The 107,115-nt window shown below is 52.9% G+C and overlaps 5 protein-coding genes and 1 non-coding gene across 23 annotated transcripts; 3 read left to right on the top strand and 3 right to left on the bottom strand.

The window, feature by feature from the left end:
* Nucleotides 1–1,649: 1,649 nt before the first annotated feature.
* Nucleotides 1,650–17,047, top strand: TPD52L2 (TPD52 like 2). 9 transcript variants are annotated; one of them, XM_072349823.1, is made up of 10 exons: nt 1,650–1,791; nt 2,160–2,305; nt 3,366–3,514; nt 4,396–4,455; nt 5,961–6,020; nt 9,616–9,717; nt 13,140–13,166; nt 13,837–13,878; nt 15,064–15,112; nt 15,322–17,047. In XM_072349823.1, exons 1-10 carry the CDS (start codon nt 1,773–1,775, stop codon nt 15,412–15,414), a joined length of 747 nt encoding a protein of 248 aa, XP_072205924.1. In that variant the 5' UTR covers nt 1,650–1,772; the 3' UTR covers nt 15,415–17,047. The 9 variants fall into 9 exon arrangements, with proteins under 9 accessions (XP_072205924.1, XP_072205926.1, XP_072205925.1 ...); XM_072349825.1 differs by lacking the exon at nt 5,961–6,020; XM_072349824.1 differs by lacking the exon at nt 13,140–13,166.
* Nucleotides 17,048–17,419: 372 nt separating this feature from the next.
* On the top strand, nt 17,420–17,491 carry TRNAE-CUC (transfer RNA glutamic acid (anticodon CUC)). The gene has a single exon. It is a non-coding gene; the product is annotated as a tRNA-Glu (tRNA).
* Nucleotides 17,492–17,786: 295 nt separating this feature from the next.
* Nucleotides 17,787–36,411, top strand: DNAJC5 (DnaJ heat shock protein family (Hsp40) member C5). Its single transcript, XM_072349891.1, has 6 exons — nt 17,787–17,925; nt 23,983–24,050; nt 26,852–26,987; nt 29,343–29,556; nt 29,672–29,843; nt 30,451–36,411. The coding sequence occupies exons 3-6, from the start codon at nt 26,881–26,883 to the stop codon at nt 30,552–30,554; spliced, it is 597 nt and encodes a 198-aa protein (XP_072205992.1). The 5' UTR covers nt 17,787–17,925; nt 23,983–24,050; nt 26,852–26,880; the 3' UTR covers nt 30,555–36,411.
* A 9,130-nt stretch (nt 36,412–45,541) lies between these two features.
* Nucleotides 45,542–59,163, bottom strand: UCKL1 (uridine-cytidine kinase 1 like 1). The gene is made up of 15 exons (XM_072349772.1): nt 58,862–59,163; nt 55,422–55,615; nt 55,059–55,165; nt 54,718–54,888; nt 54,384–54,455; nt 53,460–53,649; nt 53,165–53,226; nt 52,256–52,272; nt 47,949–48,047; nt 47,748–47,841; nt 47,544–47,606; nt 47,291–47,413; nt 46,869–46,976; nt 46,362–46,518; nt 45,542–45,937 (listed from the first exon to the last, which is right to left on the bottom strand). Exons 1-15 carry the CDS (start codon nt 59,146–59,148, stop codon nt 45,861–45,863), a joined length of 1,821 nt encoding a protein of 606 aa, XP_072205873.1. The 5' UTR covers nt 59,149–59,163; the 3' UTR covers nt 45,542–45,860.
* A 2,669-nt stretch (nt 59,164–61,832) lies between these two features.
* On the bottom strand, nt 61,833–87,423 carry ZNF512B (zinc finger protein 512B). 7 transcript variants are annotated; one of them, XM_072349769.1, is made up of 17 exons: nt 87,244–87,423; nt 83,541–83,657; nt 80,840–80,919; nt 79,991–80,119; nt 79,518–79,690; nt 79,116–79,369; nt 78,464–78,535; nt 76,572–76,706; nt 75,298–75,422; nt 72,726–72,818; nt 71,788–71,886; nt 70,862–71,149; nt 70,088–70,291; nt 65,129–65,230; nt 64,200–64,262; nt 62,488–62,586; nt 61,833–62,168 (listed from the first exon to the last, which is right to left on the bottom strand). In XM_072349769.1, the coding sequence occupies exons 2-17, from the start codon at nt 83,653–83,655 to the stop codon at nt 61,875–61,877; spliced, it is 2,325 nt and encodes a 774-aa protein (XP_072205870.1). In that variant the 5' UTR covers nt 83,656–83,657; nt 87,244–87,423; the 3' UTR covers nt 61,833–61,874. The 7 variants fall into 7 exon arrangements, with proteins under 7 accessions (XP_072205870.1, XP_072205866.1, XP_072205865.1 ...); XM_072349765.1 differs by lacking the exon at nt 71,788–71,886 and having other exon boundaries at nt 87,244–87,368; XM_072349764.1 differs by lacking the exon at nt 72,726–72,818 and having other exon boundaries at nt 87,244–87,368.
* Nucleotides 87,424–93,054: 5,631 nt separating this feature from the next.
* SAMD10 (sterile alpha motif domain containing 10) lies at nt 93,055–102,252 on the bottom strand. Of its 4 annotated transcripts, none has more exons than XM_072350185.1 (5): nt 102,138–102,252; nt 97,707–97,897; nt 95,776–95,944; nt 94,338–94,478; nt 93,055–94,071 (listed from the first exon to the last, which is right to left on the bottom strand). In XM_072350185.1, exons 1-5 carry the CDS (start codon nt 102,166–102,168, stop codon nt 94,049–94,051), a joined length of 555 nt encoding a protein of 184 aa, XP_072206286.1. In that variant the 5' UTR covers nt 102,169–102,252; the 3' UTR covers nt 93,055–94,048. The 4 variants fall into 4 exon arrangements, with proteins under 4 accessions (XP_072206286.1, XP_072206285.1, XP_072206284.1 ...); XM_072350184.1 differs by lacking the exon at nt 102,138–102,252 and adding an exon at nt 99,538–99,751 and having other exon boundaries at nt 93,058–94,071; XM_072350183.1 differs by having other exon boundaries at nt 93,059–94,028.
* Nucleotides 102,253–107,115: the final 4,863 nt, after the last annotated feature.

Raw genomic sequence — 107,115 nt, 5'->3', positions numbered from 1 at the left:
GGGACTCCTCCCGGCTCCCCGCTCAGCACGGTTCGACACGGTTCAGTTAACCACTATACACAATACAGACAGCTCGACTCGGCACAGCTTGGCTTGACTTGGCTCGGCTCTGCATGGCACAGCTCGGCTCTGCAGGGCTTGACCTAGGCTCGGCTCGGAACGGCTCGGCATCATTCTGTGCCGAGAGGTGAGCAGCCGCGCTCTCAGTCCCGTGCTTCGGCGGAGCAACAGCCTGCCCTGCCGGCCAACGCGCAGCGCCGCAGTCCGGGTATGAGGCGGCACGGCTGGAACGGAGCGTGGGGGGGTTGGGGGCTGCGCGCAGCGGGCAGGAGTTCCCCACGGCAGAGGGGATCCGGGTAGGGCTATATGTGTACCAACACTGGAGGTGCCCAAAGCCACGGCTGCCCTGTGGCAAACTGCAATGCCAAGCTGTGCCATGACACGCTGATATGTGCAAAGGTTTGCCGTGCTAAGCAGTGCCATACCAACCTGTGCCGTGCCATGCTGATGTGTGCCAAGCTCGGCCAAGCTGTGCCATGCCAAGCAGTGTTATGCCATGCTTAAGTGAGCCAAGCTCTTCCATGCTGTGCCATGCCAAACTGATGTGTGCCAAGCTGTGCCATGCCATGCTGATGTGTGGCAAGCTGAGCAATGCTGTGCCATGCCAAGGGGTGCCATGCCATGCTGATGTGTGGCAAGCTGAGCAATGCTGTGCCATGCCAAGGGGTGCCATGCCATGCTGATGTGTGCCAAGCTGTGCCATGCCAAGCTGCGCCATGCCTTGCTGATGCGTGCCAAGCTTTGCCAGGCCTAGCAATGCCAAGTTGTGCCGTGCCATGCTGATGTGTGCCAAGGTGTGCCATGCAACGCTGATCTGTGCCAAGCTGTGCCATGCTGTGCCATGCCATGCTGATCTGTGCCAATCTGAGCTACCCAGGGCTTCTCTGGTACATGGCTGAGGGCTTCCCCAAATGAGGCCAGCACCCACACTGTCACTGCTGAGGCGTTTTGGCTCCAAACCCACCAGCAGCCCCTTCAGCCGCACAGCCAATGAAAGCAGAAGGCAAAGAGCTGTGGGCTGCAAGGAGTGCTGGCCGCCTGCTGTCCCCGTCATCGCTTCCCTATTTCAGAGCTGCTCACAGCAGGTGGGCACCTCCCTGCAGAAACCCCCATGTTGGGGTTGAGACGCATCCAGGGATGCGGCCCCTGGGTTTATTTGGCTCACAGGGGGCTGAGGGGCAGTAGAGCTCCTCACGGGGAGCAGAGGGGCAGCACGGAGCTCTGCTCTCTGTGACAGTGGCAGGGCCCGAGGGAATGGCGTGGAGCCAGAGGAGCTCGGGTGGGAGTTAAGGGCAGGTTCTGCACTAGAGAGAGCTGGGCACGGAGCAGCTGCTCAGGGCAGTGAGAACATCCCCGAGCAGAGCCGGGCCTCTGGGCTGCGGGCCGGGCCGCACCAGGCCAATGCCACGCCATACCAAGGCCGTGCCGCTGCTGCCCCCTTCCCTCCAGCCGCCCGCACAGCACCTCAGCGCCGAGCCCTCCGCCCCCATGACGCCATGTCACCTCCTTCTCGTTGACGTCACCCGCCGCCGTTTCCGCTGGCGGAAGGCGGAGGCCGGGGAAAGGCGGGGAGGGAGGAACGTGGCGCTGTTGCCATAGTGACGCGGCGCGTGACGTCATCTCTCCGCGCATCTCCCGGAAGAGGGCGGGCGTCGCGGGGTGATCGCGTCACAGGGGTGGAGGCGGTGGCTGAACGGCTCCGGTGCGACGCCATGGAGAGCGCGAATCAGGGTAGGGGCGGCCGCGCTTCGGGATGGGGGGACACGGGGAGGGTCGGGGGCTAATCGGAGAACAGGGGAAGCCCCGGGGAGCTTTGTGAGGGGGGAGCTTTGTGAGGGGCAGGCTGTGAGGCCCCGGCTGTGAGGCCCCCCGGGCGGGTGCTCAGGGCCGGCTGTTCCCCTCCGTCAGGCCGTCGCTGTGCGATAACCGCTATTTTCTGTTCAATTTCGGGAAATTCGGCTGTTTCTGTTCCTTTTTTTTTTTTTTTGCTGCGAGCAGAGGGTCCTTTTCTTCACCTTTCCCTCCTCCAGGTTTTGCATATCGCGTTTCGTTTGTTGGCTGCTCGCTGTTATCTGCTCTGTGCTTCTCGTCTGTGACAGATATCAGCCTGAACTCTCCCAACAAAGGTCTGCTGTCGGATGCCATGATGGACGTTCCTGTGGACAGCGCGGCTGCAGCGAGGACGGCAGCGGCCGAGGGACTGACTGCTGCCGAGGAGGAGGAGCTGAGGGCTGAGATCGCCAAGGTAAAACCGCACCTGAATGCGGGGTGCTGCCCTGATGGGGGGGGAAACGCACTGCGGAGTGTGGGCAGTTTCTTATGGTGGTGTTACATGGGGATCTCTGCGTTCTTTGTTAAAATGCATGAAGCTGGCGGGTATTTCAGACCACGTGTGGTATTGCCTGCTCAGCCACAGGACTGTTTAATGTGGAGCCCTGAAGAAATAAGTGGCTTAATCAAGGCTTTTAGCTCTGCTCTAAGCAGGAAAACACCACTTTAGGTGAGCTGTATGCAAACATGACTCCTTTCTCCTTAGGAAGCTGAAACAATGGGGGTGCTTAATGTGCTTTCATCATCGGCCTTTTCTCTTAAATATTTATCACATTTCTTAGGCAGCTCTTTTAGCTCCCGTTATGCTTTTCCAAAGCTGAGAGCTTGTAATGTCATATCTCCAATTTAGGCTCCCTCTGGGTTTTAAAGCTCAGTTCATAATTTGTATGTGCAATGTAGCTGATGGTAGTGCTGATTGTTCTTTCTTACACTTGATCATCTCACGCTGCTTCTCTCACTTGCATGTTTTAGCAAGGGAGGATTTTGCTGTTCTGAGTGGCCGTTCAGGTCTTGGTAAACTGTGATTAATTAAGAAGTAGGGATGAATTCTCTTTGCCCTGAAACCACTCCAGAGTATTCTGAAAATCTTGTAGGAAAGATCTCTGAGCTCTTTGTTCTAATGACAGCGGAGGAAAACAATCATAAGATTGAAACCTTAGCTAAAAGAGCATTTGGTAATTGACTTATTTTTTTTCAGATGGGTCTACTGTTGAAATTACAGTGTGAGGAATGAGTTCTTTTAGTGCCATTAAAACACCGCTACAAGGGCTTCTTATATGTTTTCCTAGCTGAAATCTGAGCCATGGGCCTACTGTTCCAACACCATCCATGTTTAGTTGAATCGTTGTTTGCACCTGAAGTTCCTTCCAATTCTTTACATTCTCATTAATGTTTTTGGGAAGGTAGAAAGTTGGCTTAATTCCCAGGATCTTAGCAAACCGTGGTATTGAGATACGTATCTGTCTCTTTCTAAGGTGGAGGAAGAAATTGGTACTCTCAGACAAGTTCTGGCTGCTAAGGAGAGGCACTGTGGAGAGCTGAAGAGGAAGCTAGGTTTGACTCCCTTGGATGGGTTGAAGCAAAACCTGTCTAAGAGCTGGCATGATGTGCAAGTCTCCAACGCGTAAGTGTTGCTTCTGATGCGTGTTTCACATGACAAAGTGACTGTAGCAGTTAATTTCCCTGCAGCATGTTCCAGAGCTTTTCCAACTGGCTGCAGGGTTTTGCTCTGATAAGTACGTAGAGTAAAAGATGTTTCTAAAATGCAATGAATTGAATGGATCTCGTGTGTCAGCATAAACAACTTTCGTATCAGTGGTATGAATGCATCGTTGCTGGATGCTCTGTTGCTCAATGTTAAAGACCTTGATCACTACTTAACAGTTCATTTTGTCTGTTTCTGCCCATTTCTTTGAGAAACAGACTTGCTGCTTCCTCAATCTGAGCTAAAGCTCAAAGAGAAATGCAAAAAATGCCCGAGTTCACTTAGTAATGCATAGTGTTAGTTGAGAATGTTAGCTGTATGTTAGTTCAGAAACTGTTTCCTGGGCTGTGTACCTCGAATTAAAAAGCCTGCACTTCCTAGGAAAAAAGTCTGTAGCATTAGTGTGCTAGGAATGCCATATGCAGAGATATCTGTGCCTAAAGAAGGTTTGAAATGAAAACTACACAGGTACGAAGTGTATGGTTGCTGCACTGTTGGACAGTGTCAAAAGGAGAGTTGGGGTAAATCTGAGCACAGCTGCCAAATGTAAAGGGCCCTTGGGTACCCAGAGGGATATAATTCAGTCTAAAAAGTCACGTTCAACTTAAATGGAATTTGGAGTTACTGACATTACATCTGCAGGGTGGGTCTTTGAGCTCTTCGTTTCACTGCTCGTTCTTTTCCTCATCTTCCCTCCTGTCCCCCGTTCAATTTCTGTTACTCCTTTGTAACTGAAATGTGTCGTTGTCTTCTAGAAATGAATATTATAAGTTATATTCATTAACACTTTCTGTTTCTAGTTATGTGAGAACATCTGAGAAACTTGGAGAGTGGAATGACAAAGTGACACAGTCTGACTTGTGAGTGCCTCGGGCTCCTCAGCAACACCTTCGTGCTCCTTGCTGCATTCCCCATTTGTGCTGCTCCTTGTTCTCACAGGCATCAGGGGTTGATTGGGAGCTGGAGGCATAGCAAAGCTACAGTCAGGACTGTTCTTAGCAGCATGCCTGACATCCAGCTATAAGCACTCCTCAGTTGCAGTGGGGATGAGTAAAAGTTACTGCTATCATCTTTCTTATAGTCTTGCCATTGCTGAAGAAAAATTCCAATCAGTTACCAAACCACATGTGATTAAAAAAATAATGTAAGAAATCAAACACAGCTTCACTTTAACTGGTCACTGTTAGACTAATCTGTTGTAATTAGGTGTCTTGTTAGTGAACTTCTGTCTTGACTGTGAAACTATTTCTTTTCTCATCAGATGTGGTAGGAATCAGTTTGAATATTACCTGTTTGCCCACAGTGGAAATATGATGCCTGAAGACATTTGCCCGTAGCTGAAAATAGGGGCTTTGCACATGCAAATATGTACAGTAGGCTTTGAAAGCTACCATACTGTGACTCTGACGATTATGTGAACCTTTCTGAATGCTGTCAAATGAATGTTAGTCTTTACAATATATACAAGCAGGTGCTAAGTGCTGCTGCTTGCTTTTGTCTTTAGAACATACTCTTTAGTCATGTTAGACTTCTCTTCATTAGTCACAAGTCACTTTGATTCTTACATAGCTGAACATAAAGGAGACCTTGAATGTTTTCTGTGCTGGGGATTCTCTCAATTCTGCATTTTGTGCTTAAGAAAGTGATTATTTAGCTAAGAGAGAATGTGAGTTAGAAGCTTCCCGTCAGCAGTTCTGATCTGACTAAGCACGTTATTTTCCTGGGTTGACAGGAAGTGCCTGCAATGTATGTCCTCTGAGCACTTCTGCATGTTGTCAAAGCTGGTAGCAGATGCTTTTATACTCTTAAAATTATACTCTTATGCTCTTAACTTTGCCTGGACATCCAGTGTAAATTCTCACAACTCCGAAGATACTGTGTTGTGTATAAGAAGTGTGGTTTCTAAAGATAAGAGAGTGAAGTGCAGTTTAACAGTTTGTCCAGTTCGTACTGTACAGGTAAAACACAGCTCTGGGGATGGCAGTCAGATTTTTTGGCACGGTGCTCAATTCACTGTTGTGTGCTTTTAACTTTTGGTGTTTGGCTGCTGTGCTGTTTTATGAAGGGAGCAGAAGATTCTGAAGTCTTTCAGTTCCCAACGCCTTCTAAACTGCAGACTTTCCTTGTGCACAGTGTGTTTGGATAAGAAAGAAAGCAGAGCTTGGGTGTCTTCCTGCCTCTGAAACAACAGCTCCTTTTCTTCTGTCTGTAACAGAGAAGGGGGAAAGCTGTTATCAGAGAAATGAAACCTGCAATGCTGTAAGTGTAAAGGGACACTAATGTGGAAAGTGTCAGAAAGACAGCAGTCAGAAGAAGCATCAGTCATGAATCTTGGCACTGTATCTAACCCCCATTGTGTTTGTAGATATCTTTCAGCCAGCAGCACTCTGGAGGACTGGAATGAAAAATTAACTCAATCAGAAGCGTGAGTGTTTTAACCTTCAGCAATAACAAATGCTTTCATGACAGTCTGCTACCACTAATGTTCTGTGCCCCTGCTCACAGTCCTCTCCTTTCATTACAACTATTTAAGCATTTCTTTCTTCTAGCTTTCACTTCTTTAACCTAATAAAAATCTATTCTGAGAAGAGGGCGTGTTTTTTTCAGGTCAGTCTTTGAATGATTTCACTGTGGTCCAAGTGATGCTCTTCAAACAGCTGCCTGCTTTCGGAGAACTGGCTGAAGCCACTGGGTACCCGAGCTGCATGCCAGCTTTTGTAACTTCAACTGATGAGCTGTGCAATAGTCAGACTGATCTCTTCTTGTCACCCCTCAGCACGCTTTGTGGGGAGCAAGAGCTCTTCTTTTAGCTCTGGTACCTGATGAGGACAAATGAAGCTTTAGTGTCCAAGGCAGCTGTTCTGACATTTTAAGGCTTCAAACGGATGTGAACAGCTTAAACCTCGCAGCTGTTGTACTGCATTCATTGGCTGCAAAAGTCTTTTAGCTATGTTTTTATTAAGTATCTGGAATTAAACTCTCATCTGGGCTGAATTACAGAAGCATATTACAGACGTTGGCCTTCATCCATCTCATTACATCTATGGCATTGTATATAGGGGAAATCCTTTGCAGTAGTGCAGTGGAAGCAGCCAGTTGTGTTGCTGCTTTTTGAACTAATTTAACCATAGTAAGGTGGGTCTTCAGTAAGCAGGATATTTCTGTTCTCTGGAGTAGGTATGAAACTCAGACCTTTGAGGCTGGCCTCTTGCTTTCAGTGTTTGCGAACTGAGGGTTTTCTTCATAAGACAGGTGAAAGATGAGTATGGGTGAAAGTTGTGTTTTTTGACACTCCTTATGTACGCAGGTTCCTTTTTCAATGTTCCGTGAATGTTTTCTAGATTAAGAAAGTGTAAATAGTCACTATTTTACTTGCTAAATAGAGTGACTCGTGTTTACGCTCGCCAACAGTGTGACTGACTGCAGTGGTGTTTAATCAGAGTTCCTCTCTGGGTGTGCCTGCTGGAATAGAAAACTTCTCAGTATATCTGTTTCCTTGCACTCAATAAGCACCAGAAGTATATGGCGGAAGCGGGCTTCTGGAGTGTGCTCAAGGCCTGAAGAGCCGTGGCATGCCAGCTTTCCTGCTTGCCTTGGCACTAGACAGCAGTGCAATTCATGCTAACAAGGTAGATGCCAATTAAATGGGAGAGACCAGTGGGCTTGAAATGTAGAATTCCAGCAGCATTTTAGAAACTGAGCAGGGTTTCTACTTCCTTTCCCAAAAGCTCAGTAAATGCTAGGAGCCAAGTTCGAGACAGCCAAATAAGAGGTTTTCAATTGTGTGGTTTGGGTTTGTTGTGTGAATGAATCCTCTTTCCTGTTGTTTTGGAGTTTCTCTACAATAATAACTTACAAGCATCCTGACTGACCCCAGGACCTTAATGTGCTTTTGTGCTCTGCTGAATTTCCTGGTGGCTGCTGCTCTGGCCTTGGAGCTTGACTTGCCCTCTGTGTTCAGTAGGGCAAAGACAGAAAGTCAGCCCTGTCTGTAGCTTTGGTTTTGTGGTAACTGTGGGGTACAAGGTGGCTTAATTGGTACAAATAGTGATTGCTGGAGAAGAGGCTGGTATTAGAGATGAAGAAGGATTTGAGGATTCGTGTCTGGCTCTTCCTGGTAGAGTTTATAGTAGAGAGATGCAGTGAAGTGTTGGAGTACCACAGGATGAATACCTCAGGGCAGAGACCTTTCCTGCAGCTTCTCCTGCAGCCAGTTGCCTGTTGGTATAGAGAGGTGTTCATCAGAGCTCATCCTTAACTGCTCCCACATCTGGGTTATTCCAGCATGTTTTATGGTAGCACTGAGGGAAGGAAGTGAGTGTCTGAGTTTATACAGGTGGTATACCTAGCTATGGCACTTGCAGGAGGGTAGTTGTCACTTCTGGGTCAGAACTGGGTGCAGTTCAGTTGCACTGAAAGCTTTTGTAACCTGGTCCCTGCTTGTTACAGACCCAATTCCACATGTCTGCCTGCTGGCAGTTCTGGGTTAAGGAGTTTCTCATCTCTGCTGCACTTTCCTGGCTGCGCCTCGTGTGTTGCAGTGGTGAAGTGTGAACGTGTGTGTAGGAGCTGTGGTTGCAGGACTAGATTGTCTGGATCTGGATCAGCAGGACTGATGTCTGCTATCTTTATTTACTTATTTTTCCTTCCAAGCATCTATTTGAGCCAGATTGGTTCCCTGGATGCCAAGCAGTGCAGTAAGCGTGGCTGTTTTATTGAGCACAAGGCCTTCCATGTCTCTGTTAGACAGCTGTAAGTGACAGAGCTTAGGGAGCCAGACTGCAAAAGGGGAGGGCTGACATGCTCCTCTTCTGAAGAAGCTTTGTCCCTAGGATTCATGTCCAGCTATTGCAATAGGGAGTACATTCAGAAACGTGTGTCGGTGGTCTTGAACAAAACCAGAAAGCAAAAGAAACAAACGTGTTGTAGTTGGCATTGCTTGAATCTAGTTCAGGTGTTGTAGTGCTGCCTCCCACTGTTTTGTTTGGAGCAAATGAGAAGTAGATACAGCTGTCACTGTGGGGCTTCAGGCCTTGGAGCTCAGAGATGGGAACAGTGGGGTGCTAAGGTGAGTCCAGGAGCTGAACTTAATGATCCTCATAGGTCCTATCCAACTTGGGATATTCTATTCTGCTCTCTTTATAAATGTCCTTCTGCTCAATGTAGTTGGGCAAAAAAGTAATCTCAAGCTTGTATGTTTAGGAAAAGAAAACTTGTTTTTAAGACTGAGTCTTATAAGCCCTAAATGTGGATGTTAATCTCCTGCTGTGGAATAGCTTAGGGTGAATCAGTTAAAGAAAATGACTTGAAGAACTTTTGTTCCTATAACATGTCTCATTTGATGGAAACAAAGGTTCTCAAGTGTCTGACTTCTTCAGCGCTTGTATAAACTCAAATGTAATCAGCTGATAAATGCAAGATGTCAGACTTATTTACTGTGGTTAATGGTAACTGATGGGAAACTTCTCTACCAATTTAATTCTAAACTGTGGTTATAGAGGTTATGCTGATTCTTGCGTTTCTTTTTTTGTGCAGTGATCTTAGTCTTGCTTCTGTCCTCCATACCCTGACACCACAACCTATTACTTGCTTCTTCAGGGCTCCAAGCATATCATAGAATGGATTCCTACGCTTAATGTTCTCAGTGTCCAAAATATATTAACAGAGCAAATAAGTTACAGCGCTATAGCATTAGAGTTGCCATGTGGAAAATTGGCTTTTCTTTTTCTTTTTTTTTTTTTTGCAATTATTTGTCAAATTTAAGATTGCGTGTTCAAGATGGTAACGAAACTGAAGTGAGTGCATGGAAAGGCTCATCCTGCACTTGTTGCTTTCTTATAACTTCAAGACTGATACATGTAAGACTGGAGGGGGCTCTTTCAGTGAAGTTAGTACAGCTCACTAACCTAGCTTCTTTCCTTTAATGTGGGCTCCTTTTTAAAACTGGGGGATGCTTTCCATTTTCAGATCCTAACCCTGCTAGTTCAGCTTACTGGATGTTGTTTCTTTTCTTCGCTTAGTTATAAGAAGACTCAAGAAACCCTTTCTCAAGCAGGACAGAAGACTTCAGCAGCCCTTTCCAATGTAGGTTCTGTTATCAGCAGGAAACTTGGGGACATGAGGTGAGGTTTCTGTTTTGTGCTCTGGTGCTTTGATCTCGGTTTCAAACAGTAATGAGGCTTTAAACAATAACTAGGATTTTTTCCATTTTTTCTGCTCAGTTGGCAGCACTCTGCTGTTGATGGACTACCTTCTTATGTGTGGCCCTGCACATCATTGTTCAGAACAGATTAAACACTTATTTGTTACCCCCCATCCAGTCTTTAACCCATTCCAAGGCATTTAACAACGTGATTCCACTCAGCAGAACCAGCAGAACGTTCTTAGCTCCCTTCCCTCTTTTACTGTTATAGTTTCACTGCAGCTTTTTCACCATGCATAAGAAACTAATATTAAAGTTTGCTTTTTCCATTCATTTCTGTATGATGGAGGTGTGTTTTCTCAGTGTTACAGCTTAAGATTAGAACAGGATCGTTCTTATGTGCTCTAAAACAAAGTCTGGATGCTGCTTATCCTGCAATTCCAAACCCTACGTGTCAGCTTTCTAGGAAGAAGAGCAGCATGCCTTCTGAGCGTGGTTATGTCATGTGGTTAGGAAGACATGATCTGATGCAGAAGATATGATAAGTCTGGACTGAATTGGTAGTTGTTGTTCTTTGTAGGGAGTTTCCTATTCCACTGTGGCTGGGATTACCCAAGTGGTAAGAACTTGTTGGCCTCTGATCACATAGTGTTGTTTTGTTCTAGATCTCTGCCCACTGAGTCATTTACTGTGTTCCTGGAGGGTAATGTTGGTTGAATGTTTTCAGCATCTTACTTGTCTGAATTTGGCAGAGGACTAGCTGACTTCCTTCTCCTTCCAGTATTCAAGGGTTAATTTTTATGTCCTGGAAACTGCCTCCTTTATGGGAAGATTTATGTATAATCATTTGTGACATCATTGATGCAAGATGTTACAGTGTGGTAATAGCTCTTCCTAAGATGGTCACGGTGAAGTAAACTTCCAAATTCTGCAGTCTGGTCTGGCTCTTGTGGCAAAGTAATGAGAACTGTACCAGCATTAGCACCAGAAGATGCTCAGGACCAATGTTGTCAGCATGGCATCTCTTCACTGGCAGAACGAGTGCAATGTGTGCCAATGGCTACACAAATGGTTGGGCCAGCTGATGGAGGGAGAGATGCACGGTGGAGAGAGGAGTGGAACTTAGTCCTGGAGGTGGGCTGACGCAGTCACAGTGGGAGTGCTGCTGGTGTGTGCTGGCCTGGCCCACTGCTCACACATCAGGCCATTGCAGCCGTGGCATTGCTCAGCATTAGTCATCGATTTCAAAACATGTATTCCTTTTATAGATAATAATTTGGGTGATGTATGAAGAAACAGAGGCAGCTTTTGTCTTTTAACTTGAGGCTATCCCTGCCAAATTAATTTCAGGAGGATTTGCTTGGTATATGTGGCCCTATGGGGAACACAGTAATGATAAATTCTCTCTGCTGTATTCAAACCTTGATATCTGTATTTCTGAACAAAGTTGAACTCTGAGTGTAAGCTTCTGCAGGAACTGGCTCCTTTTCTACCCCAGCCAGGTGAAACTGTACATGGTTTTGATATGCAATGAGAGCTTCCAGTGTGATGTCTTTTGTATTGCTGTGATCCCTTCTCTGATTGCTGGGGGATGGTCTTTGTGTTCCAAGAATCTCTGTTCCAGGTCTCACAGCCAACACTGCAGCCTCAGTTACTGTACTTGCTTTTTCCCTTTCCACTACAAATTGACACGTAACGGAGGTTTATTTTCCAGCACTGGAAGTGTTGAGATAACAGAAGGGATTTCCTTGTTTAGTCAGCCTTCACCGGTTGATAAATGCAAGGAAGGTGTGATAAATGAGCAATCTCCTTAGATATGCAGAGGGCGTAGTCATAATTCCATTAGAAATGAGTGGGCTGAAATGGTGTGAAATGCAGTAACACGGCCCTGGGTTAAATCTTTAGAGTTGCTGAATTCTGGTCAAAATACTTCTAAACATTAAGGCTGTTATAATCGCAAGGAGAGATCATGAAGTTAACGTAATAACCATCCACTAAATGCACTTATTAGTGCTGTTGCTCTGTTAGGTTGGTACGTGTAAAGAAAACAGCTTAGTTAATGGGTGGGATTTCTCTTAGTCCTGACAAATTCAGCTCTTTCTGTTATCTCTGCTTCCATTTGAAAAGTAAATTGGCTTTTAGGTGCTCTGTTCCTGCATCTTACTGACCCCAGTACACTGCAAATGGAAGGTGTTTTCTCTTTGTCAGATAATAGCTTGCTTTGTGCTTTTGTCTCCCAGCACGTTTTGTGGTGGCTGATTGAGTTCGCTACTGCCTATAATACTACAAGCACATTTATTGTAAGATGGAGCCCCCAAACTCCTGAATTTACAGGGCTTTTAAATCCTAATGATTGGAGGAAAAATGGTTACTGCCAAGATGTCTCCGGGTCTAGCAGTGCTTGTGGCATTGCATGCAGGGCAGCATGCTGCATGGCCGTGTTATCTGCGTTCTTCTCCTTTAACAAAGAGCAAGTAGGAAGTTTAATTTATTTCACACGCACAGGCAGCATCTCAAGGAGTCTGTGTTGCCAAAGGGCCAACTTGGTTACAGGGGAAATGAGATCCCAAAGCCTAATGTTGTTGCTCTGGCTGGAAGGAAAAGGCCTTGTGCTCTTTGCCAAGCACTTCACATCCAACTTGCTGCAACTGCTTCCAGCTGCAGGGACGAAAATGATATTTAAGTAGAACAAAATGCTGCTGCTAGAAGGAGAAGCCTCTTCAAAACATCCCAGTAGTAGCAGCAGGAGAGCTTAGTCTGTAACGTCAGACTGAGACAGTGCTGCTCTGCAAAATCGGATGTGGAAACTAGTAATGTGGTGGCAAATAATTCACTTTAAAAATGTGCGTGTGTGCATTGAATATGCACGATACCTTTTATCCAGACACTCTTATCTTTATTACGTCGAGATCTGTTTGTTCTCTGAGCTGTAACTCTGAGATCTGCAGCCTTGGCAAGGTAACACGCAGGCACCCGGTGCAGGCTGCTGTTACAGAAGGTCTCAGCCAGAAAGCCTGGCCCTGCTGTCCTTGTGGCACAGCTCAGAGGGGAAGGAAACGTTATTATCAAATCAGCCAGCGCTTGGTAAAAGCCTTAGCTTAGGAAAACAGGCTATAAAAAAATTCAAGTGAAAGCAGTGGGTGGGTAAGTGTGATTAGGTGCCGTTATCGTCATCTGGAAAAGCACCTAGTCTGGGTTGAGTTAGTGAAAAGCAATTGGTTTTTTTTTCACTTGCTTCTCTAATTGATTTTGAGAGCCTTCCTCTTAGGGAGATGACTTTTACTGTCCCGTGATCCTGCGACTGTGTCCCTGCTCAGCTGCCTTGCATTTAGCATTCAGACCTGCACAAGTGCTTAACTGTTGCTTCCCTTTTCTCTTTTTGCTGCCAATGGCTTCTCTCAGGGCTCACCCCTTCTCGCATTCCTTTAGGTAAGATATTCTCCAAGGTTGCTCTCAGAGCAGATGTATCTGTGCCAAGTCCTTGCAGGCGTTAAAGGGGAAGCTGATAATTTAAGCCGTGCTTATGCTTTTGACATGGATTGAGAAACCAAGCTCAGTCCAGTGCCTGGCAATTTCCTTTGGTATCATGGTTGCGATTTGCAGTGCTTGCCATATGGTACAGCTGCAGCTATAGAAGGCTCTTAAACCCTAAGCAACTTCTAACAACGTACTGGTTTGATAGCATACCTTTTATACTCAGCATACCTTTTGGCAGCACTTACTGCGTGCTTTTCCAGTCTTTGTCAGCTTTGTATTGGGACAGCTGGTTGGCAGAAACCATCACTAGTCAAAACCCACTCATCTGAGTAGCTCCATACAGACAAGCCAGTTGTGCGTCTTTTTGTCCTGTTGGGGTTGCCGCTGCTTTCAGTTTTTGCTGTTGATCACTGGCACCTGACCCCGCATATCCTGGGCATAGCTGGAAAACCCTTCTCTAAATATCTCATTGTCAAGGAGGGGAAGAAAGAGGGATTTTAGCTCTGTGCTTGTCCTCAGCAACCTGTGTATGGATGGGACTAAGGGCGTGCTGCTCGTGCGTGGCGTGTGTTTAAAACTGTCATTTAACCTTTTCCTCCTCATTCTGAATGCTTCCGAGCAGCAGTTACTCCATTCGCCACTCGATAAGTATGCCAGCAATGAGGTAATGTCACAAACACCCGTGTTTCCTCAGTGGGGTTGGTGGGAGATGACAGATGACTGCTGTTGTTGGCTTTTTTTGTTCTGATTTGTGTGAGTGCTTCACTGCTGGGATTATGGGGTAACTCTGTCCTGCAGTTTAACTAATTCAGGGCTTTTTGTTTTCCCCTCCATCTCCCTTTATGGCTGTTAGCACCTGCGTTGTTTTTGGACTAAGTGCAGTGTTGCAGGTGTATCAAAGTCTAATTGAAGTTTGCAGCTTTCAGAGGTCTCAGGAAGGGAAGGATTACAGCCCTTTTCTTGCCATTTACAGCACAGCCATTGCTAATACTGAATCCTAACTGAAGGCTTCTGTCTCCACCTTGGGAGCTATGTGCCCTTCTCAGAGTGCCTTTGTGATGCATTAGGTGGTGATCCTTTAAAAGAAGCAATCACCAGAGCTGGATGAGACCCACGGAAACCTTCTCTCTGTTCATCCTCATTCCCGATCAACAGATGTTATTTTGTGAGCACGGATGTAAAGTGCTGATCTGGATGAAAATACCTGAGATGAGGCTTGTCGTCACCCAGCTGGTGGTGCTTATGCAGTCTGCTCTGGGAGAAGGCTCTGCATGCCATACAGCCCAGCAGAGCGCTCTGCTCAGCCCTCCCCTGGAAACATTCACTAGCAAAGCCACCTGCCAGCACCAAACAACTGATATGGCTTTCTTTGCTGATTTTTATGTGTGGGTCCTGATGTTATGACTACACTTACAGTAACAGAGTTGCCCATGAGCTCAAGCATGTGGCCCTTTCCCCTTGCTGCCAGCAGGATGCAAGGTGGGAAAATGAAACCCTATTCAGCTTTTCATTTCCATTAATTAAGAAAGCATGTTTTTAGTTGAAGGACTAAGGACTAGTTTCTTTATGTGTTGTGCACTGATTCCTTAGCCAGCTGGGACTTTTTGCCCTCAACTTTTTAGCTTATGCAATTGAAAAGACTGCACATGGCAGAAATGTTTTCCTTCCAAGTTTGTATATGGGGGTTTTTGAGACATTTGTGCCAAGGGTGAGGAGCTGCGAGTGTTGTGGGTGCTCTGGCATTGCATGGGAAGAGGCAGGGAGCCCAGGCACGCTGTGCTTTGTTTTACTTAAGAGCTAATTGGTCTCGATTTTCTTTTTTTAATTATTGTTTTCATCTTTCTTCAAGGAATTCTGCAACCTTCAAGTCATTTGAAGACAGGGTTGGGACCATAAAGGTAACTACCTGCTTTGTCCTGTGAATGTATGGTGTGAAGCTCGAAGCAGAAATTTCAATTTCTGTAGTGTTTTTCTTGTAAACTAGTATTTAGGCAAAGGGCTTCTCAGATGCACAGTCTTTGTGTAGTAGCTGACCTTGACGAGGGAGGTTGGCTTGGTAATCTCAACACTAGTTTCTTGTTATCCTAAAGAGATTCTCTCCTTTCAGTCCAGAGTGGTGGGCAGCAGGGAAAACAGCACTGATGGCCTCCAGTCCCCCTCAGCTGGAGACAAACCTCCACAGGACAACGCTCCTTTCTAGGCCTGCAGTGTGGCGTTGCACAGCCGTGCGTGACTCCAAGAGCAAACCTCCTCCCTCCCAAATCTTCACAACAGCAACAACATGCAAATCCATGAAGGGGCTGAGAGCCAGTCTGGAGAGATCCATCATTCATTCATAGACACTGCTGCTGGATCTAAGTCAAATAAAGAGAATGCAAAGTTTTGTACACAGATAATATTTTACACTAAAGTTTGTAGATGAATTGTATCACTGTGCTGTCCTTTTGGGAGAGCACTGAAGATGGAGTTTCCCTAAAGTAGCTCAGAAACGCCACCGGTGTGTAGGAAAAAGCATTTTCTTTCCTGCTTCTGTTGTCTCTTGGAACAGTTCAGTTGCCATGTGCAGTGTGAGGAGGGCAGTTAGAGGAGAAACCAAGAGGAGGGGCATCTTAGCTTCAGCTTCTGGCTATGTTCTCTGTTCAGGGCTTGCCATGCAGCTACTCCCCAGTCTCTCTTCTCCTATTACTGCTTCCTCTGGTTCTCACTGGAGCAGTCTGTTAAATGGGATAAACAGTTGTTGTTTTTTTTTCTGGGCTTCCAAGAGGGAAACTTCACTTAGCAGCTGCCTCGTTGTTACACTAATGCTCTAGCTTTAACAGAACTAAGATCTTTATTTTTAAATGCAATGAACTGTAAAGAAATAAAGCTAAAACAAAAAAAGCTTTGGCATCATATGAGGGAAATGCTCCCTTGGACTCTGAAACTGAATTGCAAGCCTTACATCACCTTACGCTTTACTTGTTTTTTTGTTCCTATAGAGAAGACTGTAAGGGTTATAAAGCTGGATATTGAGCACTGGAGTTTTGCACCGTACAATAGCAGCATGCTTGTGAGCCAGTTTTTGTGTGAGCTTTCAGTGGTGCACTCTGTTGCCCAGGTGTATAAAACTTGCTTCTCCCTTCTCAGCTTTTGTTCTTGGAAGAAAAGGACTCTGAAGGCTGGGTTGAAAAAGGACAGAGCTGTCGCTAGCAGTACTGTGCTATATGGAAGGACTGCTCTCTGTGGGCCTCTCCGTCTGGTATATCTGACTGTAACTGCGACCTTGGTTTACAACACCAGCAGAGAGTCACAGAGCTCACCGGTTCCCAGAGCTCATGGTTTGCTCTTTTGATGCCCAACTTCATTGCTTGCGGGAGCTGAAACGTTGTGAGTTGTCTTACAAGAGGCCTGAGCTTATTCTAGGCGAGGTACCTCCAAATAGCAACACCTTAGAGTGAGCAATTCTGTGCCTTAGAGGCCAAACGGGACTTATTCAGGTCTTTAGGCTTGCCTATGTACATACCTGGTAGCTGTAGTGGTTTATCACCCCGAAGGGACCGGGCTGCCCGACCCTTCCTTAGAGAAGCAAGTTTTGACACTTTTCTGCTGATGAATCCCCACATCCCCCAGCCCCGCTCCCTCCTGAGCAGTGTGAGTACAGGCAGCAGTGCTAGCAGTAGGTGGAGTGATGGCATTTCCCAGCCTTGCCCCGTCTGACCGAAGCTGGCCTCCGAAGTGAGGAGCAGAGTGTGTGAGGAGGGCGCTGCTGGCGTTTTGGGTCTGGAACTGTTTCTCTTCACAGATCGATTCTGAGGGATTCTTGTCAATAAAGCATTCCTTTGGGAGAAAGCGGGGTGAATGTCTGTGTCTTCTTTTGGGTCGCGGTGCTGAACTCTGTCCTTAAGTGCGTGCATCCCACCGAGCAATGCATGAAGTAGCGTTTATGCTCCGATGCTCGTTTCATCGCACGGCACTGAGGCCACATGAGGAAGGAAACCGCGCTGCTTCGCAGGGGTTGGGGAGCACCCACACCGACACACAAGGCGGTTTAAAGGGGAGCACGACATGCAGAGGCTTCACGTAGAGGGTTGGAGCTGCACGGAGCGGGTTGTTGCGTCCCACGGAGCAGCAGAGCAAACTGCAAAGCTGAGAGGCTCGTTGCGAGCGGCGCCCGGCAGGCTCTGTATGCGGCTTAGAGGAAATGCAGTACGGCTTACCCACAGCTCTCCCTGGTGGTCTAGTGGTTAGGATTCGGCGCTCTCACCGCCGCGGCCCGGGTTCGATTCCCGGTCAGGGAAGCCGCCTTTTGCCCCTCCCCGCAGGATCTCCCTCCACTTTTCGCCCCCTGCCCGCAATAGGGCGCGACCAGCTGCGCGCCCCCGCGCGACCCGCGCTCCGTCCCCTCCGTTCCGCGATCGCTCCGCGCGCGCCCCGCATCGCCCACGCGCGCTCCCGGCAGGAAGGCGGGGCTGGGGGCTGCGCGTGCTCGCGCGGGTAAAAGTGGGCGGGGCGGCGCGCGCAGGCGCCCTGTACGCTGCGCGCCGCGCAGGCCCCTCCCCCGCCCGCCCGTGGTCAGCGTCGCCGGTCCCGCTGCTGCGGAGCGCCGGGTGCGCCGTGCACACAGCCGCCGGGCCGGGCCGCGTTGTGTCGCGGTGTGTCCTGCCGTGTCCTGCCCCGCCCGGGGCTGCGCGCCCCCCCGCTGCACCACCGACCCACCGACCGCGGGGCGCAGGTGAGCGCCGGGCCGACCCGATTCGGGCCTGGCTGCGCGGTGCTGGGCCCGACCCGCGGGGGAGGGGGGGCGGGCTGAGGCGGAGAGCGCCGGGCTGAGGGAACGGTGCGGGGCTGAGGAGGCCCAGATGGAGGCTGTGGGCATGGGGAGGTGGGGCCTGAAGGGCCGCTGTGGGGCCGAGGAGGATGAGACCTCAATAGCGGTTGTGGGGCTGGGGGCGGACGGGGCCTGAGGGGGCAGTGCGAGGCGGTGGGTGGGATGCGGGGATGGAAAGGACCCCGGGGCCTCACTGTGGGGCTGAGGAGGACCGGAGGCCTACATAGACAGTATGGGGATGGGGCCTGAGGGGACTGATGGAACAGGGCCCGCTGTGGGAAGTGGGCTCGCCCTGGAGCTGCAGCAGGCGGCACCGGGGCCCGGTGGGATGTTCCCTGTGCCGGCGTCTCCCCATTGCTCAGTGACGGGCCGGGGGTGCCCTGGGGGGACAGCGATCCGCTGTGTTTAGTGAAGCATCCCTTCATTATGCTGGGCTGGAGAAAAATCATAGTAATAATAAGAGTTAGAGGCGTTGTGGCTCCTTCCATGGGAACCTCCTGCTCGGGGTGGTGCTGGAAATCCCGCCCTCCCGCTGCCCACACACGCATTGCTTTGCTGGGGAAGCAGCAGCGTTGGGGTGTGGGGCTGCAGAGCCCCCTATAGAACACAGCCGAGGGCCTGGGGAGGTGAATCCTAAACGCAGAGTGTTTGTGTTACGTGTGAGCGGTGATTCACCATGACTGGCGTTCAATAGGGGGGGGGGGGATCTCTGTGCTCTGTGCTTTCCCTTCCTTACGTCGTTCAGTGTGGTTTTTTTACACGTTAATTTGTGACCGCTCGGATGACGATGCTCTTAACGAGTGACGTATGGCCAGAAAGCCTTTCCAGTCAGAAACCTGCAGACACAGCATAAATTGCCTTTATTTGTGCCGTATGGAATTAAGGATTCCGGTCAGGAGGCCGTGGGGATGCACCGTATAACCAGGAGCAGCAGAGGGATGAGGCAGCGCTCTGCCTTTGTGCTCATCCCTTATTGATACCTCTCTGCTGGGTGACACGGTGCTGCTGACTGCATGGCCGGGTGCAGCACGATGCCGTGGAGCTTCTTGCTTTGGAACGAGGTGAGGGCCAGCCTTGACCAGCAAAGCAGGCAGTGCTATCTCTGGGTTTGCTTTTATGGAGGTGTTAATGTGGGAGATGCTGCTGGGTGTGCTGAATAGCCGCTCTCATGCTGTACAGCTGTAAGAAGGCCATGCCCAAATACATGCAGTTGCACTGGTGTGCAGTAATCCTCCTGGCTGGGGGTTGATGTCCTCGTGTGGGCCATGTTGGCCATGTATGTGTCTATGGGAGCATCACACCGACCGCAACTCCAACACAGGGATTGGAAGCTTAAATGGCAGCTGTTGGCTGGGCCTTGCTGTTGGAGTTTGGAAGGAAACAGGTGAGGTCCAGCCTGAGGGCTGTGAGGAATAGGTGCCAAATGGAATGGCACCAATGAATTGCTTCTCATTGTGCACCGGGAGGGAGAAAACGGAGGGGCTCACACAGGTTGGACTGGAAGGGAATTGATGAGTGCAAAATGGACTGAAGAGCAGTTTTCCAAAGGACTTTGGGGCAATTTCTGGTGGTGCTGGCTTGCAGGGTCTGCTCTGGGATAGCTCGGTGTTGGGAGGTGAGGCGTGCTGCAAACAAAAGGGAGTTTGTTTCCTTCCCTCCCTCCTTTATTTCATCCATAGCGTTTCAGTGGAAGCGGAGATGCTGCAGCGCCGTCTCTTTGCTCCCAAATTGTTGCTGTGTTGCACTGAAGAACTGCAGGCTGTAGGTCCAGAGCAGCAGTAAAACCCCAGCCAGGCCCAGAGCTCACTGATATCTAAGGGCACAAAAAGCAGACCCCAGCACGGCTCTGTTTGTTTTCCCCCTTTTGAGCCTTTAAATTTTCGGCTGTATTTCCAATGAAAATACTCTTTTCCTTCCATCTGTCCTTGCTCCTCTTACAGGACTTTCTGTTACTGCGATGGCAATAGTATCTCAGCAATTGTACTTATGCTCGGAAATATTTTGTGGTCCCATTTAGTTTCTGTGCCATCAGCTCAGTGCGTGGCATGGAGCACAAGGCTCGGCTGCTCCGGGTTCACTCCCTGTTTGCTCCTCCTGAGCTGTAGGGCTGCTTTCCTTTCAACACTGACCTGCCTGTGACAGGGGAGGCTGCAGCACCTTATTGGTCTGAGTGGTGGAAGAGAACCAGGTGACAAACTGCATCTCCTCTTTAGAACATTGATCTTGTGATCCCAGGGGCTCGGTGTGACAAATGGCTTCTTTTAGAGGACCCCAAAGTTTCTGCAGGGAAAAGATGCACTCAGTTTGACAGTGACTGTTCTGGGCGCTGAGCGGCATGAAGGCACGTTGTACAGAAATGCTCAGCTCCCCCCTCAGTCTTCTTTCTTTCCTGCCAAAGTTCCTGATTTCCTTTTGCACTGAGTTCATTCCTGCAGCACTTACTAAAATTGCTCTGCCACAGCGTTGGTTAACTTACAGCCGGGATCAGCAGAGGTGCATGGCTACAGCTACCCAGGCATACAGCGTGGGCTGTGGGATGGATGCAGCCCCATGTCTGCTCCTGGCCCTGCAATGGGGTGGCAGCTGCACGGAGCCCCTTGGATGATGGCACCCTGTGTCTCCTCTAGCTGTGCTGTAGGTACAACCCTTCTGCCCCATTTCCTGCCCTTTATCTTAAAACCACTCTTCTTCCTGTGACTTGTGCTGTTGGCATCTTCTGCACAAAGCCTCTGGCTGTTAAGAATTATCGTCCAGTGATGATTTCCACTCTTCCTTCCTTGCTGATACGAGGCTGGGTGTACAAACTGCTATTTAATGGTAACCCTGTAAGGATGGGGACAACTTCACCTCTGCACTGTGAGGACAGCACTGCTTGAACAGCACCGTGGAGCTGAAACATCAGCTACAGAAAGCAGGCAGGTTCCTGGCTTTGCTCTCAGCTCTTGCTTCAGGTGGGAAAAAAGAGTTTATCAAATGCATGTATGTTTAGGTGCTGTGTTTGTAATCCCAGTTGCACCACTGGAAGAACTCTATGTAGGAGGAGCATTTCCTTGCATGCTGGGAAAGGAGTGGCGTCGTGTTTCCCAGCCATAGCAATACATACAAGTTTGGGTTGTGTAGTGGGCGATTCAGGTCTCATAACAAAAATCTTCCCTTAACCTCTTTTACAGTGATAGAATCACCGTCTGCCTTAGGTTGGATGGGACCTTAACATCTTCATGTCCAACTCTGAGAGGATGGCGCACCCACGGTGCTTTATTTTAACCTTTGTTTCATTGGTCTAATAAGGAGGACTGTGCTTTCCGCTCGTCACAGGGGGAAATGAACACATCCATTTCTTTGAGAAGTGAAATGGGGAAACGGCGGCATCTCCTCCCCCTGCACCAGCAGAAATGGGGAAGTGCAGCTGGGCAGCTGGCAGGTGGAGGGCTTTGCAGAGGTGCTTGGCTAAAGCCTTTGGGATGGAAGTGATCACAACTGGGGCGCAGGTGGGACTGGCATTCCCTTCCTTGTGCTGGGAAGACCCCATCAGATGTGTGAGGTAAAGGTGCATAGGGCAGAAAAATAAGCTGCTTTCTTTCTATCTAGATTGGGAAGGGAGATGGTGTTGGTTTCTGATAACAAGTTACCCTGCAAAGGAGGTAAAAATGGGATCCAACTTCAGAGGGTGCTTCCATTGCGTCCTGGTGCTGTGCAGAGGCACTGCAGCTGCTCTTGTGAGTTCCGTGGCTGGGGGTGGTTGGATCTGGGAGCTCAGCTGTATGCGTTCTGTTGTTTGCTTCTGCTTTGTTTGTGTTTCTATTTGTCGTTTTTTAATAGGAAGGTTGGTATGTTTGGTTGGAGCGGTTGTGGAATAACGTTGGTCCCTGCTCCTGCCGTGCTCACCTGTTCCCATGGGGCCTCTCCATCTGCCCCCACGAATGACAGCAGCAGAATCATCGGATCATTGCAGTCACAATCATTAAGGCTGGAAAGGACCACGGAGATCAGCTGCTGCTGCTTATAAGAATTCAGTGCCCAGCAGCGAGCGGTGCTTTCTCCTGTTGGATCCAATGCACTCCCATGCAATGAGAAGTCGGTGATTCAAGCACTGCAGAGGTTTTTTTAATAGAGAAGCCAGGGTAATAAGGAGGTGGGCAGGCAGAACTGCTGTGTTCCCTTAGACTTTAATGCAGCTGAGTAAGCAGATGCAGTTGTGTTCTTTTTTATGGCCATGTGTGGATTGCAACATTTGCACTCTGCCATATAGACTATTGTAGTGCCATCAACAACGGTGTCGATTTGCTAAAGGTGATGAACCCAACGTAGGGAAGGCAGAAAGAATCACGTTTGTAAGGAGTAATTACTGTAGGTGAGGATGGGGGTCGGAAGATGGGAACCTGGTGCTTTGGTGTTTCGGTTGTGGTGTGGAAACCATCCTGGAGGAGCTTTGAAGCTCACTCTTGTGTAAGTACAAGGTCACAGGTTTTTGTAACAGGTTGGCCATCAGACTTGCATGGCTGAATTTTAATCTGCTAAGCTAATTAGGGGAACAAGGCCGGTATCACTGCCCTTAAGTTTGTTACAAGTTTCAGTGTAACCCCTGGGTTGTTAATGGTGGATGCTACCTCTGCTCAGGATTGGAGGCAGTGGGGAGGCCTTGCTACTAGAAGGGACCATCTGCAGCTTGCTGTAGTGAGCAGCTTTTGATGTCAGGTCTTTAATCACCTGTAAGTGTGATGCAACACGTGTCCATCAGGTGTGGGGCTGGGGGCTGGCAGTTCTGTTCTATGATTGTTGGGTAATAGTGCTGAGAGAGCCGGGGTAGATGCAGGCAGGTGTTCAGGCCTGAGAGATGGCTCCTTTCTATCAGAAGAGGCTGGGGGAGGATGGGGTGCCGAGTGCTTTGCAGTCCGTGTGGGGAAATGTAATAAAAAGAAGATAAACCGGATTCAAATTTATGGGCCGAATGAGGTTAGAAGAGCTGGTTTTGGTACAAATGAGACTGTTGGAAGAACAGGCAACTTTCCTGAGTGTGTCCCTTCATTTGTGGTATAAACCTTCTTGCTGTGGCTTCAATCCAGTCTGTGTTCAGGTGGCCTTCCCGTCTGCTAGCTGATAGTCAGCCTTCTTTCATCTTTTCTTCACACTGAAGAAGCAGAGAATAAACAAGGATTGATGATGCAAATGAATGGATCATTTCTTCTCTTACCTGCACGTGTCCTGCAGCAATCAGTTCAGCTTTGCCTGGACCACTGGAAGGACTGATCTGTGCTTTGTGCTGCTGGATCCTCTCGAGTTCCCTTCCTTGGATGCTGAAGTGAGACTTGGTTCTTTGGCTGCAGCTTGCAGTCCCTTGCATCAGCTAAGCTCCTTTAGCAGTCTCTCTCTAACAACATTACAGATTACTAAGACTTAAAAAACACACTTCTCTTGTTTTAAGTACAGCTATTTCACCAATGCCTAAGATGCAGAAGGCTGGAGTCCTCGAGCAGATAGCAGTTGTTATGGTTTCTGTGCTCAGAGCTGTCTGTGTGCTGCTGCCTCATTTAGCTGTGTGTTTGTTTTCTGTGCAGTAGGTTTAGGGATGGAGGTTGAAGCTACAGATAGAAGCGCTGGGTCTGCACTTCGAAGTATTTGTACCTTCATCTGACAGCTGATCGCGTCTGGATATGTTACACCATGGAGACTGACTGCAATGCATTTTGGACAATAGAAATAATCTTGACTTTATTCCGGACTTCTGTCCCAGGGCAATGTGTGAATACAAGCATCTTGGAAACCCAAAGACACAGAGCTCAGAATGTGCTCCCTGCTGCCAGCTGACCGTGCTGTGGGAAGGCGTGAGCGTACAACTGCAGCCATTAACCCGATGGCCTCAATATTGATCTGCTTTAAGTTGAAGTGATGGGATGACAGCGTTGCTACAAGACCTCAGTATGTCAGTGAAAAAGTGATTTCTTTTTGTTTTGTCTTTTCTAGGAGATCCTGTTCCAGGGGTGTGTGGAGGCAGCTACCACTTGGCTTAGAATAGGCAAACTAGGTACCAGGTGAGTGGTTTTGGATACCATATAGCTAAAAAAAGTCAGCTTATTTACGTGCAATGTAACACTGAGGAAACTAAGCTCAAAGCTGTAAAAGGGCCCAGTTTACCACTGATGTCTGTCAGATGTTAAGGCCAGTTTTCAGATCATCAATCAGGTTTAATCTAAATCTTTCTGTTGAGATGGCACTGATGACCCCAGTGTGGCTGTGCTGCCAGCAGGTGTGTTTCCTGTTCATGCTGACTGATGCAGGCTGTGCTGGTGCACAGATGGTTAAAAACTGCTGTTTAATCTGGGGGATTACCTTTCTTCAGAGCCTTCTGAGAGAAACCTCTTGAGGGAATCCTGCTTGCTTAGAACATACAGCAGATGGCTTGTTACTGCTGGATGCAGCCCTCCTTAAAAACACAGAGCAGCTTTTGGTGCTGTGAATGAGAACCACTTGTGAAAGCAGTGGGATAGGTAATATCCTGTTCCACGGAGTGCTCTAAACGTAAAGAGCTTGCAGCTTTGTTCCTAATTCTGTTCCATGTTTGAAGAGCCAAAGGTTACATTCATCGTAATAAGGCCGTTCTGTTCCTTTAAATAACAAGTTTCCCAGATGAATTCTAGTTAGCACCTTGTCCTCTGTTCTTCTGCCTGTGCCCTTTTCATTCTGGTATTGAAAATTCAAGCACCCCATTGCACCGAACCCCTGGTACCCTGAACTTTTCAGATTGAAGTGATTAAAAACTGTAGCAGTAGGAAATGTTATTCCTGTGTCCATCTTTATTCTTGACAGGCAGCCTGCAAGGCTGACAGACACAGCTGGACTGAGTTGAATTTGTTTTTACCAAACCCATTGGCCCAGTTTATCAGTGGAGGTTTGATTAATCAACACAGGGACTGTACCTGCGATCTGCAGCATCTGTGCACCCAGGGTGTGCTGGACTGATTGGGAAGGAAGCTCGTTAGGTCTGAATGAAGCAACAGACTTTGAGATAGCGCTGTGGTGATAGAGAAGCTTCCCTGGGCTGGATGCTGCTGGGTATGGCAGGAGCTGCCTGGGAGATAGTCCCAGGATGAGTGTGAGGAAGAGGAGGTGGTTCTGGCCATGGGTGGCAGAGGCTGTACAGGGCAGCTGTGATTAGGTAGATTACCAGCTCGACGTCAGGATCAGCAGTCTTTGACCTCAGTACTGGGACTGCTTAGGTAGAGGGGGCAGGGAGGCTGCTGGTGTGAAAAGCTGCTCCCAGAGGGCTATGCCTCTTGTGGGTGCCCTATTTCTTAATAAGTTTCCTCTTCTATGGATTGGATTCGGTAGCTTTATGCTGTATTTTTAAAAGAAAAAGACACATTTGCCTTCCAGATTTTGAATATATTTGAATGTTGCTGTTATCGTCGTTATTAATTTATAAGCTTTCTTATTAGGTAACATTTAATTAAACTTACTGGAGCTGTCAGTGACTTCTTGAAGGAAATCAGATGAGAGTTTACAAGTTCAGTAGGTGCCTTCCATTTAAAGAAACTGGATGCAGGTATCAGTCTTAAACTAATTTACAGCTGCTACACCTGGGCAGTCACTGGTAGGCTTGGAGATGTGCAGGGGAGGTGTGGTGCCTGTGTCTGTGCCTCTCAGTCACCCTGTACAAGAATGATGATGATACCTGTGTGTTGGCAGGAACAGAACTGGTGTTTTTTGAAGCGTATCGGAGCTTTGAGTGCATATAAAGAACTTAGTAGTGAAAAAGGCGACGTCTGAGGGTAGTTCTTGGAGGTAGCCTTTGGAAACCTGAAGTTATTAGCTTTATTATATAAGATAAAGGGTTAAATTAGAAAAGTCTGGTGCTTTAAATATCTTTTTCAAAGTCTGCATAATCTGGTGTGGGCTAACTGTAATGACATAATCCAAAAATAGCCAATAGTCTTCTCTTCAATGCTCATCCTTGCTGCAGTTCTGCAGCTAAAGAATGGCAAATGCTAAGCTGCTAAGGATGTTAGAGGACGTAACCGTGTCTGCCTGCGGCTCAGGGGACACCTCGAGAGTCTTGCATGTCTGATTGTCGAGCAGGAGGTTAAGTTCCAGCAGCAGCATTTATCTAACATATGTATTAAATGTTTGATTCACAACTTGACGTTATTACAGGGGAGATTGCCTCCTCCCAAAGCAGGCAGGTGTTTTCTCTCTCTCACTGTGGGATGCACTGGCCTAGTTCTGTTGGATTTTGGCTAAAGGATTTTACTGTGCCTGGTTTCAGGGATAAGATGGGGTTTTGGAGATGGTTGTTTTTAGTTTTAGTGTCCGGAATGCATGCAGTGGAGAATACAAATAAAAGCCCTGGTTAAGGAGGTGGAACTTTGTGCTCACCTCTGTGCACATGTGGTGCAGAAGGCAGCCTCCATCTAACAGTAGCCTGTCTATTGTTCAGTTATTCACGTAGGTGTTATTGGGAGTAAATAACATTAAGACTAGGAAAGAAAATGAAATAGCAATAGGGGTGTTTGTGAGTCTTACAGCTGTAGCTCAGCTGTTGATTTAGAGTTTGTTTCTTAGAGAGTGGAGCTGGATACATACAACAGTGACTGTGGGCTGTGCTCTATGCTGAAAACTGTTGGTTTTGCTGAGAATTCACTAATTTTTTGGCAACCTTTAAACTTCCATGTATGTTATAAGAGCCTCTTCAAAGCCCGTTGAGACCTAAAACATGAATTTTTCACACATTTCTTACTCTGAAGCCTCCAGTTTCAAGGCTGATCTCTTTAAGGTCTGTGCTCTTTCTGGTTTAAGCATTTCTTGATCTCATCTTTTTTCTTTCTTTTTGGGACAGGGACACTTCTCTGTTCAGGTTAGTCCAAGATGGCAGACCAGAGGCAACGCTCGCTGTCTACCTCTGGAGAGTCGTTATACCACGTACTGGGACTGGACAAGAATGCGACTTCTGATGATATTAAAAAGTCATACAGGTAAAGCTTCATCTGCCACCCATTAAAACAGATATTAAGTGTTCAAAAGATGAGGTGTTTACATAGAGTCTCCAGTTGGTTTATTTGAAATCTGCGCGAGAAAAACATGAGAAAACAGAGGGAAAAACAACATATGGATCGTTTTTACATAAGTTGCATGGAGCCACTGTCACTGACAACATTTGTGTGTCAGAGCTGCTAAATCCCTACGTTTTATCTGCCACGAGTGAAACTCTCCATGGCACAGTATCATTCCAAAAGTTCTCTAGGTAAAATTGAACAAGGTTGTAGGAGTGCCACCAGTGTTGAAGTCCTTCCTTTGTGGCGTGTAGCTCTGTGTCTGGTTTACAGACCACAGGTGGGCAGTCCTGCCCTTCTGTCCATCATTTCCAATTCTGGCACAGTGGGTTAAAGATGTAAATAAGAGTGAAAACTGAGTATCAGCAGGGATTTCTCTTCTAAAACCACATTTGAAATGTCTTATTCTCCTTGGAGTTGTTTTTAAAAGAAGACTTTTCCTAACCCTTTTTTCTTAAGCACACAGAATGGTTTCACATTGACTAAAGAAACAACAAAGAGTTGTGTTCCCATCCTCTTCCTTCCCACATTCCCTCCAAACCTGCTTACCTGCAATCTTTTCTTTGCTGTAATAGTGAGCTGCGGTCGTGTTGGGACTAGCTGGGAAGTGGCAGTGTGTTTAACATCACACTAGGTGTCAGCAGTCTTCTTCACTTCAGGTTACTCCTTTCAGAAGTTCTGTTTTAATCTTCAGTGTTTACTGAAACTTCTCCCTCTCAAAGCCACTTTTTCATACCACTCGCAATTACTGAGTGAAACATAGGAGTGAATTGCTCCAGGATTAGCTGTATCTTTCCCAAGTCCTCCAACTGCACGTTTGGGGCAATCACTGTCTAGCACAAGGGACTGAAAAATGTTTTTACTTCATAGGAGGAAAACCTAGAAGACTTTCTCCTTTGGAAGAATGGCACAGCAGGATTCAAGGGGGAAACGTAGCTGCCTCATTCATACCTGGAACTTCATTTAATCTTGTTGCTTCTTCTGCTCTTTTAGTGGCCACTTCTTCTTTTTGTTCCATTTGATTTGGAATGTCCTTTGCTGACCTGTGTGATGTGGGATCATATAGAAAATGTGATGTTAAAAATATTGCTGTCACAACCTGATAGTAGATAAGGCCTCTTTAAGTTGACGTACCCTCCCTCTAATTATGAAAACTGTGGTTATTTCAGTCTTCTCTGAGCTGGTGGCTCTCTTGGCAACCCTAAATAATGTCATCTTCCCAAGCAATGTAATTTACAGCTTACAAATGTTTCAAGTGCACGCTCCCTTTACTGTTTGAATGCTGTGGTGTGTATGTTCGTGTGTGCACCCAAACCTATGCTTGCACAAATCCTTTGTGTACATTTATCTGAATACTTCCCTCCTGAGGAGCTGTGGTGTGTAAATGTCTGCAAGCTCTGTGTGCTTGTCAGGCGTGGGGCTCTCATGGTACATCCCTGCAGGTCAACTACCATTTTTGGTGGTGCAGAACTATTAGAACTATTATTCTGAATCATTTTTTCTCCTTCGGAGCACAAATGACTCAACCTGCAGTCGTTCAGGCAGGAGATGCTTGGCCAGTACTGATTTCTTTTATTGCTTTTGGGCTGCGTCTGAATTTGCAGATTTATCAGTGCTTAATCTGAGTTTTTGTGCTGTGTTCAGTGATCTCTGGGGACTGCGAACTGCTGTTGAAAGTAGTTGAAAGAGATCTAGAATGATATGGGGAGGTACGTTGTGATTTCCTGAAGCTGGTTCTATTCTAGCAAGCCCTGCACTGAAGTGCCTCATACCTGCACGGGAACTGGTGAATTAACCACAAGTGGTTCTGTTCTATTTTTGTGTTCAGACACTGTAGATGAGTTGTTGTAGCTTGCCTGTATTTGTTCTTTGATGCTGAATCTGAGACTTGTGGTGCGTTTCTTTTCTGTCAGCTTGGCCTTTGCTTTATCAGGAGCAAAACTTGCTGGTGGAAGTTGCTGGAGCTGGGGGGTGAAGTGCCTTCTTCTTGTCTTCAGTATCCTAGGTTTTCCATTATATTTCCAAGGGTCCGATCCAACGCTCTGAAATCAATCCTGTGAGTTAAGCTAGATAGTGCTGTAGCGTTTTGGAATCAACAGGGGAGTGAATCAGACATGAAGGAAATTGTACTTATGGAGATATTCTCAACTGGCACTTGGGAGGTTCCCTTCACTGACAGGCAGCAGAGCTGGGAAAAAACCCAACAAAACCAAAAAAAAAGCCAGGAGGAGCCCAAACCCCGGCATCTAAACTAGGATCTCTTTTTGCTTTTGGCAGGAAACTTGCACTGAAATACCATCCTGATAAAAACCCCGATAATCCAGAAGCGGCAGAAAAATTTAAAGAGATCAATAACGCACACGCAATATTGACCGATGCGACGAAGCGAAACATTTATGATAAATATGGTTCCCTGGGGCTGTATGTAGCGGAGCAGTTTGGAGAAGAAAATGTGAACACATACTTCGTGCTATCTAGCTGGTGGGCAAAGGTAAATTGAAGCACAAAGAGAAACGGTTCTGGATTGGCATTTAAAATGCGTCAAGTACTCTGTTTGAAAACCGTATTTGTTTTCACTTCTGGAATTTGCTTTCTGTCCTCTGCAGGCCTTGTTCGTGTTCTGTGGGCTCATCACAGGCTGCTACTGCTGCTGCTGTCTGTGTTGCTGCTGTAATTGCTGCTGTGGGAAGTGTAAACCTAAACCTCCTGAAGGCGAGGAGCAGGAATACTATGTCTCTCCAGAGGACTTGGAGGCACAGTTGCAGTCAGATGAAAGGGGTAAGTAATGCATCTGTGAGGTCTGTGGGACTATAGAACCTCTAGTATTCAGAGTGTGTCAGCCTCTGGCCGAGGGCTCTGTGTGCTGTGAGGAGCCACGTCTGCTTTGTAGAGAGATCAGCACAGGTCCCTGCAGGGGAAGAACTGTAGTATAAGAGTTTAAGCAGTTGTGTGGGTAACAACGGCACCAGAAAGAAGTACAGTTGCTGAAAACTCCTGGTGGGTCTTCACTGAACGTGGTGAGGTCAGCTTCAGAGAAATGGGTGAGTGCTGTGGTTTGAAACAGCAGCAGATAAACACCGTGCAGCCATTTGCTCGCTCCCGCCGCAGCAGATTGAGGGTGGGGGGGGGTGGGAGTTGGAGAGCACAAGGTTGAGATAAGGACGGGTTAATAAGAAAGAAAGAAAAAGGGGAGGAAAAGAAAAGAAACAATAAAGACAATGGAAATACGCAGAGCGAGTGATGCACGGTGCGGTTGCTCGCCCCCTGACAGTGGTGTTATCAAAGCATTGCAGAGAGGCACCTTATGCTTACCAAAGCTCACAGTACTGCTTTTTTCTTCCCCCCTCTGCCTTGGCATACTAAACCTTTTGTGTTTGCTTTTCAGAGGCCTCAGACGCACCTATTGTGATACAGCCAGCATCAGCCACAGAGACAACCCAGCTCACAGCTGACTCTCACCCTAGCTACCACACTGATGGATTTAATTAAGTTAAGGAAACACTGTAATTAGAACGGATTAAACAATATATATACATGGCCAACTCAACACTAGAATCATGAACATTAGAAGTAGAGAATGGGGAGGGGGAGAAATTCTGCCACAGTAAGAAGGCAGCTTTCCAACCTGCTGAAAGTATTTTGTAATCCCTTCAGCCTTTTGTCACCTTTCAGTGTCGTATCTTGATGATACGTGAAGTGCTGTAGCATGCAGTATGTAAAGCAGTTTAGCTACGGTCTTACGTTTCCTTTCTCTTCCTTTTTTTGTTTCTGTTTGTTTTATTTTTGGGGCTTTTTTTTTTTCTTTTTGGGATGTTTTCTTCGTTGTCGGTTTATTTTTTAATAGCATGTATGGAGTTACGTTAAATGTCTGTGGTGTAACGTATCGAGTTGTCACAGTACGTGTGATGGAGACGTTCTGCATTTTAAGCAGTGGTACTGGCCTCAAATGAGACTTAAAGTTTCACAGGAGCCACCATACTTCCATACAGCCAAGCTGTCAAAGACCCTTAAAGAAAGCTCATGGTTTTTATTTGGGTGCAACAAGCCAATTCTTTTATTCCTCCTTCTATTCCTGCGTTGCTACCTAAGCAAGTTTACAAAGCCAAGAACCAAAATTAAAAATGCCAGAGCTAAAATTCTCTTTTAATGCTGGTTTACGGCTTAAATAAATACACCTTGAAAAGCGAGAAGGGAGACTTTCCGGTCTTTGAACAATGAAGTCGATCAGCAGCTCTTTATGCACAAGGGTTATCTTCAGTGATGGTGTAACCACAAACTGTAGGGCGTCACAAGGCAGCTGTGAGTGGGTTCTCGTGGTGGTGACGGTGGGACTTTAACTTCAAGCACAATTCTGGTCTGGTTTGAGTTCAATCCTTTTCCTGAAATGCTAAAGACCAAATAGAGCAGCTTCTTTGAATGCATGAGAATCTTAAAGTGAAACTGGTTCATTGGTTTTCACTGAGCAAGTGAGTAAAATGCAGGCGGTAGGTGACAGCATCAATGTTAATCATTTTCCTTTTTTAATCGTTGTCTAATAATCCGAGATACTGCTAGACAAGTGGGGTGTTCTGTGTTGTTTTATAAGGTTACTGTAATATGTTAGCCCTTTGATTTTCTCATGAAGCATCTTTGTGGAGTACCGAAATGGCTTTTAAAGAACAAAAAACACTTTTTATGTTGATATTGTATGATTTGCACATTGTCTTACCTTTAGACTTGTTTACACCAGTGTTCTTCTTTCCCTCAGAACAACGGTGGGGAAACGATTGTAAAGTTTCCTGAGCTATTTTGAAGCCAAATAGTGTTTATGAGTACTGCTTTTGAAACGGCTGTTTGTTGGGATTTAACTGTTCAATAGGCATTTTAGCTGCTGAATTGCTGGCATATTTTGTTATTAATAACCTTGTTGTAAATGATACGGAGTTGGGATCTGGAACAGCAACTCGTAAGCTTACACATGGCATGTTTAGCAGTTAACTGCCTTCTCCTTCATTTGATCTTTATGGTTTTTTATCACAATGCTTCTCCTGTCCTTTGTACCTCCATCTCCCCTTCCCTGTTGGTCACCTGTCTCTATGGAGAGGCTATTTGCAGCCTTCCATCCCAGGTTTCATTTGAGGTCTTTTCATGCTGCTCTTTTACAAGATACAGGTGTTCCTTGGGAAGGGGACAAAGAGCACTGTCAGTCTGTAGGGAACAGCCAGAAAGTGACGGGGGGGGATCTCCTGCCAGAGAACCATTCTGAACATATTTTCACTCCATCTCTGCATGAGCTGCACGTGGCACTGCACACCAAGTCTGACACAAAGCCACACCGAGCGGGCTGGCCGGAGCAGAGCGTTATCACTGCAGTCTGGGTGCTGAGTTGGGACACGTGCACTGTGAGATGGGTGCTGCGGGTACCAACGTGATTATTGCCTGCCTGTGAGCCTGCTGCAGGTAGGGATGCTTTTGGTGCCTCGTCAGGTTCCAAAGATTCAAAACACCCCTAATTAACTGACTAGATTGAAGTAACACACTCCTTAAGTAATTCCTTGTTGTACCTTGTTGGTACTCCTTCCATCCTGAAATGCTGCAGATGACTGGAAGATGCTTCTAACTCAGAACCTTGGGTGGCCCTGAGGACAGCAGTGCATTATTTGGCTCAAGGTCCTTATTTAATTAAAGCTTTTTTTTGATCCCTTACAATGAAAAGCAGTTTTAAAGCTTGAATAGCATCAGGTTGGCTGTCCTTGTAGGTTTTGCCTGATGCCATGTCTCAATGTTGAGCTGCACAATGATCTGCAGGCTTCCTCCCTCAGAGCTGGCTGGCTAAAATTGCCCTTATGGGCTGCATGAGGTCCCTTCATGTTATTGGTAACAGAGCTGGTAGTGCTTTGTGGCCGTGTAAATGAGTGTGTTGGTGTGGTTGGCTCGGTGGAACCAGCAGAAGGAAGTTAACCCTGTGTGCTGCATGTAATGCTTGTCCATGCAGGTGTGTAGCACAAGGGCCAGCTGCGTGGGACTGCTGACGGCAGAGCTGAGGCGATTCCTTTCTCTGTGTTTTGCACTACTTGATAAGGGTGATGTGGAGGATAAGTGAGTGTGCTGGTTTAGTTCTCCAAGAGCTGCTGCATTCCTTTCAGCTGTTCTGTGGGTGGTGTGTGAATGGCACGTTAGTCCTGTCCTGTTAGTGCCAGCAGGCTGTGCTGGGTGCTCCAAGGGGAGCGGCGCAGGGGAATGAGGAGAAAACCCATTTTTAAGTCAATATCCAGATTTCTTTGATATGTTTGTCCAGGTTACTCTGAAACCTCTGAATCTAAAGTTATTAATGTACTTCTTCCTGAGTTGTTTAAGGAATAGGTGAATGCCCGCTTGGTTGTGTTGTCATCGATAAGGTGTTAAGAACATCCCGGGCTCTAAAAAAAGGCCAAATGTAATCCTAGTAAAGTTGTGCTGGAAATAATGGTTAACAAATGTGGTGCACTTTGGGGTGTGGGCTGCTGGAGCTGCCAGATGCAAAGCAGCAGAGCCTGGCGGGCACTGAGCCCTGCTCACTGCTCATACACAGGATGCTTCCTTCCAAAGCTCCACCTGAGCGCTGCCGCTCTCTGCTCAGCCTGTCGCCGGAATGAAAGCTTCAGCTTTGGTTCCTGTTGTTGTTGTTGGTTATAAAGGTCTCATCCCTGTTAGTTTATCGTTTGTTTTGTTTTATGAGATGCCTGAGACCTCCGTGTCAGCAGCCCAACCTCCTCCCGGTGCACGGAACCACTTGGCAGCACTTCTTGCACTGCACTGCAGCTCCTCACGGTGCACGATGGCCCCCAGCAGCACCTCTGTGTGGCTGCAGGGCCTGGGAGGAGAGAGGGAGCTGCTGCCCTGGCTGGGGATGCCCGGCTGCACTCTCACTTGAAGCAAACAAAGGGCATTAGATGCCACTTTCATTTCGTTAGTGACGTATGTAGGATGTTCTGAATTATTTATCTGTATATAAACCTAAACCTCAGTGGCGTCCGATCCGGTGTAGGTTTCTGCCGATTCCACGCAGCGATGTTTTCTAGCCACGTTCCCTTTTCAGTCTTATTTTTAAATCTCTAATATTTCTTTTGTTTTTTAAAACTGCTTTAGATATTAGTGCTCATCGCGGTGGGAACGTGTGATGCTCGTCGGGGCCGGGCTGCACACAGCCTGCACACAGCCTGCACCCACCTGCTGGGGATGGAGGTGTGAGCAGCTGTCCTGTCCTGCAGCAGCGCTGTGGGGTGGATGTGCTTCTCCCAGCCCTCTGTGTCAGAGCCTATAAGTGCTTACAGGGGCGTTGACAGGTGGGAGCCTGGCAGAAAATACATTCCTGTCCCATTTGGTTTCATTGCGTGGTGCAGAGGGGACCCCGGTGTGCTTTCTCAGGCCGTGTCTCAGAGCATTGCACTCCATCAGAGGCACTCTGTTCTCACATAGTTCGTGCCCATGGTCTCACTGGTGCCCTTCAGTGTTACTGACATGGCTGGGTCGTTTAGGACGGGTCGATGCTGCAGCTCTCCCCACTCAGTGCAACTGGATGTGATGTTGAACAGGAGGTTGAGGACTGGTGGCACTCGGCAGCCCCTGCCTCATGTTTTCCATTCCAAATGCTGTCCTTGGGTGTTAATCCTTGAATCAGAGCACTGCAATGTAACCCCAGTTCCACTGTGTGTAGTGTAAGGTTGGTGTAAGCTTAACTTGCTCCCTTGTTTGGTGCCGTTTCTCTGTACTGTAGTGGAGATCTCGTAGTGCACTGCTGCACCAACAGCTGCTTACAGTGCCCTGACAGGGGTGTAACTGATTGCACTCTCAGCTTCAGTGCTGGGGCCGAAATGCTCCTTGTGTTGCAGAAGGACGTGTTCTGTGCCACAGGGAGCTGCTGGGGGAAGCTGCCTGTCTTTGATGTTTGCACAAGCCAAATGCCATACATCTGGAAGAAAAACTTCTCTTTGAAAACAAGATGCCAATGTTAACGTGCGCCGTGGATTTCCTCGTTTAAAGGATAGGTGCTGGGAATTTCTGGTGGCTTTATATATCCGTGTGTGTAGAGGAAGCTCTCACATAAAGTGGCCATTCTTCTTTGAGTGCTGTTGTCTGCTCTGCTCCCTTTCCCCCACCACCAGCAATGTGGGTGTATTCTCATGGTCTGTAGCAGTTGCTTACCATGCTGTCTGTGCAATGAGAGCTTCCAAACAGGGCAACATCTATCAGAGCTCTGCCAACATCCCTCGGTCCCATCCTGCTTGACAGGAGCTGGACTTCACCATTCAGGCTTTGCTGTAGGGAAGGAGCTGAAACCCAAGGGTGAGACTGGAAGACCTTTGGCTTGTGCTGCTGTGTGGGTTGTTCTACAAGTGGTTGAGGTTCATCTCTGGAGGTAACTGTGCTGGGTTGTTTTCCTGTACCAGTTCTCAGCACGTTGTACTCTATGAAGTGGGAGTCAGCTCACAGACCTGTGCTGTTGGTTTGGGATTGCAGCACCGTGTGTGTATGTATGTATGTATATATGCACATATGTACATGTTTATCCAACAGGCGTGCACTCAGTCCTCGCTGCTGTTTTTCTGTGGTGGTTAATACATGACATTTGGCTCCGAGTCCTTCTCACAGACAGACAAGTTTTGTGTGTCCGGAGCTGTGATTCCTCCTTTCAACTGCAGGGAATGCCAGATGGGATCTGTGACTGGTGGAGCTGGATGGCTCCTGTTGTATAAAGAAATAGGTGGTGTAAACGGGAGAGCTGTCTGCTTGGAAAGGGACAAGCAGCCTTCGACCCTTCCCTCCTTGTTGGGGTGAGTGGAGATGTGAACGGTGTGTTGGCACAGTGTGGTCCCGTGGGCTCAGCCTGTAGTGCTCACAGCTTGGGTTTGTAGGACTTGGAGCTGGTGCACACCATAGAGCTGAAGTGAGGCAGTGGTCTGTGCTGGGTGTGGGGGGATGGGGGGCATGTGGGGCTGCTTGTGGGGTGGGGGGAACCCGTGGCTGAAAGCAAAGGAGAAAAGACTGTAAAAAACCAAACAACCAAACAAAAAACCTTCACCCCCCCCCCTCCAATCAAAGTATAAATGCATCCGAGAAGCAATTATAATATAGACATATATATATTTTGTTATGTCACTAAAGGACCATACTTTGAATTGTATGTAAGTAGATGTGGCTGTCAGAACTTTGTGGATTGTAACACTGGATACTACTGAGCTCCTGTACATACCTGCAGTTACAGCAGAAGGAATTATTTTATGTTTTAGCATGGTAATTTGTGTATCGTATGTCCAGATATAAACTCAAATAAAGATTGCTAAGTTATCTTGAAACCACTGTTGTAAAATAAATGTTTTCAATGCAGAAAACACCTATGGGCTTTTTCTTTCTGGATCTGTTTGGGGTCGGGGATTTGCTGGGTTTATGGTGTGGACACAGCATGGGAAGAGGGGCTGCTGTGTAGGTGTGACCATAGGGTTGCATGGGACTCAGCCTTCTACCTGTGCTGGATGCAGAGTGCTGTTGGTGTGATGCAGGTGAGGGCTCCTGCACACACACACACACACACACACACACACACCTTGTTTGCAACCACAGCTGCCTTTTGTTTAACGTGTTTGTTGTTTGCTTGGTTTTTAACCATCAACAGCCACATTTTGGAGGATCAGCGTGGCTGACGACAGCTCTGCCCCTGGACAATGTGCTGAGTGGGAGAGGGATCCCACAGAGCATCCTGCCCATCCTGCCCTCCAGCCCCATTGAAGTGAACCTGTGCAGCTTCTGGGAGAAGGCAGCTGTTGGTGAGTGCTGGGGCTGTTTGGGGGGGGGAGCAGAGGCTCTGCAGCTCAGCAGGGTGGGATTGCATTTAAAATGACATTTGCTATCTGGTTCTGTTGGGTTGACTGTTTTCCCCTTTGTAACCCGGCCTCTTTGCTCATCGCTTTGCGGTGGGTGTTTCAGCTGTGTGTGATGCTCAGAGCTCCGTGCCCCTCCTGCAGGGCAGGCTCCCACCCCGGCCCACCGCTCCCATGGGCTCGTGGTGTGCAGTGGGCACAGCAGCACTCCCAGCTGCATGCAGCCCAGGTTTGGCTGCTTTGCAGTAGGGGCAGGTTGAGCTGTGATGTGAACGTTCCTCACTGCTGCACATTGCAGCATTGCTCGTCACCTCAGCTTTTCATTTCTTCCCTCATCCCCAAAGCTCTGTTTCCTCGCTGTCCCCCCCCCAAGGTCCCATCTGGCCCTGCACAGATCCCCACCTTGCTGTGTGGGGTTTCAGGTGCTCAGCCCCATTCTGACCCACCCCAAACCCCAGCTCATCCCCCCCCCCACCCACATGTGTGACCCCAAACGGCGCAGATTGCTTTGAGATCAGCAAGGGTTCATTGCTGGGGCCTCACTGTTGCCTGCAGCCCTTTCAGCAGCTGGAGCTGTGTCTGTGTGCCCACACCTCAGTGCCTCCTGTCCTATGGATGCCCACTGCAGCCCCCCCCCCCCAAGCCCCATAAGCCCTTTTCCCCAGCACCACCCAGTGGGGACATTTCCACTTTTCTGGGTGAAATTAGCCAGCTCTGCTGCTGGAGCTGCTCAGGGGTTGGTTGTGCTCTGACCCTCCCTCCTTCCCCACAACATGCACACCCCGTGCTCCTGCGGTGTGGATCGATGAGTGGGTCTATAGAGAGTGCTCCGTGGGGCTGGGGGGGGGGGTCCCGGTCCCCAGCGTGGGGTGAGATGCTCCACCCCCATCCCATTCCCCACCCTTACCCTGGGAATCCCTTTTGCTCCCCGCGCACTCCCGGGTGTGTTGGGACCCAGGGACCCCCCCGGCACGGAACGGCGGCACCGCCACAGCGCGGGGCAGGTGCGACGGCGACTTTAATGCAGCAGCAGCGGGAGCACCGCGCGGGGTGGGGGGCCCGAGGGAGGATGGGGAAGGGGGGGGAGGTCCCGGCTCCGGGCTCGGTCCGTTGCGACCCCTCCCGTCACTTCCCTATACTCTGCAGCAGCAGCTTATTGCTGAGCGCCTTCTGCGCCAGTCTCTCCTCCCGGGACATCTCGAGGAACTTGCGCAGGAGGTGGAAGGTGAGGTCGAGGGAGTTCGGTTTCCCTTCTCGTCTCTTCCCCGCCTGCAGCGCCCGCGGAGCTCGGGGGGGATCCGGGCCGGGCGCTGCCCCCCGAGGTCGGCACAGTCCGTGGGGGGGGCGAGGGGCGGCCGGCTCCCAGCGGGGCTGCAGCGGGGAGCAGCTCTCCGAGGGCAGGAAGAGCAGCACGAGCACGGAGGCAGCCGAAATCATCCTGAGCCGCATCGCAGCCGCTCCGGGTCCGGGGAAGGGGGGTGTGCGGGACCGGAGACCTGCAAAAGAGGTTCCCCCCCGTCCCCAAACACCCCCCGCGTCCCCCCCCCCCAACGCTGCGGTCAGGGGACACCCGACGGGATGAGCGGGGGGAGTCCCGCCCCGAAGAGTGAGAGCCCCCCCAGCCTGCAGGCGGGATCCCACCTCGGGAACTGGAACTAAACCCCACTAACGCGACCCACCTTCCAGATGGGACCCCCCGGCACATGCGGGACCCACCACCCAGACACGGGACCCTCGTGATTCAGAGGTGGGTCACGCTGCAGGTTCACGGCACCCCGGACATAGGACAACCCCCCCCTTCTCCTCCGTACCCCCTCCCCTCCCCCGGGGGGCTCAGGACCCCTTTCCCATGAGGGTTTGGGGTTGGCGGGATGCTCACCGCTGCCGCTGCTCCGCCCGCAGCTCCCGCTGCCCGCACGGCCCGCCCGCTCCGCGCTATATAGGGGCGGCACCCCCCCCCCAACACCCACCCCGCCACGTGACCGCGCTATATCGGGGCGGTGGCCCCTCACGTGACATCGGGCGGGGAGCTGTCCGTGGTGCTGAACGGCCGCGGGGGCACGGGGGGCAGTTGGGGGGGTGTGCGGGGAGGGGGGGATCGTGGAAGTGCATAGGGGTGCTTGGGATGGAAGGCTGGGGGTACGTGAGGGTGGGGGGATGAGTGCCTGGGTGGGGGGACACGGGGCGGTGATGGTGGGGAGATGACCATGGGGACACGTGGGGGTGTTGGTGGGTGCCTGCGGACATGGGGGCGCAGGGGGGTGGTGGTGAGATGCAAACGGGGGCGTGTGGGGTGGAAGGGGTTGGAGAGAAGTTCGTGGGGAGACATGGGGGTGTGCAGGGTGAGAGCTTCTTGTGGGGTCTGTGGGAGTGGGAGAGGGGAGCAGGGCTGAATGCCTGTTGGGGGAGGGGGGGTCGGGGGGCATGAGGTGTGAGTGCTACAGCTGAGCCCCCTCCCAAGCTGTGCTCTTAGACACAGACCCACACCAGGTCCCCCCAACACCCCCCCCCCAACTCAAACCCGGTGCCTGGGCTGGATCTGCTCTGCATTTCACAGGCAAAGTTTCCATGCGCAAAGTGAAGGCAGTGAGCTCCTCGGGGTGAGTCACTGCGTGAGAGCGCACAGCTTACAACTTTACTTCCTAAATACACTTCTGGAGTGCAACATCCCTCCTTTAATGGAGCACGAAAGATGTTCTCCTCCTGGCCGTGTCGCCCCACACAGATACACACCTCTGGCTGCAGATTGGAGTCATTTGTTTGCCTTTTCCTCCCTCCCTGCTGGAGCTTCCATCAGCCGGCACTTGGAGCTCAGCGACCACTTCAACTTGCAGAAGTGCTGCCTCTAAAATTGAAATTCCCGTATGAGGTATGGATGCTTTGAGAGAAGGAGAGAAAAACATGAAGTGGGATTTGAGCACGCAGTGAGAACCCCTCCAGTCACACTCTGTGCAGAGCAACCCAAAAAACGAGGGGCTCGGCTGCTTTTTGGGGGTCACCCAAAAGGCCAAAGGATTCTTTGAGGTGGCAGTAAGGGGGCTCCCAATGCTTCCCAGATGCAGAATAACTCATGGCAGAAGCTGAGCGGCCTTGAGGGGGGGGGAAGGGGAGCATCTGCTTCTCCCTCACTTTGTGCATGGCTGCAATCCTCAGTTCTTCACATAGACTGGGAGCAGACAGAGCTGTTTGGTGCCTCAAAGCACATCCCCAGGGCTGCTCCCAGGCATCTCCCTGATCTGATGGCCATGGAGTGCCTACAGGAGCCCCTAGGAATCAGGCAGTGGTGTTTTGGGGCTGATGGGGAGCGGCTCAGGCGCAGAGTGCTGCACCATCACAGCCGGAGCAGTCAGCTCGGTTCATCCATCACCATGGCCGGCACTGGGGCTGGTGATGCTTTGGATCCTTTTTCTTTCAGTGCTTTAGGATTAATCACTTCACTGTTGGAAAGATGATGAAGCTGGTAATTGCATCTTGTTTGTTTTATTTAGGAAGCTCAACTCAGGAGATAAAAAAAAACCAACAAACAACCACCAACCCAACAACAAAACCAACCATCCTTATTTCTTCTCCCATCACAAATTACTGACACACTCGGTGCTGAAGGGCCCCGCGTGCCGCCTGGGGACTCATTATTGTCACTCGCAGGGATGCTGCTGTCTCTTCCTCTACTCAGGAGCACGAGGAGCGATGTGGTAGCGATGCTTCAGGGATGCCAGGCTCACCCCCAGCTCCACTCACTGCCTCGTGCTGCTGTGCAGCCGTGGCCTCGCAGCAGTGAGGAGGCAGAGCAGCTCCTAATGAGGCACTGGGAGCACTCTGAGCCTCTTGGCTCGTGAGCAGAGAGCTGCAGGCAGGAACCCCTGCCCTGTGGACCGTGACAGCAGCGAAGCTTCTAGAAGCTTCTCTCACAGAGTGCTGCTGATCTGTGTTTGCTCCTGCTACGTGTTCTGCTCTTTCCCCATCCCCACCCCATCCCTACAAACAGCCGTGCCAGCACTCCTTCATTTTGCAGAAGTGATGTTCCCTGCATCCCTGGGGCTGCGGGGACGGCGCTGCCCATCCTGCTCTGGAGAAGGCATCTCATGGGCTGACGAACCTGAGATTGACCCTCATGTTTCACCATTCTCAGGTTAGACAGTCCTCGAGGTGCCCCTCACTCAGGCAGCCACCGCCCCACACCCCTCATCCTGCGTCCTGCACCCACCCTGACCCCCCATCCAGAGGGATTTTGCAAGAGAGAACGGAGATGCGGCCCCTCAGCCCTGCTGTGCCTTATCTTCTTTGCATCCAAGCCTGACCATGAGGTTCTTCAGGGGCTGAACTCTTTCCAAATGCACGCTGTGCTTCCTCATGCAACCAGTGGTCGTGGAAACCTTTGCACAGCCAGAATGTGGGGCTGAGAGCTGGGCCGCTGCACACTGCATGAACCCAGTGCTTCCCAAATAGGCACAGGGCAGCTCCGGCCCCACAGATCCCAATCCGGCCATGGGCTGTGCTGTTGGGACAGAGATGGAGCGACAGATTTCTTTCCTTTGCTCCCGTTTGCAGATGGCGGCACCCTGGGAGCATCAGAGCACTTCTGCAAAGCTCACCCCAAATCTGCCACCCAAAATCTGCACCCAGCCCTGCAGAGATGCTCCGTGGGATCCGCACCAGGTAACAGGTGGAGTTCTGCTTCCTAATGCTATGGGGTGCTTAAAATGGCTTCTCTGGGGAGGGGGCTCTCATGGCAGTGATTTGCCTTATGCACGGAGGGAGGGATATTGAAACGCTGACGATTAACTGCATAATCAAAGGGAAGGACTTTTCAAGTCGAGCACCGTCGATCTTAATGCAAAGCCTGAGCAGGCCCAGGAAGCTGTCAGAAAAGGCACCGAGGAATTAAGGATCGGTTTCAGTCCCTTCTGGGTTTCTTGCTCCATTTGGGTTCTATCACCTTCCCCTGCGCTCTGGCATGGACAGAGCCAGGTGTGTTCCCAGGCACTTAGCTATGCTGTTCCAATGGAGCAATGGATTTGCCTGGGGTCAATGAAAGAGAAACCTTTCAGGCAGGAATGAAGGGGACTGCGGAGCCACAGCTTCATCTTCTGAGTTTACTCTATTTCAAACCCACTATCAAGCTTTGGGGGCTTTTTTTAATGCTTTGCAGAGAAGGAAAAGCCAGATGGAATCTGTAGCAGCAAGGCTGGGGGGGGGGGTAAAGTTGGGCAGAGCAAAGAAGGAGCAGCAGAGCCCCCCCAGCCTCCCCTTTTGCAAGAAGGAGCCCAGCAGAAAGAGGCAAGAAGAGCTTCTAAGAGGAGGGGGAATCAGCCCTGCAGCGGGGAGTGCTGCCTTACCTCTCACCTGCAGCTCCCGGCTCCATCCCTCCGCCCGCTGCGCCCGCGCTGCTTTTATGGCCGTCCCTGTCCTCGTGGCTTGGAGGAGCCGAGCGGGGCTACAGCCAATTGCCACACTTTCTGCTGGCTTCCTGTTTGTGCATCGCGAGCGGCTGTGGTAAAATTTCCATTACACGCTGGACAGACGCAGGGCGGCAAAGAGAAGTGAAGAAAAAAAAAAGATACCAAAAAGAAAAGTCACCCAACCCAACGCGGTGCCGCGCTTCTCCAGTCACCCGAAAGCGGCTCTTAAGGGGGATGCAGGGATGCTCTGGGTGCCCCCTCCCCAGCCGCGATCAATGGAAGACCCTCATCTCCAACCCCTCCACCATAACCTGTGTTTCCTAGTTGCTGCCCCTCTGGATGGAGGCAGAGCGCTGGGGTTGCCCTGCTCAGCCTCATTCATCCACCCCACAGCAGATCCTCCAGCACGGATGGCTGTGGTGGGCAATGCAGCTCCTGCTCCTTAAGGTGGCAGATCCGGAGGGCATCCAATTGACTGTTATCCTTTGTTTCCCCTCGACAGGCCAAGGAGAGCCATGTTGGCTGTAGAACATGCGGTCTGCAGGTAGAAAACAAAGGGAAAGGTTGAAAACCTGCTGGAGCGTCCCCAGATGCGAATCGCTGCGCTCTGGTGTGGGGACACAGGGCTGTGTTGGCACTGGGGACACGTGGAACCCTGCACTGAGCTGGGAAGCTGTGGGGGCTGCTGAAGGAATCCCAAAACAGGGAGAACACCCCCAAAGTGCAGCAATGTAAGATCCCAAATGCGCAGAGCTTGCATTGTGGACGCTCTGAGGACATTGGGCTTTGCCAATGAACTCTTTCCCAATGCTTTCTCTTCTTGCAATTATTCAGTTTTGGGGATGGTGGGAGATAATTTGCATTTCTTTGTCTGTTCTTTTGTTATATATATGTGTATATATATATATATATATACGCACATATATGTATTGTAAATGTCTTTGCCTTTTATAAATGTCTGCGGTGAGCAGCCAGGACCCGGGGCTGTGAGCTCAACATGAAGGTGTCGCTGAAGAAGTTTCCAGTCACTTTTTGTGTTGGCAACAGGTAAACATGTTTGTGCACAATACCTCAGATGCGTTGTCTGATGGCCAGGCTCACATGCACCCCATTTTCCATTGCCGTTTCAGTGCTGATCAACCACCTGGGTGAGCGGAGCAATGCTTTCAATGCAAGCCCTGTTGCAGGCTGTGTGCAGCCAATGCCCTTGTTTGCAGTACACAGAAATTGAGGTTTTGGGGTTGGTTTTTTGGTTTTATTTGACAGTTGGACAGGGCTGTAAGATGGGGTTCCTGGCTGGAGCTCTTGGTGCGCTGCTGGACCTTGGGGTTGAATGGGAGCCCCCATGATAAGCTGTTCAGGCCAGGGCCATCTGCTGCAGAAAGAGAAAACACAACCCAAAAACTCACCTCGCAGGCGCTTCTGCCTCAAAATGAGTCTGTTTGCTCTTTGATGGTCAAGCAGATATTGTTCTCAGGTTGGGTTTTTTTTTTCATTTCTTTTTCACTCTGCTCTATTTTTAGTGCCGGGAGGATGGTGCCAAAGAGGCTCCGCTGTCGGTCAGGGTTTGTGGTTTGGGCTGCTCCTGAGGCAGGGCAGGAAGCTCTTGGGGTAAGGGGGGATGCTGAGGTGGGGGGCACTGCTGGGGGCTGTACATGCAAGAGATGGCAATACCCCCATGTTGTGTTATAGCAATGCAATCTGTTTGAGAATGTGTTGGTTGCTTTGAACAGTGCATGGCAGAGCTGGGAGCGTGGGGTTGTCCTGGTGTGTAATGAGAAAAATAGGGATATTTTTCCCCGTTATTTGGTACCCCCGGCTGTCAGGTGGAGGTCACTGGGCTCTGAAGGGGATTGTCCTGCAGAGCATCCTCTGTGCTGCAGGGCTATGGCCATGCTGGCTAACACTTAACACTACCTCTCACCCATCAGGGTTTGAAGAGCGCCTGCAAACATCTTGGCTAAAAAAAGAAGTGTTTTTTGTCTTCGTTTTCACTGCTTGGCCCTACAAGCGGCCATCATGGCTGCCACACCAAGCGGCCTGAAAGGCAGAGGCGGGGAGGGAGCTGCCTACCACCCACACGGTGTTTCCGAGGTTGGGTGTTTGTCACCAGCAGTTTGTCACATGCAGAACAAAGCTGAGCTTGAAGCAATGGCAATGGCGGCGTGGAGAGAGGGGGATGGCGGCCTCCCAAGATGGCGCCTCCCAAGATGGCGGCCTCCCAAGATGGCGGCCTCCCAAGATGGCGCCTCCCAAAGTAGCACCACATCCTGCAGGTTGGGGGCAAGGGTGATGACAGTGAGGATGAGGCAAGGCTGCCCACCATGGCACAGGCTGCTAAATTCAGCACTTCTGCCTCCGGTGGGTCAGGGTGGGCAGTGGTGAGGAGGGAAGGCGCCATGTTCTTGAGGTGGAAGGCGCCATGTTCTTGAGGTGGAATTCAATGCTGTGGTGGCCAAATGTTGGCGTGCTGAGGGAAAAGAGGGGTCTGGTGGGGGTAAACGTGGCCTGCAGGAGCCATATGCATGCAGGATGCTGGGCATTCCTCCATGGCAGAGCTGGGCTGCACAGAGGCAGCGCTCTGGGAGCAGACGATGCCCGGCGATGCTCAGCTCCCGGCCGCACGCTGCCCCAGCCTGAAGCCCCACGTCTGCCTCTCCTGTTTGTGCTTATGAGCTCTCCTTCCACCTACGCAAAGGAGCTATTTTTAGAGGCACTAATCAAGCGCCGGCGCTGGCTGGGAGCGTGGCTTTCAAGCTGAGGGCTTCATGCTTTCACCGCGCGCTTGCAGGAACTCGGGTGGGTGCCTTCTTTTAAATGCAGCGCAGGGTTTACACAACGTGCTGCAGGGATGGCAGCTATTTCAGGCTCCTCGTGGCCGAGCCCACACCAAGCTGGCACCAAGAGGCCAAGCATAACGTCCCCATCCGGGGCTGCACAGTGCAGAGTGGGCTCCTCTCGACCCGCTTACTGCCAGCACAAGGATGTGGCATCGGTGCTTTGCATCATGCAGGAAGGGAAAACGCCCTGTGTCTGCACAGCCTCCTCTCGCTGCCTTCTCCCTCCCGCTGAGGTTTCTCTGGCCACTGGCAGCTTCCTGCAGGCCGTTACAGACCTGCACCATCTGATGCAGCAAGGGCATGTTGTGCTGAGCGAGTGGTGCTTTGGTCTGGCTATAGAACTGGAGGGAGGGCTGGTGCTTTTTCAGCTCGAGTGCAACAGGATCCAAGTAATGGCTCCATTCAAGAAAACCAGAGAAAAAAATTTATTATTATTATTATTATTTTTTTCTTTATAAAATATCTCCAATAAGTTATATATAGGCAAACAGTTAAATTAAAATAAATTAACTCCACTCTATGCTGGGACACGAAACTGTCCGCAACGTCACGCTCGGATTTGTGCTTGAAAAAATACGCCCTACATCTCTGATGAAAGATTTGAAACAAAAATATATATATGCTCGGTGAGGAGGAAAGAGAAATCTCTGCCATGGATGAAGGGGGGGGTTTAAGGTGCAGTGCTGAAGCTGCCTGGCGTCGGTGGCATCTCCCACCCAGCTAAGTGCTGAGAGCATCCTCATCGTCGCTCCAGTCAGGAGGAGCATCCGTCCCAAAGTACCGGTCACCGAAGTTCCCTATAGGGGAGAAGGGAGAGATGTAGATCTGGAGAGCTCGGGAATGGCCCAGCGGGTGAGGAAACAAAAGCAGGTTTATCTGACAGCTTGCACGGTGCTAGGGCACTTGTGTAGCAGCAGAACTGGAGCAGCCCGGAGGCTGTTTTAGCACACGGGGACTGTTTTAGCATGCCATGGCAGGGGTGTTTCCTGGCACAGCAGAGGTGAGGATGGAAGGACGCAGTGAGCTTGTTGAGGACAAGCTTCCTTCAGGCAGCAGCTGAGGGAATGAGGCGCAGAGCTGCCCCAGCTCAGCTCCTCCAACTGGAGAGGCAAAGAGTCCCTCAGTAAAACAGGGGCAGGCTAAAGCAAGGCTGAGCTGCTGCCAACCAGGGCTTCAACTCATCTGGCCACGAACACCAAACGTTCCTCCTCAGGTACTCACCAATGCCAGGGATGATCCGGAAGAGGTCGTTCACCTTCTTGTCCACAGCTGTGGTGATGATCTTCACCCGGGGGAAAGCGTAGGCAACTGAGTGGACACCCATCTCTGCCATCAGCAGGGAGAGGAGGAAGATCTTGTCTTCTGGGACATCGTGATCCTGCAGGAATGGCACACAGTGCGTGGGATGAGGAGCCAGGGCAGCCGAGGTGTGCAATGGCCCATGCTCTGGCACTCGGAGCACTCGAGGACCTTCCTGGAATCACTTTTTCTCCCTGGGTGTAGTGTTTGCTGGGTGTAAGACCAATGAACTCCCTAAATCTAAGCTGTTACTGTCCTATGAAGGGCTCTGTCCATGCCCTTGCTGTCAATTCCAGCCCTTGCTGTGACCCCCAACACCCCCCCCCTTTGGAAGGCTCGATGTTACTGCAAGGCTCTCAGCAGGGCTTCTGTTCACTGCCTGGGGGTAAAGCCCCACTCCAGCCACCACCCACCCCATACCCTCCATACCAGCAGCACCCGCACGGCCATCATGGCTGCAGCTCCTGTGGAGACCGTGCAGTCCATCAGGATGACGTGGTCCTCACTGATGTCCTTTGGCAGCCGCAGGTAGTGGAGCTGGGCAGGGGGAGAGAAGGATCAGCTCAGGGGCTGCGAGCTCAAGGCACCACACAGGGGTCTGTCCTTGTACGGAATGGAGGCAACAAACCAATTCCAGCTCATCTTTAGGAGGAGGGAAGGATCTTTCCACATCCCCATCACTGCAATCTGAGCTGTTAGCCTGGGGCTAGGCACCCGTGCTGACACCAAACCAACCTGTGTGCACACATGCTGGCAAAACCCACTTCAGAAGCTTCTAAAGCCCTTCCCAAGCACTCACACCCCTCCCAAGCCAACCCCACATACATACCCATAGGCAGGAGATGCCATACCTCCGGCTCGCCCGTGTTGCAGTTGGTCTGGATGAGAATGGTCCCGATGCGGACGTCCTTGCAGACAGCTCGCAGTGCTGGCTCCATGGTCTCGCCCGCCCGCAGGATGGACACCCCAGTGATCTGCAGTGAGAGCACCCGGGCACGTTGGGGGCACACAGCATTTGGTTTTGACACTGGGAATCTCCAATGGGCAACCCCAAAGGGCATCCTCCCCCCCAGCACAGCACAGGGCTGTGTTGCTCCCACTTACTTGCTTCCCGCTGTATGTCCTCCCTTCGTAGTCCTGTCCCTGCGGGGTCTGAACAGTGCAACTCTGCAAAAGCCCCACAAGAAGCATTACCACAGTGGCTCTCAATGAGCCCCAATGCCAGGGAGCCGGGCAGGGAAAGCTGATCAGCCCACAGAAGCTGAGGCTGGACACAAACCTCATCACCAGCTGCAGCTCTGAACCCACCTGGAAAGGGAGAAATGAGAGCGCGTGCTCAATCAGCAACCGCATCAGCCTCTTGGAGTAGAAAATGAACTCGTCCCTGCTGGTCTCCTTGTTTCTGAAAGGCAACGAGCAGAGCTCTGAGGACTCAGGAGCACAAAGCCAGCTGAGCCCACCCCAGCAGAGCCCCCTCCTCACCCCAGGGGCCGTGTGCTGTGCCATTACCTGATGATGGTGTGCATGCCCCGCACCTGAGGGGTGCTCTTCAGCACGCTGAGCGTCTGCGGAAGGGGGTGGTACTGATGGGCAGAGGCCAGGGCGGCCCTGAAACCAAACACAGGGTCAGGAGGGCTCCGGGGAGGTGCCTGAAGGCCGGGGCACAGCACAGCCATTCTCCCAGATGCCAGCACTCAACACAACCCAAGGCCGGCTGGCCAAGCCCAATGAGCAGCCTGCCCTTCCCAGGATCTACTAAAGGGGCAGGGAAAGGGTGGTTGGTGCAGCCCCAGGAGGTGCCCTTTCTCACTGAGCCACAGCTGACCCACTGAGGCTGAGAGTTTCTATGGAAAGCAATATGAATTAACTCCCCCCACACTCAGGAAGCAGACCTGGCGGTGGGTATCCCACTCAGTGGGTGAGGAGGGGCCACCACGGTGGTCTCTGCCCCACAGGACAAGGGCTGGGTGTGGGGCAGGAGCTCAGCGCTGTGCTGCTGTCCCCAGTTCCCCTAAGGCAGCGCTGCAGTGTCGGGCTGCAGCAAGGCTGCTTCAGAGCACATCCGGCCCATTCAGGGCTGGTTGCAGCGATGCCAAATTGGGAACAGCTTCAAGACTTTGCCGCTGGACGAGGCTGGCTTTGTGTGAGTCATCTGCACATAACTAATAGGGCTGGGAGCTATTCTTGGATCAAGGGAACACCGTTCACGGGGAAGCGCACAATGGGGCCCCATTAGTCACCTCTCTACTTGAGAGCGGCGGTAATGAGATGAAGGTCACATCTCTTTGGCTTCCATAGGGCTGGGCAGGATGGGCAAGTGCCTTTGTCTGGGAGGAGGGCTGGGGTCACAAAGCCATACGTCGGACCACAAACGTGCCATGGCCACAGCCAGGAAGGGAGGTGGTGGGGAAGGGGAGAAGGGAGCCAACATACGGAAAGCAGCAGGTGAGTAGGATTGCAAACCAAGCAGAACCCTGCGTTAATTGCACACACAAACAGGCACACAAGCAGAGAGGAAGAGGAAGATGGCTGGGTAGGAACGGAGGAGGGCAGGGCGCGATGGCGTGAGGCCTCCAGCACACAGCACCACGGAGTCACAGAACGGCCCGAGTTGGAAGGGACCCTTAATGGCCATCTGCTGCAACTCCCCTGCAATGAACAGGGACACCTGCAGCTCGACCAGGTTGGTCTTGACCAACCGATGCCAAATGGGACGTTCCCAAGGCTTGGGGGTCCATCAGGGCTCCTTCTTGCCACCAGGCACCCAGCGCCAGCACAGCGAGCTCACTCCGTTAGTCACCAGAATTCAGGTTAGCTGCCCTCAGAGCTACACCCACACCATGACCGCGCTGCAGCAGCACTGCGTGGCTCTGCCCCCTCCTTCCTGCAACCAACCCCAGCCTGGGGACGGGTCCTGGGGACACAGACACCTCCCACAGCCCTGCCTGACCCCTCTGGCCCTGGGGACGCTGACCCACATGGCGTGAGCTGTTGTGCAAGGGGCTGAGCCCTGCCTTTGGCAGATGCGGGTGTCTGCTCCCAATGCAGAGCCTGTCTGCTCTCTCATCCCAGACTGCTGTCCCAAAACACAGTCCTGGGCACTAGGGCGCATCCCTAAACTTGCAACCTCTCCCCCCACCCCATCACCACCACCCCATGCAGGAGGGCAGCTCCACATGCCCTGAAACCCAGCTCCTGCTCCCACCTCTTGCAGCAGCCCCAGAACACCTCCCCTGCACCTCGAGCTGTCAGCAGCCCTCTGGGAACGCTGTCAGCAGCTCCTCACTGCACCTTCTGCACCTCCTGCAACCCCCACGCTGTTGGGTGTAGGATGCAGCCCTGCTCCTCAGCATGCTGCCCAGCACCGTCACTTTGAGGGATGGAGAAAGAGACTTTCGGGTCCCTCCTGTCCTATTTTGACCTGCGAAGCCCCATAGAAGCAGGACCCCGTGTGCAGCCCAGGTTAGTAGCACGCTCACGCTGCACGGCCCTGGCCCCAGCCATGCTGTTAGTGTCACACCCCGAACGCTGCCAGCAGTGGAGGTCTCCTCACATATCCCAGCGCAGCTTCCTCTGGTCACCAGGTGGGAGGGACATTCGGGGAGACAAGACGGGAGACACCAGAGTTTTAGGGGAGAGGGACAAACAGGACATGAAATAAAGGAAAAAGCACTGCCATTAGTCAAAGGGGGGAAACAAAAAGCCCCAGTGGATCGGTGGCTCTTGGAGCTGCCCAAGAATGGCCGTCACCATCCAGACCCCAACACCCCTTTGGGGTGATCCAACCACATCACCTCTGCTCCCCAAAGCAGTTCAGCTCTGTGCTGAGCCCTGTCTAGATGCCACTGTCACACCTTGATCCCATCCAGCACTGCACGGCAGGGCAATGCCTCCAATGCCATCGAGCCCCTCAATCCCAAAACATACGTAGAAACTAAAGCCTACACAACCTTCCACCCAACGTGCACACAGCGGTGCCCACCTCCTGCAACCTCGGTGACACCATAAAGCAATGGGAACAGTGAGAGAAACCCAGCCCTGAGCTGAGCATCGCCATCAAGGACCTCCAAGGCCCCCCCTGGAGCAGGTGTCCATGCAGGGGGCTCACACACCATACAAGAAGAAGGGCACAGCGGGTCCTGCAGCCACCAGTGATGCTCCCAGCCCTCCCCAGTGATGCAGAGGAGCATTCAGATGGGCAGCCATGAGCATGGCAAGAAGATGTCTCACTTTGGAAACTTATTTCCCCCCCCCCCAACCCAGAACAAAAGGTTTAAAAGGCAAAAAGAAAAAAAAAAGAAACAAAAAAGAAGAAAAGAAAGAAAAAGGAAGAAGAAAAAGAGAAAGGAGAGAGAAGGGGTGGCCATCGCTCAGGAAGGCTTCAGGGAACATCCTCGGCTCTTTGTTGAGCATGCTATCAAACAGGAAGCAGACAAGAGACATCCAGCTACAAAGGCAGCGATGCAGTCAAGGCATTTCAAACACGTACAGCGGCTGCTTTCACAGCTGACATTTCAAACAAGGTCTATCAGACTGCGCCACGGGCTGATATTTAAAGACACAATTGGCAAAGGGCTTGCCAGGCTGATCCGGACCTTGGGAGAGGAAGGGGGGAATTGATTGGTAAGGGAACGGCAGCTGAAAAGAGCAGCAGCTCCCCGAGCCAGGCTGCTTGTTAAAATGGGGCAGCAAATGGGCTGCAGGTGCTGCTGGGCTCCTGGCATGGTGCAAAGGGAGCATGTGGGTAACCACAGCTCCAGCACATGTGTGGTTAAATAAGGGGAGCTGGATGGGATGCATCCCAATAGCAATGAGCCCAGGAACTGAGCTTCACACTGGGAGGATGCAGAGCAAAGTGCAGGTGCTTCTGGCTGCCAATGGTGATGGAACAACCCACGGGTGTGGGGCACTGCCATCTTTAACCTCCTCATAATTCACTCAGTGCACTGAATCACAGAGTGGTTGGGTTGGAAGGGATCTGAACGGCCACAGAATCATGGCACTGCAGAACGGCTGAGTTGGAACGGACCTTAAAGCTCACCCTGCTCCAATCACTGCCACGGACAAGGACAGCTCTCATAGACCAGACTGCACAGGGTCCATCCACAGCCATGGGCACCTCCAGGGATGAGGCACACAAAGCAGTGCCAGGGCTGCACCACATCACTGTGAGGTCAGGCAGTGGCACAGCAGCCATGGGGAACAGGAGGGTACCCTGAGCTGGAGCCAGGTCTGAGCACCCAGGTTCTATTCAATGGCCTGTCTGTGTCCCCATAGCCAAGAGACAGCGACACCCAGCAGCACTCCAGGAGCATCAATGGATTTTCACAGGCTTGAGCAGAAGTAAAGCAGAGAGCCTTTTCCTGTTCAGCTTTGGTATTTCAGAAGCTTTTGTGCCAAATGTAAGTTTTGGGGTTAGTTGCCTGAGCATCTCCATAGAAAACCAAAGATCTAAATGGAAACCTGAGGACAGTAACGTGCTGCTCTGCCTCCTACACAAACACCCGTGAACCCAGCTGGCTCCTAATGGAAAAACAGCCCATCTGGATCCAAATGATGAAGGGCAGGTAAATGGCTGCACACTATAGAGTGTCCACCAGGGGCTGGAAGGTGGCTCTGAATGTCTGTCCTATGGAAGGGCAATGGGAGCGGATGCTGGGATGCAGAGAGCTGCTGCAGAGCCTCTCCCATGGCCAGGGATGTGGTGGCCTTACACCACAGGTCATCCTCGCCTGCAGGTCAGGGTTAGGCCAAGCAGTGCCTGGCATTGGAAATGCCTCGGGCTGCACAGACAGGACAGAGTTAGGGGCTCTTACCTGACACTGAGTTCACGCTGCGGCAGCAACACAAAGACACAATGCAACCGGTATTAAGCATTGCCAACACCAGGGGCGTTTCAAGACAAAAGAAAAGGAAAAATAGGAATATTTTCCTGCATTCACATGTAGGTTTTTTTTTTCCCCCTTCTTCCCCTCCCCAAAGAGATGCTAAGCCCCGGCCAAGCCCTTGCTCTGGGCAGGAGCTGCTGTGTTTCCTGGCTGCAGAACTCCCAGGGCTCTGGGCTGTGCTCTGTGCCCTATGAGCAGGGTTTAGATTCCTGCCAGAGTGCAGTGCTGTAAATTGGGGAGGCCAGAAAGCCCTGGCTGCAGGGAGTGGGTGCACAAGGGAAGCTCCCACCGTGCCATAGCAGCCGGCCCTGGGGCTGCACGGAGCTCATGGGGAACTCAGGAAGGTCTGCAGGAATTGAGCCCTTTACTTATAAGGGCATCACCGTCCCAGAGCATCATCGCAGCTTCAGCATCAAAGCTACGAGCAGGGCTGCATGGCTCAGGGATGGCAACACATAACTGTCCTTTAGCAGATGGTTCCCAGGCTCAAGGCCCAGAACCACACGAAGTATGGCTCGCTGAGGTCAGCAAAGGAAGGACATGGCTCAGGCTGCAATAAGCTGTGGCAAAGCTTTGGGGTTTGACACCTGTGGGCTGCACCCAGCATCAAAGTGGAAAACAGAGCTCTGGACTAGGAAGGCTGCAGCAATGGCTGCAGGGGACAAAGAGAAGAAGCCAGAGAGCAGAGGTGCTGGAGCCAGGCAGGATGCTTTGTCCCTGCATGGCTTGCTGCCCCCAGGGCACTGCAGTGTGTGGGGTGGGTTTGTTCCCAGTGGAGCACCGGGACACAGAGAAGCAAAGCACAGAGCAGTTCATGGGGCCGAAGCCAGGACGTACCTCCTCCAGCTGGCTGTGCACATGCTGGACAATCAGATCAATGGCCACCGTGTTTCCACTCCCTGGAATGAACCAAAAGCAGAAGAGAAATGGTGAAGTGTGGCCACACTGCCAACCTCCCTGCCCTGCTGCAGAACCCAGAACCTGCTCTCGTTAAACTCCGTGCAGCTGGTGACTGCACAGCTCTCCAATCTGTCTGCATCTCTCAGCAAGGCCTCTCCAACCTTAATGGGCTCAGCAGCTGCTCCTTATTGAGTGCTGTCCCTGGAGGTGTTGCAGAGCTGTGGGGCCGTACCTCGGGGCACGACGATGTCGGCCAGCCGCATGGTGGGCTGGATGTACTGGTCGAAGGCGGGCTTCACAAACTTGTTGTACTGCTTGATGACTCCCTCGATGTCGCGGCCGCGCTCGCTGATGTCCCTGCGCAGGCGGCGCACCAAGCGGATATCAGAGTCCGTGTCCACAAAGATCTTCAAGTCCAGGAGCTGGAAGGAGAACAGTGGGAACAAACCGCATCAGCTGAAGCTCCAGCAGCTGCAGCCAACCCCAAAACCCGTCCTTGCTTCTTGACCCGCCTCCATCCACGTGCAGCCCCAGATGAGTGGAAAGCAAGCTGCTCGGGGATGCACCCGGCTGTCCACTGGAGGTCATCGTTGCTCCAGCAAAGTGCAGCACAAACCCTCCCTTGGCAGGGAAGGGAACTTCCTAGACTGAGCTTGGCTATGCTTGTGCACTGCTATGAGCCTATAGGGTTTTCATGCAGCCAAGCACTTCTCAGAAATGCCTGAAGTGCTGGACGAGGTCAGGCTGGGAACACCAGGCTCTGCAGAGTGTGGCTGCAGCCAGCTTCGCTGCAAGCTGAGCCAGGCAGCACGGAGGTATTTCTGGTCATGTTGATTCACCTTTGCTGCCAAAGACCGGGTCACCACTTGGCTCCACATCCCTGGAAAGGAATGGCTGAGACATGGCCCTCTGCTCCACGTCTGCCTGGGGCTCTTCCCCTGCTGCAGAAGGTCAGGATGGGGTGTGCAGGGTGGGCATGCAGGCAATGCTGAAGCAGCGTGGGAGGACAGTGCACACAGTGCACATTGCAACTGACACCCATTGCAACTGGTACACTCAGCAAACCCACTGCAAGCAGTACGCTCAGGGCAACAAGTACACCCAGTACACCCACTGCACCCAGCAAAGCCCAGGCTGCAGGATGGGGCTGCCTCACCTTCAGCAGCTCCTTGTCCGCGAATGCCATGATGCCTTCAAAAATAATCACGTTGGCACCATAGAGGGTTTTCTGCAGAGGCAAAAATCAGTGTGGTTGGATAGAGAATGTGTGCAGGGATACCACGCTACAGGGGAGGTGGTAACGCAATGAATGAGCAGCTCCTCTATTTCCTGTGCTTTGGAGTCACTTGTAGGACTCAAAGAGCTCCCAGTGACACAAGCACAACCTATGGGTTTCCTCCTCCTTGCAGCCCGCTGCCCTTGCAATCTGCTGCAGGCTGTACAGAGCTGGCAGCCCCCCACCTCATCCCGTGCCCCTCGATGTCCCATACCCATTCCTTCTTCCGGCTGTGGGTGGTGAAGTCGTAGATGGGGATCTTCACACTCTTGCCTTGCTTCAGCTTCTTCAGGGTGGCGATGATGAGGTCAAAGTCAAAGGCATCGGGGTGGTCAAAGTTGAAGTCATTGTTGGCTGCCTGCTCCTGCTGCTGCTTGGTCAGCACCTGGCCCCAAAGACGGGTCAGTGAGCGGCCATCCCCTCTGCAGCCCTGGATCACCATCGCCCCACTGCTGTGCCACATCTCGTCCTGCCTCAGTGCCGTGGGGGCAGGGGAAAGCAGGAGGATGCTGCCCCATCCCCATCGCATTTCCCCATCAGTCTGCGCAGCCTCACCTTGTAGAAGGAGTCCATAGAGAGCAGGACAACCCAAGGGACATCCAGAGCCTCGATGATCATGGTGGCCACCGTGGTCTTCCCAGAGGCGCTGCCCCCTCCCAGACCTGCCAGAAAGGAGGGATGGGGCCACAGAGCTCTGACCTGCCCCTGCTGCACCCATCACAGAATGCCTGGCATTGGAAGAGACCTTAAAGACCATCCAACTCCAACCCCAGCTGGGCTGGATGATCATCTCCAACCACCACGACTCCATGACTCTACAGTTCTGAGGCTGTGGGAGCACGGTGGAAGCAGGAAACCCCCCTGGCTCCCCCAGCAGCACCAACAGCCCAGCAGTGGGACGCAGCCACCCGAGCCTACCTATGACAAAGGCCTCCTTGGACTGTGTCCCGTGCTCATTGTACCAGGGCGGCCGCCCGGCGGTGTAGATGGTCCTTTTGCTGGTGCGCAGCAGGGGGGGCTCCGACTTGCACTGGCTGGTGGTCCGCTTTCGGGGTGGCTTGGAGGAGCCCACTGCTGGGTACAGCCGGTCCAGAGACTCGACGCTGCTGTTGCTGGGGAGAGAGTGGGAGCAGTGGGTTCAACCAGCACAGCAACCCCACCAGATCCCACCCTATGTAGGGCTCAGACCCTTCAGGACCATCCCACGAGCTTCCCAGCACCAAGCAGTGGGGCTGCAGATAGAAATGCCCTTCCTGAGCCTGCAGAGCTGCTTGTGCCCGTGTTGCTGTGCGGGCTGCAGCCACTGAGTGCTCCCTCTTATCTGAGTCAGGAGGGAGAGGAGCAAATGGAGCCCAGAGCTGGCACTTGGCAGCAGGACATGGCGGCTGCAAGGTGATAAGGGCAGGAGATAAGCTGTGTGTGCAGGGCACAGTGATCAACACCCAGAGCCAGAGCTGCTTGTCCTGCTTCTCCATAGCCAGCACTGAAAAAACAGTCTTTTTCCCCCCTGAACACCCATGGGACACAGAGGTGGGTTGGGATAGGGACAAGATTCCTGCCGGGTCTGAGAGCTCTGGTGCCAATAGGAACAGCCTGGCCGGAGCTTTGCTGCCTCTCAGTTCTGCTTTGCTCTTCAGTGGGCTTAAACTGCAGGGCTTTGCAGATTTTTGCTGGGTTTTAAGCTGTTTTGGTATGAAGATTAGTTCCCTTCCCTTCCCACAGACCTTTTTAAAGCTAAATAATGACCAACATTTCAGACCGGCCATCTGTGCGTAAAGCCGCCCAGTGCTCCCAGTACACTGAGTGCACCCAGTGCAACCCAGCCCTCCCCAGCACCAGGAGCTCTCAACCACCACCAGCATTACCTGCTCAGCACCTCCTGCTCAGAGCTGCAGCCCTGCCAGCCCACAAGTACCCAATGATCCCAGGATGGCAGCGGCACAAATCCCCTGTGTGGCCCCCAGGGCCGCCCTGATCAACTCCTGCTCCTCTCCTCATTTCCTCCTGTCCCTTCCCACCACTCAGGGCTGCAATCCTGACCCGGCGTGGAGCCCTCAGCCCTATTTATAGCAGTGCTGCTCTGTGCACCAGGCAGATCCTGCAGTGCCGTCCTTGTCCCACACGCAGCCCCACGGGACCCTTCGTTCTGAGCAGCACGACAGCAGGACCAGGTAAATCCAAATGGAAACATCACCTGGGGTGGGGAACCCTCCTGCAGAGCCCTGCTTGGGGCTTAGGGCACCCCGACCTCCTCCTGGGGTTGGGGATCCTCTGCTGCCCGCACTGCCCGTGCATCCCCTTCGTTTTGCTGGAGGGAGCCCCATTGGGTTGGAGGGTCCCTTACGCCCCAAGGCCCACTCCCCATCCCCTCTTCTTGGGAAACAACCCTTAACCCCAACCTCAAACCCACCCCATGAAGGGGAGCTCACCTGCCTGTGGGTGCCAGGGCCCTGCAGCCAGAGAAGCGGACGCTGCCGTAGGTGGGGGGGCTGCTCATGGTCGGGGGCTCGGTGCTGCTGGGCTGGGACGAGCCATGCAGGGATGGCCCCAAGGAGTGCAGGGGGGGGGGGGGGGGGGTCTGGAGCCAGGCAGCACGGGAATGGGGGGGGGGCACGGCGCCGGGAGGTGCTGGGAGCTCAGTGTGCATAAGAGGATAGCTTAACGCTGAGATTATGTTCATTACCTGATATTAATAGCACTGGCTTGATTAAAGAAAAAACAAAGCTGGGGGGGGGGAGGGAGAGGGCAGGGGTGACACCTCCTCTCGGCAGACAAACAAGCACCTGCTGGACCCGGGCTCCTTTGGCTGCGCTGGGCACTCAGAGCGCAGGGCTGCTCGGCACGGGGAGCGCGGGGCTGGAGGGGGGTTCTGCGGTGGGGATGGAGAGGGGACACCACGGGGGCTCTGAGCCTCCCACAGCCCATGGGGTCCGGCTCGGAGCCCCTCCGGCTCCATGGGAAGAGCCAGCAGTAAACAAGTGCGAAACTCAACACCGGCACTAAGAATAACGCTGCTCGGTCGGGTCCTGTCCTTCCCGGCATTTCGGCAGCTCAGAGCCCAGCTCAGGGGGTGGGAACCCAAAGGTTCCTTCTGCAGGGCTCGAGAATCAGCTCCGTGCTACGCCCACAGCGGGCACAGCTTTGGGGACGCTCTCCTGGTGACAGCTCTGATGGGCAGCGGGCACAATGCGGGCACCGAGCAGGGAAGGGTTGGAGATGGGGACCTTCCTTCTCCTCCTCGGAGGACATGGGGACCCTGCTGTCCCTGCGCGCAGTGCCAATGCCACATGCAGCATGGGATGAGCTCGGGACTCCAGCACGGTGCATATGGGGCATATGGGGACAGCGGGACACAGGGACCCGAGGGTGCATCCCCAGCAACTCCCCTTCAAAATCCCAGCTCTGGAAAAGCACTCGCAGGAGTTTAAGAATAAAACTCCCTTCCGCAGCGATTTCTTCTCCTTTCTCAAAGCAAATAAGGAAGGGATCAGAAAGCGGAACGCAGCGGTCCTGGCCCACGTGCCATCGTCCCCCATCGCGCTGCCTCTCCTGCCTTTATCCGACAGGGCGCAGCACAGCCCGCAGCTCACCCCGCGCTCTCAGCCCTCGTGCGGGACGAGCGGTTCGGGATCTGATCTTTTCCTATCAGGAGGTTTTCTAAGATCCCACCTGTGGCCCCGGGGCACACGGCTGGGCTGCAGGAGCGGAGGCTCGGGCTGAAGAAGAACTGAGGTCGCTGCAGGGGGAAGATGGAGTTGCCCGGAGAGGTGCGGGACGCGGGACTCCGCTTCTCCCCGGCAGCTCAGCGCCGCTCCGATCCCTTCTCGTGCCCCGCACGGCGGCTCAATGGCCGCGCCGACCCCCGGCGGGGGAGACGATCCCGGCCACGCGCCCCACGGCCGCCACCCGTCCCAGCGGAGCAGCCCACGGCCGCTGCGTCACAACCGGCCTCTCGGGAGCCGCAGGAACGGCGGAACTCCGCACGGTTGGGTCCCTAACACCCCCCTCCCCCCACGGCTGCCCCCATCCACGGCTCCGGCCACCCGCACTGCTCCCCGCAGCTCCACTCCGCGGGACGGGCGCAGGAAGGGCCGCAGAGCCCCGCGTGTCCCCAGTCCCACGAGGACACACAAACATTCACACACAACCATTCCTCCCCTCCCGCCCCATCCCGCCCCTCCGGCGGTTCATCCCGCTCGGCGCGGCCCCCCCCGATCCCCGCGGCGCTGACTCAGAGCCCGACCCGCCCGGCGACCCGTTCGGCTCCGCGGGGACGCGACGCTGCGGAGCTTCGCGATGTCGGTGTGAGAGCGGATCCATCCGGCCCCGCTCCGCATCCCGAACCGCCCCGCCGGTACCTCGCGTCCGCCGCCGGGGCCCCCTCGGCCGCCGGGGCCGCGGCCATAGCGCTGCCGGGAGAGGCCGGGCGGGAGGTGCGGAACGGGGCCGGGAGAGGCGGAGCTGCCGCGGGGATCTCCGGGACTTGTAGTGCGGGCGGGGCACGGAGGGTGCGGGGATGAGCGGGTGCTGCCGGCACGCAGAGGTGCGGCGGGGTCCGGTGGGCGTTGTGGGCACGGGTGGGGGCTGCAGGTGGCGGGGAGGAGGTGGGTGGAGCCGGGGATGCAGATGTGCGCCATCCCAACATGGGAGCTCCGCGGAACGGCCTGGGTTGCAAAGGACCCCGATGCTCATCCAGTTCCAACCCCCTGCTCCGTGCAGGGCGGCCAACCAGCAGAGCGGGCTGCCCTGAGCCGCGTCCAGCCCGGCCTTGAATGGCTGCAGGGATGGGAGGATCTATGGGGCACCCGCAGCCCCCCGGGCTGGGCTCCTCCGGGTGCGAGCGTCGGGATAACTCAGCGCTCCAAGCACAGGGCACACAAGGAAGGGATCCGCTTTGCAAAGCTCCTCCTGCTCACGGATATCATCGCCCAGCGAGACGACGAGAGCAATGAAAAATCAATAACCATTTATTCGATACAGCTGCTTTCCATACATACAGTACACGGAGCGCTCCCCGCTCTGATAGCTGCGTGCTGCCGGAACTCTCCAGCTGAGGATTTATCCATGATTAACAAAAGAACGGATCGGCACGAATCGGGAGTTCAATATCAGATGTTTTACCATTAAAACCATAGATAGAGCTTTTTTTTTTTCCTTTTTTTCCTTTTTTTTTTTTGCAAATAAACACTTTTTTTTTGTTTGTTTTTAATATATATATTTATATATTTATATATATGGTTACAAGTGATAAATTGAAAATTCTTCATTTTTATTTTATTATTATTATTATTTCCCCCCCCCCCCCCGACCCCCCTCCCCACCCCCATCTCCCAAAATACACTGAATGCACCAATAACTGGCAGCGACGAGAGACATTCGGGTTTGCCGTGGGATGGGCGTCGCAAGGACAGGAAGGAAGGAACTAAATGGGCCCAGAGCTGATGGGCAGAGTGGGGACAGTGCTGCTGGGGGGGGGAAATGGGGAGCGGGGCTATGGCACCATGGGGATGGGGGGCTCCTTCCTGCCCCCCCTGTACTGTCAGTGCTCTGTGGGGTGGGTACCGCCGGTGCTGGATGCTGCTGGAGCCCATGCTGGGCTATGCAGAGAGATGGGTCCCAGCCCCATGCACACAGGTGTAGCCCTTATCCTGAGTGATGTGCGGCTGTGGGAGGTGTGAAGATGGGTTTTGGTGGTGTAGGATGTGGGGCTGTAGCGCCCAAGGCAGGGGATCCCAGTGGGAAGGAGATGCTGAGCTCAGCGCATCACACCCATCTCACCACCCCCAGCTGCTGGTGCTGCTCTGGAGCACCCAACCAGCACCGACCCAGCGCTGCTGCTCCTGGCATTGCTTTGCAATGGGAAATCAAGGTGCCCAGAGCAAAGCAAAACATTGCTCTGCACTGCTGGGATGGTTCTGGGGCAGACACGGGCACGAGGGATACGTGCTCTCTCTGCCCCAAAGCTCCCAGTACCAGCAGCAGGTCCCTGGGGCTGCCCCCAAACCCAACCCTGCCCTTTACTGCCTGGGGAGGAGCACCTCCCTGCACTTCTACCATCACTCATAGGTTGGTTTTCCTTTTCTGCCTCATCTGTTACTGAGAAACTGAGGGTTGAGATTTGAATGGAGCAAAGTAAAAGCAGAACCTCTTCTCCCTCCAAGGTCGCCTTCCTGAGCCCCAACATGGAGGAGAATGCAGGTAAACCACAACGAGACGCGTCCACAACCCGAGGACAGAGGTAGCCTGGTTCTTGTGTGCACAGACACATCTCGGTCTGGGGAGCCTCCTCCAAGCCAGAGGTGTCACAATGACACCAGTGTGGGAATACAGACATAAAACAAAGCAAGGACGGCAGAAATGCCCTGCAGTGACCCCAAGGCTCGGCTCGCAACGTGCCCAGCAGGGGGGACTCACCCAAAAGCAGGACCCATGATTGTCACTTGATGCTGACCCCGCGTCCCCATTGCACTCTGCCCACAGCTCACACCCAACACCTGCTCCTCCATCCCAAATCAGCACCTTTGGGATGGGCACAGGATGAGGACCCCCCCCCGAGTGCCCCCGTGCACTGCTCTGTCCCACCGCACACCCTTCCATCCCTCACCACGCTCACATCACTCTGTGACTTGCAGTTAAACCCACAAACAGGACCCATCCCGCAGCAACCCCTCCCCCATCAACTCTTAACATCTGTGGACCGTCCCCTCCTTGTGCCACCACAAAGCCCTGCACCACACACACCTCCAGGCATGGCCCTGCTGATGCACGGCCCCAAGCTGCAGCAAAAAGTGCCACCCAACATCTGGTGCCAAGCCCTGCTGCCCCCTGCCCCTTCCCACCTCTCCAGGCTGCCTGCAGGGGATCAGCATCATCAGGAACACCTTCCTGGGAGGCTGCAGCCACGGGGGTCCAAGAGCAGACGGGGTCCAATGCGGTTCTGCTGCTATTGCACTTTTCTTTCGCTCAAGCATCACCAGTTTTGCACAGAGGTGGAAGGGGAATCAGGAGGGGACATCAGCAGGGCCCCCCCCGGGCAGGGGCACAGCCACAGGGCTATGTACACGGGCAGAGGGAGGCGAGAGTGGTCCAGCTTGCTCGATCCTGTTTGTTTTCCAGTGTGAAACAAGGTCCATCATTTGCTTAAAGTGGTTAATTGGTATTTTTCCATCTGGTGGTTTTTTTTTTGTCTTTTTGGTTTGTTTTTTTTTGTAAAAAAAAGAAAAAAAGGAAAAAAAGAGGAAGGGGGGGGTGAGAGAGAGAGAGAGAGAGAAGGGTGGGGGAGGGGAGGGGGGAGGGATGGAAAACTGGGAGCGACCCCCACCCTGTTACCCTGGGCTGTAAACGAATCCTCGCAGGCGAGTCTCTGAGTGCTCACTTCTCGGGCACTTTGCTGGCTCCCCCCTTGCGTTGGCTGGGAGCTTTGGGACCACGCTCATCCCCATCGGAGCTGCAGCGGGAGCCCTCCCAGTGCTCAGGGCTTTTCTTGTGATTAGTCTTTGCTGTCACGCTCTCTTTGCTCTTCAGGGACGTTTCCAGAGGCCTCTCTTTGGGTTTTCTCCCTCTTTTCTTCCCGTTTGTGCTTTTTTTTTTCTCCTCCTTATTGGATGAAAGCTGTTCCCTGTTTTTCTTTTTCCGGACGGTTTCTGATGAGGTTCGGAACCAGTTCTGTGTCCATGGGGTGACAACAGGGGTGATTAGGGACCGGCCTTGCACTGGCAACTCCAACCCACATCAGCCCAGGGCTCTCTTGCCCTCTTTCCTCACGTTCTCACTCCCCCATGCCCCACTGCTGTCACCTCCCCAAGGGCACACAGCCTGCCATCAGCCTGTGGGTGTTGGGGACACAGAGCCCCCCAGCTCGGTTTGCCATGTCACCAGGTCACCACTACTGATGGGAGCTGCTGTGCTCTGCTCCTCGATGGAGAAGGAAGGAGCCAGCACGAGTGCATGGCAGGGACCTGAAGTGGCCCTGGAGCTTTCTTACCTCCGAGTGAGCCTTGATGATGTGGTACTTGACTCCACTCTCAGAGCTGAACTCCTTCTGGCACAGCAGGCAGCGGTATTTGCCCACCGAGTGCTCCCCCTGCAAGACACAGCACACTGCTGCACCCCACACGGAGCCAACGCACTCCCCCCCCCTTCTCCTTCCCAGCCAAAGCAGGATGATGCTTCAACCCCTGAAGCAACAGAAAACATTCATTTCTAAAGCACCAGAACTGCCACAACTGCACCTTCCGCTTCGTGTGCAGCGTGTGCCGGCCGTGCAGCAGCCACAGCTCTGCTGGTGCTGCACTGACACGGCGTGTGTCCACGTGGGCTCATTTCCTCACTGTCAGCAGGTCTGTGATCTACTGGGACCGAGCCCTCAGCTAATTTATGTCCGACAGGCTCACCTAATTTCCCTTTTATGCTGGCGGGGAGATGCAGCCACTGCTGGATTTCTGTCATTAGAGCCCTTCTGGGGATGACTGATCTCCTGGCTCTGCCGCAGTTCACGACTCGGGGGAGATAATGTGTTCTCTATTGATGAGGGGTTTATGGATGGGCCTCTTTAGGCAATATATCCACTCCGTGGGAATTTCCCCATAGCTGGCTATAAATCTGCAGCTAGACAGGGTTCCCGTTTGGGAGACAGGCAGGATGCGGGCAGCCCGGCCCAATAAATCCTCATGTAAAAATCATCCTGGCCCATCAATCCCCATCGAGGATGGGGCAGTGCCTGGGAGCCTCCTCCCCTCTCAGTGCCCAGCACTATGGGCTATGCCAAGCTCACCTGACCTGTGTGGTGCAGCTGTATGTTTACAGAGAACGTTCTTCCAACTGCTGGCTGCTTTCTGTGCACAGCACTGGAGCGCTGACAACAACGGCAGCTGGAAAAAGGCTCCATTTTCTCCCAGAAACCATTTGCTGGTTCTTCATGCCAGCAAAGGAACCGCTGCAGCCTCCTGAGCTTGCACTTTTATCCTGGATGAATACCGCTTCTTCTGCCGGATCTCTGCAGCCCACTTTCTAAATGATCTCATTAGAAGCTGATGTTCCAGCTAGTGCTGGAGTTTGTGTTTTTAATAACGATGGGGTATTTATTGGAGCTGCCTCCTGGAAGCTACATTCAATGGAAGCTGCAGCTGGAAATGTTTCAGGGTATAAAGCTTTATGAGCTTTTACCCAGTTCCCTATGCTGAATCCTCCTCCCGAGGTTGGTTGCAGGCAACCAGAGCCCCATGCCAGGTGCTGGGCCCAGCAACGGATGAGCTGGGGGCTGCAGGAGCAGCACAGGGGCTGCTGTGCATTGTACTGGGGTTTGCACAGGAGAGAGCTCTCCTCCAAGGCTCAGGTTTTGGCTGAGTCCCCTCTGTGACTTCTGCCAGGCAGGACACAACAGCATGGCTGTGGGTGTGATCCTGCCCGGGACGGTGCTGGGCTCTGGCTGCAGCAGTTCTACAGCTGAGCAGTGACATGTTGATGGCAGCGCGTTACTTGGCCAGCCCTCTCTGCAGAGCTCATGCCCTGCCTTCAGCCAGGGCACTGCAGGCAGCTTCCACCCCTCCCAGCGCTGGCTGGAAGCCACAGGGATGTGGTCACAGTCCTTTAACCCATGTCATTGTCCCTAGGAATGCTACTCCTCAATGAGCCGTGGGCATGGAAGGACAAAACCAACCCCACCGCCGAGCCAAAGCTGTGAAATGAGGAACCTACCTTGTTGCAGTTGGCCAGGTGAGCTTTCAACCCCGAGACACTGGAGTAAATGGCTTCACAGCACTGCGGAAACAAACAGAGGAGGGTTTGCCATCATCCCTCATCTCTGTGCCTTCTCCATCCTGCCTCCAGGAGCCTGCTGTGCCAGCAAGGCCACAGGTCCGGGCTGAGCAGCATGAGGTTAATGCTCTGCGAGGCACCCAGGGCTCCGGTCACACGTTTCCTATTAGTGCTAATGGGAGTCATGTGGCCACATCCTTCTGCAACAGGCTGAAAAATATCTCCTTTAAATGTCTCCATGGAAAACGTACATTTGGGAGCAGTCAGGATGTCCTGCTGGGCTGCAGGAGTCCTTGGAGCCACAGCAGACGCTTAATAGAGGAGAGAAATCACCCCGGCAGCAGCATGACCAGTTTCTGAGCAACGTCTTTTCAATGTGCCTGTGTATGACATTAATCAGGCATTGCGTCTCCCCCGGCCTTGCGGTAACAGCTCCGTTCAAATTTCCCATTACCGAGGCTTTGTTTCACATTATAAATCAATGGCCCAGCACGAGGGTGGAGTTCATCTCCCTGCGAGAGCTCAGGCCAAAGCTGTGCTTTACAGGGAGATGGAGCACACACACCATGTCCTGGAGGCCTTTGCCTATCCCAGCAGTTCACAAAGACTTAAAAGCAGCCCCAGCTTTGCTCTGGGAAAAGCAGGTTCTGTGCAGAAAAAGGCTTAGAACAGATTGTGCAGCCTTCAGCCAGTGCTGGTGCTGGGAGCTCCCCAGCTGAAGCCTGAAGCACACACAGTGCAGCCTGATCCCAGCACCAGGGGCTGAGCTCTAACAAATGAGAACCTGGCACAGGTGGGTTTTTGCCCCCCAAACTCCCCCTGCTGCAAAGCAAAACCAGATTGGCCCAGAGAAGAAAAAAGGTGCTCACATTGTTGGGACAGTTGATGTGGCCTTTCTCCTTCACTTCATTCTTCCAGCTTTCCAGCAGCTTTGGATTCAGCTTTGGAAGTCCTGGCCGGGTGTAGTTGAGCTGCAAACAATGGGAGATGATTACTGGAGCGGCACACACCGGTCCCATCCTTGGTGGAGTCCTTGGGCAAAACCAAATGAGTTTTGCCCCCACCACGAAAGTGAAATGGGGCCAAAAATGCATTGGGAAGCCGCCCTACAGGATGTCACCCCTATCCTTCCACCAGTGAAGGGACAAGACAGCAGGAACAGCAGGACAAGAACCGTGGCCACTTCTGTGCGGTGACACAAGTCTCTCGTGCTCCTGCTCACTGGGCACGTAACCCATCACTGCATGGGGCTGGGCCCTGTGCTATTGGTGCCTTGTGTCACAGCTGCCCTTCGGCCGTGTTTCATAACCCACAGAACAAACAGCCCTGCACACTGGGCAGAGGGGATGATGCCAAGTTTGAAGAGCCTCCATGGCTGCCTTCCACCCATTAATGAGCAGAGCCTATTAAACAATGAAAGGCTCTTGTGTCTCTGCCTCTCCTGGCAGGGCAGCTCTTCCCAAGTGCTTTTAATTACTGCTTTATTAGTGACTCGGAGGTTTAGCACAGCGGGCTGGCTCTTCCCATCCTGTTTCTGCATGTTCAGCACACGCAGGGGCAGCCGTGGCACCTGGTGCCCAGTGCCCGCCGTGGTGCATGGCCCTGCTGTGGGTATGTGAGGTCTGCAGCACAGAGCTGCCCTCGGCCACGTGTGTGCCAACAGCAGCTCTGCTGATAATGTCCTGAACCTGTACTGGTGATGGGGAGGGCTGGCTGTAGATGTTGTCACATCAACCCAGGAGGTCCCCTCTGCCCTCACCTCAGCACGCAGCCAGGGAAGGGAGAAGGGGCGAAGGGACTTGCGAAACAGCAGTAGGGACGTTCCTAAGGATGGATGTGGAAATATGCCCCAAGGCCTGGTGTGCTGCGGTTCTGTCATGCTCTGTAGCCACGAGGATGCCAGCAGATCTCTTTGAAGCACTGGGATGGTGCTCGTCAACCACGGAGGAAAGCAATGCCACCTCCGGGGGAGAACACAGGGCTCCCTTTTTTGTCATTGATGCTGAGAGCTGCGATGCCAGCCGGCCTCCTTAATTAAAAGCCAATCAATCCCATGAATGAGCAAACATTAATGGTAACCGCACACAGCCCCAGTAACAACCTCTCCCTCCGCGTGTCCCCAAGGAGGAGGTAGGGGGGGGATGCTCAGAGATGTGGATTCCGCTGCTCCGGATCCCACTGCAGAGAAGAATCCCTCCCCGCTCCGCTCCAACAGGCACTGCACAATAACATGCAAATCCCATGTCTTCCCGGGGCGCTGCGGTTCTGGGAATGTCAAAGCCATCTTTATGTCTCTATTAAGAAGGAGCCCCAGGCATGGAATATTTTATTTTCTACCATTTATTTTCCTCAAACAGCCTGTAAGTGAAAATCTTCATGGCCAAATCATTAAACGACTACAACTGCTTTTGGCCACGGCCCATCTCCCCTGAACAGTTGAAGGATGCTAGGGTGGGAAGGCTTGTTCTCTTTGACTGACAGTTTTATTTAATTAACTTTCATATTTCCATCCTCTCCGCTCCCCAGACAGCTCTCCCCTTCCCCAAAATACATTGCAACAAATGAGAACCATGTGTTCTGCCTCGGCCCCAGCCAACATCATCCCCTTGAACAGACCTGCCTCGCTACGGGGTCCCCAGCCCCTCGGATCACCCCGTGCTCCTGCCCCATAGAAACCACAGCTCATTCCATCCCGGAGGCAAAGCCAAAGCACGGCACGAGGTGGGCTGGAAGCTGCTGTGATGCACAGGGCAGCTCTGCCACCCAGCCGGGGCTCTCAAGAGAGGGCAGGGAGTAAGGATGGGTCCCCATGTGGTCCTCACCCAAGCCTGCACTGGATCTGGCTCAGCCCACCAGTGAGATGAGTTTGCAGAGCTCAGCCTACCTCCAGGACTTCTGTGGGGACTGCAGAGCCATTGTGTTGGGAGACAGACCTCAGCCAGATTTTTCTGGTCTAGAATGTATTCTGGTTCCACTATGGGGTTTTCTTAAAGACTCAAGCCTGCAGATGACTTCTGCCCTCCAGCTTTCAAACTGGCCTACACCAGCCCTTTGCTGAGAGCACCAACTCTGCCAGCACTCACAGCCCAGGTCTGCCTGGCCACGTGTGAGAGCAGCCTGGCACTGCAGTGCCATGCAGACCCCATGCCATAAGCAGACCCCAAAGGCTGGGGATGGGGTGGCTGTGTCTCCCAGCTCCCTCCCCCCCCAGCATGTCCCCAACAGCTCTGGCACAGGGCTCAGCTGGGATCAGACCTTCCCTTCTCACTGCAACCAGAAATGAGGCACCCCACCTGGAGCTGTCACCAATTAATAACTCATTAACCCAACAGTCTAAAGCAGCTTGAGTAGAGCAGGGAGGCAGTTCTCTCCAGGAGCAAGCACAAAATCAAACTGTTCCCTAAAGAGTCCAGAAAGTAGCAGGCTATGGGGCCAGAGCTCGTTGTGGCAAAGATACATCCTTCCCCTAGAAACCTCTGAGAGCACAAGCTGCTTCACATGGTTGCAGAGAAAGCATCAAACCATGACCTAGTGCATTTCCACAGTGTTTTCTCCCATCTCACCTCTTCTCTAAGGGGTTGCTTCTCTGAAGTCAGCCTCCAAAAAGGGTCAGGGCATTCCCCTGCAGACAGGGACTGAAGGGCCCAGCCCAGGTGGTACCTCCCAACCTCTCGCTCCTCCTGCTCAAAGCTAGCACTGGGGCAGAGTTGAGCCTTACAGTGGGTAGGTGATGGCTCCAGCAAAGGCCAGAGGAGACTTGGAGCATCAGCAGCATCTTCATGGAGCTTCTGAAAGGGGATTTTTCCCAGAAAAGCAGCAGGGGTGTGTCCTTCCCCATCTGACATCCTCAGCAAGCGGCCGTTGTGAAATACCCCCATCTGTTTCAGCTTATCCAGAGGCAAATAAAGATCAGCGCGAGAAAATAAGACTCCAGTGTATATTTAGAAGTGCTGGATTTGGTTAGTGCAGAATGAAGGCATTGCAGGGCCTGGGATCTGAGCAGCAATCGTTTATTCTGATGCCATTGCTTTGGTGCGAAGGAATCCACCCTCCTGGGAAAAGGCGAATGCATCTCACCACGGGCCACCAACGGGATCCGGAGCCACAATCCCTCCCCAGTCAGGACCAGTTGTGGCACGAGGGCTGCAGTGGGTCACTGGGAGGCTGGGGACAGAGCTCTGAAGCAAGCGGTGAGCGGCCCGGGCACATCCAACCATCGCTGTGTGCTGCCTGGAGCTGGGAAGCATCGATCTCTCTGGGACACTGCAGATCTTGCAGAGATGGCGTAGGTGCAGCTGCAATCTGCTGCTAGCCCCCAACATCTCACCTCTCCCTGGGTCCAGCAAGGGGCCAGTAGGTCAGCGGCATATATCCAACAGCTGGAAACAGCCCGTGGGAAGAAGGAGTGTTGGTGTGATGGGAATCATCTGCACTGGTCACGGTTGGCCTGCATTTGTCTTTCTGCAGCCCTGGTGGCTCTGGGTTGTCAGCTCCCTTGGAGGGACCGCCACAATTTGTGCTCAGCAGCCGTGCTGGAGCAATGAAGAGGGATGCAGGGATATAGGGATGATGCCCCCTGCTTCTGCACAGCTCAGGGCTGGACCCACTGTAGAACAGTTCTGCCAGCATAGCTGAAGCTGATCCTGAGGAAGCAGCTATTCTGGGGCTGTATTTGGGATGTTGAGATGTTTTTCCATACACTTAACTAAAGTGCCTTTTAAACACAAGCTGGTCCTGAGCGATGCAAGGCGCTACTCGCAGTGCTGGACCCAGCAGAGCTCCCACCATCTCCCACCTCCCCCAGCACTGTGCTTCAAGAAAAGATGGCACAGACTGAGCAGCTGATATTTGAGAGTGTTGTCAAGGAAACGTGACAGCCGCTGCAAGACGTGCCCAGAGACAGACACTCACAGCTACACACGCGTTTGCTCCCTGCACTGACCTCCAATTTGTCTATGCAACACAAGCCTGGCACAGCTGGAGACAGCAGCACGTGCAGGGATCAGGTCCCCCAGACTAAGAGCCTCATTTTCCACTTGGGATCTGGTCCAATTCCCCTTCTCTCTTGTCTTCAACCCCACTCTGCTTCCACCATCCTCCCTGCGTGTTGTTTTCTTAGCACTGATGTGGGGCTCACACTAAACAATCAGCTTCTGAACATGGGAAAGGTCTCATAAAAAGCACAAAGGGAATGTCATGGCGCAGCTGTGCCAGGGGCTTTGTACGCTCACACACAGGTTTGGTGTCCAATACCCAAAGTCAAGAGAAAGGAGGAAAAGAGGAATGCACAAAGGGGAGAAAGACAGCACAACACCTCTCCTCCCTGAGGACTGCAGAGCATTTTAAAGGAAACAGCTCCTTTGGGCTTGGTTATTTTTATGCTATAAATGCATTACAGCTGAAGTCATCTGGAAACACATGGGGGAAATCAAAAGTGTTCAGTGAGCACTAGCTCTAAGCCTTCCAGTTCGACTTCAAGACGGGTGGTGGCACCACGGCCTGATCCTTCTCCAAGCTGGGCACCTCATGGAGATGCCAAGATACATAAGAATGATGCCAGTTTCCTGCTGCATGTCAGTGAGCTCAGTGCCTCTGCAGGACGATGTGCCAAGAGCACACACTCCAGGACAGAACACTACAGGCTGCAGTAGTGAAAAGGCACTCCCACTGCTAGGTGGGCTGTTCAGCAATACATTTAGTGTCACTGCTGATTCACTGAATACACAGCATGAGAGACGGGTGAGGGCTCGGCCACCTGGGGCTGCGCTGCCCTTCCAGGATCTCTGTGTAGAGCTGACCCAAAACAAGGAGAAAGCAAATCCTCCTACCCGCTTAGTTTCGGGTACCAAGTCGTCCTTCATCCTCCGCTTGGTCCAGTCCCTGGCGAGCTCATCCTCTGCAATCTCCTGAAGGTGGAAGACGGCCACTTGAGCCGATGTGCGACGGATGCGGCCACTCGGGGTCCTTTCAAAGTCCTCTATGGGAGGGGGCTCTGGTTTCACCTCTGGCTTCACCTCTGGCTCTTCTGGCAGCTGCAAAAGAGACATTGCTATGAGTAGGGGAGAAGAGGTGAGCTCCAGTCCTGGGATGTGGATGCTCAGGTTCAGGTTATGCATTTGCCAGCCTGCTGCGTGCTGGTGAGCACCCCAAGCTGGGGACCACAGACACACACACAACTGCCTCCTCCCACTGCCTCTCAGCCCAAGCACTGGGCTGATGGCATCCCTCCATACTTCCAGCCATTTCATACATATACAAACATCCCAATTTATTAGTTACAGGGTTATCAGAGTCAGACACACTGCAAGCAGGGATCAGCAGAACAGAAAAGGATGCTCCCCAGGGACGGATCCTGCCACCCCAGGGCTTGTGAATAGCTGGCCCTGCGGACACGGTCTGATCTTTGCTTTGTAACCACGGATGGAGGGCTGGTCGGCAGACAGAGGAATTGCTGGCCTCTCCCCTCACTTAAAAACAGCTCCCTGCTTTATTGGAGGGGCAGGGAGGGCTGTTGCTTGCTCCCAACCTACATCGGATGGTACAACAAACACATGTTGTAATGTGAACAGAGAGAACAACATCAGTCTGACGTCTGCACCTGCCTTGCCTGGCCCGGCTCTGCCCGGCTCGCTCCTGCCCACAGGCTCTGCAGCTCTGCAGTCACCCCCAGGGAGGGATGGCCCCACTTCTCGGGTGGCGGAGGTGTCCGGGGGGCTCACTGAGGCCGGGTGTTCTGAGCGCACGTGGTAATCATGGCCAGCCTTGGATTTGTACTTCTTCCCACAGTGTGGGCAGCTGAAGACAGGCTTGTCAGCCTCGGCGAGCTGCTTCCCACAGCGTTTCTGGTGGTACTGGTAGCCCATCAGGCTGGAGAAGTTGGCTGCGCAGCCCTGCAGAGGTGGGGCGAAGAGAGGGGTGAGGGAGGGCTGCGGCAAAGCGGCCACGGTGCCATCGATCTGGGCATGGCTGGGACACGTTCTGCTCTGCAAAGCCCTCCGAGACGTGGGGGATCACCGGCCCCAGTGACACAGAGAGGCAGAGGGAGCAGTCCCAGCGCCCTGTGCTGCCTGCCCTGCTCTGACACACAGACAGACAGACAGACAGTGGGCAGGGAGCAGCGAGTGGCAGGCAGGCATTGCCATGTATGCTACGCAGAGAGCAAACCAGCTGCAGAGACAAACCTCAGCCACACGCCCACGTTACCTGTTCGTGACTTGTCTGCAACCGCCTTGTCACCATTTTGGTGCTGCTCGGCTGATTTTTACACTGTGCCCAGGACACCAGCAGCCCTGTGCCCCTTGCTGGGTTCAGGAGGCAGAACTTGGCTTTCAATGCTCCTCTACCCACCCTGCTGCCACCCTCCTATTGGGAGCCAGAGGGATGGGGACAGGGACAGCTGAGCTAAGGCAGAATTGTGTGCAAAGTCAAGAGCACACCAAGGGATGCCCAGAGGACACGCGTCCTCTCTGTACTGGGACTCACTCCTTCCACCTCCTCACAGAAGAAGAAACAGGAATCGTTCTTATACCTCATTGGGGCATTTCAGTTTTCCCATCTGCTTTAGCACTTTCCTCAGCCTTTCCCGCTCTTCCTGTTCACCAAGGGCAGTGGTTTCCACAGGAACAGGCTGGAAACAAGGAAGTAACAGAAGCAACAGAGTCAACCATTTACTCATGTCCTCTGTGCCAGGAGTGGGTGGTAGAGCCCTGCCTCACCACAGCTGTGAGCCTTGCGCTAGGTCTCCCACTGCTTTGAGCCTTCAACACCAGATTTGCTCGTGCATTTTCTGTGTTTGCACTGAAAGGGTTAACTGAGAAATGCATGAGCAGTTCCTGCACAGAGAACGCACCAGCCAGGCTAAAGAGCAGGAGATGAATGCACAGGTAAAAGACAAGTCACAACTGGTAAGCACGGGACATGTAGAAACACGGTTATGCCTTGCCCTGGTATCTCACAGGCAGACGCAACTGGCTCGTTAAGCACAGCACCAAAATAGCTGCCTGCCAGACTTTGTTCACAACCAATTTTGTTGCTGTTTCTCATGTGGATGGTGGAGAGCAAAACACTGGATTCTGAGACTTGTGCAAAGCAGAAGCCATCAGTGCTGGGTACGTAGGCACAGTTTTGGAGGCAGAGCTTTGCCACTCAAAATCCACCTCACCATACTTTTGAACCTTCCCCCATTCTGGGATTTGAATTCATGTCTTATTTTTCCAGTTCTCTGCTCTATTCCCAGAGATCAGCATGAACCTAACTAGCTGCCTGGGAATGAATGGCTTTGCTTAGCAAGGGTAAGGCTGTCATCTGGACTAAGCAGCATGCAGGACACTGCAGAGATGGTGTTGTGAATCCCTCCTTTGTAAAGACAAAGGGAAGTGGACAGCTGATTGCTTCATCTTCTGTATCTGCATCATTGGGGAGAGACGAGAAATGAGGTGTGAGATGAGAGCTGCCCAGCTCTCTTACCTTGCTGACGTGTTCAGCCATGGTGTGGTAATTCAGCCCAGCTTTGGACTTGAACTGCTTTTTGCAGTGTTGACACTTCAAGGCATCCTGCAGCTGAAGGAATCAGAGGCAAGTCACCATGCAGGCCCTGACACCTTCAGTTCTCTGAGGGTTGCCCATTAGTGAGCCCCATGGGCAGCTGTCACTGCACCAATACTAGAGGTGGGACCCAGCAGACAACTCAGCACCCCGTCCACCCGACCCCGTTCGAGCCTGCAGTTCAGCTTTCTCTTTATTGGCCTGGATCTCTCTGTCATTTGGATACTGTTATCAAATCCATGTGCCCCAAGTTTTGGAAAACATTCAATTTTGCATGTAGATTTAAACCCCACTGGCTGGAAGCATCTGGACCTGGTGTCTTGGTCTTCCTGTGAGAGAGGGTCAGGACAGAGAAGCAGCTTTGATCTACTGACATGTGAGAGGCATCTTCTCTGCAGCCTTATTAATCACGACAGATGCTGGTGTATGATGTGCTTTCTGGGTGTCTGAACTGTTTAGAATTAAGACACTGCAGGACGCAGTCACACAGACACTTCTCACGTTACTCCACTGTTTGACCCAGCTTGGTCTCCTGAATGATGCACACGCTGATGTAAAAGGGGAACTTGGAAAGTGAGTAAGAGGGTGATGACTTCTGCTGGGGCAAGTACAAGAATTTATTGACTCAAGAGGGGAATGCTCTGAGCTCTAAGAGACAGGATGTCTCAGCAGGGAGACTGTGTTGGGATGGCTGTGGCTGTTCCCACTCTTCTTGCCTGGAGGATGCTCCACTTTCAGCATAGCCCATTCACTCAAACCTGGCCTAGAAGCTGAAGGGGAATGCAGACCGAGCTGCAAATCCCTCCTCATCCCGGAGCTCTTGAAAATGAAACTTCACAGCAGCCAACTGGAAATGACTCACTTGCACCTCTGCTCTGATGGGTTAATCTGGTTCCAGATCGCATCACCAATCCTAACAAGGTCAATGCTAAAAGAGCCTTAACTCACCAGATGCCAGTGCCAGCCATTGTAGGGTTTACTGCTCTGGTTAACACTGAAGAACACTGTATGTTCATATCTTAATAAACTCTTTCACGTGGGATGCTGGCAAGATATACCTGCCCTCAACTCCTTCAGGTCCGAGCATGTCGCAACCCTTCCTATCCCTTATTTCCTTTACAAAATCTAAGGAAAGAAGGCAGACTGTAGCTAGGAAATACTTCAATTAAGCATTACAGCAGACAACAAATGGAAAGGGTGCCTGCACTCCAGACTCATTTCTGATGGGAGTATCTCAAGACACAGCTATGCCACAAGCTCATTGCAGAGATGCTGCTGGGAGGTGGAACTGCAGCCATACATGGAGACTGTCCTTGATGGACCACAAATTGCTCTGGCAGGGATGCTGTGAAGCACCCCGGCTCCTTGAGCGACAGTTACCTCAGGAGTGACTGTGCCTCATGGGAAAGGGGAGCAGCAAAGCCGTTCCTACAGCAGGAGCCTGTACATCCACTGGGGCTGTTGTCTGTATGCCCTCTTGGGCAGGTCTGGCTCTGAAGGCCATTGTCATTCCACTTTGCTGTAAGCTTGGCAGGCTGTGCAAGCCCCAATTCCTTGGCCGAACACCCACAGGACTATTTATAGAGGGGAAGACAGGCCTGACGGCTCTCACAGATCTGCATTCGGCAGGCTGGCTGGCCCTGCAGCCCACAAGGAGCCTGCCTGGCTAAGGAGCTGCTTGGAAACCACAGAGATAGGAGATAAAATGGCCAAGATCCCCACTCCACTGAAGCCAGGACTCTAGCAGAGGCAGGACGCTGCCCGGCACCAATGTAATGCATGGTTTGGAAGGGATAATAGCCTCTCACTGCCATATAAATAGTGAAACACAGGCTGAGGAAGCATTTACAGAAAATGAACGTGGAATCAAAGCTGAGCGAAGTATTTTCAAAGTGGGAGGCACTGATCCCATGTTGGCTTTCCGTGGCAATGGCTCAACACCACACCAGGTGACGGATGAAGACATAATCCTTTGCCCTGATGGATGGTGGTGTGGTAGAGAGACAGTTTTTCACTGCACCATTACTGAACTGCATCTCGACAGTCTGCCCGAGCACACTCAGGCTTTGTATCTCACTGAGACATGCTCTCATTCAACCACAACTTATCTGGCCTGATGCAAGGCATGGCACAGAGTGAAATCCTGCAGCCAGGGCTCTGTAGGAGTCCAGATTAGAGACAACCCCAACAATCTCTCCAGCCTTGAAACTATTCATTCAGCTACTAGAAATACCCAACTCTGCTGGAGATGCAGCAATAAGGGGCCAAGACCACAAAGGGATTCTGGATTGATGAGAATTAGGTGTCTGTATCCCCCTGTGAGTTCATATCAAAGTGAGGCAGTCAGCTCTCTGAAGACGACTAGCAGGTGCTCTATCAGCCAAAGCCCAGAACTGGTTTTAGAAATACTGATATGCGTTTCAAAGCAGCGCATGCACGCAGCCAATCCCCTCCAGAATCCAGAACTGTGTGACTGAGTATGGCAAGCTCTTACTTTCTGACAGACATCCATATGCTTTTTGAGCCCAACGACGGTTTTCCTGGTTATAACGCTGCAGGTTGGACAGGCAACTTCTCCCTTCTCGCTGATCTCCCGCTGCCACTGGTCCTCGGGATTTGCTGGTGAGAGAGGAGGGAGCTGTGACACCCAAAGACAAGCAGACAGCATCCCTTTCATAAGCCTTTCATATGCACAGGCAAAACCAAAGCTGGATACAAATCATGCATGTGTAAAGCACACCTGCCCCGCTGTTCCTGCAGCTGCAGCAAAAAGGGCCAACAGGTCACCGAAGCGGGGTTACCCAACCTGCTGGCATTTCATGGTGTCTCACATTTCCAACCCCTGCTGGTATTCTGCATATTGAGAGTTACGGTGCCCCTCATCTTCTGAACTTGCCCTACTCAGAACAACTCCCTCTTGCCAAATAAAACAATTAGTGGAAGTGAAACAAAGGTGAGCGCCTCAGCTCCATTCAGATGTGTGCCTGGAAAGCTTCTCTGGCATTTCTTTTCCCAGCAGACACACACAGGCAGCTAGGGGAGTGTTGTCTTCCAGGCATGTGTTTATTTGAATGGCCAGGTCCAGCTTAAAAGTCTGAGTAAAATCCACTAAGTCTGTTTATTTGGATGCTTTTGCATGGCTGTGAGATCACAGAGACGTTTATTTGAATTTGAAACCAGTGCAAGGTACTGCAGCTGTATTTATCTTGCACATCCTGCGTTCCTCCTGCTGTCAGAGCCTCCAGGGAAAGTCAGCCTGTGTTAGGTTGTAGGCTGCACCCTGAAGGCTCCAGGAAGACACACTCATAGTCAGTTATACGTTGGCATTATACATTGGCATTGTTCATGGAGATGAAGTTACAAAAATACCAGCATCTCAGGAGCTGCTCTGAACTGTGGTCACACTAAAGGCAGGTGGAACCAGGATTTGGCTGCTAACTCCCAGCACTTACAGTGAACCCATCTACCCTCACAGTGACCCCTTTCAGGATGTCAGCTGTGACATTACGGTCATCCTGCTACACCTCAAAAGGGCAGGAACTGTCTGCTCCTATTTGTAGTCTTGTGCTGGGTTTAGCTCCTGCTTTTGCTCACAAACCTGCAAGAAAACTCATCCAGCACAGAGACTGCCGGACCGGGAGGGATGCAGGGATCACAAGCTGTGCAGGTGGGCACAGTGCAGGCTCAGTGCAGAGCAGAGGACCAAGCTGCTAAGCAGCCAGGCTCCATGCAGAGCTGCTGCCTCTGCTCTGCCTCCACCAGCCTTACCTGCTGGTACATGCACAGCTGCTTCCTTCTTCACACCAGCTCCTGGAGGTTTCTTTTTCAGCTCCTCCACGTTTGTGCTCCCTTCCAGCTTCTTTGCTCGATGAGCTTTCGCCTTGTCCTCTGCTTTGACAAGACCTGTAGAGAGAAGGGACTTTGTTCAATACTTGCTTTAATAGCATCAGACCAACTTACATGTAGCAGGGAAAAAAACTATACTTCTGACATAGGAACAGTGAGATAGGGGCAGGTCTGCCAAGGCTGTATGTGTAGGGCCACATCCGCAATGATGGCAGACAACGTTGTAATTAGCTCGTGGTGCTTCGTAAACTGAAAGAATCATTTCCCTTAATCCTCACAATTTAGGAACTACAGAAACACCATGGCAAAGCAGGTAAGCTGCTTCTCGCAAGGGAAACTGGGAAGAAGATGTCCTGGAGAAAAGGCAAAAAGGGCATTCTGCAATAAACCAAAAGAGGCAATTGAACAGCAAGTTCTCCTGCTGGTGAACTTGCACTGGAAAGGTTTGATGCTTCCCCCAAGGAATGACAATTCCTTTTAGAAAACTGGACAAACTGGATTCACAGACGGCAGATCCCACAGGACTTCTCAGCACTGGCTCTCTACACAGCTGTCATGATGGACACAGGTCTCTCCTGGTCCTGCTGGCTTCTGGGAAGGTGAGAAAGGACAAAAGGGGTGGAGAGGTGACCTGGCAACAGGTACACAGGAAATCTAGTACAGTTCCCTTGGCTGATAGCAACCATCACTGACCAGAAAGGGCTCTGAAAGCTGAGAGAGAGACTTGAAAGCAGAGCTCTCCATACATGCAGAAACAGCACCTCATGACCCTAGTGGCATCCTTGCCCCCAGGGAGCAAACTTTGTTGTGTTACACATGGTACGCTGAACCACAGGGACACTGGGAAATGCCTCCTCTATTTCAGTTTCCATGTGAGGCAGTAGACCATGGGGGAATGGGTTTATTCACAAGGAACCCACAGCAGACATCTCAGCCTGTGGCAGTGCCTCTGCGGGGAAGTTAAGGGAAACAACCCCAGACTTCCCAGGAGCCAGAGGACAGGAAATCACAGAGACCACATCCCATCTGCTCTTTGGTAAGTGTGTTTAATTCCTTCAAAGCCATTAGTGCTTCTCCCCCAGGACTTGTACTGGAAGGTGCTGCCTCCTCCAGTGCCTGGAAAAGCATGTTTTATTTCCTCGGTTGAATGAGTTTCATAGCCAGTACGAATCCAGTTGCTTTCAAGCTGGGGCTGGTCCAGGTTTCCTCCCTCTGTACCCAGCTGGGTGTGCTGATGGAGCACGACCACAATCCCACTCACTCTTGCTTTGTAAGGCTGAAGCAGCCAAATTCTGAGTCTCCTTTCAGAAAAGATCCCAGTAACGCATCTCTTCCCCCTTGCATTCATTTTCTCTAACGTGGGAGATCAGCACTGGAGACAGTCTGAGGGATGAATGCGTCACCATTCTACTCAGCAGAAATCCTTCTCAGCTCCACTGGCAATACTGTGGCATCCCAAGCCAGAGATCGCCTGCCTCACAGCTCACTGGTGCCAGCAGCTCTTTACTCTGTGTTACAGACTTAACCAGGTCCTTCCCTCTCCTCCCTGACTTTCCAGGAAAGGCTCCCAGGCAGAGCAGACAGGGTTGGTATCAATGACAAGAATGTTATTGCCTTTCATTTCCTTTCCTTTCCAACTCTCTTATGGTCAAAGGCACCAGTTCCTCTACCACAACATCTCAGTGCATGGTGTTTCCCGCATTACTTCCACCACAGGGAGGGTTCTTGGAGAAATGGCTTGAAATGTCCCTTTAGTTTCTCCCTGAGATGTCCCAGAGAGAAGCTCCAAGCTGCAGCTGATCCATCCGTTTTACCTTTTAGTCCAAATGTTCCCGAGATGGACGGCTGCTCCCCCGTAAACTTCTTAGGAGTTTTCTGTTTCCTTCCTGACTCAAAAGAGAGAAACAGAGAGAGAGATTTGGTTAAATACCCTTACTGCCAGGTGGATTTCAGCTGCCCCAGGGCCAGGGCTGTGCACACAATCCATATCAGGAAGAAAGGGATCACCCCAAGGAGGCCTTTACCACTATGAAATAAAGGAGATGCTAAATGCAGCAGGCAGGCCAGCGAACCCTAACAGGATTCTGCTTCTTACACCAGAAAACCAGAAGTCATAATATCTGTCCAGCAGGTAAGGAAGATGTGTTTATCACTCAGCCTGGTTCAACGTCACACTCAGGACAGAGGAGCCGACTGAGCAGCTCACTATGATGCAGGTAATTCAATCCATGTCCAACCCCACGGGTACTACAGAAATACCTCTACCATTGCTATTACCTGTTTTTAACTCACAGTGGAACTCACTGCTGCAAGAAACCATGGGAGTAAATCAGCAGGATGTTAAAAAAGGCTTAATTACATCCAGAAACCTGCAACAGCATTCACTGGATCACAATCCTGACCCTTCCCACGGGAACTCCCTCCCCTGGGCTCCTGAACCAGCATAGCCCCAGGCTCTAATCTTACTGTGCTTCATCCTCTCGGGGTCTTCCTCCTGCAGTGAGGCCTGGCTGCCCCCCTGCTGCCCGCCATCCTTGCCACTTGAGGACTTTGCCGTGGGGGTGGCAGCTGCAATTGCCTCAGCTGCAGCGATCTGAAACTCCTTGGTCTCCCGGCTCTCTGTCGGGCATTCGCCATTCTCAGCATGATCCTGGGACACGGCTTTTTCCGTCTTTGCCTGTTTGGGATGGATGGTGGGGCAAGCTGAACTCTCAGCAGCTCTAGGGTAAAGCACAGAGGGCTTGTTTAAAGAGGGGTTGAAAAACAAATGTCCTGACACTTCTCCCTGCTTCCAATCCCAGACCATGGGAATGGTGGCTTCCAGTCATCCCTATGCCACTACCACACAGCCCAGCCACAGCCCGGTACCTTTTCTTGCCGCTGCTCTTCCCAATGGCTTTCTGCACTTTGTTTTCTGTTTTGCTGGCTGGCACTGGTCGGTCCAAGTGATTCCAGAGACGGTGTTTTTCCAGCTGGGTTTTGGAACTGAAGGCAGCTTCGCAGTACGAGCACGAGTATGTCAGCTTCTCTGAGATTGCCCCCTGTGTGGAGAGGGAGAGAAAGGCAGGTGTGGATGTCAGACCTCAGCAGGGCCAGGACCTTTTTGATGCAGTTATGGACACATAACTTCCCCTCATGACAGCTCCCAATGGTCCACGTTCCCTCCAAAATCACAAGGGACCCACTTGTATGCACCTTCCAGCCTGTCCCTGGCCCATCTGTGTCCTCCCCATATTCATCCCATGATTCTCACAGGGTATAAGGCTTGAGAGCAGCTTTAACCTGTAGATTGCAATGTAAAAGGCCACAGGGAAGGATACATGGCCCTCCAGTCTCCTTACCCCTTGGCAGCGCTGATAGTGGTACTTCAAGCCATAAATGCTGGGGAACTCCAGCCAGCAGCCTGAATTGGGGCATTTCACCCTGGAGTGGGCTTTGAATTCATCCTTCCACTGGTTCATCAGTGGGAGCTGGGAATAGGAGAGATGAGAGATGCAGCTGAGCGATGAGCACCTTGTGCCTGGGGGTGCACCGCTATGTTCTGAGAGAGCCAGGGGCACCCATGGGACTTCTGATCGTCCCTGTCCACTCCCAGTCCCCTCCCAATGGTTTCAGTGCTCCCTCTCACCTGTGAAAGACACAAGGATAGAGCCATGCACTGCAGGCTCCGCAGGCTCTCAGTTCGCCTAGAGAATTTACTTTGCAGTGCCTCCTGAGGCACACAGCATGCTCCTGGCCAGGCTGGGGAATAAATCAGGCCAGAAATTGCCTGGGTGATTTAACTACCCCACACTTCATTTGGGTGGTAAATCACACTGTGCCCATTCCCTCACTACTAACTGCTCTGTGTGTTGTCCACGTCGGTGTGCTGGAATTAAATTGCAAGATTCTAGGGGGAATAAATCAACCAGTGCTCCCTGATCGTTAGCCAAACCTGAGGTGGCTGCAAGAGAAATGAGCTCATCTGGGAACAGCCCTGGGAAGGGGAGTTTGGAGGGCCTACTGCTCCCCGCCAGGGTTTTGTAGGGTGCTTAGTGATGCTGTGCACTCACACAGAGGGGATACAGGGCCCATAAAAATGCTGCTCTGAAGACTAAACCACCTGAAAGGAAGGTTTAACAGAGCAGGGCTGGCTGTAGTGGGTGGCACAAGGAGCAAGGCAGAGGCAGGGACCGTATCCGGGCTCTTACAGGGATGTCTTTCAGTGCCTGGTTCTCAGCCTTGGGTCGTCCTTTCTTCTTGCCCTCGGTTTTGTCACTGGTTGCATTTCCTGCAAACAGATGTAGTACATGTCACCTTCTGCCCAGCCTGCTCCATGGTGTCCAACCAGATCTGGGCTGCCCTGTCCAAGGTGCAGACCCCCCTCTGAAGGCAATTCCAGCTTCTCTGCAAGCTGGCTGTCAGCACCCTGATAGTAGAGATAAACCTGAGCATGTATCTGGTGAGCCTGGAATTGTCCTAGTGAATAGATCCCCTGCATGCTCAGGTTTATCTCTACTATCAGGGTGCTGGCAGCCAGCTCACACCCCCCTGGCTCAGAACTCCAGCATAAGCAACCTCCCCCAGAGGACAGGGCCGAGCTGACGGTGCCGCATGACTGCCTTGGCACCATGGGTGCTCTGTGCCACTCAGTCCCTCTGTTATGCTCTGCTTTTAGAGTCTAACAATTGTTAAGAGAAACATTCCAAACCAGGGCAATTTCTGAAAATAGAGGTCAGGCAGTTGAGCTGAAGTGATGGAAATAGCAGGAAACAGAAATGGCAATTTTCTGACATAGATTTCAGCACGACTCGTAGCTTGGCTGCAATTGTACAAAAGCCAACACATGGACAAAGGAAGGGCCCGGGAGCTCAGGCCATGTTGTTACCCTGCTCATCATTGGGGCATGTACAAATCTGCCTGCACAAGCACTTGTTGGCACAGCTCAAAAGGAGGAAGCAAAAGTAACAACCAAGAGGAATGAAAATTGCCTGGTGAAAAGCAAGGCGATCAAAGCACCGGCAGCTCCTCCTCTGGGGGCAAGCAGCACGCGTGCAGAGAGTCAGCACGGCTGTAAGAGATCCACCTGAATGGAGAGCTTACTGCAAGGCTCCTTAAGTTGTCATGCTTTAAGTGATGCTGAGTCTCATGCATGACATTCAGACTGAGGTCTGGGAGGGCTTAATGAGTGGGACTGGGAATGAAAGCCATTTGCTATGACAATAGAACCAAGCCAAAAAAGCATCCTAGAAAAGGAAACCCCAAACGGCTAGCAGAGGGTAGCTGAGACTGAAAACCTCAACTACTCAAACTATAAAACACCTTTCCCTGGTGAAAGTCAGGTATGAAGAAGAGGCTGGAAAGTGCATTGGCAATGGCCCCAGCTCCTGAGCAAGCAGAGCTCAGCTCTGAGCCTGGTGCTGGTGGCACCCTGAAGCCAATCCTGGATTTCTCAGCAAGTGAGAGAGATTAAACAGGAAGCCATCCAGTTACCTAAAGAAGCTCTGACAAAACCATGGGCTCTCTCCATTTTCATGCTTTCTGCCCCAGCAACCAGAGGTAAAATAGCAAGCAAGACAATTTCCTCGTTTATTTTCCAGCCCTCTGGTTTGCTTCATTTTGGTACCCATAAAGGCATCATCTGGAGATGCTGCATCCCTCGGGAATCCCACTAACTCAGAAGGCCCCATCTGCAAGAGCTGGCTGTACACATACAGCACAGCAGCGACCTCTAAGGAACATAAAAACTCCTAAAAAGCCTCCCTCCTGGTTCTGCAAAGCAGCCTCACTGCTCCAGAGCTGCAGTCTTGCAGGTTCACACCCCCCCAAGCTACAGGCTTTAGAGCAGCATTGTTTGGCTCATTCCAAAACTCTCATAGAGTGGCTATGAGGGCATCTGCTCACCACCCCTGCCTTATACCTCTTGCATTTTCAGCCTTGCTCTTACATGCATGCTAGGACCACACACCCAGGCTTTTCCTATGTGTTTATGTAGGAAAGGACTTCATCCTCCAGGTGAAATGGAGCTATCGCACATCACGGGACTGCATGAGCTGGGATTTGCTGTAAAACCGCATCATCTCACAACACAGCAGTTACCTGCTATTCTATTCCTCTCCTTTCCCCTGCTTTCTCTCCTAACTGTTTCAAAATAATCCCAATTAGAAGATCCCAGAGCAGCCAGAAGAGCACACCCAATTCAGCAGCCCAGCATGCCCACAGCCACAGCTTGCTTTAGGGACAGCTCTCCTTCCTACAACTTTCACAAGTTTCAAAGCTTTTGGTAATGCTTCACGCCAGTTAATTGCATGAGAGCTCCCAGTCCAGATGCCTCTCAATGCCCTCACTGACCAGTTGCCAGCTGAGGACAGCATTAAGCCTTATTTGCCCCGATAAAGGGAATTCCCTGCTTGTTTCCACCCTCAGCACTTCCCTAGATATTGCAACAAGGTACCTTCATCATTCTTCACTCCACTGTATCACTTTCAGTTCACATAAATCAGAATGAAGGGCTGAAACGAAGACTGCTCTATTTCTAAGGTATAGATAAGACGCCACCAGCCCTGAGTGCATGATCAGAGCTGCATGTGAGCCCCACAGAGGGGCTGAGAGCCTCTCTGCTCAGCAGAAACAGACAAGAGAAAAACTCCTTGGGTCTGGAGATGCCTGAATAGTGAAATCCACCATCGATCAGAGCGACAGCACACAGGTCCCCAAGGAGCTCCATCCAGGAGGTACGACACGGGAGGCAGCAGATGGCTGAACTCACTTCAGCCTTTCCACCCTTTCACATAACATTTAGCTACCACTGTAATAAACAGACTTAGAGACGCCCATCTCATTAGACAGATGCAGGGAGAGATCGTCCCCTCCGCCCCGTCCATATTCAGAGACAGAAAAGCAGTTCCTTACCCAGCCTGGGGAGCTCTGTTGGTGGGTTCAGCCTCGCCTCTGCCCTGCTCTCTTTGCTAGGTTTGGTGGAACCTGCAGTCTTCCTTCCACCTTTACAGGCATAGGAATCCGCCATCTCTGAAACAAGCAGGGGGATGCATTAGAAGTCACATGGAGCTGGGAAGAAGGCATGCTAAAAGCAAGGAGAGCTGCTGGGATGGAGGGAAATTAGAAATCTGACAGCTGAAGCATCCCCACAAAGGGGAAAAAACGGGATGGGTTTCTGAGTATCTGTCCTCTGGCTGAGCAATGCAATAGACATGGTTGAAAAGCTGCTTTCATGATGGGCTGGTTTCCTCTCCACGTATAACAGCAAAGACTTTATTAAAAATTATGGGCTGGCTTCGTCCAGAGAAGTAATGAGTAAATGGCTTTTCCTCTTCGTTTATTTCCACGCTTTCATTTAAGACACCAAAAGGAAAAAAAATAAATAAAAAAATAGTGAGTTTTAATGAACAGATGTAGTGATAAATTTCCAATTTTCCTTATTAATGGGAAACTGTTACGAACCGAGAATTGCTAATGTTATCTAAATTTTCTGTATTAATAATTCAATTTGGCTTCTCTATAAATAATGAACATCAGAAATTATCACGGAAGGCCCGGTCGTGCTCCCCACAGAAGCAGGCAGCAGGAGACCCCTCTGCTTCAGGAGGATTAAGGCCATGGAGTGGCTGCTTCTGCCCAAGTTCATTTCAAGTATCCTCAGACACCAAATCCAAACCTTACACTTGAATGAAGGGAGATAACACAGCCGGCTGGAGTGAGCCGCCTGGATGCACTGCTGTGGGTTGTACAGCCTGGTACAATGCAGCGGGACGAGGGAAGCACCTTGCAGGAGAGGCTCAGCCTGGTTTTGCAATGCAGACAAAATTCACTGCTTGGTTCAGCAAGTGTGGGTTTGGGGACCAATGAACAGGGTCTGGATGAGCAGCAGTGCTACAGCCCTCAACTCAGCTCTTGCTGCTGAGCCCAGCTGCAGCAAGGAACCAAACCTGCCCTGGGGATGTCAGGGCTTTGAGAGTGAGTTCTGCCGGCCCCCGTGGCCACATCCAGCCTGCAGACCATGGACAGTGGCAGGGATGCGATGCTGATGCTCAGCCAGACAGGAGCAGCAGTGACTGCAAGAAGTGCCACCTGCTGCCTTCTTTTCACCTCTGCTTAACACTTCCCTCCCACGTGCACACGTTTTTTAAAACACAGATGTGACTTGTCAGCCTCTGATGCCTCCCACATAACCCTGCTTGCATCGTTCAGCTCAATCCAAGCCAAAGAGGTTCCCCCTGAGCATCCCCAATCAACCTGCCCAGTTGCCCAGTGGGATCGTGGTGCTTCTGGAGCAGCTTTCCTGTACCCAAACCATGGGAAATGGGATTGCAGACCCCCAGCACAGCACTGCTATCACAGCGTGGGACACTGTGCTGTCCCTTGAGGTGTCCTTCCAGAGGTGACAACAGGGACTTCCTGTGCAGGAAAGCATAACTGTGCATGGCATGCAGACCAGATGCTCCCAGACGAGCTGGCAAACTCCTCCAGCAAGTGTTCAGCCAGTGACAAATATTGGGTTGTTTGTGCAGACACAAAGGTTAATCAGATCAAATGAGAAATTCCACTCTTGGCAACAGGTTCTCTGGCATTCGGTGCCGAACACAGGAATCATTTATTCCACTCATTCGACCTCTTGCAGCAGAAGATCTGGGTATGAGCCGCAGCAGCTCTGGGAGTTGGGCACCAAGTGGGGTCCCTGCAGTCTTTCTTCTGTCCTGGACCTGCAGCCCCACTATCACTGCTGTTCTTGTTCCCCAGAACACATCTGTCCCGTCAGAAAGGTCCTTTCTGGCCAGTTTTGGAGGCTTGAAATGTCTTTGCTTTCCCCATCAAATACTGCTTTGACTTTCTTTCCCCTCTAATTCTTAGCTTAAATGGAAAATAAAAGCCAATAAACCTCCTAGCGAGAGGCCACTCCACGGCCATTGATACAACCCCGGGGATCCCAGAGGAATCGCCCCAGAGCCAGAGAGCAGAAATCAGCCCATTGTCTTCAGTCCTATCCAAACTTCTCACTTGATTTGAGTCATACCCGCTGACGCCAGCCAGCAGCCTGCGCCGTGTGCCTTTCCATGCTTCCATTGCATTCTGCAGCCGGTGATGAGAGAAACAGATATTGGCAGGTCCCAGCTGTGAGCGGCGCTGGGATGCACTGGGGGGAGGCCAGGGCAGGCGCAGCATCTTTGCAGGGTCAAGCTTCACTTTATCACAGCTCCTCCCGAGGAGGTGTTGGGCACAGCCTGGCAGTTAGCACCTTTGAAATGAATGGGACTGCTGCAATGCCCCCAGCACATTGCAACCACCTCAGCACGCATCGCCCATGGATCCACTCCAATGACAGCCATCAAAAGGAGCTCAGGGTTGTGCACTAAGAGAAACTTTGGAGAGGCTCCCCTGGGAGAAAAGGGCATCACCACCACGGGCAGGTCTGCGAGAGGGAAATGCCTGGCAGGTGACGTGACCCCTGTGGTAATGATGGTCACCCTATGCCAGTGGAGACCTCAGGACAGAGCCACGCACGTTGCTGCCTCCCCAGCCCCTCTGCAGTGCTCTGCGTGCAGCTGGTGCTGTGTACTTGCAGGGCAGATCCATCCGTGGTCCTTCAGCATCACCACCATCACCCAAACCCAGCAATACCCGCTCGCTGAATCTTCCCCTTTACACTCCTATGAGGCTCTGCTGCAGGAAACCACTTGCATGGAGCAGAAGTAGCACCCAGCCACTGCGCTTCATCCAAGAGCCTATTTCTGGGCGTGGGTGAAGCTTCTGATGGTTCAAAAGTTTCTGTTTGAAACACATTAGCAAGTCCCTCCCCCTCGGCCATCCTCAGGCACAAAAGCAAATGGGAAAAGCATGCACAAACACACACACACACACACATACAAAACCCCTGCAGACGGCAGCAGCCCCGGTGGCCGCATGCCCTGGGTACCAGCGGTGTGAGCAGAGCTGGATGTAAGTCCTGCCATTGCTTCCTTGGGCCTGCCTGGGTCGTGCCATCGCCTGTCACCTCCGTGGCCTGGGCTGTGCCATACTTGGTAGCAGGGACCCTCGTTCTCCTGCCTGGGTCAACCGATCTTCCTGTCACCTCCCTGGCCGGGATCCGCTCATCACCTGGCGGCCAGGGCCACCACACCGCCTGTCACCTCGCCGGGTCCACGCTCCGCTCCTCCTCCTGTCACCTCGGTGTCCCGGGCAGTTCCACCCTCGGTGGCCGCGTTCCCCACCCTCCCCCCCTTCTCACCTCCTCTCCTGTCACCCCGCCGCCCTGCTCACCCCACCACCAGCTCCACGGGCAGGGCCGGCTCACCCCGCGGCCCATCGACCCCTCGGACCCGCCGCCCCGCAAACCCGTCCCCTCCCCGGGCCTCCCCCGTCCCTCCCCCCCCTCCCGGCCCCGTCACCCCGGGCAGGGCCCCACCGCCGCCGCCGCCGCCCGCCGCGCGGGGCCCGGTGCGGGCGGTGCCGAGATCCCGTCCCGCCAGCAGCCCCGCGCTCCCGGGAGGGGAAGCGAGAGGCAAAATGGCGACGCGGGCTGCGGCCGGAGGAGCGGGAGCGGGCGCGGGGGGTCCCCGCGGCGGGGCCGGGCCGGGCCGGGGCCTCGCTCGGTTCTTACCTCGGCGGCGGCGGCCGCGGTGCGGGGCGCTGGGACCGGGCGCCCCCCCGAGCGGCGAAGCGGCGCCGCCCGCGGCTGTGGGGCCGCCGTACGGGGCTCCCCGGCGCGCCGCCACCCGCGCTCCGCTGCCGCTCTCCCGCCCGCCCCTCCGCCGCCGCCGCCGCCGCGGCTCATGCGCGCTTCCCCGCCCGGCCCGGCCCGCCCCGCGCCCGCCGGCAGCACCGGGCCCAGGGCCGCGCGGATCTCGCGTGGCTCCGCCGGCGGGGCCCGGCCGCGGGGCGGGAGGGCGGCGGCACCGCCCCGGCGAGGCGGGACCGGGCAGCGCCCCCCGGGCCGGGTCCGGCGCCCACCCCGCCGAGCCGCCCCGGCCGGAGCCGGGCAGGTGCCCTCCGCGTTCCCCCCACCCCCCGGCCGCGGAAGGACGGCGGGGTGCCCGTGCCGCGACGGGGACGGCGGACGCGAGGGGGCGGCGCGGCGGTGGTCGCGGCCGAAGCGAGTGGTGGGGATGGTGCGGTCAGAAAGCGGGGACGGAGCGCTGACGTGCCCGAGGCTGTAAGGCCGGGGCTGTCCCGCCGGCAGCTCCGTGTCCCCAGCGCCCGCTGTCACCGGGACAGGTGTGTCAAGGCAGAGCCATCCTAGGAGCGCCGTGACCCGGGGCTCGCCGTAACCCTGCTGCCGTCCCGGTAGCGGTGGCTGCGCAGCAGTAACGGGAAATCAGGCGGCAGGTGGGAGTGCAGCCCGGTGTCCATCGCTCCCAGGCTACTGGCCCTGCTCGGCGTCACACGTCACCGCGACAACTCCGAGCGCACACCGAAGGCACATGGCCGGGCTCTACGTTATATCCCCGCTCCGTTTCCCTCCATCCCCACGGCCACGTGGGTGAGCAATCTGCGGCTTTGACGGCTGTGAAATGCCGTTCTGCTCGGAAAGAATGGCATTTCCCAGGAGCCAGCGGCGCTGCCATCACGGCTCACACCCAGCGAGCTGTCACCGCATGGGTGGACGCTGACATGTGTCTGTGGCCGGGCTCTTGGTGCTGCCCGCCCTGCAGGGTCCGGCTACGTCGCATCACCGGAGCAATGCAACACCAGCTGGGAGCTCCCCTGCCGTTCCCCTCTTTGTCTCTATGGAGGGGAAGGAGCTTAATTAACGTCTGCAGAGAGCGTGTAAGGCGCGATGTAATTGCTGGGTATGATTATCAGTGGAGCAGAGGGTGCTCAGCAGGGTGGGAGGGGGAGGCACAACCCACCTCCTTTGTATGAATGGGGCATAGCTGAGGGAGCTCCGTTCCCTGCAGCGGGGAGAGCCGTGGAGCTGCAATGGGACTGATGCACATCCACAGCTCAGTGCAAGGCTGCAAACTGCACCTGTGTCCCTCCAAGTGCCATTAAACATGGCACAGCTGAGAGTGGCAGAGCTGCAGCCCCAAAGCTGAGGGATGTTAAGGACTCAGGAGGGGCTCTCTGTCACCATCCCCACAGCCCCACTCTTGGCTTTCTGCACTGGCCAAGCAGAGTTTTGCAGCACATGGTGCATGGTGACAGCGAGTGGCCGTGCAGCCATGGATGGGTTTGGAGAGTGGCCAGTGGCCAAGCGAGGTACAGAAATCCTAAATCATACCATACAACGACAGCTACAGCTCCTATTTTCAGGCCGTGCTCAGAGAAGGGGAGGGGGCTGAGGAATGAACTTGAAAAGAACAGCAAATGTGAAACAGATGCTGAGAAGCGCTTTTTTGTTCTTGTTTTCCAGGCGCAGAGTTGTGAGAGCCTGGCTGGGAAGGGCAAAGCGAGGAGGAGGAGGGTGGGGGGTGGCCATGGCACAGAGCACTTGTGCAGCCACGGCACTGCCATCCATTTTGTGCTCATGGGAAGCCATCACGATCCTCCTGCATCATAGCATTGCCAAAGGGGTGGCTCATGGAGGAGGGATGCGGAGCCTACAGCTGCAGCATGTCTCACCCTATGCTACCAGGAGGCCACATCCATGTCAGGGCAGAGCTGTAGGGCTCAGCTGCCCTGGAGGTGCTGTAGCAGTGCAGTGAGCTGCTGCCATCTGCATACACTTCCCAATGTATGGGGTGTTCAGGCTGGGTGTCCCCCATGTGAAACCCTCACAGTCCCACCTTGGAGCTTGGCACTGCTGGCCAGGGGTCAGTCTGACCTGAACTATACCCGGTCAGCATCTAAAAATGCAAAATACAGGGGAAAAAAAAACATTCCCTTTGAAGGGCAGGAAATTCTTTTTGACTTGGTGATTTTTGAATACAAGTCTGTCCTCCCCAGGGGCAGAGGGATGCTGAGGCAGTTTGGGACTGGGCACTCTTGATTCTTCAATCCAGTAATGTCCCTCTGTCCCAGAACAGTGCTGGCTGTCAAACACTCACTACTGAATAACTTCAAAACCCCCAACACCCAGCAGGCTGCAGCATCGTCCTTCCTACCATCCAACCTGTGGGATGACGTGGATGTGAGATTTTCCCTGCTGCTGCTTTTGATGCACCTCCAAAATTCATACTGTGAGCTGCCGGCATGGGGAGCCACAGCCTGGAGCTGGGACGTGCAGCAGCATCACCAACAGCAGGGCATTGGGATGCCCAGGAGTGACACTGGGAGGCACTGGAGTGTGCCCAGCCTCCTGCTAGCCCTGCATCATGGGCCTCTGATTGGAAACTGGAGTGTGCTCCAGCCATGAATGATGCTCATAGCCTTTTTTTTTCTCTCTCTCTCTCTCTCTTCTCCCCCCACCACTGTACTTGAATGAATTCAGCAAATAGAAGCTAAAAAGGAGGGGGAAAAGAGTGAGCAAAAAATCCAAGCAGATTTAATTTTAGATAGGGAATGGAAGCAAAGTGGCTGCAGTGCAAAGAGGGGAATGCAGAAACCCTGCGGCTGCTTTGCTGTTAGTTATTTATAGGGCATCATTGGCCCTGTGGGGAGCTTGTCCCAAGCTGGGGGGGTCAGTGCTGGGGCTGCCCCAGGGCAGGGGGGTGTGATGAGGATAGTGGGTTTGGGGGCAGAGCAGTAATGTGTAAAGATGTCCTCAAGCTGGTCTCAGTGATCCCAATTAGCCCCTTCCAGTGTGGGATGTCCCATGATCCCCAGGAAGCCATTACCTGGTGGGAAATGAAGTGGTTCATTGCAGGTTGGCAGTTTGGGGTTTGTTTGAGTTGAGATCCCCTACAAACAGCCCATACTAAACCAGCCTGGAGATGTGTCAAAACCAAGTTTCCCCCCCCAAACTGTTGTGCTCAGGGCCTGGTGCTGCTTGGAGGAGTTTGGGCTTTGGGAGGGGGGCATCACTCATTGCAGTCCTTCAGGAGTTGGAAATGAGAACCTGAAAGTGAAGGAGGTTACACGGGGAAAAATAGATGAAATGAAGCAATTCTTCCCGCTCTGATACATTCTAATTAAGGGAACTGTCACCCTTATTAAGAGGCCATTAATTCATCGTCATAATTCACCATCAGGAAAGTCAGTACCCAAAATGTGCCTGGGCTTTGGGGACAGCATTTCCCAGTCCTGCTCCTTGCTTTCCTACATCTCTTGGAAGCTGAACATTACCAACCTCCTCCTGCAGCCCCAAGTTCACCCCTGCCCGTGTCCTCTGCCCTGTTTGCTCTGTATGCTTTCACAGTGCAGAGGATGGAGAATGCTGCTCCAGGGGAAGCAAAGCCCCAGGGGCTGCCAAAACGTCCCCAGTGCTGCCTTTCTGCCAACATCACCTCCTGGTTACAGACAGCTTTTTCTGTGGAGCCTCTCATTATGCATTCTGCATGGAGGGCCTTGCATCAGCTTAATTAACGAGGTAAGAAAGACAGGACCTTTGAGGAAATCTTAATTATATTATCCATCTCACCCTGAGTGGCACCCGATCCATCCCAACACTGTTCCCAAGTTCATTAGCAATGATCTGAGATTGATTAGTCCTGGGTGTGCAGTGACAGGGACAAGGACCAGAGTTCCAGGGTGGGGACTGGAAGTGTAGATTGGGGACCAGGGCTCTGGGATGGGAACAAGGGCTTCAGGATGGGGAGCAGAGCTTTGGGATGGCAACCAGGGGAATGGGATGGGGACCAGATGTACGGGATGGGAAGTGGGGCTTTGGGATGGTGAGCAGGGCTTTGGGATGGCAGTCAAAGTTATAGGATGGGGACCAGGGATATGGGATGGTGACCAGGGCTTTGGGATGGGGACCAGGACCCTGGAATGGGAACCAGGGCTCAGGTATGGGGATCTGTTGTGACTGATAGTCCAGCAGATACCTGATGGGAGGACAGGCTCCTGATGAGCTGGGGCACATAACCAACCAGGGAAGGACAGCAAATCCCAGCTGGCCTCAGTTTGGCCCTTGAGCAGACACTGACATCCATCAGCAAACTGTGTCCCATAGCTGCATGCAGTGAGGATATCTGCGGCTGCGTCTGTAGCCAAGCATGAATGTGAATGCTGGGAGATCGCTTCCTGAATCAGAGAGGCAATCAGCAGCATTTCAGTTCCGAAGATATCTGTATCATCAAGCCAGGCACAGTAATTACTTGGACAAATTAGGCATGCATTTGCTACGTGCAACTGTGTCAGTGGCTTTTTTTTTGCTTGCGAAGCCTTGCTGCAATCTGCAAGCAGCCTCCACCACTGGGAAGGGATTGCTGCGTTTTTCCTTCTTAAAGCAAGAAGAAGCTAGCCGTTATTTTTCATCCCAATAGCTCTTTGTCCTGCTTATTGCAAAGAAAATAGCTGAGAGCAAGGAAATAGCTCCGGCTGCATCCCAGCAGGATCCGGGTTCGGTCCCCTTCGGGTATGGGACGCTGGGACCTAGGACGCACGGGGCATTAGAGGGCGCCAGATGATTGCCCAGAGGCGGACCCGTGCTCCGGCGCAGCCTTGGAGGATGCTCGGCTCTCATCAGCTGCACCAGATGCAGAAATAGCAGAGCAGCGGCAGAATGGGGTGTGCAGCCTGATGGGGGTTTGCTTTTGGGGTCTATCAGCTCAGCAAATTTCTGGCTGCAGAAGGGGAACTGGAGCATAGCCTGACACGGGTGGATGTGGCACACGGAGCTGGAGCTGGGCACAGCACCTGCTCCTATGGGGACAGCCACCCACTGCCACCCACTCCAGTGCAACCACCCCACTGCCACCCTCTCCCAGTGCCACCAACCTGCTGCCACTCTCTCCCAGTGCCCAGTGTGAGGGCCGGAGTGGCAGCATAGTGGGCCCTGATCTGGTGCAGAGGTTTCACAGAGGAAGCAATGGGGCCACATGTTGCATGGGGGCTCTGCTCTGCATGACAGCACAGCAAGGAGAAAATCTGCGCCCTGCATTGGCCAGGATCGGGCACCACACACTTCATTTTGCTCCAGCACATGAGCTGGCAGTGCCAGCAGTGCCCCACTGCTGCAGGAGCGATGGTTTTCTTCCTGCTTGTTTTCTCTCTTTTTCCTAAAATCCAATAAATCCACTCAGCTTTGTTGCTTGTGAAGTTCTAGCGAGGTGAGAAGGAGCCAATTTCACTGCATCTCTAAAAAGGTCAATATCAGCAGAGAAGGAGGAAATTCAGATTTCTGTGGATGTGGAGGAGGGAAAGAAGCAGCGAGCAGCAAATCCCCAGGGCTGTGGGGTCCCTGCAAATGAGGCCCTGAGCAACCCCATGTTTGGGGATGGGACATTCCCATTCGCACACCATAGTGCTCCTACAGGGACAGCATTGGGATATTCCCTCTCCCTGACTCAGTGGCTGAAATCTTTCACTTTGTTTTCCCCAGCTGGGAAGCAGAGAATGAGTAGAACTGTGGGACGAGCAGGAGAGCAGCAAATGGAAACAACAGTCCGACTTTATTTGCAGAGCAGGAGGTGGTGTGTGGTGCCACCTGGGTGCCCCCTCTGTCAGGGCTCTGGGGTGTCCCTGGCACCGTTGGCACTGTCACCTCCTCTCAACCATCAGCTGGGATTTGGGGACGGTGCTGGTACAGATGGCACTGTTACAGCCTCCGGAAGGGTCAGGAGTTTGCACAAGCCCTGGAGGGGTTGAGCTCTACAAGGAGCCCAGACGAAGCCTGGGCAGCATTAGGAGAGAATAAATAGAGCCCAGAGAACAGGGAACCAGGCATGTGGATGAGGACAGAGAAAGGACGTGGAGTATCTCCTGTGCAGCATCCCCTGCAACTTGCTGAACCTTGGGCTTCCACTGCTGCTGACTCAGCTCCCTTTTTAATTCACAAAGTGGAGCCAGGTGCTGGTGACTGCCCTGCTTTTAATTTCTTTGTCTGGTTGGGTCATCTTATTTGCTGTCGATAACGTTATCTGCTAGGACACTGGAAGACAGCCAGTATGAAGGGAGAAGCCCCAAGGCATTGACACCAGCAGAGCCCACAGCTCTCCCAGCCACTCCGAGTGCCAGGCACCACTCATGTGCAAAGGCATCAGCATTGCACGTGCAGCTCCTGTTTATCCCCCCAATGGCCGTGCTGGAGTTGCCCACAGTGCTCAGCCCTGCCCGTCACTGGTTCTATTTGCAGTCTCTCCCATCAGGCTCAGATGGGCCAAAGTTCACCTGTCCCACTGGTTGCTTTGCTAATTTTCCTCCATCTGGGAGCCACGTCTGCTGAAGAAAGCATCCCATCTCTGCACAGAAATGTAGTCATAAAAAAGAAAGAGAGAGAAGAAAGAGAAAAGCCCCGGATTGCCTTGGGAGCTGTCTCTTCGTATTCCAAGCATGCTGCTCAGGTCTCGTATCTGCGGTGCACAGTCCATCCCAGAGCTGCTCGGTTCACAGTGTTGGTACAATCTGCCAAACAGACGGATCAGCTAGGAGACATTTCCGAAAGATGCTGGAACAAGGAGGGGAGAGGAAGGAATGAACAGGGTGGGAGCCCACCTGGGAGAATCCCAGCCCTCCAGTGCACCTTGCCACCAATGGACTTTGTGCTGCATACCGCAACCCATTCCTGTGCCCCACAACCTATTGCTGAGCAGCACAGCCCATATACATCATGCATGGGGAGCAGGGCAGGTGCCTCCATCTCACACACCTACTTCTCTCCTTGTTCCCACAGCTGCAATTTCCCCGTGGTTCCCCTCCCTGTATCAATCCTACCTTGGCTGAGCAGCTGCAGGTTCCGGACCTCCTCGCGCACCTGGAGCTGCAGGACCTGCTGCAGCACCTCCTGCCGCTGCGCCTCGTGGGCGATGCCCATACGCTGCAGCTTCTCCCCATTGAGCCGCAGCAGCGCCCGACCTGTAAGCACAGCACAGCTCAGCAGCTGCTCAGTGGCCGTGGGCACCATGGGGACATCAGGAGTGTGTGCTTGGGGACAGTGTCAATGTGCAAATCAGCTGGGGAGCTGTGTCCATGTAATGGGAACTTGGAAGAGAAAAGGGACCAAATCCTAAGGTAGGATAGGATAGGATAGGATAGGATAGGATAGGATAGGATAGGATAGGATAGGATAGGATAGGATAGGATAGGATAGGATAGGATAGGATAGGATAGGATAGGATAGGATAGGGTAGGATAGGGTAGGATGGGATGGGATGGGATGGGATGGGATGGGATGGGATGGGATGGGATGGGATGGGATGGGATAAATAGAGTAGAACAGAACAGAACAGGGTAGAGCAGAATAGAATGGAATGGAATGGAATGGAATGGAATGGAATGGAATGGAATGGAATGGAATGGAATTGAATGGGATGGAATGGAATAGAATAGAATAGAATAGAATAGAATAGAATAGAATAGAATAGAATAGAATAGAATAGAATAGAACAGAACAGAACAGAACAGGATAGGATGGGATGGCACAGGGTAGGATAGAACAAGAAAATAGAATAGAACAGAGAAAAGGAGAAAGGAAGGGGAAGGGGAAAGGGAAGGGGAAGGAGAAGGAGAGAACAGAACAGAACAGAACAGAAGCCTGCCCCTGGCCTCCTGTATTTGGAGGTCATGGTATGGCAGTTCGAGGTGCCAGCATCAGGAGCAGTGCTGGCCCCAGCAATCACGTCCCTTGTCCCTGCAGGCAGGAGCTTTCTTTTTCTCCATTCTCCACTCCACCTCCCGCATCAGAACGCATTCTCCTGACCCCACGTGGGCTGATGGATGGGGGAAACAGGGCACCCATCAAAACCCATTAGTGCCGCTGCCACCATCCAGCCACTCTCCTTCAGTCCAGGGGCTATTAAACAAGGCATTCACAACCAGCTTTTGTCTTTGTTCCCCAGCTAATGCTTCCTTTATTTCCCACGGGAGGGCTCGCTGAGCTCTTGCATTAGGGCTTTGCATTCCTCACGGGCACAGGGCTGTGCATAGACCTGCCCCACTCCAATGTGCCCATCCCTGGTCCCAACAAAAAGGGAGCACCGAGGGTCAGGGAGGATGACGCTTGCAGCATCTGCATTGAGCAGCTCTGTGCACTACACTTTACACTCCATGGGTGCCGGCCAGCTCTGAGCTCTGCTCAGCCATGGGCTTCTGGTGATGGGACTGAGAGGTACTCTATGCCATGAGCACACAGCACTGGGGGTAGCAGCAGTACCTGTGATGGCGTGGTGGGAGAAAGCCTCCACGTAGATGAGATAGTTGTGCGGGCAGTGCTTCTTCAGCCATTTGCACACATCCTGCTGGCTCCACAGCACCACTGGCTTGGTAAGGCTGCCCAGCGTTGGGCTGGTGTGGTAGATACCATAGTGATCGCAGCCACGGCCCTACAAGGGAGACGGGAAGTGTCAGTGGGGCTCAGCACTATAGGGAGCAACCCCCTGCTATGGGACCTGCCCCATCTGCCCAGGGATGATTCCTTCAGAGGAACAGATGTGTACAGAGCCAGGCAGCTCCTTCTGTGCTGCAATGGCAGGGGGTTGGATTTCCAGGCTGGCTCCTGGCAAACTCCTCTCCCTTGTCTTGGACAGTAAGCGGATGAGGTAGGAATCTGCTGGCATCAGAAAGGTCGGCAGCACTCGGACTGCAGTGTGCCAGCTCCAACCTCTGTGTGTGAACATTGGCTAATTAAGCATGCCTAATAGAGGAGTAGAGATAATTAGTGCAACAGGGTGTCCAGACATCCCGTGATTACTAAAATGAATGGCACATCCCTGAGTGATGTCAAATGGGAGGAAGTAGAGGGTGCAAGGGTCAGGGGTGCTGCAGGGCTAAGAGAAATGCTGCATCCCACTGCCATGCTGCATCTCAGTGCCTGTGCTGCATCCCACTGCCATGCTGCATCCTGTTATCCTTGATGCATCCTGCTGCTGCTGAATCCTGCTGCCCCACTGCATCCTGCTGCTCATGCTGCACCCCCGGGCCCTGCTTCTGCTCCTGGGTTCTGGCTCTGGCTTCACTGCCACGCAGCAGTGAGCAGTGCAGGGGCTGAGCCTGCTGCTGCTAAGTGCTCTCCTCATACCAGAGATGACGGTGAGCTCCCAGCAGCTATTACTCAACTAACCCTGGGGGCACTGGGGAAGAGGTGACTGACAACCTGCAATTTCCCCAGCTAGAAGCATGCTCGAATCCACTTGCTGTTTGAGCTCCTTTTCACAAATGGGGGCCATATCCGTGCTCCAGGTTCCCGTGCTGCAGGTACAGTGCAGCCCTATGCCCTGGGTGCAGGCACTCAGTGGGAGCAGCAGGACGTGGGGATGCCTGTAATGGATGCTGGGCTGCTTTTCCGGGCTGCTGAGCAATGCTGTCTCTCTGATGAACTCTCAGCCGTGAACGGAGGCAAGCAGGCAGCAGCAATGCCCAGCAGTGGGGGTTGGATGGGGGGAGCCCACACAGCAGTGCAGGGACGTGAAGCAAGCAATTGGAGTCACCTCCACTCCCCGGGGTGTTTTCCCTTGTTTGTGGCACAATTAGAAGCTTTCTCACACCCAGACCCCACTGGGAGGCACTGAGAGGCACAGTTGTTGCCTAGGGAGCAGCCTGCTCTGTGCTGTGTCCCCATTGGGAATGAAGGGGACATGGAGGTGGTGGGGACAAGAGGCACAGGGGATGCTTCTCCCACAGAAGGGCCCCAGCAATGCCCCAAGCCTCCAGGCACCATGAACACAGGAGCCAGGTTCTGCTGCTCCCTCAGCATCCTGGCTTAACAGAGCACCAAAAGCTGCAACAATTTTGATGCTCGGGTTTACAAAGCACCAAAGATCTGTCCCATTCCTCCCCATGGCAGCACAGAGCACAGCACCAGAGGGGTGGCTGGGAACTTTGGCCTCACTGCTTCATAGCTGCACACGAGTGTCATGAAGTTCCCAGTTGTAGCCAAGTTCTGACCGTTTCCCTCCTAAGAGACATAACAAAGTCCTCTGTTCTTTTAAGGCATTACAAGGAATTCGGTTCTGGCTCATCTCTTCCAAAACCAGTGCCAACTTCCAGCTCTGAGCGGGGAGGAGTTACAATGCAAAACTCACCCTGCACAACCCAAGAACCACAAAACCCAAGACAGAAAATCCAGACCCTGGAGCTGAGCAGTACCTGTGAGCCTTCTGTGCCCGGCTGCCGCAGGAGCTTGATGGCACGGCTGCCCTCACCACGCTGGCTGCGCCCATCGTGCCAGGTGAGGCTGGTGCCAGGGCTGCGCTGCAGGCGGTAGCTGAGGTTCTCAGCTGACACTGTGTGCTCCAGGAGGCTGCGGCAGAAGCTGAAGTGAGCGGCAGCGGCAGCAGCTGCAGAGGGAAAGGGGGTGAGAAGTGTTTGCCCTGCACCCAGGACACCCCAGAACGCCCCCTTTAGCCCCATGCTGCCCATCCATATCACCCTCCCTCTCCATCAGCCCCTTGCTGGGGAGCAGCCCATCAGAAAATCCTTTTCTGATCCAGTCGGATGGATTTCAGGGACCAGCTGCACTAAAGTTGTTCCCAAAGGGCTGGAGAAGACCTGGGGTACATCAGTGGGTGCAGGTTGGCCTGGAGCTGGGGGTGTGTGGGGCACCCTGATGTGCTCACCTTTGCAACGACCATGGCCAGATTCAGTCCCTTGTCCCTTTCTGTAAGCTCAGCTCATCGTATTTTGCTTTATTGCATTGCAATGAACTCCAAAGGGTGTTAGATGCTGCTGGGGGTGTGCATGTAGAAGAGTGCAGTAGATGAGCACTGATCTGCAGCAGCATCCCCATCTCATCTGCCCCCGAACACTCCTTAAAGCTGAGCAGGAAAGCACCAGCAGCTGAGAATAACCCAGGTCTGGGAGGGCTGGAGGGGATCTGCTGCTGCTCAGTCCCAGAGGGTGCAGGGGGGAGGAGGTTTCACCTCTCCCACACACCTTTATGCAAGGGGAAGGTGGGATGTAAGTGCTGCCCGTGCAATTTATAGCCAGGACAGAAATAAATGTGTCTGAAGGCTGGATGTGTTGGATCCTGTAGGAAATGGGAAGTGAAAAGCGGAATGTCAGAGTTGGCTCCATGAGTGCTGCTCCAGCTTCAGATCAGCCTCCCAAGCCTTCTCTCGTGAGGCCAGAAAAGGGGATGGTTGGGTATGAGCTGAACAAAACTGTGAGCACCTGTGCTGGGAGAGCAGCAGCTCCGTGTCCCAGCAGTGTGGATGGCATGTGCCACACTGTGCCTCCTCCTGGCCTTCCAGTTTCAAAACCCATCTTTGGGAAACAGCAGTTTGGCCCTAAAACTTTGCTCTCGCTCAGGCTCATTTGGAAAACAAGGTCTTGCCCGGGGAGCAGGGGATTTGCAGGAAACAAATGGATTGGAGATGCATAGAGAAGCTCTGTGCCCAGGGATGGAGCTGTGCCAGGGCTGTCCCCATGGAAGGGCTCTGCTACCATACGGACCTTTAGCCAGAGGTGACCACAGAGCACTCAGTGCCATCATTGTGGCTCATGAAGGAGCAGAATGTGAGTATCTCTGCTCCTCTTGCAGCACGGCTCAAGGCAAAGCAGGAGAGACAGTGAGAGCAGATGGAAGAGAGGGGGGATGCTATGGGGGAAATGAGCCCATAACAGCAATGAGCAGGGAGAGTCGTGGTTCTGATCTGTGCTGGGGAAACCTTGCGGCCCTCTGCTCCCACATCCCAGCCCCAGGGACCTCAAGTTCCCACCATAGGCAGTGAAGGAGTGCTGAGCCAGAACCCCGCTCTCCTCCATCCTTTCCGTGTGGTTTCACCATGGTGCAGGGCAGAGCTGTCGCCTGCGTGGATGGAGTGCCAGAGCCACGGACCCTCTTCGAGCAGGGGGAGAACAGAGGAAGATCTTCCCTTCTCAACCCCGTTCCAGCAGTGCATCCCTCTCTCCCAAACAAAACGAGCCTCCCCATCCCTTCTGGATGCCGTACCGGCGCCCCAACCCCGGGCCCCCTCACCTGGCTCAGGTGCGCCCTGCGAGCCGCGGACGCTGGCGACGCAGCAGAGGGACGGGCGGCCCTGCTGCATCCCGACGGGAGGAGGGATGTGAGCGAGCGCTCGGCACCGGCTGTCACCAGCGCCGCTCCATCCCTTCCTCCCCTCATGCCTCTTCCACACCTGACTGCCTCCGCTGATTGCCTCCGTCCTTCTGCCAATAAACGGCGGCCGCACGCTCGCCCCGCATCCGGGAGCTCCGGGCTGAGCAGCCCCCGCCGCCCTCACACGGGGGGGGGGGGCACAAACCTGCCGGCCCCCTGCCCAGCATCCCACGGAGCCGCAGCCGGGCGAGGCGGCAGCCCGAGGGCCTTAATCCCACCCGCGCCTTTGGATTTGGAGAGATGGTCTGTGCTCTCCCTGAGTGCCCCCGGCTAATCCGGCGGCGGGGTCGGGGGGGGGGCTCGGCCAGCTGGCACCGAGTGAGCAGCAGTTGGGCATGGAAGCACCCCATGTGCAGGAAAAGCCATGGCAAAGCCAAGCACGGCCTTAGGACCCTGCTCAGGATGTGCAGTTCCTTTGCTCCCATTGGGCACAGGGGGTTTTCTGAATTCCCCCCAGCCCACGGGCCTTGCTCCATAGAAGGGGTGCCTGCAGCCTTGGGAATTGCTGCTGGCTCCTTTTCCCTCGGTGGCATTCATGCATTTTAGGCACCCCTGCAGTAGCACAGGGCAGGCATGGAGGCAGAGTCCATGCTGCTGCCTTCCCCTCACCCCGCACGTGGTATCTCCATATTTTTCCCCCTCTGGACACTTTTAGGGCTGGCTGCAAAGTGCTGCAGGAGCTCAGTGCAGCAGCAGCACCACTGGAGGGTGAGATGGACAAGAACCTCTTAGGAATGTGGCGATGAGACAGAAAGATGAGGATGGGATGTCTGAATGCCTGTGCATCCTTGGGCAGCGGGATCGGTACCTCCTGCAAATGCACTTTGCGCCTGCACACACGTGTTGTGCTTCCCCAGGGAATGCAGTTGCAAGTAGCTCTAGTTCATGTGTTAATGGTGCAAGGAGCATGGCACAGAGGTAGGAGGAGCAGCTTGCCATGTGCTCCCGATGCCATCAATGTCTGCCATTCCTGCCCTGCTGCAGGGACACATTTGCCATGGGGCTCCCAGGGGTGACACTGCAGCAGCAGTCGCTGGGAGATGTTTGCTTTGCAGGGAACAAAGCCCACATCGGTGTGTTTGGTGTCTCCAAGGGGAAGAGCCGTTGAGCACCAAATGGTGCGAGAGATTTTCCTACAGTCAGAGGGGGATTTGTGGCAGGGATTCACCAGAGTGCTCAGCCTGCTGCTGCTGCTGCTGCTCCTCAAGGAGAGGACAGGGCTGAGAGCTGAGCTCTCCAGGAACCACTGGGGTAGGGGAACTGAGCACAGCTCGACTCCCAAGGCAGCTCCTTGAGGGATTTGTTTCACTTTCAGTGGTGTCAATGTGAGCCACAAACCTGCCTGGTGTTGTCATTGCCCCAGTCCCCTCTGTCCCTTCACCACCATGCAGGGCAGAGCTGCGGATGGCATGGAGCCCTGGAGCCAGGGGGCACAGCGATGCTCTCTGGGATCCCCATAGCACATGGTGCTGGAAGCTGGACTTGTGCAATGTTCCTACAAACCAGCTCCTGCCCTGAGACATTCCCAAATTCCCAGATTCCAGCTGGTCCTGAGCAGGTCAGGACCAAATCCAAAGCAGAGCAATGACCCTATGGACCTCACACTCTTCAGGTCACCCCTGGGGCACACCTGGCTCAGTCCTTTGCTGCCATTAACACCATCCCATCATTTTCCTCATAATTCCCTGCTTGTGAAGGTGAAAGCCTGAGCCCCTCACATGGCTGGGGACGGAGCCAAGTGGGAAGGGAGGAGGAAGGGAACAAAAGGCAATGTCCTTCTCACAGCTGCATGTGTCGTTGTCAGTGTCTGTGCTGCTGAGGCCATGGACATTGCCAAGGGGTCCATGATCACCTTGGGACAGGGATGTGGGCAGGACAGGGTCTCCTGGTAGGTGCCCACCAGCACAGAGACACTACATGCAGAGAGTCCATTCCATGTCCCCGAGCTCTTCCCAGGTGTCCCACCCTGCTCAGCACACTGCTCCTGCCCTCGCACCCCCTCTTTCCAGCCCAATATCCCATTTCATTGGTATCCCCCAAACTGGGATTGACAGACAGATACCCACCTTCCCAGGATGGAGGGGGCAACATAGGGGAATGGCGGAGCAGACCCCCAGGATGGAGGAGGCAGCATGTGGGGATGGAGGACAAATCTTGGGGATAGAGGGCAGATTCATGGGGTGGAGAGGACACCGGGATGGGAGATGGAGCCCAGGATGGAGCGGCAGAGCCTCAGGGATGGAGGGGGCAAACCCCATGAATGGAGGGAATGGAGCCCAGGGACAGAGGGGACGTTCCACCAAGGATGCGAGATGTACACCGGGATGAAAGGAGGATCTGGGGACGGGAGGGTGATGGAGGCAGCCCCCAGGACGGATATACAACCTCCGCATTTCGGGTAGGAGGACACGAACCCCGCAGTGCACCTGAGCCCCCTCCCCCCTCCCCACCGCCGCTACCTTCCATGTCCTTGGCTTCGCCGCAGCTCATCCTCCGCTCGGAAGGGGCCGCGCTCCGGCGGGGACGGAGCCCCCGCGCCCCCCAGCGCCGCCGCCGGCACCGGGAGCTCCGGACCCGCCCCGCCCCGGTGCCCGCGTCGGGGGCGGTGCCGCTCTCCGCCACCCCCGGGCGCTCCGCCCGCCGCTCCGCTCCGCGCCGCCCCGCCGCCAGCACGGTGCTGCCCGATCCTGGTGCTGCCCGATCCTGGTGCTGCCCGATCCCCGGTGATACCTGCCCGGTGATGCTCTGTCTCCGGTGATGCTCGGTCCCTGGTGCTATCCACTCAGTGATGCCCAATCCCTAGTCCCACCCAATAGCCGGTGCTGCTCAGTTCTTGGTGAGCCCAATTCCAGGTGATGCCCGATCCCCAGTGCTGCCTGCTGATGCTCACTTCCTGTTGCCGTGCACTCAGTGATGACCCAAGCCACGGTGAGCCCAGTTCCTGGTGACACCTGATTCCCAATGATGCCCAACCTCCAGTGATGCTCAACCCCCAGTGATACCCAATTCCCAATGATGCCTGCTCTCTACTGATGCTCACTGTCCAGCGATACCTTCCTTACCCTCAATGCTCCTGCCCCAGGCTCTGCCCCTACCTCATCCAGGCACACACCCCTGGCTGCCTCCAGCCCACTCCAGCCAAGCATTGGGTTTGGTGACACATGGATTGGTTGTTGGATGGGGACCAAGCCAAGCAGGTATCTGTGCCATGCTGGGAGCACTTCATCTTTGCAAAGCATGCCCTGTCGCAGACCCATCCCAGCAGTGAGCAATGCCCTGCCCTTGTTTCAAGATCAGAAAAACTCATGTTTGTGGAATGATGGTTCCAAAATCACACCCTGTCCTCAGCAGAGAGTTCCATGGGCTGAGAGCACAGCAGGTGTGCAGCAGTGCCACTGAGCTGCCATGAGGCCGTGCACAAAAACTAACACTGCTGTGGCAGCAAAGTGGCCCGTGTTTGGGTGGCACAGGCTCATGTCTGCACACAGCACTTGTAAAAAAGCCACAAGATTTTGCAAAATGCTGTAAAAAATTGCAAAGTTTGGATGCTCACGCAGGAGCTGCTCTGGATGGGGCTCAGCTCACACTCCCCTCTGCGCACTGTCAGTGCAGCCTTTCCTTGCTCAGCTTGACCCTCTTTAAAGCAGAGCACAGACCAACCAACAGCGCACACAGAACAGCACTGAGCTGACACCACACCACCTCCCAGGCCTTGCTGTTGGCATCCCTTTTATTACCTCTGCAAGAGAGAAGCTCAGGCAGTATTGTTTATCGCAGGCATCCGACTCCTTCAAACACCCAGCAAGCTATTTTCCATTACTCTGCAATTTCCAGTTCTCCTTATGTCTCTGCACACAGAGCTCTGGAGCCCAGGCAGAAACCTTCAGAGAGCAGAACGTGTGTGCAGGGCCCTTGGCAGGGAAAGGCAAACGGTGCCTGAAAAATGTGTGCAGATTGCGCCAAGCTGTTATTAGAAATAAGCTGCTCCCATCACTTTCCCTGTGGTTTTCAGTGATGATTTGCTCTTCTCCAAGAAGGGTTTAATGTACGTGGTGGGGGGGGAAGAATTTTGCTCCTCCTCACTGCTTGCCAACAGGTTGGTGCAGACCTGCTGTCCCCATGGTGTGTGGCAATGCTGCGGGTGCGCAGGGCTGCACTCTGAGCTGTGGTTCTTCTGTTTTCAGTATAAAACTGACCCGAGGAGCTGCAAAGCCGTGCCTCTGTGTTATCACCTTGGTCCTGCTGTGGTTGAGCATCCCCCAATGTTTCTGCATTACCCCAGAGACCACCTGCACACATCTATGGGATGAACCCACAGATGGGCACTTCTTCGATGAATCAACTTGGATGAAAAAGACCTGAGAACTTGGGAATTATTGGTTTCCCTTTGGGTCTCTCAGTGAATGGCTGAGAGCTCTCGGCAGCCCAAGAAAACAGGACAGGAAAAACAGGGGGAAAGCTGTGTGTGGACCCCAAACCCAGAGCATGGCTTGGGGAGAGCAAAGTTGGTGCTCTGTGCTCTGCGCCCATTCCCATTTCCATCCCCTATCCATCCCTGTGCTCATTCCCTTCCCTTCCTCATCCCATCCCCATCCTATCCAATCCCACCCAATCCCATCCCCATCCCATCCCATCCCATCCCATCCCATCCCATCCCATCCCATCCCATCCCATCCCATCCCATCCCATCCCATCCCATCCCATCCCATCCCATCCCATCCTCATCTCATCCCCATCCCATCCCACTCCATCCCCTTCCCAACCCCATCCCATCCTCATCCCCGCCACATTCCCATCCCATCCCATCCTCATCCCCCTCCTCATCCCTATCCCTATCCCTATCCCTATCCCTATCCCTATCCCTATCCCTATCCCTATCCCTATCCCTATCCCTACCCCTACCCCTACCCCTACCCCTATCCCTATCCCTATCCCTATCCCTACCCCTACCCCTACCCCTACCCCTATCCCTATCCCTATCCCTATCCCTATCCCTATCCCTATCCCTATCCCTACCCCTACCCCTATCCCTATCCCTATCCCTATCCCTATCCCTATCCCTACCCCTACCCCTACCCCTACCCCTACCCCTATCCCTATCCCTATCCCTATCCCTATCCCTATCCCTACCCCTACCCCTATCCCTATCCCTACCCCTACCCCTACCCCTACTCCTATCCCTATCCCTATCCCTATCCCTATCCCTATCCCATCCCTATCCCTGTCCCCATCCCCACCCGCCAGCAGCCCCGCAGCAGTGTGCCTGCAGATGGGATGATTCAGCACACTCCTTATTCAGAAGATGAAGGAAGTCATTAAACACCAGCTCTCCTCCCGCTGCAGCCCAGGAAGGATAAGGAGGAGGAGATAAAAAGACTTCAGATGGAAGTTATTTGTCTGAGGAGAAACGTGGCTGATTTCCCTGGTGCTCTGCTCCCTATTGCAAACCCCAAAGCAGCGGGAGGAGGGAGTACCCATCCATAGGATAAGACTGCAGCACCCATGGGTGTCATTGGCCACAGGCTCAGGACTGGGGGGGAGGAGGGGAGGGGGGACTTGAGAGCATGGGTTGTGTTTTACTCAGAGGTTTTATAGATAAATGTAATTGGATTTTCACTCGTCACGGCCATTTTCAAGGCAGTGGTAATTATTTGACGCCGTCCTGTTTGCCTCCCTTCTTTCTGCATGGATTTTTTTTTCCTTTTTAATATTGTTTCCCCGAATGAAACTGTAAATTCACAACTTAATCCAATCAGAGGACACACACGGTGCCATCAGCTGCACGGGCACCGCGAGCCAGCACTGCAATCCATGTGCAGCAATAACAAAAGACTCAAAGCAACATTTTAATACCGCCCATAAAGAAAAGATACAGACATATATATACATATGTCCTTCTCTCCAAGGAGCTGTGCTGGCTGAGGACTTTCCCTCAGCCCCATCTGGTCCCCATCAGGTGGCTGCAGAGCCTGGTGCTGTGTTTGCAGGGCCCATGCAGGGCTGGAGTGTGAGGATAGTGAGGATATGGGGGCATGACACTGGTCCATATAGGGTTGGGCAATGGGCACTGATGGTCCTGGTTCTGCTGCTTCCCCTTCACATCCATTCATCTCCATTTCCACCCTCACTCCCCACCTGAACGTGGTTGGAACTTTCATTGCCCCAAGGGGCATCAATCAGTGAATCTACAGCCACCTTTTGCCCTACAGTGATGAACACCCTCATCTCCGTGCTCCAAAACACCTCCAGGGATGGTAACCCTACCCCCTCCCTTGGCAGCTGTGCCACTCCATCACTGCTTCATTCAGAGAAGAGATTTATCTCTCTCTCCCAGAGCTGGACTGAGGTCCATCCCCAGCCAGGTGTTGTTAGCACTGCTCCAAGCTCTGCTCTGAGCACCACAGCAGGATCAGGAATGGCTGCAGAATGGATGCCAGAGGTCGCATGTCACCACCCTGCAGAGCATGGGCTTGATTTGGAGTGGAGCAGCTGCTGCAACCACGTCCTGGGGGCCCCCACACAGCAGTGCATGGGACTAATTAAAACCTGAGAAAGTCTATTTACCTAATGCTGCGTTGATTTTGCTAAGTAGGACATCCTGTCTTCAGAGGATTTCATGGCACGGGGCGATAATCAAGTGAAAACAGGCTCCCAAAGTGTTAATTTAGCAGGAGAGCAGGTGGGGATTAAAATCAAACCCCTCGGTTCAGCCTTTTCTCTCCCTTTCCCATTTGAAATCCGAACAATTCAGGTGCACAAAACAGCAACACCTCTGCACAGAGCATTGCACAGCCCTGGGTGTAAGGCAGACAGATTTGCTTTGCTTTACCCCCAGGGGTTGGGACGCCCCATCCATGTGGAGTGATGTGGGGACTGGTGGCTGAGCAGAACAAACAGGGGCACTGCAGGGGTATGAATGAGTCCTGCAGCCATCTCACCCCCACAACTGCATCCCTGCTGCACTATGGGATGTGTCAAACCCCCAGCCCCAGCGCTGGCTGCCCCTGCCCTGCTGTCCTTCTGCCCTGCTTTCCTTCTGCCCCAGGCGCAGGCACAGAGGTGCCTTTGTGTGGGGCTATGCAGGGCTGCCCGGCCCCTATGGGATCTGCATGAATGCGCTCCCATTTAAGTGATGATTTTCCACTTTGGAGCCTTTGTGAGCCATTACCACGCGTGTCCGTGCAGACGTGCACAGCATCCCCTGCAGATGCCAGCTTGTAGGAGTGCAGAAATCAGACTTGGAAAGCCTGGACCCCAGCAAAAAGAGCTGTGGGGATGTTGGGGATGGAAGGGCGATGCACTGCCCTTATCAGCATCACTCCTGGGAGTTGTGGTTCCTGTCCCAGGCGGGTCGGAGCACAGTGCCAGCATTCAGACCTGGGTGTGGGCTGCTTTGGTGCTGGGAGGAACCCCTGCATACCCAGATCACAGAGTCAG

The sequence above is a fragment of the Excalfactoria chinensis genome, chromosome 15, assembly GCF_039878825.1.
Source record: "Excalfactoria chinensis isolate bCotChi1 chromosome 15, bCotChi1.hap2, whole genome shotgun sequence".
In the NCBI taxonomy this organism is placed as follows: Eukaryota; Metazoa; Chordata; class Aves; order Galliformes; family Phasianidae; genus Excalfactoria; species Excalfactoria chinensis.
Note: the sequence above shows the minus strand (reverse complement) of the source record. Positions and strands in the feature narration are given on the sequence as shown.

What these genes read in the sequence shown, in the direction of transcription:
- UCKL1 (XM_072349772.1), bottom strand. Translation starts at nt 59,148, where the DNA reads ATGTTGGGATGGCGCACATCTGCATCCCCGGCTCCACCCACCTCCTCC. An exon ending in ACAGCCGGAAGAAGGAATGG is followed by an intron (nt 54,456 to 54,717) that starts GTATGGGACATC and finishes TTGCCTCTGCAG; the next exon opens with AAAACCCTCTATGGTGCCAA. An exon ending in TGGCCGTGCGGGTGCTGCTG is followed by an intron (nt 46,519 to 46,868) that starts GTATGGAGGGTA and finishes CCATTCCTGCAG; the next exon opens with GATCACGATGTCCCAGAAGA.
- DNAJC5 (XM_072349891.1), top strand. Translation starts at nt 26,881, where the DNA reads ATGGCAGACCAGAGGCAACGCTCGCTGTCTACCTCTGGAGAGTCGTTA. An exon ending in GATATTAAAAAGTCATACAG is followed by an intron (nt 26,988 to 29,342) that starts GTAAAGCTTCAT and finishes TGCTTTTGGCAG; the next exon opens with GAAACTTGCACTGAAATACC. An exon ending in TATCTAGCTGGTGGGCAAAG is followed by an intron (nt 29,557 to 29,671) that starts GTAAATTGAAGC and finishes TGTCCTCTGCAG; the next exon opens with GCCTTGTTCGTGTTCTGTGG.
- ZNF512B (XM_072349769.1), bottom strand. Translation starts at nt 83,655, where the DNA reads ATGGCGGATTCCTATGCCTGTAAAGGTGGAAGGAAGACTGCAGGTTCC. An exon ending in TGGCTGAACACGTCAGCAAG is followed by an intron (nt 71,887 to 72,725) that starts GTAAGAGAGCTG and finishes CCTTGTTTCCAG; the next exon opens with CCTGTTCCTGTGGAAACCAC. An exon ending in TGGTACCCGAAACTAAGCGG is followed by an intron (nt 65,231 to 70,087) that starts GTAGGAGGATTT and finishes CATTGTTTGCAG; the next exon opens with CTCAACTACACCCGGCCAGG.
- TPD52L2 (XM_072349823.1), top strand. An exon ending in AAATTAACTCAATCAGAAGC is followed by an intron (nt 6,021 to 9,615) that starts GTGAGTGTTTTA and finishes TTCTTCGCTTAG; the next exon opens with TTATAAGAAGACTCAAGAAA. An exon ending in ACAGGGTTGGGACCATAAAG is followed by an intron (nt 15,113 to 15,321) that starts GTAACTACCTGC and finishes CTCTCCTTTCAG; the next exon opens with TCCAGAGTGGTGGGCAGCAG.
- SAMD10 (XM_072350186.1), bottom strand. Translation starts at nt 99,607, where the DNA reads ATGCAGCAGGGCCGCCCGTCCCTCTGCTGCGTCGCCAGCGTCCGCGGC. An exon ending in CGGGCACAGAAGGCTCACAG is followed by an intron (nt 95,945 to 97,706) that starts GTACTGCTCAGC and finishes TCTCCCTTGTAG; the next exon opens with GGCCGTGGCTGCGATCACTA. An exon ending in CTCCCACCACGCCATCACAG is followed by an intron (nt 94,479 to 95,775) that starts GTACTGCTGCTA and finishes CTGTGCTTACAG; the next exon opens with GTCGGGCGCTGCTGCGGCTC.